The 137,091-nt window shown below is 44.3% G+C and overlaps 1 protein-coding gene, 1 long non-coding RNA gene and 1 other non-coding gene across 5 annotated transcripts; 2 read left to right on the forward strand and 1 right to left on the reverse strand.

Annotated features, from left to right (window-relative positions):
• Positions 1-1,426: 1,426 nt before the first annotated feature.
• YPEL2 (yippee like 2) lies at positions 1,427-68,153 on the reverse strand. Of its 3 annotated transcripts, XM_025281178.3 has the most exons (5): positions 67,989-68,153; positions 43,962-44,275; positions 11,252-11,295; positions 10,126-10,234; positions 1,427-6,224 (listed from the first exon to the last, which is right to left on the reverse strand). In XM_025281178.3, exons 2-5 carry the CDS (start codon positions 44,076-44,078, stop codon positions 6,135-6,137), a joined length of 360 nt encoding a protein of 119 aa, XP_025136963.1. In that variant the 5' UTR covers positions 44,079-44,275; positions 67,989-68,153; the 3' UTR covers positions 1,427-6,134. The 3 variants fall into 3 exon arrangements, with proteins under 3 accessions (XP_025136963.1, XP_044795556.1, XP_044795557.1); XM_044939621.2 differs by lacking the exons at positions 43,962-44,275; positions 67,989-68,153 and adding an exon at positions 25,469-25,945; XM_044939622.1 differs by lacking the exons at positions 1,427-6,224; positions 10,126-10,234; positions 11,252-11,295; positions 67,989-68,153 and adding an exon at positions 15,683-16,797 and having other exon boundaries at positions 43,962-44,266.
• Positions 25,947-27,304, forward strand: LOC123332714. Its single transcript, XR_006549687.1, has 3 exons — positions 25,947-26,116; positions 26,701-27,011; positions 27,121-27,304. It is a non-coding gene; the product is annotated as an uncharacterized LOC123332714 (long non-coding RNA).
• On the forward strand, positions 45,099-45,170 carry TRNAY-GUA. The gene has a single exon. It is a non-coding gene; the product is annotated as a tRNA-Tyr (tRNA).
• Positions 68,154-137,091: the final 68,938 nt, after the last annotated feature.

Consider the following 137,091-nt stretch of genomic DNA (forward strand, 5'->3'; position numbering starts at 1 on the left):
ATCCCCTGGAGAAGGAAATGGCAACCCACTCCAGCGCTCTTGCCTGGGAAATCCCATGGACAGAGGAGCCTGGTAGGCTACAGTCTATGGGGTTGCAAAGAGTTGGACATGACTTAGCAACTAAACAACAATCCCTTCTTCCAGCCTGATCTCCTGGACAGCTGCCGTGGTTTGAGTCTGGTCCTCTCCTGCACATGTTATCTTTTATCCCCTCCTGGCTGCCAAAAGCAAACACAAATGAAATGGTAACAGGGTAGCCACTGAAGCAAAACAGGTCACAGGAAGGAGATAATGCATTCAAGGACAAATAAAAGTCAACTGTAGCTGGGGCCAGAATGGGTAAGTAAAAAGTCCAGGAAAGTAGAGATGGTATCTCCTATTTTAATAGGGAATAGGCTTTTAAAATATTATTACCAACGTGAAGACATGCAACACATATATTTGTGTGGCTCTAATATCCTCTTTGCTGTTTAGGTTGCTTGCACAAGATGGGAACTCGGTAAGTTGTGGATGCAACCTTCTGAAAAAATGCTTTAAAATATAGAATAAACTGATGATGTTTAGGTAAAAATAGCCTTGTTAAAACTGTACTTATAATGAATGGCTATGCAAGGCTGTGTGTGCATATAGACAAGACTACAGAGAAAGGTATTTGGGAAATAAACAGCTGCAATGTTAGGATGGTTGAACTGTCTCACTCAGTTCCTAGAACTGAATGTGCAAGTGAGGTTACTCAGTTGTGTCTGACTCTTTGCGATCCCAGGGACTGTAGCCCGCAAGGCTCCTCTGTCCATGGGATTCTCTAGGCAAGAATACTGGAGTGGGCTGCCATTTCCTTCTCCAGGGGATCATCCCGACCCAGGGATCAAACCCCGGTCTCCCACATTGTAGGCAGACACTTTTACAGTCTGAGCTACCAGGGAAGCTGCCTAGACCTGAATAGATGTTTACTATTTGTTCAGTGAGTGAGAAGACTTGCTTTTCCATATATTGTATCTATGCTTATTTCCCTTTGTTAGTCAACCATTCAGAGGTAATGTTGCCTCTTTTTGACATTATTTTATTGATTCACCTGTTTTTTTTCCCCTTGGCCTAATGCAATTCTATCTCCACAGAAAATTGGTGTAAACAGAAAAGGTTGCAGAGACTAACAAGGGGCTTAGTAGACAGAAATGATAAAGGTCACTTCTGCATTTCTGATCTCCAAAACCAGGAGACGTGTTTATAGATAAGCAGGAGACCTGAATTTTATTCATTAATCAGCCAAGTGTCCTTAGAGAAAATAACCCCCTAGGGCCTCAGTTGACAGATCTGTGAATGGGCTTAGACAGATGACCTCCTTCTGACCTTTCAGTTAACTTTTATGTGTTAAAATGTCAAGATAAAACATGTTGGGTCAATTAAGACAGAGGAGCCCTGCAAAGAATTCATATTTGAAAACTTTATTTTCTCAAATGAGCACCAACACAGATTGGAAATATGACAGAAACAATGCACTTTTCTCTAATACTGAATCACTATGTACAAATACAGGAAATGGTGAAGACAAATTACTTGAAAATAATTTTCTTTGTTATTGAAGCAAAGTGACCTGAAAATGCCACTAAAAAAAATAATAATAAAGATAAAAGAAAAACAAAACCCAACAAATACAGTTTGTAAACACAAGCATAAATAGGCAGAGTCTGTATTGAAAGATAGTCTCTGCAGGTTGGAAAAGGGAACTGACTCTCACTGTCACCCAAATGTTATACAAAAACATACGGGCAGGTAGAATTTGATACTATGAGAACGGCTTGTTTCTTCTTGGCTTTATCTTTCACTGCTGGCTGATTTCATGACGTTATCTTAATTTTAAATATTAAATATTAATATATCTCTTTCCTCGACCTAGACCACTAGCATGTTTTCTCATTTGAGGCAGACTCATTTTTTAAAAAAATATCTAAGTTGATTGTGTTCAATATTTGATTTCCCAGCCTCTTCCTGAACCTGAGGCAATGTGACCTTAAAAAAAAAAAAAAGCTATTCACCTACAAAATATGTGTATTATTTTATTGACATTCTTTTCAACCCAAACCGGTTTAATGTTTAACATGATGTGGCTTCCACAACAACTGGAGCCCTGGGCCCAGGATGAGTACCCTCACCTCTCAGTGAGGGGCACAGCTGTGACTGCTGGGACTTCACAAACGACAGATTTCCTTTACAGTCTGTAAAAGCTGAGCACGCAAGGACGAAGGAGCAAACACGCAACAGCTCCATGCTCGGGGAAACAGACTCCTCGAGGGTCGTGCTGTTGGTCCACTCGGAAACAAAACCAGCAGAGAGAAAGAGAAGAAAAATCTCATGTGCCCAAGGTGTAAACTGTAGGTATAGTGTCCCCCCCAAAAAACGAAAACCGCAGGCACGATGCAAAGTGCTTTACACACACACACGCACACACACGCACACGTGGGCGCACACACACTTACACAAACAATTAAAAACAAGACTCCAATCTGTTGGAAATTCTTCCAACAAGAGGAATCGCTCTAAGTTGTTACTAAATTGATTTGATTTATTTTCTTTTCTGGCCAATAGCGGTACAAGAAAATATTTCAATTCTCAACCTGGTAATGAATATACTGCAGAGTCTGTTCCATTGGGAAGAAATACAGAGACATTGCTTCATTTATTGCCTCTGTCCAAATTAAAGTGATGGAGATCTTTTTTTTTTCCTTTCCTTTTCTTTTGCAAGAGTATACGGGTGATCACTGTTTCCCTTAAAATATACTTCAAGAAATGCAGAGGAAACTAGAGAATTTAAAAATGAAAATAAAAAGTGCTCTCAGGGGATCTGAGAAAACAGCACCAAATATATTATTTAAAAAATTAAATATTATTTACAAAAGTATATTTCACAAGCAACTGTTTCTTATATATCCTCTTGAAAATCTTTTTATAAAGGGGACACCTGTCTTTCACACACTGATCCACCAATAAAGATTGACTCTATCCTATCTCCGTCATCTTGTTGTCCGGGGAATTGGGCAGGCCCAGCTGACGTTCCGTGGACACTGAGCTTGGCTGGATTGGATACACATCAAATCAACCTATCAGCGGCCCTGAGACTAATATCCCAGCAGGCTGGGTATAATCCAGGGCCGCCCACGCCATATGACCTGGGGAGGCACGAGGGAGATGGAACTAGAATCTGCCGGCTGGACTTCAGCTGAAAAGGAAGACAGCTGCTGGCTGAGGTCTAGCACGTCATGCCTGTTTCCTTTCCCCTTCTCCCTTTCCCTACTCCGGGCACCCCACCTAAGCCTTATCATCGAACTCCAGTTCCCCAAACCCACCAGGGGTGAACGGATGAGGTCTTTGGTTATGCTCTGAGTCCATAATTTGGTGAGGAAATTAAAAAATGAACCGACTGAGGCATCTCCCTCACTCAGCTGCGGTCTCTCCGATACTGCCAGACATTAGTAGACAAGCCATGAATGGAGCTCAAGTTATAAGAAGCACTTTTGGTTCTTCTTAGGGAAAGCCTAATGAGTTGGTTCTTTCTTGCCCTTGTCATTATGGAAAAACCAGCATTTTGTTCAGCTCTCTTGCACCATGTGCCCACTGGATGCTCAATGGATGGTCATTTAAATTAATGCAAAACAAAACACCAAAACCCGGGTCTAACTGGAGCCTGCTCTGATCCATGCAAGAGTCAGAGGCCCCATCCGCAAAGACGAACAGTGGCACTTCAGTCTCCTCTGCCCCTTGAACATTCTAGGGCACCTCACATCCAATTCCTATATGACCATGCTCGGTTTTTCCATACCTACATGTTCCCCCCACCCTGACCCTGCCTGTTTTCTTTTCCTGGAAAGGATTATCAATAGCCAGGACATTCCCTGAGTAAAGGGGCTAATCAAAACACAGAAATGAGACCACTACCTTCAGCAGGGATGCAGAGGGGAATTTATGATTTCTGGGCTGGCAAACCAGCTTAGGAATGTGAAAGTTGAAAATGATTTTTTTTTTTTTTTTTTAATTGAGATCTTGGGCCTGGGAGCCAGAGGAACTGTTTTCTCTGGGATCGGAAATGAAAGACTTCTGAATCTCAGTCTGCTTTTTAGTAATGTGGAGAGAACAACTTAATCTCCCAGGGTTGCTAAAGCACCAAACGATGTGGGCCAAGAAGCTTTGGGGAACAAAATTTGGTTTTGCAGAACCCTCTTTGTCTCACGGAGGCTGTCTGCTGCTAAACGCAGGGCTACCCTGGCTTCCCGTTAGCTCTCCGCCGAGCACTGCCGGGGCAGGACCACGAGCATCTCAGGCCCCGTGCTCCACCAGCAGCCCACAGAGATGCAAAAAGGCATTTCCACGACAGACTCACCCTCTCTGGGAATCTGGTTCCATTCTGAAAACGTCCCGGGTTGGCTGCTTTAATCTTAACAATTTTACAGGCTCTCGTCTCCTTCAACTCACTCTTTTGTGACTTTTAAGGTCAATTTTCCTATAGGATCAGCCTACTGGGAGAATGAGATGCTGAGAATTACCTAACATAACCTACACATATCTTAGCAATGATAATATTTTCAGTCTAAGCAATGAAATTATCTCAGTTAAATGAGTTTCGGTCATGCACCGCGTACTGGCTAAATTGCTGTAGAACAGACTTCACAGTGTTGATTAAATGCAACAAACTCTTCTCTCATAAGCCTCACAGAGATGCGTTCCCCACTTCCCTAATATAATGAGCTTTGGATGGGGAGGTCGGGGGTGGGGTGTAACACTGGAATTTATAACTTGCCGTCTGACATCAAATTGAAGACTTTCCCATTGCTGGATCACACAGACAGATTTCTCTCCACACAAAAACATTCAAGTACAAAGAGAACAAGCTAGGGGCATGAGGAATCTGTCAGCCAGGTCATCACTAAACTCGAAGCCTTGGGACTTTGTTTTCCGCAACTACAATGATAGAACTGGAGGAAAACACCCAAAAACTCATATGCATAAACAACTGCTGTTCTCAGTGAAGCCAATGCATACTAAAAAAAAAAAAAAAAAATATGCACTTAACCTGTAACAGTTCAAACCTAAACTATTGCAGGCTCTGCCCCACCCACCCCACCTTCCTTGCCACAGTGCTCTTCTCTTATGAAGGTTCAGAAAAAAAGGTCAGTCGGAATTGCTAACTGGTTCTACTTTTTTATTTTCTCTGGCCCAAGATCAAGGCCATTTCTGCAAGAGCTCCCCAACTGCACCTCCCTCCCCTGTGTTCCCTGTTATCCTCAATCATTGATTTTTTTTTACTTGATTGCTGGTCAAAGCCTTTGGGATATTTGCATCTCGCGCACATTGCAAATGACAGTCCCCTCTCCTGTCACCTACAGTGGCTGAAGAGGCAGAGATCACCCAGAGGAGCAGTGAGGCGTCAGTCATCAAAACCTTCTGGGCTTTTCCCAAGCCATCCCCTGCTGCCAGAACACACTCCCCCCACCCCCACCAGCTCGGCCCGGGAGAACCAGGCCGGCCCCCTGCCCCGCCAGCGAAGACGAGAGGCCACCCTTCTTGTGTTCTCATTGGCTAACCTGGCACATTTGGTGGCAGGAACAGAAGCTTCTGATCAGAGAGAATGCAGTCATGAGGTATTTTTTTTTCCTCTTTGTCCTCTTAGACAAGTCAATTATTTCAAGCCTAAGTTCTCAGGTCTCCAGGAGCAGCACAAGTCTGTTCCTACCTCTCCCCTCCCGTCCCCTGCCCACCCGGGACCCTCACACCCCCGGGCTGGGCCACTGTACTCCCGCCCAGCGGCCTTCGGGCAGCTCTTCAAGGGCCCTGGGGCCTTCGTCAAAGTGGGCTGCCGCCATGCGGGTAGGCGTCTGTTCCTTTTGTTGTTTTGTTTTTTCAGCCAACACTAGAACAGAGAGAGAAGCCAGGATCAACTCACAAACAGATACAAAGCAAAGAGACAGAGAGACAGCGGTTTAGAGGCCGGTCACCAGAAAGATGGCGTCAGGGTGGGAGAATGCCCCAGATGGCAAGGCCCCTAAATGGATGGAACCACGTGTTCAGTCACTCTCTCACGCTTGGGTAGAATGTTCGGTTGGATGGCATTCACGTGGACGCTGGGCTGGCTGGATGCTCTCCCATCAGTCCCAGCCATTGTCCTTGATCATGTGTGCTAGTTCAATGATGTATTTGCCTTCTTTATATTTCTGGCTGCTTTCAAAGGCGTGTTCCTACAGAAACACAAAGGAAGAGAAGACATGGAATGACCAAAGATGCACAGGTGACTTCTGGCATACAGGAGCAAAGGCAGGGCCAATGACAGACCTCGGGGCCTCTGAAGTCTGGCCCCAGCCTCACCCAGACTCACTGAGAAGGCCCACTGCTCAAGCACGTCATGTCCCCTTGGCTTAACTGCAGGACTGAGGCATCACCGGGGCTTTCTCCATATTTACAATAAAATTTAAATGTTTTTAAATTTAAGTATTCTAAATATTTTCTCAGTGTTTGCAGTAGAGTTCCTTTAGCATCTTTGCTCAAACATCATCATTGCAGTAAGGTCTTTATTGAAAACCACAACCTCCCCTGCAGCCACCTCCCTTGCCCCCTGTCGCTTCCTGCTTTACTTTTCTCCACAGCACTTAACCACATTCAAACATACAGCATAACTTGTATCTATTTTGTGTCTTTCCGTCTTCTTCATTGTATATCTATTTTGTCTTTTGTCTGCCTTGTAAAATCTTATGGGCACTTGGTTTTTGATGTTAACCAGAAATCTGTCCTATGGAGGTATCCATAGAATTTCTGTGTCAAATTTTTATTATTTTGGGGGGCTGTGCCAAGCAGCTTCCGGAATCTTAGTTCCCCGACCAGGGATTGAACCTGGGCCCTCAGCAGTGAGACCACAGAATTCTAACCCCTGGACTGCCAGGGAATGCCCACTGTGCCATTATTTTAAACCGTGCTTGTTAGGCTGAGAGAAAAGACACTGGGGGAGAGGAACAAAGTGTACTATATTGCCAAACAGGTCTCTCTTTTATTTCTTATCTTGCTATTTCCATGTCAGATGGTTTAAGTTTGTTTTTCCATCATTGCCTTTCTCCAGGGAGAAAGGAGCTGTATGAACTGCAGGCTGAAGGACCTGCCAGCCCTTGAGCCCCACTCAGCTGCGAGGCCTCCAGAGGACAAACCCAGCACAAACCAGCTGGGAGGTGCCCATCTGAAACACAGTGCCGCAGGCTCTCCCAGCTAACAAGCCCCACAGAAATAAGTCCTGCATCAGTGTGGCAGCAAGGTGATATTCTATTTGCAGATACAGATACAGAAAGCCATCTTGGTGTGTCATCTAAAAAACAGTGGGTGTCAGGGTCATCAGATGACGAAGCTCAATGGGCAGAACAGTGGAAAAACTCTCCCTTCTGAGCCCCCCAGATCGAGAAGGAGCTAAATCCTACTGCTGATAGGTACTGGGCAGCATTTGTATGAACTGTATCTTCTGTTCTAGAGCTCCGGGGCTCTGGGTCTCAGAATGCAAGTTCAGACTTGAGTCTCTCATTCAGAGAGGAGTCATTCCCCGTAGCAGAGAGGGGAGGGGCGCTGAGAGAAAGTGCAAACATACCACACACACACACACACACAAGAGCTGTGGGCTCAGCAGTAATTTCCCTGACACCTCATTATTCCCCAGCTCCGTCTGCGTGAGTGTGATGTGTACACAACAGAGGAATACGGTTTAGGAACAAGACCTGTTGTTCCATGGTAGTGTGTTCAGAATACAGGGGGAGGAAAAAAATAAAACTAGGAAAGTGACAGTGTGTCCTTATTTAAAAAAACCGAGAGAGAGAGAGAAAAGAAAGCCAATACGCCCACCCCTCAAGCCTCAAGGCACTTGCAAAATGTCACAAGTGGACTCTAGGAGACAGAGCCCTGGATCTGGAATTGACACAAACATCGCAGATTAAACCCTGCTCCTACTGCTTCCCAGCATCAAAAGCATCATTTAAGGATCTGACTTCCATTAATAGTTTGCAAAATTATAAACTTTCCATTTACAAAGTTGGGATAATTACAGGGTCATCGTAAGGGTCAGAAAGAATAATTGAATGAAAGGTTGGAGCACTGGGGGGTCTGAGAGGGGATCAGGGAATGTTTGGGGAAACGGATGTTTCTCTGTTGTCCTGTCCAGCTGTTTGATCGTCACCTGTGGCTTTCCTCCCAAGTATCATGACTATAAGCATCCTGAGAGCAAGGACTGTCTCTCATCCACTTTTGTATCCAACACAAAGGCTCTTAATAAATAAAGCTTTGTCAAAGGACTGGACTTTTTTGTTTTTGTTTTTTGGCCACTCTGTGTGGCCTGTGGGATCTTAGTTCCCCAAATAGAGATCCAACCTGTGTCCCCTGCATTGCAAGGTGGATTCTTAACCGCTTAACCGCTGGTCTGCCAGGGAAGTCCCCAGGACTTAATCATTTTACCCGAAGTAAGGAGCCAAGCCGGCCAACTCAGGATTATTTTCTGTCTATGATCCAGCACAACTTCAAGGAATAAGATAATCAAGAAGCTGGGAAACAAAGAAGGGGCAGAACATTTCTGGGTAATCAAAACCAGAACTGAGGCCCCCAGACCACACAGCGGGGACCAGTGGCCACACGGGAATCAGAATGGCCAAGGCCCTTTCTCCCAGATGAACCTGTGGCTAAACCTTCTCAGCATTGTGAAACACAGCATCTAGGTTTTTCTGTTCTCATTCTGAACATTCCAAGGAAGACATGAAAGACAGACTCTAAAGGCTGTGCTCCTTCCCTGGACCCTACCTGCTGCAGCTTTTATGATCTGAGTATTTTTAAACTTTATTTCAACAGAATCATACTTTCATGGCTGGCTTCTCTTGCTCGACATCTTTTTTTTTCACACAGACTCATATTTTTAGAGCAGTTTTAGACTCATCGAAAAAAGGAGCAAAAGACACAGATTTCCCCTATGCTCCCTGCTCCCACATATGCAGAAGCTCCTCCACCAGCAAAGTCCTGCAGAGTGGTGTCTTTGCAGCCATCAACAACCCTACATGACACATCCTTATCACTCTCCAGGAGGTTCTGACTGCTCCTTCAGGCTCCTCCCCAAGCAGGTCCTACGAGCCAGCCCCACACCGACCCTCTGCAACAACATGGAATAAAGTTCTCTCCCAGAAACAGGAAGACTGACTTTTCAACATCCCCACAATGACAGAGAGGGGAGAGAAAAGCACTGTGAAAAGATCTACCGATAATAACAGCAGCAACAACAATAATAATACAAGTTGACTCTCACTGAACACACATACCTCCTCTCACCCTGGCAAGGCTCTGCGCACTCTCCTAGCTGCCAAGGAGACATTACAAGTATCTGTCGAGGGACTCCCCTGGCAGTCTAGTGGTTAAGACTGCACTTTCAGTGCAAGGAGTGTGGGTTCAATCCCTGGTCAGGGAACTAAGATTCCACATGCTGCATGGCATGGTCAAAAAATAAAAATAAATACAAATTATTACCCTGCCTAAGCCTCAGTTTCCTCATCTGTAAACTAGGGATTAAATTATGGCTCACACACTAAGGATTCTGTGAAGAGTAAATAAAATAACGTATGCCTGGAACACAGCGGTCAGGAGATGTTACGTGCCATTGTTATTACTGCTAGGCTTCCCTGGTGGCTCAGAGGGTAAAGCGTCTGCCTGCAATGCGGGACAGCCGGGTTCAATCCCTGAGTTGGGAAGATCCCCTGGCGAAGGAAATGGCAACCCGCTCCAGTACTCTTGCCTGGAAAATTCCATGGACTGAGGAGCCTGGTAGGCTATGGTCCTTGGGGTTGCAAAGAGTCGGACACGACTAAGCAACTTCACTTTTCACTATTATTGCACCGAGAGGGTGCGTGACTGTGTGTCTGTGCGTCAGGAGCAGGTGAAGGATTGAGTAGGAAGAGTGGACTATCGATGCAAAGAGGACGCTTGTGTGCCAGGAACTGCTCTTTGAACTCAGTTTCCCATGCTCGTTGCAGACAACCCCACAAGGCCGGGGAAGCAAGGGGGAGAATGCATTCCGGTGACTCTCAGTAGTTTCCTTACGGCGCACTCTCCACCCACAGGCCCCTCGGTACTTACATATTTCCAGCCCAGGGTGGTTTTGCAGTTTTCACAGTAAATGTCTGCGACGGCGTGCAGTCCTGTGAGCAACACGCGCTCTTCCGCCGGCCCGCAGCCCACGTTAACTCTGTGCCAGGGACGGGGAGAGAGAGAGCGGGGAGTCAGGCAAATGCCCATCGGTTGTTGAAGCTGAACTTCCGGCAAAAGATTAACTGAAGACGGCTGCCTGAAGGGAAGCTAACGCTAAGCTCATCATCTCTATCTGAAACTAGTAGCAACCTCAAAGGCAGCCACATGGACACATCTCCATTGAGCTGTTTGTCAGACCTGAAAGTTCTGATTCTGTGAGTGGACTCAAAATAGTCTTTATGGTTGAGACTTTGCTTGGAATTTTTCTTTTTTCAGAGCTTTTCTTAACAAGTGCTTTTAGGCTTGTGATTTAAGGGGACAGACAACCGCACTGAAGCCCACAGCCATGAGCACAGGTCCTCAGAACTTCCTGAGGGCGGACTGTGGCCGGAGACGTCAGTCATGACAGCAGAGTTCTGTCCTCATCACAGGGATGGGTGAGCCCCATCTATCAGCTCTCTAGACTCCTACACGGAGCACCTATTATTTCAAGCTGGACATGCTAGATTTCCATTTTCACAGTTCATCAGGCCTGCCTTCCCAGAGAAAGCTATAAATGATGCTGAGGGCCGTGGCAGACCATACGAGGGGATGGAGGCTCTTAGCTCACTCCACTTTACAAAGCCTCCTCCAGCCTCAGTCCTCCAGTGGATCCCGGGGTCTTCTGTTCATCCTCCTCTCTTCTTCCGAGACACGTCTCAGGTCTAGTTCTGAGACCTTCGTGGTCAGGCTTCAGGAGAAGCACTCCAGCTTCTTTGCTAGGAGACTACAGCCCTCTGTGCTTACTGGAGTACTGCCTACATTATTTTTAGCCCAAGATGATGCCCCCCCACCGAATTCCCCAAGGATGACTGGCTAACATGTGTGGTAAATAATGTTCCATGGGGTTCTCTGTGTGTGTGTGTGCGTGTGTCAGAGAGAACAGGTTCCATTGTGTAATCATCATAGAGTGTTGCTTTTCCCCATCCCTCAAAATTTGCACCGAACAATATATGTACCATTCAGAGACACTCACACTGAGTTAAAGAGGTATGCTCGTCCTTGACTTCCTTGGAACGACTGAAATGCAAGAAGACAAATCGATGGTTAGAGATCCATTTCACCCACCCAGGGGGGAAACCAGCCCCAAAGCACAACAATCATGACCTTGTGGGACTGACACAGCTAAAAGGGAGCAGTGAGCCACTTAACTGTCCAGCTGGCAGACGGCATGGTGGGAGGAGGAGAAGGCAGAATAAACAGAGGTACAGAACCCGGGGCAGCCCACACTTGGATTGGCAAGAAGACAGTATTAATCCACATTGGCCTTTCCTGGACCCATATGATTTTGGCCATCTGTGCTGCCCACAGCTTTCCTCGAGTCGGCCAGGGCATGGCCACAGGCACGAGTACCTCTCCAGGCCCTCTTGGTACAACCCTCAGGAGACAGCAAAGAATCCCCAAGGTAAGAATGAACCACCAAACCCACACCTCTCACTGGTCTTACTTTTTTGGAGATCCTAATTGCTCGAACAGTCACTGTCTTCCTAACTGGTGGCACGAGGCCTTTCCTGGTGGCCCAGTGGTTAAGAATCCACCTTTCAGTGCAGGGCACACAGGTTCGGTCCCTGGTTGGGGAACTAAGATCCCACACGCTGTGCAGCCAAACAAACAAACAGAAAAACCTGTGGTGCGGGAGTTCTCTTTTTTTGAGGTGCAGGCAACTTGATCTCCAGGTCACAGGAATGCCCACTAAAGGGTAATCCCACTTTAACTTCTAGCTTAAATAGGAGCTGGACTGCAAGGAGATCAAACCAGTCATTCCTAAAGGAAATCGACCCTGAATAGTCATTGGAAAGACTAATGCTGGGAAAGAATGAGGGCAGGAGGAGAAGGGGGAAGACAGAGGATGAGAAGGTTGGACGGCATCACTGACTCAGCAGACATGAGTTTAAGCAAACTCCAGGAGATAGTGAAGGACATGGAAGCCTGGCATGCTGCAGTCCATGGGGTCACAAAGAGTTGGACACAACTTAGTAACTGAACAAAAACAACAAATAGGAGCTTCTTTCTTCTGGCTGGAGGATGGCAGGGACTGGGAGAAACCGGAGCCTGAAAGCTCACCGTGCGATACTTCCACTAACACGGGCCCCGTCCATGTTTTCCTCCTCTGGTTGCACTGGAATGTCTGGCTGACATGAGCCAGCCATGTCCTGCACTGCCGCCTGCATTTTTAATGTGGCTTGACAACTGTACCCTGAATTAAACATCCTCGTCTGCTCTCAAGACCACTTGGAAAAGAAACAACCAAACAAAATAAGGGACTCTCCCGTGACCTCTGTTATTCAGTGGCTGGAGAGATCCAGGGCTGACTGGTTAACAGATGACCAGAGGGCAGGAGAGAACCAGACAGGACACAGATCACTGCGCCCAAGACAGCTGTTGTCAGAAGCAATGGACTTTAGGAATCGGGGCCGCCAGCCACAGAGAAGGGTTAAAATTCTTGACTTGCGGAAAAACTGTCTTTGGGGCAGCTGGATGGTTGGCTGCCTCCAATGTGCAAATGCACCAGAAGCCTTGGCTCCCGGGTGCAGCTCCGAGGAGCAAGCAGGTGTTTCCCAGCTGCTGCTTGGGCAAAACCAGCTCTCTTTCCTTTGGGTCTTGAAGCATCTCCGGGGAACACATGAGCTCCAGGCTAGATTTGAACATGAATACAAGTGTTACAGCCTTGAGACCTGGAACCTGGAAGTCCATGCCACATGTTCAGATGAGACAATGTCTCAGCGAAACAGACCATGGATTTGGCCAACCAGTTAGTTCCGTCTCGGAGCACATAGACACCCAAACACCACCAGGATAGCAAAAGTTTCACCATCTGGTCCCACCACCCGCTGCAGTCTCTTCTCTTGCTACTCTGCCACTGTCTTTTGCTCTAGTCAGGCCAAACCACGTGCAATTCCTGGAACTTGAATTTCACCAACTTTGCCCACGATCCTCCCTAAGATGGGGAGGTTCCTTCACTTGACCAATCTCAAGCCTCGGCTCGGCCTCCTCTCTTTCGTAAGGCTTTCTCTGACCTCCCGAAGAAGAGGCACCCACTGGTACCCATGGACGGGACCCATCTTGCTTACTGCCTGTTCCTTTTTTCCTTAGCTCTCAGCACACTTGATTTCAACTGCCTGTCTGACTAACTCCCTCACTAGACTGTGAGCTCCCTGAAGACATAAACCGTGTCTTCAATGTCTCTCTGAACCCGCAACACATAGCATGAAAAATCTGGCATCATTTACAAAATATTTATCCCATGAGTCAATTGCCTCTAACTTCCTTTAAAAAAAAAAAAAAATTGCTGCTTCTGTGCTTTAAGACATCAATAATGAGACTGACGTTATAAAAATAGGATCTTAAACAGTAGGATCCTTGCAATTTTTTACAATGGGATAGAGTAGCCCAAAGAGGTTCATTTATACCCAAGTACTTAAAAATGTAAAGATAAAGTTATGCATTTTTCCTTCGCAAAAAAAACATTCCAAACTACCTGAACAAAAAGTTGCTGACAAAATACTGACTTGGCAATATTTTTTAAAAACACACACACACTAAATCTGCCCCTTCAAAGTAAAGGCAACAGTTTGACAGGGAATGGAAACGTAACTCCTTTTCCAAAGAAACTTGTACTACAGAGAGAACTGGTATTTAGCAATGTTTTCATTTTATATGATCTTTGTAGTTCAAAATTGAAATGCCTGTACAAAAAAACTAATTCAAAATGGAGGCTATTAAAAAAAAATGGAGGAGAAAAATCTTTGTGACTTTGCATTAGAAAAGACTTCTTAGATACTACATCAGCAATACAATTTATAAAAGAAAAAACTGCTAGATTTCATCAAAATTTTAAACTTGTGCTCTGAAAAACACTGTTAAGAAATAAATCATAGACTGGGAGAAAATATCTACAAACTGCCTTTCTAACAAAGGATTTGTATCTAAAATATATAAAGAATTCTCAAAATTCAATAAGAAAATAAGAAATCCAATTTTAAAATGGGCAAAAGATTTGAAGAGACTTCACCAAAGATAAGCAGATGGGAACAGGCCCATGAAACAGGCTCAACATCCCTAGCCATTCAGTTCAGTTCAGTTCAGTCACTCAGTCCTATCTGACTCTTTGCGACCCTATGAATTGCAGCACGCCAGGCTTCCCTGTCCATCACCAACTCCCGGAGTTCACTCAAACTCACGTCCATCGAGTCGGTGATGCCATCCAGCCATCTCATCCTCTGTCGTCCCCTTCTCCTCCTACCCCCAATCCCTCCCATCATCAGTCTTTTCCAATGAGTCAACTCTTCGCATGAGATGGCCAAAGTACTGGAGTTTCAGCTTTAGCATCATTCCTTCCAAAGAACACCCAGGACTGATCTCCTTTAGAATGGACTGGTTGGATCTCCTTGCAGTCCAAGGGACTCTCAAGAGTCTTCTCCAGCACCACAGTTCAAAAGCCTCAATTCTTCGGCGCTCAGCCTTCTTTATAGTCTAACTCTCACATCCATACCTGACCACTGGAAAAACCATAGCCTTGACTAGACGGGCCTTTGTTGGCAAAGTAATGTCTCTGTTTTTGAGTATGCTATCTAGGTCGGGTGTTGGTCATAACCCTCCTTCCAAGGAGTAAGCGTCTTTTAATTTCATGGCTGCAGTCACCATCTGCAGTGATTTTGGAACCCAAAAAAAATAAAGTCAATGCAAATGAAAAACAACTGACATAGCCCTATTAGAATGATCCAAAAAAATTTTTTTAACTGACAAAACTAAGTGCTCTCAAGGACACTGCAAAATGGCAACGTCTGGATAGAGTTTGGCAGTTTCAATTATTCAAACGTAATGAAAACCTATGTTAATACATGTAACAACACGGATGAGCTTGAAATGCTTTAGGCTAAGAAGATCAGTGGTTGCCAGAGGTTATGGGTAAGGGGTGAGTTTGACTACAAAGGAGTAATGTAGGAGACGGAATTATTTTCTCATCTTGATTTTGGTGGTGCGTAAGACTATGCATGTGTCAAAACTCATTGAATTTTTTTAAAAATTATTTTTACATACAGTAAAATATACTCTTGTTAGTGAAATCCAATAGAATCTTTGTTCCCCAATCAGGAATTGAACCCAGGCCCCTAGCAGTGAAAGTACCAAGTCCTAACCACTGAACCACCAGGGAATTCTCAAATATTCCATTTGAGTCTACCTTTCTTTGTAAAGAAGTTTTCAGCAAGGGCAACAGTTAAAATGGAGTACTGAAGAGGACTGTCTTTAGGACACACCTCTGAATTACCGAGGGCTGCCCTGGCGGCTCAGATGGTAAAGAATCTGCCTGCAGTGCAGGAGATCCGGGTTTGATTCCTGGCTTGGGAAGATGCCTTGGAGAAGGGAACGGCTACCAATTCCAGTATTCTGGCCTGCATAATTCCATGGACAGAGGAGCCTGGCAGGTCCTAGTTCATGGGGTCAGAGTCAGAAGCAACTGAGTGACTAACACTTTCACTTTCTGAATTACTGAATCAGAGAGGGATAAATGAAGATTTTTTTTTCCCTCCTGAAAAGAGAGCATATTCAATCATATATACTTTCAATAAAATAAGTTTAAAAAATTATAATTGTGTTATTTTTTCTTCCACCCTTTTAAATTACACAAATTATTAAAAATTTCTAGTAAATGTTTATAATGTACAAATTAGCAACCCCATGTATACCATTCATAAATAAATAGACATATTAGGAGTACACACTCAAAACACTTTGCTGGTAGGGGTATGTGACTTTAAATGCTCGGAGGTGACTGTTCTGGGGGTTCTAAGGCAGGGCCTTAGACTGGCTTTCTCTCAGTGTTTTATAGTTTTCTATATATACAGATCTTTTGTTTTTTTTAGGTAGATTTATTCCTAAGTATTTTATTCTTTTTGTTGCAACAGTGAATGGAATTGTTTCCTTAATTTCTCTTTCTGTTTTCTCATTGTTAAGTGTATAGGAATGCAAGAATAAATTCATTTAAAAAAACATCATATGAAAAGTAAAAAAAAAAGAGTGGCTTTCTCTAGCCTGACACACATTCGAATTTCTAGAGAGTGGGGTGGGGGAGGGCACATGGAGAAGAGTCTTCAATCAGGCCCAGCGGCGCCTCCCAAGGCCACCCTGGCTCCTCCAGGGGTCTTTTCCGAGGGCGTGCTGGCAGCGGCCCATGCTCTGCAAAGGCTGCTGAACCCATCAGGCGGCGATACCTCCAGAGGCACCCCCTAGCGACAGCATCGATGAGCCTGTCTCCCCAGGCCCGCACCAGGGACCAGCTGAGTCTCTGAGGACAAGAGAGATTCTGCAAGCTCTTCCGCCATGGCTTCCACACTGGGCCGCTGCCAAGCCAACATTTATGATGAGAAAAACATTCACGGAGAACAACAGGCATCTTGCAAATAGACACAGACAAGAATAGCCCGGCTGGACCGCTGTATCCTGTGGGGCCCGGCCCAGCCTGGTACGACCAGGCGCGGCCTGGCGCTCCCTTGAGGGAGGGTGGTACCGAAGGTGGGGAGCCTGAAAGCAGTAAAGGGAGCAATCAGAATGGAGCAAACAAGATTTCAGCCCAGGAGATCCCAGACAGACGGTCAGACACATTTGTTTGCTGTCGTGACTGCCAGGCAACAAGGCAGCTCTTTTCCATGTTGTATATCAACCAAGGCTGGTATTCAGGACTCCAGGAAAGGGTTTTTTTTTTCTGTTGTTGTTTTTTTAAAAAATTACCCCAAACTTTTCTTCTGTCCTTTAAAGGAAAGTTATAGTTTCAGACCCAGCCCTTCCAGCCAGCTCAAAGGAACGGAAAGGCTTTGAGTTTCCTGTTTGGTAGCCAAAACCACTGATTTCTGGCCCCTTTGAAAGTCTGGAAAGCAGCAATTCCTTTCAAATGCAGGAGGACCATTGAAAAACGAATATTTGTCGGGGGAGGTGGCAACAGAGCAAACATGTGGATTCCTCCTTCTCTCAAACAGGCTCAGGCTGTGAAGTCCTCCTAGCATAAAGAGGGCCTCTCAGTCTCCTTTCTCTGGGAAGGTCACCCATGATCAATTGAGTTTGTGCCCCAGGAGGTGCCCAGGGATGAGGCAGGCAGAGGCCCACCTGATTACTCAGCTGTAACAACCGGAGCTAGCCCTGGGGTATCTGCACATGATGAGAGGATCTCATCTCGGCTCAGAAATTCAGGATAAAATCCTGGCTTCACCGGGAGAATTAGCTACCCTCTGGGCTTCCACATCTTTTACACCTGTGGATGGAAAACATGCCCAAGTCCTAAGTTGTTGAGAACAAGAAGTAAAACAAGGTAAACCAAGGGCAGAGGGAAGAGGAGATGAGTTCTCCACCTTCCCTCTCTGGCCTTTGCAGGAGCCTGCAGCAGAGAGAAGGTTGACTCGATCTGCTTCTTCAAAATCCATAAAAATACAGGGATAGCACTGCAGCTGCCGATGACTCTGTCCAGTTACAGTATCGTCCACAGGCACAATGTCCATCACATGGGCTTTGAAGAAATGGGACTGCTCGAGTTGGAGCTTTGGCGTGGCCATATATTCACAATGCTACTAACTTGGTCAAGCCAATTTACTTCTCTGAGACTAAACTTCCTAATCTGTAAAATGGGCACAGTAAAATTGTATTCACACTCACACCAGATTTGTATAAGAAATAAATAATACTGTGTACACTTCATGGCATGATAGAACCTTACCATAAAAGTCACCATTAATGTATACAATTCAGGGGCTCTTGGTATATTCACAAGGTTGTACAACCATCACCACTATCTAATTCCAGAACATCTTCAGACCCCACAAAGAAATCTCGCGTCATTATCAGTCACCTTCCATTTCCCTTGTCCCTGGCAGCCACAAACCTCCTTTCTGTCTTTACAGATTTGCTCATGGGATTATATGCTGTACTCTGTACCTTGTCAGAGAAAAGGTAACATAGGTATTAGATAGAGACACAATAAAGGAGAAGTAAAACTCCTCCCTTGGGTGTTGGCTGAACACCCCACCTCAACATTCTCCCGGGGAAGGTCAGGTCAGTCCTTTTTCCTTTCTCTTTCCTTTATGCATCCAAGCCTGGTGGAGTTTGCTATTCAGGGTCAAAGTAAACCACAGGCTCCATTCCAAAGAGCTGAAACTCAAGCAAAATAATCTTGTCTAAATTTCACCCTTGAGGAAGCATATGGAGAAAGTGGGAAGAGTAATAATAAAGAACAATGAAAATGATGAAAACTTCCACAATTAGAACCCGAGTGCAGTTTAAAGACTCTGAGCGATTAGCTAAGAGGAAAGACAATCAAAGGGGATTTCTTCCATTTTCTCTGCAAATAAGGAGGAAGTGGACTGATACGGAAATAAGAGAGACTTGGGTTCATTATAACGGAAGAATTTCCTGACTGTGTAGGACTTCCACACTGGGACACAGGTCACCAGGAAAGATTAGGAAAGAATAAAGCCATCTGTATGTGTTTATAGTTTGCAGAAAGTTTTCACACATCTGTCTGGAGGTCTACATGGGGTAAAAAGCAACGTGTGTGCTGCCTAGGGGGAGAAGCTTGGCTGCCTCTGAGCTCTGGGAGGTCCTCCCGTTCCTCAACCAGATGAAGGGAGGGGCAGGGAAGGGACTGGCTCTAAAGGAGGAAATATCTGCAGTGTGGAGTCATGAAATTCCAAGGGCATGGGAGCATACACGATACAAGGAACTGAATGGCAAAAACAAAAGGTGGTGTGGGGCCTGGGTGCCACATTTTGTTGCTGAAATGTGGAGACTTCAGGATCTAAATTACTTGATGATCAGACCCTTCAATTTCAGCAGATGCTGGCAGCTCCCTACAACCTGTACTCCTCTCTCTCCACAGAGAAGGCCTGGGACACTTGCATTCTCCACATGGATACAGAGGAGGGGGTTTCCATGAGCAGACAAGCCCCTGTCCTCTACAGAAGAAAGCCTGACATGTCTGCTGGGGGGGATGGCTTCTGAGACAGAGAGATAACAGGTGGAATCAGGATGCAATGGCAGCCAGTCATTAAAGCTGGGCCCTTTGCAATTCAAATATAAAACTGAAACTTCTGGAGGGGGGCCTTCCCTGGAAGTCCAGTGGTTAAGACTCTGCACCCCAGTTAGATCCTGGGCTGGGGAACTAAGGTCCCACGTGCTGCAGAGTGTCACCTAAAAATAAATAAATAAAAATAAAACTTCTAAGGGGGCTAAAATAATGGAGCTCAAATTTCTCTCAAAACCATCAGGCCCTTCCACTCTTGGGTATACATCTGAAAAATAAAACACTAATTCAAAAAGATATGTGCACACCCCTCTCTACCCGCAGTGTTCACAGCAGCATTATTTATAATTGTCAAGGTATAGAAGCAACCTAAATGTCCATCAACAAATGAATGGATAAAGAAGATGTTATATATATATATATATATATATATATATGATGGAATACTACTTGGCCATAAAAAATAATGAAATTTTGCCATTTGCAGAAAGATGGATAGACTTTTATTCTAAGTGAAGTCAGACAAAGAAAGACAGATACTGTATGATATCATCACTTATATGTGGAATCAAACTAGTGAATAAAACAGAAGAAGCAAATTCACAGACATAGAGAACAAACTAGTGGTTACTGGTGGGGAGAGGAATGCAGGGAGGGGCAATATAGGGGGAGAGGGATTTTTTTTTTTTAAAGGGTATTTTGAGATCATATGAAATCATGTGTGTGAAACCTTTTCAGGCCTTTAAAAACAATTTACTATGAGCCCCTGAAGTTAAAAGAAAGCAAATTAATATATCTAGGAAGAACATGATCAGTTTCTTGGATTTAGGTTTCAGTATACCCTTCAGTTCCCAAATCCAACTGGGCATTGGCAAACGAAAACGTCCTGACACTACAAAGGATTTCTGGAAAGCCAGTGGGCAAAACTTACAGACTCTCAAGGCAAGACTTCCCCTTTGACCAATCCAGACAGAAAGGGTTCCCTGCAAGACTGAAGCCACATGCTATGCGGGTGGGGGGTGGGTTGTTTTCTAAATATCTTCTAACAAGCAACCATGATAGTGAAATTAGAGACAGTTTATAGGTGTGAAGTGAAAGTCGCTTAATCGTGTCTGACTTTTTTTGACCCCATACAGTCCGTGGAATTCTCCAGGCCAGAATACTGGAGTGGGTAGCCATTCCCTTCTCTGGGGTATCTTCCCAACCCAGGGATTGAATCTGTGTTTCCTACATTGCAGGCAGATTCTTTACCACTGAGCCACTGAGGGAGCCCAAATTGAGATGGCTCATTAAAATAAATTGGAAATGGTGAAATAATAATTGTCATGGCTAATATTTTCATAGTGCTTGCTATATGCCATACAGGGCTTCCCTGGTGGCTCAGCTGGTAAAGAATCTGCTTGCAATGCAGGAGACCTGGGTTCGATCCCTGGGTTGGGAAGATCTCCTGGAGAAGGGAAAGGCTACCCACTCCAGTATTCTGGCCTGGAGAATTCCATGGACCATACAGTCCATGGGGTTGCAAGGAGTTGGACACGACTAAGCGGCTTTCATTGGACAAGGGAATGGCAATCCCCTCCAGTATTTGCCTGGAGGATTCCATGGACAGAGGATCCTGGTAACCTACAGTCCGTGGGGTTGCAGAGAGTTAGACAGGACTGAGCAACTAAGCCAACATATGCCAGACAGGATTCAAACTCTTTTACATAAGCCAGGTAATTTAATTCTGTCAACAATCTAATGAGGGAGGGACTTTCATCAACCCCATTTTACAGATGAGGAAAGCAAGACAAAGAAAGGTTAAAACATAGCCAACACAGGGTCAAATTCCAACAGATGACAGTGACCCAGGCAGTCTGGCTCCAAAATCTAAGAAATAATGAAGATGGGATGACAAGGGTGCTTAAGTGACTTCCTAAAAGAAAGGAGCTCAACAGAATTAGACTAATACCGACATGTTTAAAGGACCTCTGAATATACAAAGATCTTTCACATATATTAATTGATTTACCTCTAAAACAACAGAGGAAGAATCTGAGGTCCAGAGCTGTTCAAGTGACTTACCCAGTTTCCCAAAGCTTGTAAGTCAAGGTCAATACATAAACCTACAGCTTCTGACTCCAGGTCCCAAGATTTTTCTAGAACGTGTTCACTTGGAAAACCTGTCTCTTTGAAAAAGGAGGATGGATCAAGCTGTCAAAACTGATGAAAGTCTCTTAAGCTATTCACCCTCCTCTGCTCTGATTCCATATTTACTCAGCAACTGCCTAAATTTAATTCATTCGCTCAGTGGGTTTACCTTCAAGGAAGATAACACACATCTAAGCTTTCGGGATTATCTGTTCCACTGTAAATTAATTAGAATTCTGGTCTACCAATTAGCTTCCTGTGAGTTACGTTAGGATGAATCACTTCACCAGGGCTTGGTCACTCTTGGGAGAATGGATAAAATTTAATTTGTAAACTTAACAATGCTTAAGGCTGATTGAGGGCCACCAAGAGAATGCTCTCTGCAATCTAGCCCGAAACCAGCCCTCCCAGGTAACAAATGAATGAATGATTCTCATTTCACAACCCATGGAAAAAGAAAAGCAAAGAAGCCCTTAAAAATCCACTCCCCGTTTTTTGGGCTCATGGACTTCATGATGCAGAATGAGCAGAGAAGCTGAAAGACTGCTTCGGGGAGCTTTCAAAAAGAGAAGTAACTACAGTCCGTAGGAATCTCATGAAGTGGACTGCAGGTTAGGTATAGTGGCAAAAGGCTTCCACAGCCATGGAGGATCTCCAAACAAAACAAAATATATGTATGACTTTATCCAGTTTTAATTTCAGAGACCACTGGGCTTTGAGGAGCCCTGGGGTCAACCACTCACCTGCTGCATGGCTCTTGTCTACATTTCCACTAAAGACTAAAGTGCGCTCAGTTGTGTCTGACTCTTTGCGACCCCATGGACTGCAGCCCGCCAGGCTCCTCTGTCCATGGGATTTCCCAGCAAGAATACTGGAGTATGTTGCCATTTCCTACTCGAGGGGATCTTCCTGTCTCCTGCGTCTCTTCTTGTCTCCTTGCATTGACTGGCAGATTCTTGACCACTGTGCCACCTGGGAAGCCCTATTTCCACCAAACTTCTGCCTAAATACTTTCAGGGATAGTGAACACCCTGCCTCCCGAAGAACCCCATTCTGCTGCCAGCCGCTCTGATAATCCTTCATCTTTACATCCTTTGATGCCAAAAAATACTTCTGGTTATAGCTTTACATCGCGGTTTCCTTCCATGGGCTAAGCTTCTCCCAGTTTAGCAGATGAACTAGATTCAAATCCCCTTTCTGGCATTTTCTCTATTGTGTGTTCTTGAAGATGCTCCCCTTTCTGGTCTCAAGTTCCTCACCTGTCAAGTGGGGTAATGGTACCCACCTTGCAGAGAGTAAAGTGACTGGCATAAGCCAGGCCCTTGAAAAGTGGTAGCATCCTTCGAATTTCCTGTACACGGCATGGTTTTACTCTCACAGAGTCTCTCACTGTCTCCTTAACCTGATTTTTTCATTTCATCTTCGGGGTTCCTGAACACCCCTTTCCTCTCCTGGAAATGCTAATCAAAGCACAAGGACTTGCTTCACCAGTCAGGCTTCAGGTTGTTCACACAAACTAAAGCAGACTGAGTAATGGTTTTCCCTGCCAGGCCACAGGTCCGTTACCAGACTTTCCTCCCGTGAGTGTATTAGCATCTATCCACATTTAACCTCCGAATTCATGCACCCCCAGGGACTGGGCTTAGTCAGGAGCAGAGATATATGAAATAGTTATGAAGGAAGAGACAATGTTATTTAAAAGGGTTTGAAGAAATCACAGCCAGCGAGTTCTTATGAAAAAGACTCAAGGATACAAATATTAGAAAGATCTGTGCATTACGTGCTTGCCAAAGTGCAAAAGCTGGGCACTGGAGATTCTCAGTATTCCGTCTAGAGACAGAATACGAGCGGGTCAGAACAACCAGCCGGCCGCTCCCAGCCCCTGCCAGGCAAGGCTTCATCATCTGCCTCCAGCTCCATGCCTTCCTCACGCAGAGCCCTGCCCCTCTGCACTGGGAGTTGCATCATCTGTGAAATGAGGGGGTTGACTGAGGTTTCTTACGAGGGTGAATATTGCATGAGTCCATATTCTCCAGAGAGTAGACGCCTTGCACAGTGAACGAACATTTCTGAGTCAGACCTCTTTTCTGGTGTTTTTTCAACTTCCTGTTTATCTGGATAAAAGGTCTTTTTTGCTCATCAGCTGGTCTATCTTATCTAATTCCTCGATAAGACTCATCCTCAAGACTTAGAGACTTAAATCCCTGCCACATATTCTGGTGCTCAACCTTCTTCCCTGGCCAACAGAAAAACCTAAGGCACGCTGAAATATCAGGCACTGGAAAATCATCTCCTGGGCAAAGAGATTTTCCCACAGTAACACAGTCTATGATATTTTTAAAATAGGAGACATGGGGTGGGGTGAGAGCTAACTGTTCAATAATATAGACATGGCTGAGAGCTTCCCTGGTGGCTCAGTGGAAAGAAGCTGCCTGCAAAAACGAAAAGAAGAATTGGCCCGCCAATGCAGGAGATATAGGTTCGAAAGGCCACGTGCCACAGATACTGAGCCTGTGCTCCAGAGAGGGAATCACAACTACTGAACCCATGTGCCTCAAATACTGAAGCTCACGTGCCCTATGGCCATGCTCTGCAGCAAGAGAGTGAAGTCGCTCAGTTGTGTCCGACTCTTTGTGACCCCATGGACTGTAACCCACCAGGCTTCTCTGTCCATGGGATTCTCCAGGCAAGAATCCTGGAGTGGGTTGCCATTTCTTTCTCCAGGGGATCTTCCCGACCCAGGGATCGAACCCGGGTCTCCTGTATTGCAGGCAGACACTTTAACCTCTGAGCCACCAGGGAAGCCACCACAAATGAGAAACCTGTGCACTATAAGCAGGGAGTAGGCTCAGCTTGCCACAACTTGAGAAAAGCCTGGGCAGCAATGAAGACCCAGCAGAGCCATAAAGAAAGAAAGAAAGAATGCTGTACCTCCATAACTTTAAATCAACAAATATTTAATGTCCCAGACCTTGTGTAGCCCCAGAGGGTATAAATAGTCTGCCCCAAAGATGCTTAACTCCAGCAGAGGGCTTTCCTCCAAGGTGAAGATGACGAAGAGGACTTGAAACAGCTGCGGCACAACCTGCCTATATGCGGGCCTCTTTCCAGGGAAGGATAATAACTCAGTGAGCAGCACACCCCAAATGCTTACTACATAAGAAAAACAACAATATCTTATATCTCCCCTAGTTTGATACCACCTCAGGGCACTGTCTCAGGTATTATCCCTGTTTTATGAGACAGCTGATGGGGACTTCCCTCGTGGTCCAGTGGTAAAGAATCTGCCTACTCATGAAAGGACCATAAGCCACCCCAATGAGAAGCCCGTGCACAGTGACGAAGACCTACTGCAGCCATAAATAAATAATTTTTAAAAAGATAAACTGATGAGGACAGAGCCACACCGGAAGTTAAACTCAAAAGCGGCCCCCCTCTCTGGGGGCAGCTCCTTTGTTTGGCAGTGTGGGTGAGCCTTGTCTATTGTATACACATCACTCCCCTACCCACTGATCTTTCCTGTTGATGGGGGCGGAGAGAGGGTGTGGGATCCTTAACAGCACTGGACAGCAACTTTGAAAGCAGAACTTGTTAGTTTTTAAACAAGGACCAGCCAGTTGGACCACCGAGTGGGTGTTCCCATGCAAATTCCAGTGCTTTCAAGTTGCTCCATGAACAGAGCCTACCCAGGACAGCAAGCCGTGTTTTTCTGCAACCAGCTCTTTGATTAGGTCTAGTGAGGGACTCAATTAGCATCATGGAAACACAGAGCAGATTTCAGAAAGGAAAGGTCAGCTGCAAGCCCTAGCATTTGCTATCAGCCATCTGCCAAGCAGGAAGTGCTACTCAGATCTATTTTTAATCATATTCCCTAGGCAAAGGCTCCTGGGAGAATGCACAGGCCAGACTTATTCCAAGAGAAACATTAAATTGCTACCTTTCTGAACACATTTTTAAGCCTGTCTCTGGATACTTGGGATATCATTTTAAATATATTTTGGACACCAACTTATATATAGAGGCCCAGTTCTTGGGTTCTCTCACACTGACACCTACCTCCAAGGAGGCCATGGTTGGCCTGTATTCTCCCTTCTTGGGAAAATTCCCTGGGACTGTTCGAAGGATGGACTAATTCCACATACCATAGCAATCCCTACAACCAGGTTCCAGGTATTTGATTTGGCTGCAAATGAAGGGGGAAGTGAAGACAAAAGAGGTGGTAGTTTCAGTCCAGTGTCCACATCCACTTCCCAGAGCAATGAGACCGGCGAAGCTAACAGGGCAGACCTCCCAGTCACTCTCATTTTTCAGTCCATCTATCACTTCAGAAAGCTGAACTAACACAAGTTCCTCTGGCAGGGACTCGACCGTGACTCAAGATATGGCCTGGCTACAGAAAGGAGCAAGGTTTCAGCTCGCCTCCCAGGGACCCGGCCTGTGCTGTGGCTGGCTGGTCCGCCCAGGCGCAGGAACATTCTGTCCACTGGCTTCTTCCCCCCTCGACCCGCAGCAGCACTCGAGTCTCAATTCCCGCCAGCCCGAGGGACGAGACGTTTCTGCGAGGCCTGGACGAGGAGTCTGGCACGGTCGTGGCAGAGGAGGTTCAAACAGGCCAGGCTTCTCCCAGCCTGCGCGCGCACGGAACACAGAGTTTCCCTGTCTCTGGACGCTTACAGGTTTTCTGCCTCCGATTTCCAGCCGAAGGTAAAACCTAAGTGTACGTATGACTGTGCCTCAGCCAAGTCAAGTTCCCTTTGCCAACTAAGGCCAGAGGCCCCCAGCCAGGGCTCACCCCATCAAACCCTGCAGTGGCGCTGCGGGGCCCAGTGTACCCTGTGACAAAGGGCACAACGGGGTCTGCCCGCTGGTTTTACCAGCCTCTCCACCCCCACCCCGCCCTCCTCTTAGGAGCTTATCTGTCAGCGAGCAGCCGATGGGAAAGCTAAGCTGAAAGGGCACCTTGGCTGCGGGATCTTTGCCTGAGAATGTGAAATAAGAGACTGGGTATTTGGGGCAACTTAACACCGGGAGGCGCCCAGCCAGAGGGCTGAGGAGGAAGGGATGGAATAGGCAGAGGTGAGCTTCACAGGAGATCTAACTCCCCTGGGCTGGGGGGTGGGGAGACAGCAGGGCTGGGAACCCAACCCAGTGAGCCTCAGCAGACGTGTCCTTGAAAAAAAAAAAAAGGCCACTGCCCAGGGTCACTCCCCCTGACCCAGTTGGACCACAAATTAATTAGGGCTTCTGAGCCCTGCTGACTCTTGACTTCCTCTTCTTTCTGGTTTCAGGAGCAAAGGGAGTTAATCGGTAAACAGCTTAAGAAAGAAGAACTCTTCTTGTGCCCGTCTGAAGATCACTGGTGCCCTTCCTCTGCCCCTTTCCCAGTTTGCCACAACTGTGTATGTACTGGGAAACCCAGAAACAAATGAAAAAACACCCCAAGGAAACATGGGGTGTTGGGTTTTGTCCAAGGGCTAAACCCCAGGAACAGGAAGTTACCTGGAGATTTCAGAGCCAGGCAGACAGCCAGGGAAGGACCAAGAGAGGAAGCTGAGCTCTCAGTTCCTCTGCTAATTCAGAGCAAGAAACAGGCCTCAAGGTAGAGTTCTTAGGGGAGTGGGCTGGGGAATGAAGGGGGGCAGGGGGCAGGGGTGGGGTGCACACCCCACCTGAATTCTAACTCTGGTTCTACCACTTCCATTTCCTAGCTGAGTCCCCTTTGGTCAACTCAGTTCGCCCAAGCCTCACTTCTTCACCTGAAAATGGAAACAAGAGGAGAAAAGGGAACCCTCCTGCACTGTTGATGGGAATGTAAGCTGGTGGAGCCACTGTGGAAAACAGTACGGAGGCTCCTTTAAAAACTAAAAAAAAGAGATTTGCCATATGATCCAACAATCCCAGTCCTGGGTATATATCTGGAGAAAATTCTAATTCAAAAAATACACGCACCCCCAATGTTTATGTGCATGCTAAGTCGCTTCAACCGTGTCTGATTCTTTTCAATGCTATGGCCTGTAGTCCGCCAGGCTCCTCTATCCATGGGATTTCTAGGCAAGAATATTGGAGTGGGTTGCCATGCCCTCCCTCCTGAAGGGATCTTCCCAAACCCAGAGATTGAACCCAAATGACTCCTACCTTGGCAGGCAGATTGTTTATCACTAGCGTGACCTGGGAAGCCCATATTTACAATTTGAGTACTGGAGTGGGTTGCCATGCCCTCCCTCCTGAAGGGATCTTCCCAAACCCAGAGATTGAACCCAAATGACCCCGACATTGGCAGGCAGATTCTTTATCACTAGCGCCACCTGGGAAGCCCATATTTACAATTTGAGCCAAGACATGGAAGCAACGTAGTGTCCATGCCAAATGAAGGAAGAAGATGTGGTTCAATGGAATACCACTCAATCATTAAAATATAATGAAGGGCACTAGGCTAACTGAGGCAGGTCAGAGAAAGACAAATACCATGCTAATCACTTATATGTGGAATCTAAAAACATGATGCAAATAAACTATTGACAAAACAGAAATAGACTCACAGACACAGAAAACAAACGTAAGGTTACTAAAGGGTACAGTGGGTGGTGGTGAGGGAGCAGGGAGAGATAAGCTAGGAATTTGGGATTAACAGATACATATGAATATATAAAATAGGTAAACAATAAGGACTTACTATACAGCACAGAGAACTACACTCAATATCTTACAATAACCTATGAGGGCTTCCCTCGTTCATAGCTCAGTTGGTAAAGAATCTGCCTGCAATGCAGGAGACTCCGGTTCGATTCCTGGGTCGGGAAGATCCCCTGGAGAAAGAAATGGCAATCCACTCTAGTATTCTTGCCTGGAAAATCCCACGGACAGAGAAGCCTGGCGGGCTACAGTCCACGGGGTCGCAAGAGTCGGACACGACTTAGTGACTAAACCATCACCACCAAATAACAAGGACTTACTGTATAGCACAGTAATATATATTGAGTATAGATACTCAATATCTTACAATAACCTATAATGGAGTGAAAGTGTTAGTCGCTCAGTCGTCTCCGACCCTTTAGCCCAAATAGAGTACCTCCTTAAACCTGGTGTCCTAGGAGACTAGTTTCCTTCCCCTAGAAGAGGCTTCCCAGTGACATTCAGACCTACAGAATAGGAATCTCTGGGACCTGGAGACCAGCCATTTTATCCCAGGTTATTCTGATGTACTCTCTGACTTGGGAATCACTGCCCAAGCATCTCCACTTTCCAAAGCCAGTTTCAGTTACTCTCAGGCCAAAGACATGAAGGTTGTAGAAGCCACTTAATCTCCTCCTTCACTTTTCCCTGGCCTAAACCTCAAACTACATACACCAAAGTCATCTGATTTCTGCAACTCGGTTCTCCCTTGAAAGTAATAGGAAAAAATCCATACATGCAGGCTGCAACTGCCTGCTTATGATGCCTCAGTGAGTGAGCTCAAGAAGCTAGAGTTCACATGAGAGGGAGCATCTCACCCAGCGAACCAGATAACCCAGGTCCCAGAGTTCTTTGAGAGGCCTTCATCTCAGAGTCACGGGTGCTGGGTGTTGGCCAGTGATTTATCTGGATGCCGTTTAGCTGACAGCATCGCCAAGAATGGACTGAGCCTGGTGATTAATTACAGCCACTGGCTTAATTATCAGCACTTATTAACTTTATACAATATTAACATTCCTCTTCACACAAAGCTCATAGGCATACAGTTTAGAGCAGTTGGAGGGAAGCTGAGTGGAACCAAAGGCTATTACTCCCTTGCTTGGAAACTATCCATGGCTCTCCAGAGCATGCAGCATGCAGAATTGCATCTAAACTTCCCTGGCCTTCTGGGCCCATGTGATCCACCCATGCTGACTTCCTGCTTCCCTCTACCTGCCCTCTCCGCCTCTTACCTGAGGTCCTATAGGCTGGATCTCCTCTGCAAAGTCTCTATGCCTCCGCTGGGAATGGACTCCCCTTCCTTGTTCACTTAGTAAACACTCATCTTGCTCTCTGCCCCTGTAAGCAGCCTAAATAATCACCTATTCAAAGCCTGTGTTTCACTACATCCTGTAATAGTTAACTTGTTTCTTTTTGTAATAGTTAACTTGTTTCTTTTTGCTAGATTATGAGCTGCTTCAGGGCAAGAGTTTTATCGTGTCCAATTCTGCATGCCCAGTGCCTCATACAGTAGTACTCAGGCCACGCTGAATGGTCAGAGAGGTCATGTGCCTTATCCAAGGCCACATTCAACGTTCAGTGGCAAAGCCAGGCCCTAGGGCCGAGGCGCCCGACTCTTCATTCAGGGCTAGTAAGGTGGTGCCGATGACTCGCCACCCACAGGGCCCCACACTGTTCTCCCATGGAAGTGATGAGACTGTTTGCAACTGCGGGCACTGTCTGGCTCAGGCACCGTGTAACCAGCGCACTAGATGGCTGAGGCTGCAGTTTGGCCCGTGCAGAGGAATTCTCTGGCACCAATCAGACCATGCCACTGAACAGCGTCCATCAACTCCTGTACTATCCCTACCAAACGGAGCCCCCCTGTTGATCTAGGACACCTCCTAAAATCACACTGACCCATTTTTCCAACACCGATCTCATAACGGTCATTCCAATCATCAACTCAGGGGTCAGCAAACAATCCTCTAGGGCCAAATGGGGCCTCTCACCTGTCTTGTAAATAAAGTGCTACCGGAACACAGTCAGGCTGACTCGTTTATGTATTTTCTATGACTGCAGAGTTGAGGGGCTTCCCAGGTGGCGCTAGTGGTAAAGAAGCTGCCTGCCAATGCAGGAGACATAAGAGACACGGGTTCAATACCTGGGTTGGGAAGATCCCCTGGAGAAGGAAATGGCAAACCACTCCAGTATTCTTGCCTGGAGAATCCCATCAACAGAGGAGCCTGGTGGGTTACAGTCCACAGTGTCACAAAGAGTCGGCCACAACTGAAGCGACTTGGCATGCGCACACGTAGAGCTGAGACCATACGGCCCGCAAAGCCTTAAATATGTATTATCTGGCCCTTACAGGAAAAGTTTTGCTGACCCCTGATCTAGCTGAAGGAACAGGGAATGAAGACTCCAAACAGGCCCGCCCTGCTACCAAGGGACTGGCTGCCCCTACTCTGGAAGTCAGTGGACCAGACTGGCTTTTGCATGATGTCATTGCTTTTTTTAGCTTTGGTTTCCAGGCCTGGGATCCAGGAGGAGATTTTCCCTATCAGAGACACACACAGGGGCCCGGGGCACCCAAGCACATGACTTGGCTTGGTTTAATGGTGCTCAAGCAATGTTTATTAAATAAACAAACAAACAAAGGCCTGTGGAGTCCAGCTAGTCTGGGCCCCTAACCCTGAACAAAGGTCCACCCTCCCTCCCGTCAGTTTCAAGGTGACTAGTCACACAGGTGTCTGGCAGCAGCCTGGTGACCTAGATTTGTCAGACCTTATCTTATCAGCTTTCCTTCCTTACTTACCAGCACCTGCCCCACAGTGCCCAGGGCAGCCTGGCCTGGTGTTTTTATAGAGAAGGAGAGAGACTGGGAGGACCTCTCGCCTTCCCCACAGATATACTTTGTTTTTCTTTCTCCTGCAAAGGGGAGGACCAAGATATACGGAGACTTGGAGCTTAGAGGAGCTCCGGGAAGTCTGGTTTTTCTCACTTCCTCTCCCCTTGGGTTTCCTGGGTGAATCTGTCTGGGATGGACCTCAAAGGACTCCTCGGAGCCCTGCCTGCCAAGTGGCACGTCTGACACGTACAGGGAGGCACCAGCTGTGGGTGAAGCGAGCAAGGCAGCCACCACCCCAGGGCGAGAGAGAGGCCTGATCCTAAGAGCAGACATTCCTCCCACGACACATGAGAACGCCAGGTCTGGTTCACTGGCCACCTCATACTGCCAGTGAGAGCCCAGGCGGCAGTTTTACAGCTCGGGTCCACACTGCAGGGGGGGAGCGGGGGCAATCAGAAGGCGAGCTGGACACATTTGGCATCTCCTGACAACCAGGCAAACGGGACAGAAGACGATATGGAAATGTTGGCTGCTCAGCTGCTCCGGACAACCCTCAGGACGGAGATCCCCACTTGTCCTGCTACCGGCTACTTCTTCAGACGGTGGGCTTGTTAGGAACCAAAGGATTCTGGGTGCCAGCTGGGTGAGGGCAAGGCATACACCTGCATGCCACTGTCTCCCCAATATCTAACAGGTCAGAGGAGCTCACTGAACTCCAAACCGGCAGGGCTTAGAACAGGAGGTTTCACACCAAGACCTTTTGTTTTTCTGTGTGTGCTCGGCCATGTCCGACTCTTTGTGACCCTATGGACCACAGCCCGTCAGGCTCCTCTGTCCATGGGATTCTCCAGGCAAGAATCCTGGAGTTGGCTTGCCATTGCCCCAGCCAGGGCATATGCTTCTCTGAGCACGTCACTCATCTGTAAGAGCTGAAGTTATAGCGAAGGCTCTTGGTGGAACCTGTCCTAACAGGGAAGAAAAGGAATTTCCTGGGCCCTCCAAAGGTAGATGATTTCCCTTTTGACAACTGTAAACTGTCCCTTCAAAAACCCAAAGGTGTTAGGCGTGAGGGGTAGGGGAGAGTTAGGGCCACCTGCGCTGTCCCCTGTCATCACTGTGGTCTGGAGGGGAGGGAGGTGATGCGCCGATGAGGCGGTGTTTTTGCAGCAGCGGGCGGAGCTGTCTCCTCCTCTCTGCCTCCCCACCTCCTCCTCCTCTGAGTCACTGTCCAGCTACCAGCAATGGGCAGGGAGGGGAGGGGATCCGGAGCTGAGGTTCCCCTTGGCAAGACAGCCCTAACCCCAGAGATAATACTCTGGGTCACCAGGTCACATCCTCCCCTTGGGAGCTGGCTGAGTGCTTTGGAAAAAAAGGTACCAGAGATGCTTTTCTTGGTTTTGTTTTTGAAAGATAAGAAAAACAGCATCTCGCCCTACCCCCACCGTGGAGCATCACAAGGGGAACCAAACTGATGAGCAATTCTGAGCTGCTGCTCACACACGGAGGCCCCGAATTCTCTCCCAGCTGCCTGGGGTTGCTGCTGTTATCGTGGTAGTTCGAGGTCTCTGAAACTGCCTGATGTGTGGTTCACAGGCAAAATTACACCACCGCGCAGACTGGAGGGGAAGGGGGCAGGGGGCTGGGTTTTTCTGTTTAAACTCTAGAGAGGCCTCCCAGCTACCTGCAGGTAAACCCCACCAAGGGCAGGATGGAAGCTGCTGCTGCGGCTGTCAGCCCAACACTGTGACAGGACCTGAATCTCTGTGAGTGCCACTTTCTGTTTGGTTTTTGCTTAGGGCTTCCCTGGTACCTCAGGGGGGTAAAGAATCTGCCTGCAATGCTGGAGACCTGGGTTCTATCTCTGGGTCTCAGAGTTTTCCCCTGCAGGAGGAAATGGCAACCCACTCCAGGATTCTTGCCTGGGAAATCCCATGGACAGAAGAGCCTGGCGGGCTAGAGTCCACAGGGTGGCAAAGAGTGGGACACCACTGAGCAATTAACGCTTTCACTTTGCTTAGTGATGTGCAGATAACAACATTTACCGAGCATTTCTGATAGGTCAGGCACCATGAGAAGTACTTTATACTGATCACCTCACTTAAAGTCCACAAATCAATCTTAGAGACATCTAAGATGAACATGATTCCCATTTTTCCCAATGAAAGCACCGAAACACGCAGGAGTTGCTTAGCTACAAAACTATTTAGGTGAGGAGGTCAGGTTTGGACCTGGGTAGCCTGACTCAACGGAGAAGGCAATGGCACCCCGCTCCAGTACTCTTGCTTGGAAAATCCCATGGACGGAGGAGCCTGGTAGGCTGCAGTCCAAGGGGTCACTAAGAGTCAGACACGACACAGTGACTTCACTTTCACTTTTCACTTTCATGCACTGGAGAAGGAAATGGCAACCCACTCCAGTGTTCTTGCCTGGAGAATCCCAGGGATGGGGGAGCCTGGTGGGCTGCCGTCATGGGGTCGCCCAGAGTCGGACACGACTGAAGCGACTTAGCAGCAGCAGCAGCATCCTGACTCAAATGTTACACTGTTAACCGCTGAGTTATGTTGCCTCACATCATCTGCCACTGCTATCTTATTAATAGAATCAGAGGATGGGGAAGGTGGAAGGAAACTTCTGATCTAATGCCTCGTTTGGATGGATGAAGGAAAAGGAGAGCCTGAGAGAACAGTCTTGCCCGAGATTGCACGGCCTGATCCTGTCCTTCTCCTGCTGCCAGCGCTCTCTTCCAGGGCTGCCTCTAGCATTTTCGAGTGCCCGTTATGTGGAAGGTGGTAGGTGGTGTGTGTGGCGGGGAGGAGGTGGCAAGTGCAGAGCCAAGAGGCACTCGGTTTCTCCGGGCCTTGGTTTCCTAACCTGATGAGTAGAACTAGAAACACCCTGGTTCAAAGCCTCTAATACTCGGAGAGTCTATGACTCCAGGTCATTTAGAATCTTATTAGGAAACCAGAGGATTACACATAAAAGTACAGGTAACCACAAAAATATAGACCATATTATTACAAGACAGTCATGAGTAATTGCTGAATGAACAAACAGGCAGTGAGTACTACTGATGTTCAGTGAAGGGAGAGGATCCTATAGTCCAGGAAGACATCCTAGAAAATACTTAAGCTGGTATTCAAGAATGAGCAGACATTAGAGAAAAAGAAGGATTCTCCAGGCAAGAAAAATGATAGAAGGGGAAGAGGAATAGGATTGACCACCAATATTAGCAAGACCCAGAAAATAGTCAGTGCCAAAGGAGCTACCTAGGTCAAACCTAGGTCAAGAGGGCATAGACCCATCTAGACCTGTATCCCATTTTGGACTACCCCCATCGCCTTAAGCAAGTCACTTAAGTCCCAAGCGCATGGTAGATCTTCAATAAATAATAGTTAACAGCAACAATGCAGATTTTCCATCCTGTGTTTTTTAGGTCACCAATACAACCTCATCTGTAACATTCTTGTGCCCTCCCAGTGAGCCTTACACTTCCATGCACCCCAGAGATCACAGGTTCCCTGAATGTTGTGATCTTTGTAGGCTTCTTCTTCCTATCCCTAGCACCCAGCCTAGGCCTGGCATGTCATCTGAAACACAAAAAATATTACTGAAGTGAACAATCAGCATATGATGGTGGATTCCAGTCAGGTCCCCAAATACAAACAACCAAAGAAGCAATGGTGCAGCTTTACCATTCCAGAGACCTCGGGAGAGTGGGTGCTCCAACAAAAAACATGGGGATGGGGTTCTGCATCCACCACCTGCTTCCCAGGGAAGAGTGCCCTGATGAAAAGAGTTTGGATTTTCACGAGGAACAAAGCTTGCAATCACGGGTGTCCTTCCTGAAGGCCAACACACAAATGCACAAACCAATCTTAGGATTGGAACCTTACAGGCATCTGCAAACCACAGAGTTAATTTTCAGGGTACGCCTCATAGCTCAAGTCAACATTTCCTTTTGGTATTTAAAGCAACCACATAGAAAGGATGGCACTTGAGCAGATTTGTGCTCCAGCTGCCTGCAGTCTGCAGCAAACAACATAAGATGATTCACTCGACTTGATCTCCAGCAGCTCCTTTCATAATAAATTGGTGAGCAATTCTGCTTATGCCCAGATCATTAATTTTCACAGAGTGTAGGACAGGTCTGCCTTCCATCCAAAGAGGGTGACTTCCTGAACTCAATTCCTCTTGTTCGTGGCTATAAATGATAGGGCGAATTTTTCTAAGCCCTAGAATGCTTACAGCTCTTTCGCAAGCAGTGGTCAACAGTCTGCACCGGATGATCACCACATGCACGAACCGCCTGCAGACCACTGCGTGTGCATGCGTTTTCCCATGTCTAGTTTCTTCTTCAGTAGTTCAGCTACGACACCGTGATATCTGCCACCTGAAAGCCAGGCTCTGGTCAGGGCATTACTTGCTCAAAACCCTTCAGTGGCACCCAACTGCCAGCAGAATAAAGTCCCAACTTCTCCCAACAACCTGGCTTCAATCCGTATTCACATAGTTCCTCATTATGTTACCCAAAAGGATGGCTCCTCCCCCACTCGCAGGGCCTTCACTTCTTTGTTCATGACGCTCCTTTTACGAGTCCCTCCCCATCAACTTCCACACATCTAAGTTCTTGCTTCAAGGGACATTTCAGTGTCACTCCTACCAAGTCTTCCCAGAACTTATAGACCTCAAGGGGTTTTTTGATCAAGGATCCTTTGAGAACCTAATGAAAGCAATGGAACCCTCCCTAGAAAAATATACACATATGCAGAATTAAACATACAATTTCAGGGACCCTTTGAAGTCAGTCCAGAGACCCCAGATGTAGAGCCCCTTATTCTGTCTTTCTCTGAGAGAACTAACAAGTTATTTGCACAGATATTCACTGGAAATTGGCCAGTATTTAAGAGCTGTGCCAGGGGCTAGAGACACAAAGATGACATCACAATCATCTCCATGAGTAGTTCATAGGCTACTGGGAGATATGAATCATTACACCATGATAAATGCTTTAAGATAAACATAAGGTGCGGGATTCCCTGTGGTCCAGTGGTTACGACGTGGCACTTTCACTGCTGGTGCCCAGGTTCAATCCCTGGTCAGGGAGCTAATAGACCATACGCTTTGAGGCACAGCCAAAAGATAAGAGAAAGAGACAGCACCTAAGATAAACATAAGGTGAAAGACAGTTATTCTGCTCTATCTGAAGGGGATTGGTCCACCTCATAGATCAAAAAAATCCACCTCACAGATCAAAATTCAAGGATGCTGAAGTCCCTTATATAAAAATGGCATAGTATTTGCATATAAACTAGTAGATTCAAGTTGGAACCTATGATAAGGAGTTTGGGGACTTCTCTGGTGGTCCAGTGGTTAAGAATTTGCCTTCCAATGCAGGGGACATAGGTTCAATCCCTGGTTGGGGAGCCAAGATCCCAGGTGCCTTGTGGCCAAAAAAATAGAATGTAAAACAGAAGCAATATTGTGACAAATTCAATAAAGACTCTAAGGATCTTCCAGACCCAGGAATTGAACCAGGGTCTCCTGCATTGTAGGAGGATTCTTCACCAACTGAGCTATGAGCCACCAGGGAAGCCCTCTCTCTATATATAATTCGTTAAATTGTTCTAAGGGGAAAAAAGCTGGGGTGGGGAGGAGGGAGTGAATGACTTATCTGCCTGCCAATGCAGGTTCAGTCCCTGGATTGGGAAGACTCCCTGGAGTAGGAAATGGCAACCCATTCCAGTATTCTTGCTTTGAAAATTCCATGGACAGAGGAGCCTGGCAGGCTATAGTCCACGAGGTCACAAAGAGTTGGACATGTACACGCATGCACACACACACACACCCCATAACTAGTACCGTGCGTGACCACCCCACGATACACATTTCGTATTCATGCAATAACAGAACACAGCCAATGAAACAGATGACCAACTTACAGGCACAGCCCCCACCGCCATCACCCACGTGTACCAGAGGCCTCTGATACCCAGTGAAGGTGGTCCCAACTCTGAACAATTATGCTATACAAATTATACCAGCCTAACTTATTATTTATCTTACCCTGAATTGATTCAATCTCTGCCTCATGGGGAGAAGATACTGTAAGAGATTATATTTCACAATCTCTTTTCACCAAGAAACACTATAACCACATTCCTTTGTTTGGAGATTTGCTGTATAGACATGGTTCACCTGTCACCCCTTCCTGGGTGGTCAACAGCTCATCTGCAACTCCACCCCCACCCCACACCGCTCCGCACCCCCCCCAGCAAGTACTAACACTTCATTAGCAGGAGATTAGCGCTTTCAAAGATCAAACAGTTGAGCAAAAGAAGCTTTAGGTTGCATATGTGATTCTCTTTGCAAAAGCAAAACTGATTGTGTCTTTAAACTGGGGTATTGGTGTATGCTGGAACACTTCCATAATTTATCACTTCTGCCTTTACTGCGCCTCAGAAATGCTCTTTAGGAAACTGACAAACATGTGACAGTGTTTTGCAAACATTGCAAAAGAAGCAAAGGCACCTGCTATTTGGCGTGGGTCCCGAAATCGCGATTGTTTTCAACCTTTTGTTTCTTTAAACCCATCAATCACTCTGGCCTGGGTCTCCAAGATTTTAGAAACAAAAAAAGGGTTAATGAGACAGACATTTACATGTTTATATGCAATCTGCCTTTTTCCCCTCCTGCTAGAATGAAAAACAAATTTTACTAATTTTTTTTTTTTTTTTTTGGGTAAAAAATGACTGTCATCACTGGATACCAAAACCACTCAACTAATAAAATTACAATTTGACGTATTTTGCAAATTGGGTAAGCTCACAGAATTATCTTCAAGACCCATGTCTTACTGCATGTGTTCTTTAGGAATTATGCCATTTAATGTGACATAGCAGTTATTAATACAACTAATGCAATCCAATGCTCATTATAACATTTTCCAGGGTACTTAGAGAAAAAGAAATGTGTAGTTTTTTGATTTTTTTTTTAGAAATTCTGTTCCTGTATTTATTTTTCACATGAGGTTTTCAGGACAAAAATAACTGCATTAACATTTTGGAGAGTTCGTTTTATTACATGTTGAAGACAAGCTGGCGGGTAGTGGGAATGAAGAGAGACAGGTCCTTGACAGGTAGAGTTGATAGGACTGGACGGTACCCCACTTCTGTCCACAATCTCTAAGTCGTCATTGTGTTGGTGGTACAAGACTTTTGTGGAGTCACTGGCGTAGAACGCTAGAGCTGAGAAGCCGCGGTGGGTGAGTGGGCCTCTCAGCTGCCACCAGGTCAATACAAGACTTCAGAGCATCTTCCTCCCTGCCACTTTTCTCACAGTGATGCTGCATTTAGTGTCTAGGCAGGAAGGAAAAACCCAAAGGCCACCACTGTGAGCCCAAAGGAACCCCACAGGGAACAAAAAGAACCTGCCTCCTAATTAGGCTGCAGCCTCACACAAGGAGGCCCAGCTGCTCACATGCAGAGCAGTGGAGTGGGTGAGGTGGACACTGGGCTGGTCACGGAGTTACCAGCCTCCGACACCTTCCCTCTAAGGACCCAGGGCGCTTAGAGCAACCTGTGTCCTGGAATGAAGCCAGCGTGCCCAAAGTGGGTTCACGGGAGATTAGTCCAATTCACCGTTCTTAAGTGGCCTCCTTGCCAGGCCATCCAAGGGCTAGCAGGAAGGAGGTGAGGGAAGGACGAAAGACAGTTTTTCAGGAAAGGCTTTGTGAAGATCCAGGTTGCCAGAATAGACAGTATCCACTGAAGTGAGCATTAGATTGTTTTCGCTGGGGGCAACTGCTCTGATGGAAACTATTATTATTTTATAACCAAAGTGTATTCTTATACTGTGACTTGCACCATTAAGTGAGAAACAACAGCGTGAGCAATTCCTCGTGCCAACTCAAAATACCTATGAGTGCAAACACTTCAGCATTTAGACCACAACACCCCCTAAGAAAGCAATTGTAGGAGGCCTCAGCACATTCCCTAGATAGCTCTGTCATCGATTCAAAAAGCAGCACCCCCTCCCGGCACCCCCCTCATCCCCAGCATCCTACAGAGCAAATGCTGTTACCTTTCTGCCAACACACACAGCTTTGCTGTCCTCTTCTTAGCCTTGCAAATCCAACTCCTGTGCTCCACGTTCTAAAGCGAAACTATCTTGGTATAAAGTCAATTTGCTTAGTGTCAGGCAGGAACAATCCTGTCCACCCATCTCCTTGCCTTTTTTTTTTTTGGACATCAAGGCCAAGAGAAGCCAAGGGACAACTTTATATTTGCACAGAGCTTTGTGATTTGCAAACCACCCACACATCCATGATCTCATCCAGTCTCGTAACAACCCAATGAGGTAAACCTGCTCCCTTGACACTCAAATAAGGTAGGGCTACCTCCTAGGGCTGTTAGGGCCATGGCACGTAGTAAGTACGCAACAAGCGCTAACTACTGGCCATAGACACAGCAAATATTACTCATTTTATTGGTGAGAAATTGAAACTCAGAGGTTGGACAGCTGATTCCAGGCAATGAGCCCTCTAGGAATCTAGAGAGAGCTGGGAAGACAGAAAGCCTAGTGCAGAGTCTTTCCGCCACCGTATCAATACGGACCCTAATTGTTTAAAACCTGACAACTACGCATCTCCATGGAGGCTTAGCTATGTTGAGAAGAAGGAAGCCTGAAGTCCTGATTCTGTTCCCAGCTCTCTGCTAGCCCCGGAGCTTTAGTTCTCTGTACCTTTGTGTCGCCTTCTCCATAATGAAGGCAGACTCACTTAAAACAAAACAAAAACCCAAACAATGGAACCTCAAGCTTCCAGATGAAAGGCTCTATTACAAGGACAAAGTATCATTTAATTACACTGCTGCTCCAGTTAGTTGCTTCCCAGCTCCTAACTCCCACTGGGTGGATTCTGAAACTGCATAGGAGATTATGTCAAGAGGGGAGAACAGGAGAAACATTCTCTCCCTGAACTTTCTTAAATGGAAGAGAGAAACAAAATGAAAAGAAAGGCCTATTTTCCAGGGAGGGGGCTGGGGCAATGATCTTTCCATTAAGCGGACTTGCATAAGAAATCTATAGATTATTTAACACCGGGGGTGGCTGTGGAATGAAATAAAGGAATCTTTGTGCGATGCCAGCCACAGTTCCCTCGCTCTCCCGGCAGTCAGGAATTTAACCCAGCTCTTTAAATCATCAAGCCCCAATGCGCCCCATCTGTGCATCGGTTGTAACCAATGAAACTGAAGCCTGTGCTGACTTTGGCCTGGACTTGTGAAGGAGGCTTTCTGCCCCAAAACAGGGCAGGAAGGAGGACATTAAGTCTTTTTTTGCTCATCACTTGTTTTCTCCCAAGGCTCAACAAGAGCCATCCATCTGTTTATTTGATCATTTATTGAGCTCTTGACGTGGGCCAGGTTCTGACCCAGAGATACAAAGCTCGTAGGATACGGCTCCAGGAGGAAACGGACGTGTAAGAGCTCCTGGGAGAGAGGAAGGAGGTAAAGAAAAATGATAGTCCAGTGGTTAAGACCCTATGCTTCAGAAATGCAGGGGTTATGGGTTCAATCCCTGGTTGGGGAACTAAGATCCCATAATAGTGTGCAGCATGGCCAAAAAAAGAAAAATGGATGCTCCTGGCTGAGGCACAGAGGCCTGAAATACCCCCATCTGCATATCCAGGGAAATGCTGCTGGATATGCCAAGAGGTTAGAACATTACTCAAGGAACTCTAAAGCTAGGCTCTGCCAGATCATCTAAGGCCACGAAAAAAGTTAGTGAGACTGCAGGTATGCGCAAGTAAGGCTTTGAAGGTTGAACTTTTCTAACTTCAGGATTTTAAGCAGAGGACGTGCAACACCTGATTTACACTTTGAAAAGATCCTTGTGACTCTTCTCGGAAATGTGCTATAAGGAGCATGAGTCAAAGTAAGGAGACCAGTTACAGAGCTCATTGCTGGAGTCCAGACAAGGGAAGATGGTGAAAACTGGCCGGATTTGAAATATATTTTTTGAGGGCAGAGCTAACAGGACTTACCTGTGAATTAGATGTGGGGACTGAGTGCAGGGGGAGGGAGAAAGGGGGGCAGTAGTAAGACGGGAATCAACAATGACCCTTTGGCTTAAAACTCAGCATTCAGAAAGCTAAGATCATGGCATCTGGTCCCATCACTTCATGGCAAATAGATGGGGAAACAACGGAAACTGACAGACTTTATTTTTGGAGGCTCCAAAATCACTGCAGATGGTGACTGCAGCCATGAAATTAAAAGACACTTGCTCCTTGGAAGAAAAGCTATGACCAACCTAGACAGCATATTAAAAAGCAGAGACATTACTTTGCCAACAAAGGTCCATCTAGTCAAAGCAATGGTTTTTCCAGTAGTCATGTATGGGTGTGAGACTTGGACTATAAATAAAGCTGAGTGCTAAAGAATTGATGCTTTTGAATGGTGTTGGAGAAGACTCTTGAGAGTCCCTTGGACTGCAAGGAGATCCAACCAGTCCATCCTAAAGGAAATCAGTCCTGAATATTCATTCGAAGGACTGATGCTGAAGCTGAAACTCCAATACTTTGGCCACCTGATGGGAAGAACTGACTCACTGGAAAAGACCCTGATGCTGGGAAAGATTGAAGGCAAGAGGAGAAGGGGACGACAAAGGATGAGATGGTTGGATGGCATCACCGACTCTATGGACATGAGTTTGAGTAAACTGTGGGAGTTGGTGATGGACAGGGAAGCCTAGTGTGCTGCAGTCCATGGGGTTGCAAAGAGTCGGACACGACTGAGTGACTGAATTGAACTAGAACATTAAGCCAGGAACCCTAACTCTAAAGCTAAGCTCTGCCAGATCATCTAAGGCCATGTGCACCAGGCCAAAGAGGTAAGACATCAACTCTGAAGGCCATTACCAACCCCACAGACTCCCTTCTGCTCACCTTACAAGGCCTAGCTCAAATTTCTTCCAGAAATTCTTTCGGAACACGCTCAAAGTCATTGCCCTCTCTTGTTTGAGAACTCAAGACTTGAGACTTGAGTTCTTGGACAACTTGTATGCGTCTCAACTTCTCCATCCATATATGACTGGCATCCCCTACCTCAAAGGCGTCTTAGGAGGGATGAGTGAGATGGTATTATACAGTGTTAGGCAGCAGTCCTTTGTACTCTGAAGGTATCTACACGGTTTACGGTTACCTCCATTTCTTAGGACACAGCACCTCTCCCTGAAGTTAAAAAGACATCTTGGCTTCCGCTTTCTCTGGAGACTTCCAGGAACAAGACAACTCACATGTTTTTTCCCCTCCAAGCTTGCAAGCCCCCTTCCAAAGCAAAGAGGACTGACTCCCTCTCTCTCCTCTCACTGACACAGCCTCCCTGCATCCAAACCTCCAGACTCAGGGGGTTCCCAGAAGATCCAAGAGGAATCTGAGAGGAGATGAGTCGGTTGACAGGGGAGGAAGCTATAGGCTGGCTGGAACATGAGGGGCACCAAGGAGCGTGAGCAGCAGAGACCTAGAGGAGGGCAGGTGGGCCCGGGGCCTGGCCTCCAAGGTTCCAGCTCTGGGGTGACCCCAGAGCCTGGGAGGGGCCTCGGAGGAGCAGTTCTAGCTGCAGCCCTGACTTGAGGATCACCGCCACCAGACGCGGCTGTTGGAGCGGCTCCTCCGCTTCCTGTCAGGCCGGCCAGCTGGACGGCACCGCTAAGTGCCTGCAGGACCTCCCTCCCTCCGGCGGTGGCTACCGAGCCAGAGGCGGGAGCGGGGCGCCATCTTTTCTAGCACTTCTTGGAAACAGATCAAGAACACTGTTTTTTGTTTTCTTTTTACTTAGTCTGAGTTACCATAAAAGTTTTTCTTTTTTTTTACTTCAACGATATGAAGTCTACGTTCTAAAAGTGTCAAAGTGAAAGTGGTGTCTGACTCTTTGCAACCCTGTGGACTGTAGCCCACCAGGCTCCTCTGTTCATGGAATTTTTCAGGCAAGAACACCAGAGTGGGTAGCCATTCCCAAAGAATGCTTTTTTTTTTTAATTAGAGGATAATTACTTTACAAAATTGTGACGGTTTTTGCCACACATCAACATGTAGGAGCATGAGGGACACGTATGTCCCCTTCCTCTTGAACCCCCCTCACACCTCCCTGTGCACCCCACCCCTCGAGGTTCCCACAGAGCACTGGCTTCGGGGTCCCTGCCTCATACATGGATCCAGCTCCCACGGGCCACCTACAAAGAGACAAGTCCCCCTGAGCTCCTCTTCCTTTTCATGCAGCCTAGCAAAGCTGTTTCTCCTCCCTTGGGAACATAGAGCCAGTAGGGAGGGAGCACCCCCGAGGATGCTGCTTGCAGGAGCCGGGGTCTGGACTACCACTGGGAGACTCGGTTGTTTGTTATGAATAATAATCCCCCACCCCAGCTTTAGGGAGCAGTTGCCAAGGCTCCTCAGGGAAAACAGGGTTCCCGTCTTTCTTCTGATTGTGATCAAATGTCATGCCATGTTACCTCATGTAGAAGCCCTACAGGGACCCACAAACCAGTGGGTCAGCTCTTCACCAAGCCACTTGTGATTCACCCAAAGGACACCCACTTTAGTAACTAAATCATCTGGTAACCGTCCCGGGGAGCTTAAAAGGCAATATTCCCTCTCTCAGCCATTAACTGCCCCTACCTCTCTCTCTCCTACCTACCACCTTTCTTAGAAGTCCTTTCCAGGCAGGCAGCCCCCTACATTGAGTTCATCTGCCAACCCAGGCCAGGCCACCTGGGTGCAAGGCTTCAATCACTCCTTGGCCCCTCTCCCCACGACCTGGGGATGTCAACAGCAATGACACCCACTTTCCAAAGTTACAGATTAAACTAGTACTGTATCCCCCCAACTCTGAGTTCTTTCTTAGTTTTGAGTGAGACAGGCATGCAGATCCGCCCTTCCTGGACAAAAGGAGGAATACAAACGTCCCGGGCCCTTTGGGAGAGCTTGTCCATGTCTGCAAACCCAGAAGCGCCCTCCCCCGAGGTCGGCAAGGAGGGCCTGCAGCGAACATGTACCTTGGAAATAAGTTCATCGTGATTGGCCAAGTGGGCTCTGCAGTGAATGCAGCTGTAGGTGCGATGGCAAGAAGGCAGATAAGCCTGGAAAGTCTTGGATCTGGTCATCTTCACCATTGGCGCTGCTGAGCCGGGGGTGAACTCTGGGGTGGCCCACGAGGCACTCCCACAGGACGGGTCGCACGGGAAACACCGGAAGACGCAGGTAAAGGCCGTGGTTTGGCGGGGGGTGGGTGTGCGGCAGGCTCCACACACTGGTGATGTCTTCAGAGGAAGGACCCTCAAGCAGAGGTCTCGGGCTGGTTCTCAGCAGCCTGCAGGGCCAAGATAAGCGAATATCATTAGCTAGATGGAGCTGGGCTTCCTGTAAAGCCAGTGGAGTCCAACTGCCACCCGAGAGAGGGCAACATTTACAGCATAAAATGATCCCCCTTCTGTGTTCTTACACTGTGCCAAGATGCCCAATGAATAAGAAAGAAACCAGTGGAGATCTCGCTGTTGCTGCAGTTCTAGAGCTGGAGATTCAGTGTCGCCTCAGGGCTCTCAGGAGTTATACCCTGCCAACGTCCAGCAAACTGGCACGATCACCACCCCCAGGAACCTCTAGACATGGTGGTTGTTTAGTCGCTACGTTGTGTCCGACTCTTTTGCAACCCCATGGACTGTAGCCTGCAGGGATCCTCTGTCCATGGGATTTCCCAGGCAAGAACACTGGAGTGGGTTGTCATTTCCTTTCTCCAGGGGATCTTCCCAACCCAGGGATCAAACCTGCATCTCCTGCATTGCAGGCGAATTCTTTGCTGCTGAGCTACGAGGGAAACTCACAGCTCTAGAAAAGGCCAGGCTTAAAGATCTGCCACCTACAGCCCCAGGCGAGGACCCCTGGGGTCCTGTTTTCCCGATCCAACCAAGATAAATGGCTTTCCTGCAGTCAACAATCACAACGGATTTGTATTCATCTCCAAATACTAGAAGTCCTCCAGCAGTTGAAATCACCATCTGAAGAGGCATCAAACCCCAAGTCTCTTTTGCATATAAAGGAAACACAGGATATAAAGGATCAAGCTCCCGACAAAGAGGATCCCTCATGGCCAGGCAGTCCTTTTGAGAAATGATTCTTTTTGTAATATAAGGGCTTCCCTGGTAGCTCAGATGGTAAAGCATCTGCCTGTAATGCAGGAGACCCAGGTTCAATCTCTGGGTTGGGAAGATCCCCTGGAGAAGGAAATGGCAACCCACTCCAGTATTCTTGCTTGGAGAATTCCATGGATTGAGGAGCCTGGTAGGCTACAGTCCACGGGGTCACAAAGAGTCAGGCACGACTGAACGACTTCACTTCTCTTCGCTTCTCTTTGTAATACCTTGCCCAGAAGAAGATGCTCAGCACATTTGTTTTTAATTAAGTAAAATGAAGACAACTAATGGCAGAATCAGACTCCTGCATCTCAAATTCACAATAACAGTGAATCTGACCAGAATTTCTCTTCCAACACTTAAACTTTCCATTACTCACCCCATAGTACCAAGCATTTCTCCTACCAAAGCCTCAGCTTTATGATTCCCATTGGGAACAAGGTCACAGAGAAAGAGGGTGGCTCCTGGGGTATGTCCAGTTAAAGATCTGAGGGCAAAACCCCAAGCTCTGAGACCCACTCTGCTTCTCTGTGGCTCACATACCTGAGGCTTCTGGATCTACCTATTCCCTGGGCTTCACTCTTCACTAACGGGGGTGGTGTTCCCACTTGCCTACCTCCCAGGAGAGCCAGAGTGTTAATTAACGCCTGCGTCATGCTTTGAAGATAAAATTATTTAGAGAGACGGGGGAGGAAGACAAACAAACTCAGATATTCCTTGCTGCATTATGCCTGGGATCCATCTGGATGTTCGGACAAAGCCCGCCAATCAGTCTTTTCCCTCTAGAGCTCTACTGGAACCAAAGCTTCAGCAGGAAAGCCGCCCTCCTCCCTGGCATCCTTCCCACTACAGCGTCACTGCAGGTGAAGAAGGAATTCATAGGGCCTGGACTCCATCTTAGGCCTGTTCATGCTGATCATGCTCGGCCACCTTTCCAATGGACTCTGAACTCTGTGTTTACTTGCCTATGAAAACAACAACAGAAGGATAAGACCCCCTCCAGACAAGGGAACCTTGAAGATCGTGTCTAGGTTACTCATCGCCTAAGAGAAAACATACACTAATCACCCCTTCCTCCAGATAGGCCATAAATTTTTCTGTATCAATGGGAGTGTAACCTCGGGTTTATCGATTATTGGCTAATTGTTTGACTGTTTGAGCACATGAGCACATAGCACGTGAATAATGGGGTTATTGGAATTGTATTTTCTTTGGTTTATGTAAGTCTCTAGGAATTTGGAGCGGTGGGTTCAGACATGTACACATGGGGAATAAAAGATTTTCACAAATGCTGGTCGGGGTCCTTGGCTAAGAGGAGACTGCCTTGGGCCCGCCGGTGTAATAAACTGCACTCCACTATCTGCATTGTCCTTCTGAGTGAGTTTGTTTCCTGGAACGCGTGGCTACACCACAGGCCTCTAGGGCACAATATAGCCTCCTGAGTGGCTAACACCCCTGGCCAGCACTAGGCTCAAGGACAGCAGTGGTCACCAGCTCTCACCCTGCATATCCCTTGAGAGCTGAGCCAAGTAAGCGCCACATCCAGAGTGACCAACTGGTCACCTGAAATGTCCAACTGCTAAAGGGGTTCAGACCTAGAGGGGCCCAGGCACAGTGTCTTGGCTGCTCGAGTCTCCCACTGCTAATTTTAAAGAGGAGTAATTGGGGACTTCCCTGGCAGGCCAGTGGCTGAGACTTCACGCTCCCAATGCAAGGGGCCTGGGTTCGATCCCTGGTCAGGGAACTAGATCCTACATGCCGCAACTAAAAAGAACCCATGTGCTGCAACTAAGACCCGGCACAGCCAAATCAATTTTTTTTTTTTTTTTAAGAGTCATCAGATTAAACTGAGCATCATAGAAATACTTGAAGAATATGGGAGGGGCAGGGGTAAGAGGGGCTTCCCAGGTGGCTCCAGTGGTTAAAAAAAAAAAAAGAAAACCTGCCTGCCAACACAGAAGGCGTATGAGATGAGGGTTTGATCCCAGAGTCAGGAAGATCCCCTTGGAGAAGGGCACAGCAACCCACTCCGGTATTCTTGCCTGGAGAACCCCATGGACAGAGGAGCCTGGCGGCCTATAGTCCATGGGGTCACAAAGAGTCGGACGCAACTGAAGCGACTCAGCACACGTGCATGGATGGGGGTCAGAATTCACCTGCTCAGCTTTGCCTCAGTGTGAGGCCTGGCCATAACAGGAGACAACACGACCCCTTGGATCAGAGCCCCCGCATCTCACCCTAAGCTTACTCTGCAAACGCTAAGGTTGAGTGGTCCAAACCAAAGCCCACAGTAGACCAAGGCTGTTGGGTGTTGAAGTGTTGCAGGTGGTAGAAAGAGCCAAGGACCCTGCTTGGGGTTTCCTGAAAGATCCTAAAACTTTGCAACACTCCTGTGTCATTCTCAGGAATGGCAGCATTTCCAGGAAAGGAAGTGGTGAAAGGTCAGGGGGTAGGGGTCAGGAACAGGAAAGCCAGCGCAGGGGAAGCAGGCGGGAGGCTTGCCCCAGGCCAGGAGCTCCTGAAGGCCAGGGCCCCTGCTGCCTAGTGGAGAGCAGGAGGAACACCAGCTGGCCTGTCCGCCTTTGATCCAAACTTGCGGGAAGGCGAGGGAACAGTGAGCCCTGGCTGCCAGTCTGGGTTTACAGAGCAGCCCCAGAGTCTGTTTCCTTACACACGCAGACAGTTTCTGAATTATGCATTTCCCCAGAGTAGAATTATTTCTTTTCTCACTTCTCTTCTGTAGGAAACCCCCCAAAAAAAGTTCACAGGCAGGGATTTCTGGTTATGCTCAGCTTTAAATGTGAATCTCAAAACTTACGCAAACCTTTGGAGAAACTGGCATTCATAGTCTGCATTAAACATGCATGTGTCAGATACAAACACAGTCATCCAGCTCAGAACTTAAGAAGAGAAAAATGGACCATGCAAGCAACATCGCAGGCTGCCTGGTGCTAGAAAAGCCCCGAACAGCCTTGGACTTTGCTCTACAGTTGCCCTGCTCCTTGCAAAGTCTCCACTCATTCCTAGGAATTGACAGGAACCCACAAAAGGTGACTCCTTCCCCAAGATGGAAAGAAAGAAAAAGTGGCTTGCTGAAATATGAATCTTGTTCAACTGCTGCAGGGCAAACAAGAAGGAATAAGAGGGGGAAAGTGGAAAGTAAGGTGCAGGAGGATCAAGAGGGGGGTCCTTGAACCTGAGAAGAAAGGAAAGAATGGGCTGAGCCAGAAAAAGTGAAGAGCTGGAGACCAAAAAATAATCACCAATTACTGTCTCCTCCCCTCTTAAGGCCAAATATTAAAAGCTGCTTCCTTAAAAAGCAGTCCATTTTTTAAAAGGAAGTAAAAAGAAGTCAGTTGTTAGGAAGGAAGATGAAATAGCTTTGTTTTTGTTTTTTTTTAAGGAAGAAATTAAGGCCTCAGGGCTGCAGAACTCACTGCATTTTAATCTCTGGACGCTGGTACCTGCTAATGGGGCCACAGGCTCCATGGGGCTTCCTGAGTCCACCTTGCTGAACACATTGTGGAGTTTAAATTGATTTCCAACAATAATCAAATGAGCTCAATATTTAAAAGCCTCAGGGCACGTGTACAAATTAAACACCATTTTAAGCAAAGTAATAATCCATCACAGTGGAAATTAAAGGGAGATTTGCTACCACCTCCAGCTGGCCCCTGCTGGTCGACGTGGAAAGAAAAGATGGGAACTATTATGATTAAAAACAAAGACCTCAGATACGCCACGCTGAGAGCCAAACTCACAGGGAGCACACGGCGAACCTAGACATCCCACCTCATGGACTGGGCTTTTCTACCAGAAGCCACGACTGCAGGTGGAATTCAAAACAGAAACTTCTGCGTGTCCCCAGGAGGGAGGGGAAGGAGGTACCGAGCCCTCAGGTAAGTCATGAACAGCGAACAAGGCTGCATCCGATCTCACAGAGCCTCGGAAACGGGGAGGACGGAACTCGCTGGGGGAGTGACCCCCCTACCAGCCACAGGACAGGACCACCCCGAGGCACACGTCAGTGCTTCCGCTTCTTCTGGGGTGTTGTTCTGGAGGAAGGCAGGCAAAGACTGCCTGGAAAAGAAGTGGGCCCTGCAACCAGAGACCGGTGATGGGGGACTTCCCTGGTGGTCCAGTGGTTAAGACTCCACCCTTCCAATGAAGTGGGTGTGGGTTCGATCCCTGGTCGGGGAACTAAGATCCCACAGGCTGGCCAAAAAAATAAATTTAATAAAATAAAAATAAAATTGTGAAAATGGTAAACTAAAAAGAGAGACTGGTTCTGCTCCACTGTAGCTGAGGGACTGTGGCAAGTTCTTCAACTCCTCTTACCCCCAGCTTCCCCAATTCTAATAAAACCGACATACTCAGGGTGAGGAGGATCAAACGAGAGGATGTAAGTACATGCACAGCGCTGGCACACAAAACACCAAAATTGTAGCTATTACTATTTTTAGTGGTCAATGAATTTAAAAAAAAAAAAAAAAGATGCTGTTGCTTCAAAAAAAGAAGAAAAAGAAAAAGGAGGCCAGAGAGTTCAGAGACAGACATGGTTTTCCTGCCGCTTCATTAGGATCGTCTAGCTTGTCTTCAAGCAAGGTAGATGGTACCATTGGGATCATTGGGATGACATTTCTCTAAACCTAGAATTCTCCTCTCAAGGTGGTGAGCACACCGGAGGAACCGCAGCATTGTTCCTTCCCCTAAGGGGCGATTTCCCTCGTGGCCATGCTCACAAAGGCCCTAAAGCACTGTCAGGAACACAGCATCGCTGATGCACACAGCCCTGGCAGGCAGCTGAGTCTCCTTCCCCCTTAAACCCACCTTCTGCATTTCAGCCAGTGTTACGTATTTAAAAAGCAGATTTGACCATCTCATCACTTTCACATCCTTCATAAAGGCAATATGAGGCAGTGGGTGAACAGATGGATTTTGGATATTTAACTAAAAACAAAAACAAAAACAAAAAACCAAAACACCTAATTCAAAAAGATCTATGTACCCCTATGTCCACTGCAACACCATTTACAATAGCCAAGATATTGAAGCAAGTGTGTTCACTGATGGATGAATAAAGATGTGATATATATCATATATATATATTTATTCATATACACACACAATGAAATATTACTCATAGAAATGAATGAAATCCTGCCATTTGCAATTACACGGTTGCACTTGAAGGGTATTGTGCAAGGTAGAATAAGTCAGAGAAAAACAAACACCATATGATTTTACGTATGTCTAAAAACAAAGCAAACGAACCAACATAATAAAACAGAAACAGAGTCACAGATACAGAGAACAAACTGGTGGCTGCCAAAGAGGAGAGGTGTGGGGGTACAAATAAAACAGGTGAGATACAAACTTCCAGCGATAAAATGAGTCATGAGGATGAAATGTACACACAGAATTCAGTCAACAATAAGGTAATAACTTTGTACGGTGACAGGTCTTACTGTGGTGATCATTTCATAATGTATAAAAATATTAAATCACCACATTGTATACCTGAAATTAATATCATATTGTGCCATATGTAATTAATTACAACTCTATTTTAAAAAAGGTTTTTGGAACCAGACTCCGAGGATTTCAAATCTCAGTTCAATAATTTATTAGCTGTGTGACTTTGAACAACTTAACTCTCTGGACCTTGCTCTCTTCATCAAAATCTAGAACACTAATAATGACCTCATAAGGCTCTTGTGAGAATTAACTAAGCTAAAACCAATAAAGTACTTAACATATGCACCTGGCATATAGTAAAGAAAGAAAGAAAGAAAGAAAGAAAGAAAGTGAAGTCGCTCAGTCGCTCCTTCTCCAGGGGATCTTCCCAACCCAGGGACTGAACCCGGGTCTCCCGCATTGCTGGCAGACTCTACCAACTGAGCCACCAACGGACTATATATAAATACATACATATATATCTATATCTGTTGAGGTTACAGCTTAACCATTTTCCAGCTTTTCCATCTTGTACTTATTGTAGGCCCTAAAGGAGGAAATGGCAACCCACTCCAGTCTTCTTTCCTGGAGAATCCCAAGGACAGAGGAGCCTAGCAAGCTACAGTCCACAGGATCGCAAAGTCGGACACAACTGAGCACAGACACACTTATTGTAGGAACTCTTAGGAATCCTAAGGAGGATTTCATGCTGCCTTTAAGGACAGGAGGGTAGGCGCTTGTTGACTGACTAGCTTGTTCCAGGAGGAAAGAGAGAAGACCCAACTGGAGGCAACAAACAGGCTGCAGTGGAAAGGGGACAGGTGAGCCCTTCTGGGACTGGAGACAGAGAAAACGAAGAGACAGAACGGCTGTGGAAAACCTCTATCCCAGGAGATACCCTTCTCTCTTCCCCGTTTTCCTGATCTCACCAGAATCCTCGACCCTGACCAGGGAGCAGGGGGCCCAGTTTCCCTGGGCTGCCACCTGAGAGAAGTGGGTGGTGGTATCTTCCCCTGGTGAGGAGGACAGGATTAGAGGTGGACTTGGATTCTGTCTTGGTTCTTCTCACTAGCTGCATCGCCACTGGGCAAGCTGCCTGAAAGAGGCTAACAGCGCCCTCCTCGTGGAGGAGACAAAAGCATGAAATGACATAATGCAAGGGAAGCATTCAGCACAGCACCTGGCATGTGGCTGGCACTCCGTAACCTTGAGAAGCTGCGATCATCCTCACCAGCAAGAGAGAAAAAAACGCGGGAACCCTTCCTGTTCAGGAGACCCGAATGAGCGGTGCTCCTGTCTGCCAGGTTGACTCATGGTGGTTAGAGGGTTAGGCCTAAATGAATCCACTTAAAGGTATACTGTGGTTTAAGCAGGTTCTGGTGGCTTAGCTGGGGATCTGACATTACTGCACTGTCATTGTGAACAACAGACCACTCCATCACTTCATGCAATGGAAGGTTTCCTCTGCAGTCTGCATTGACTCTACTGATCCCAGGAGGGCGCTGCTACTGAAAACATTATTGAAACTCTGCATTAAAACTGCCACAAGCTGATGTGCAAGGCACGTGGGAAAAACAATGCTATCACTTCATGGTTAACCACTTTATACCTCTGAACTCAGGTGGTACTTTAAATCCATCTAGTTGATGAAAAATAAATAAATAAACCATTTGGATATTCAGGAAACCACTCGTTCATAAACAAAACCAACCATTCATCTCTATGTTGGATACAGGGTCTAGTCTTGATTTCAGGGGGATTAACTGTCAGATGATAATCCTACATGATCTCTAGGATTCCTTCAGCTCTTAAAATCCTGATTTCATGTTGTAATGATGTCTCTGCCAGCTGAACCCTGCCCCAGAGTAAAGTGCCCATCCACCAACCTTCTGTTTTGCGAGGTCACAGAAACATGCCAGCCTCACAAAGTCCACTGGCTTGACAGTGCTTTGCAACATCTGTTAGCAAAACAATATATTTACCACATGGCCCTTAGTTCAGCACTCTGCCTGGGAGGCCCCCATGTGAGGCTTACATCTGTTGGAACACCTGCATAGAGAAGAGGCACCTCCTCTTGAATATCCTGAAACTTGAAAGTAATTTACTAGTCATTACATACAAACAGCTGTTGCTAGCTGCCTAGGAAGAGATCAGATATTACTTTGGGTTGTTTCTACAATTCTAACCAAATACGATCTGTCTGAAGATTCATTACCAAGCACGTTTGGCTCAAGTTCATTGATGGCTCCCTTCTTTTTCTTATACAACACCAAGATCCAACAAGGATTTAAGGGGGCTTTACAAAAGCACAAATCATACAATACTATTAAAATAGATTAAGAAATTAGGGTCGGAAGAATTAAAGAACACAAAGAGTTAGGACACAAACGCATGCTATTAAATTGCTAAAGATTTACTAAATTTCCACTGCAAATTTGGCTTTGAGCTCCCCAGGAACCAAGGCAGGGAAAGAAAATACCAGCCGTTAAACGTTTTATATTTCCTATGAAATAAAAGCATCTTGGTTGTTCAGGATACAGATTCTCTGAGAGACATTTCTCCTCTGGGTGGTTGCAGGAGACAATGAGCAAGCCAGGGGATAGAGCCCCAGTGCGTCAGCCCTTTCCACCCCGGAATTCTCTTGCAAGTCTTTCTCAGAGGTCCCTCCATGAAAATGGACAGCATGAGGAACACTGAAGGGCGATTCAGTAACTGGGATTCTACACGGGGTCAAATGAGGGCGGCCCAAGAACGTGGCTTTCGGATGGTCTGGCTGGATCCAGCGATATCGACTCTCTGGAGGAATGGGAGAACTACACAGCCTCTGGCAGCGCTCCACGAATATCATTTATCACAACCAGGCTTTTGAGTAACAAAAATATGGGCAGCCTCCAACATGCCAAGTCCAAACACTAATACTTTTGAATGCTAGCACTTATTTGGCCCTGGTGCTGCATTCAGCTCTCTTGCTGGGCTGTTTTTTCCCCTGAAACTCTCCCTTACAGGCCTTCTCTTGCCTCTCTGAGCCTCAGTCTCCCTGGCAGCTCTTCCATCCTCCTCCTCCTTGGAGGAGCTTTCACCATATGCCTGCCTGCCTGCCTGCCTGCCTGCACTCCCCCTCCAGCATTCTCATCCACACTCAAGTCTTCTAAATACCTTTCTGGATTCCTTTCTTTCTTTAATATTTATTTATTTTTATTTATTTGGCTGCACTGGATCTCAGTTATGGGATCTACTTCCCCGACCAGGGATGGAACCCAGGCCCCCTGCAGGGGAAGCGTGGAGTCTTAGCCACTGGACCACCAGGGAAGTCCGTGGATTCCTCTCTACAGGGGGACCCCGTTCTGGCTCCTAGGAAAGCGTTTAAAATTCCCAAAGCCAGCACCATCTCTCACCCTCCCCAGGCTCCGATTCCCTGTCCCCCTCTTCTGTCCCCTCCTCCTGGAGGCCCAGCTGCCCAGGCAGGAAACACCCTTTCTTCTCTCTCCCTTCTGTCACTCACACATACCCTGTCTGTCCCCTACACAGCTGACTGCCTCGACAACCCACCCTCCCACTGTCGCCCTCAGTCCAAGCCGCAGCATTGTGAGCCAGGCCCTCTCTCACCCTGCACTTCCTGAACTAGGCCCCCTGACTCAGCTCTTACCTCTCCAACCCAACTGTTCTAGAACTCTATTTATACAGCACAATCTGATCACAGTGCTCTCCTGTTTTAAACCTCCAGTGGTTTCCTAGCAGCCTGCAAGACAAGGTTCAACCCCCGTTAGGTGGCACTGAAACCTGGGCCCAATTCTCTGTATCTTCTCGTCAGCTTCCCACACTGCTGCAAACCTGTTTCCCCATCAGACTGAGCTCCTTCATTACCTTTTCTCAAGTTATTTCAGCCTCCTGCAAAGCCTTAACGTATCTTCTGTGCCCAGTAAATACCTGCTGCTGCTGCTAAGTCGCTTCAGTTGTGTCCGACTCTGTGTGACCCCATAGAAGGCAGCCCACCAGGCTCCCCCATCCCTGGGACTCTCCAGGCAAGAACACTGGAGTGGGTTGCCATTTCCTTCTCCAATGCATGAAAGTGCAAAGTGAAAGTGAAGTCACTCAGTCGTGTCTGACTCTTCGTGACCCCATGGACTGCAGCCTACCAGGCTCCTCGGTCCATGGGATTTTCCAGGCAAGAGTACTGGAGTGGGGTGCCATCGCCTTCTCCGCAGTAAACACCTACTCATCCCTTAGTACCCAGCTCAAATAAGACCCTGAAGAGGGACTTCCCTGGCAGTCCAGTGCTGCCAATACAGGGATGCAGGATCGATCCCTGGTTGGGGAGCTTAGGATCTCACGTGTCTCACAGGCCAAAAGAAAAAGAGAGCCTAAGCAGAGCTAGGGGCCCCCTTCATCCAGCATGCAAAAAAACTGTTCTCTGGAATGGTACTTTTCCACTCTCAGGCTGGAAACTTTCTGTTTCAGAGGTTCAGTCTCTACCTGCCCACCCTCCTTGGCTCCCAAGGACTCCTGGTATCCAGCACACTGGAGATTCTTGATAAATGTTAATTAACTGAGTAAAGTGAATGACCATCATTGGCTCCGTGCTGCCCTATAAGCTGATATTTTTTATAGTCTCCTTACTTTGCCATTATCCAGTACATTTAAAATACTGAATTCTGGGCATTACATGGGACTCACACACCATTAATGTTCCACAAACTCTTCTGATGTAAACTCACTTGGGCGGGCAGGTTGAAACCCAGGACTGTGGAGCCCTATCTCTGACAGGCCCCACCATAAAAACCTCTGATGGTTTTACCCAGCTGCTGTCTGCTGGCAGAAATACTTTCCATTCAGTCTCCCCTGGCCCTTCCCACCACTGCCCACCTAGGGCAACTTCCCAAGGCACCCTTCCCAGGCTGGCAGTGGCTTCCAGACCCCTAGAGAAACCCCCAGATTTCCCACCCAGGAACCTTCTCTTCCAGGATGGTCCCCACTAACGCCCCAAGGCAGTCTGAGCTGCTGCTCTTGGTAAGAATGAGTCAGAGAAAATGCAGTGTCAGACTTGGTTCAGGCCAAGAAGGAAAGGGTCCGTTGACCCTGCCTCTGCTCCACGTTTCAAAGACACCAGATCTACCCACTTGCAGTCCCCAGGGCCTGGGACCTTCAGTGTCAGTCCTTCGTTTTGTGCTTGGCCATGCTCAGAGAGGCTAATCCTGGTTAAAACAAAATGAATGCATTCTTCCCATGATCTGGGGCCCAGACAGGGATCCAGCCCATTCCTCTGTCCCAGACAAGGCTACGTGTGAACTGTTATGTAAAGCAGCCATTTAGAAGATCTGTAAAGAAAACGTCTTGGAAAGCAGAGTAAGAGATGTGGCCAGTCCTCAGATTACTTCTCAAGGGAACCCTCACCTTAGACTCCTCCAAGCCCCACAAGGCCAGGCCCCCAACTCCACGTGATAGCACTTGTCACTGTTGTGACTGGTTGATTATTTGATTGTCGCCTGTGTCTCACACACTCAAAGATCCAATATTATTTACTGAATACATGAATGTCTTTTGGAACAAGGGCACTGTGTGACCTTGATTTCTCTTTAACTGCTGCTCCCCTAGGGCACAGCTGGGGCCCCAATTAGCTACAAGCCATCCATCCCAAATCTGCCAATACCATTCTATTGTTCCGCTGTCAGCATGCCTTTGGCTTTCTCACTTTAATCTCCCAATTCAAATAAATCCAAAACTCGACTCTGACATCTGTGGCTGGGCTCCCTGCCTTTCCACGATTGGAATTTGGAAACTGGACTTAAAACTCAGGAGAAAAAAAGGGCAGAGGCACTTTCCAGAGGCTGCCTGTATGTCCAAAGTCTCAGCCATCACCACCCCAAAGATGGATGCATTTTGTTCTAAGAATTAAACTGTCACCTAGCGTGGCCATTTATTGAAGAAATGGAAAAGGAACAGGGTGGGGGAGACAGATTCATTCTAGAGCAAATTTCTGGATTCTTCCTGTTATGGGAATGGCAGATTTTAGTAAGAATGACAGCCTCATCTCCTTTTCAGCCTGGCACACATTGGGGCCAAGCATGTTGCCAGTGCAGACTTTTCATATACTTTAAGAGGCCTCCACAGAGCTACTAGTTTATGGGCTAATCTTCCCACTGGATTGTGTGTCATTCCTGATCACGTCTAGGAACCACATCCAGTTAATCATCTGTCACAGCTAGCCCAAAGCCCTGCTGGCACTAAGAGCTCAGAGAAGGAAGGTAGGAAATGAGCAAAGGAGGTAGGAAGAGTCACTGAGGCCTTTCAGCAACTGTCAGAAAGCCTCCAGAACTCCACAATTTATTAATTTCTTACCATGGGCCCATGAGGGGTGAAGCACTTGATATGTATTATCTCAATCCTCACAACGACCCAGACAGGCAGGTATTATTATGATTACTCCTATTTGAAAGATGATGAAAAAGCCCAAGAGAAGTTAAGCAATTTGCCCAAGGTCACTCTGCTAGCAGGTACCAAAAAGTGAACTCAAAGTGTTTGCTGCTCAGTCGTACCTGACTCTGTGACCCCAGTGACCACAGGACTCCAGGCTCCTCTGTCCATGGGATTCTTCAAGCAAGAATACTGCAGTGGGCTGCCATTTCCTTCTCCAGGGGATCTTCCCTAAACCAGGGATCGAACCCAGGTCTTCTGTACTGCAGGCAGATTCTTTACTGTCTGAGCCACCAGTGGCTTAAATAGAAAGTACCAGAACTGAGATTTGAATCTGGGAACCAACCCCCTCCAGGGGATCCTTCAACCAAGACATGATAGAAAGTGATCTGAAGAGGTTCATCCTTGGTCCTGAGCCCTCTAAGACAATACCTCCCAGAGAGAGAGACTAAGTCAATTAATGACAACGCGAAACAAAGATGTCAAGTTCTCTCAGAACATCTTCAGACTCCCAGGGTTGGCCCAGTGCGTCAACTTTTAATTGCAGCAACCTGAGAAAACAAATGAGGGAAGAGAATAACCTGAACCAGAAGGTGGGACAGCAGATTGCTGCTGCTGCTGCTAAGTCACTTCAGTCGTGTCCAACTCTGTGCGACCCCATAGACAGCAGCCCACCGGGCTCCCCCGTCCCTGGGATTCTCCAGGCAAGAACACTGGAGTGGGTTGCCGTTTCCTTCTCCAATGCATTAAAGTGAAAAGTGAAAGGGAAGTCATTCGGTCATGTCCAACCCTCAGTGACCCCATGGACTGCAGCCTACCAGGCTCCTCCGTCCAGGGGGTTTTCCAGGCAAGAGTACTAGAGTGGGGTGCCATTGCCTTCCCTGGGGACAACAGATTAGGCACAAGAAAAAGCTAGTTTTCAGTTCTTATCATCTCTTCACACTAACGGGATATTTGGCTTTCAGGCTGCAGTTATGGGTGGAAATACTTTTCCCCTCAAATCCTGAAGAAAACAAATTAAGAATCATGTAAGCAAAACTAACCAAAAGCCCTATCTAATATATATTTACATAATACACATGTTTATACCATTAGCATAGCAAATACTGAAAGCGAATCCTTTCTACCTTATGGTCCGTTTGGAGGTAGGTCAGTTTAGGTAGGGACACCCCAACAAAGACGACAGTGGTCAAAGAAAACAATTAAGGGGAAACAAATACAATGGATGATACACAGGGACGTACAAACAAAAGAATAGGAAGAGGCAAACACAGAAACTAAGGGAAAGGAGGCCAAAGGTTAAGGAGGTTTAGTAGCTGGTTTCTGCCTGGGAGAGCAACTGCCTTACTGATTTCCAGACAGAGTGAGGTGGGCTGCGAAGAAAAATCTAGGAAACAGGGATATGCAGGGGTATTATTTGTTTATTCTTATTAGATTCCCTATCCTGAAAATTCTGATTCTATAGGCCTTTAGCTGGGCCAGGAATTTTTAAGACAATCAAGGTCGAGAATCCCTAGGGACAGTCTCACTTTTGAGGATGCCGATTACCTACGTGTGATTTTTCCAGTAGTCACGTATGGATGCTGAGAGCTGGACCATGAAGAAGGCTGAGCGCTGAAGAACTGCTTTCAAAGTGTGGTACTGGAGAAGACTCTTGAGAGTCCCTTGGACAGCAAGGAGATCAAATTCATTGGGAGAAGTGATGCTGAAGCTCCAATCCTTTGGCCACCTGATGCGAAGAGCTGACTCGCTGGAAAAGACCCTGATGCTGGGAAAGACTGAGGGCAAGAAGAGAAGGGGGTGACAGAGGATGAGATGGTTGGATGGCATCCTGACTCAATGGACAGGAGTTTGGGCAAACTCAGGGAGATTGTGAAGGACAGGAAAGCCTGGAGTGTGGCAGTCCATGGGGTTGCAAAGAGACACGACTGAGCAACTAAAAAACAATAATTATCTATGTCAGCTAGACCTGTTCACAGGTCTCCATCGTCCAGAGTTCTGCTATGAATGTAAGTCACAGTCCACTTCTGTGGAGCTACTCGACAGCAATGGCAGCCTAAGCAATTTCTCCCTGCATCACACATACCTCCTGACATTCCTCATACATTACCTCTCAAGTTCGTACCTCCGTGCCTTTGCACACACTGTTTCCCTGGCATGTTTCTTTCTGCATGTTGAAATCCTCTTTGCTCTTCCCAATCCTATCTCCAAAACGCCTACCCTTCTTTCTGTATTGCTGTAAGGACTTTAAACTCTTTCTACCTTGTACTCTGGTTATTGACAGAGATGCCTTCATCATTCCTATTTGAGGATATGCTCTTAGGGGCCATATTATAACTTATCTTTTTCTCCCAAAGGTCTTATCATCTGTTGAATGATGATTACCCAGGGAAATAAAATAAAACCAAGCTTGAATTTCAGCCCCAGGCCAGAGGTTCCTTTTCTCTATCTCAAAAAAGGAATCAAAATTTTCCTGACTCAGGCAGGATATGTTCTCTTGCCCCAGGTATTCCCACCCAGAACACCATGGGAAAACTAATCATTAGGCAGGTCAATATTTCCTATAACAAAATTTCACATCAGCTAAAATAAAGCCACTTTCTTCTGCCCAACTGATCTCAACCACTGTTCACACCCAGTGGACTCAGTCAGTGGCACATATTTGGCTTCCCCAGTGGCTCAGTGGTAAATAATCTACCTGCCAAGCAGGAGACATGGGTTCTATCCCTGGGTTGGGAAGATCTCCTGGAGAAGGAAATGGCAACCCACTCCAGTATTCTTGCCCGGGAAATCCTATGAAAACAGAGGAACCTGGCGGGCGACAGCCCATGATGTGGCAAAGAGTCAGACACGACTTAGCGAGTAAACAGCATCAGGCACCCATCTGCCATCTGGATATCAAGCCTTTCTTTCATGGCAAGAAACAGCCACGGGTTCCCTCCAGACACTAGAGGCTGATTTCATCCTGAGCAGGGACTCTCATTCCAGCTAAAACCCACTAAGTCTGGACTTACTGCATTCCCAAGACCACAGGGGAGGCCTGACTGCCCTGTAACACAGGAGACCGGAGAGGTCAGCGACCCAGCCAGGAAACAGGGATTCAGGTGGCAGTGCCAGACCTCACTGGCAGATGCTGCTCAGTCCCATCCCAAGAGAGAAGGGAGGCTTGGCCTAGTGTGGAGACATTATGAGTTCTTTAGAGTTTAAGTCAGGAGTTGGTACTCTTCCAGAATGCACAGGAGTTGTAAGAGCCCTGGACCTGAGAAATAAAAGATACAGTTTACAGTCTATCCTGTGCCCTACTTAGTTCTGTGTATTAATAAGCAAGTTCTTATTGCCTGTTTGAGCCTCAACGTTTGTGTCTCTAAAATGTAACACCTAAAATGAATTTGAATGCCCAATCCAGCAAATATCTAAATAATACAGAGTTATAAACCATTAGCTTGAAAGCAGGGAAAATAAAAGGATAAAGTTACCACTGGAAAAAATTGGGATACAGGGCCTGACAGTTACTAAAGTCAAGCCACAAATTTGTTTCTCTGCTTCCTGGCAGCCAAAGCAAAAAGAGAAACATGATCAGTTACACCCAATTGTCCACAAAGCAAAGTCATGCCAGTTCCCTGGGAGAGGCAAAGCTTTTCCTGGCACCAGATTCTGAAAGAAACTTTCTCCAATTAACTTAACAGAGACATTAAGTGAAGCTGTAGCTTAAGTCTTCTACAATGTAACCTCTTAGAAGAAATATAGTAGCAAGTTACATAAAGCTATTTTGGTGAGCATCAGTCCATAAAGCAAAGGGCAGGACGCCCATCTCAAGTTCATCTCAGTGAAAGTAATTCTGCCGGGGCTGAGCTAACATGGTCCAAGTATGCAGCTTTCAGTTGGCCCAACTTAAATCAAGGATAAAACTAAGACCAGGTAGACAACTTGTTCTTCCAAACACTTCTATAAATATTACTTCTTCCACATGGATGTTTATTAAGAGTTAGTTAGCAGTTTCCAATTAGATGACTTCTACATTCCATTCCAGTTCTGATAAATCTAAGTGACCTTTTTGGTCTTCATTTACTTACATTAATTTAAAATTTGGTAGTTTTCCCCATCTTACTGCACTCCCAAATCAATGGGAATTCCTGCCAGTGAGAGAGAGAGAGAATCTAACTATTACTCTTGCTATTAACATTACTCTTGCTATTAATAGCTAATACCAAGTGCTTATGTACCAGGCCCGGGGCCTGGGTTCCTGTGCATTCTCTCATTTAATCCTCCCATCAACCCTGTGTGATAGTAACTATTATTAGTCTCACTTAACAAATAAGGAGTAGAGACTTAGAGAAAATGTCCAAGGTCACAGAGCTTTCTGGTTCCAAAGTCAAGATTCTTAGCTCTATTCACAGTGCCTAGTATTCATGAAACACGATTACTATGTTTGTCGGAACAATGAAGCCTAGAGTGAGGCTAGTAGAGCAGGCAAGAGTCATTAACAACAAAAAAATAACAGTAGAGCTTTTAGAGACTTTGGCAACCTATAAAAAGAATAAAAGGATGAAAAATTTGTGAGAAGCAGAAATCCCAAAAGAAAAGTAATTCCACAGGAACAGGAATTCTCAGGAAAGGGAAGAGAAAACTTCTTTTCCTCCTCTTCTCTTGAAAACAAAATATTATAAAATAGATAACCAATGAAAACCTACTACACAGCACAGGGAACTCTGCTCGATGCCCTGTGCTGACCTAAATGGGAAGGAAATCCAAAAAAGAGGGGATATATGTATTACATACACATACCTGATTCACTTTGCTGTACAGTAGAAATTAACAACATTGTAAACCAACTATACTCCAAGAAAACTTAAAAACAAACAAACAAACAGAAAAGAAAGTCATTTCCTACTCTTCAGTTCAGTAGCTCAGTTGTGTCCGACTCTTTGTGACCCCATGGACTGCAGCACACCAGGCCTCCCTTCCATCATCAGCTCCCGGAGTTTACTCAGACTCATGTCCATTGAGTCGGTGATGCCATCTAACCATCTCATCCTCTGTCGTCCCCTTCTCCTGCCTTCAATCTTTCCCAGCATCAGGATCTTTTCAAATGAGTCAGTTCTTCCCATTAGGTTGCCAAAGAATTGGAGCTTCAGCTTCATCATCAGTCCTTCCAATGAACATTCAGAACTGATTTCCTTTAGGATGGACTGGTTGGATCTCCTTGATGTCCAAGGGACTCTCAAGAGTCTTCTCCAACACCACAATTCAAAAGCATCAATTCTTCACCGCTCAGCTTTCTTTATGGTCCAACTCTCACATCCATACATGACTACTGGATAAACCATAGCTTTGACTAAATGGATTTTGTTGGCAACGTAATATCTCTGCTTTTAATATGCTGTCTAGGTTGGTCATAACTTTTCTTCTAAGGAGCAAGCGTCTTTTTAATTTCATGGCTGCAGTCACCATCTGCAGTCATTTTGGAACGCCCAAAAAATAAAGTCTGTCACTGTTTCCATTGTTTCCCCATCTATTTTCCATGAAGTAATGGGACCAGATGCCATGATCTTAGTTTTTTGACTGTTGAGCTTTAAGCCAACTTTTTCACTTTCCTGTTTCACTTTCATCAAGAGGCTCTTTAGTTCCTCTTCACTTTCTGCCATAAGGGTGGTGTCATCTGCATTATCTGAGGTTATTGACATTTCTCCCGCAATCCTGATTCCAACTTTTGCTTCATCCAGCCCAGCATCTCTCACGATGTACTCTGCATATAAGTTAAATAAGCAGGGTGACAATATACAGCCTTGACATACTCCTTTCCTGATTTGGAACCAGTCTGTTGTTCCATGTCCAGTTCTAACTGTTGCTTCCTGACCTGCATACAGCTTTGTCAGGAGGCAGGTCAGGTGGTCTGGTATTCTCATCTCTAAGAATTTTCCAAAGTTTATTGTGATCCACACAGTCAAAGGCTTTGGCGTAGTCAATAAAGCAGAAGTAGATGTTTTTCTGGAACTCTCTTGCTTTTTCGATGATCCAGCAAATGCTGGCAATTTGATCTCTGGTTCCTCTGCCTTTTCTAAATCCAGCTTGAACATCTGAAAGTTCACGGTTCACGTACTGTTGAGGCCTGTCTTGGAGAATTCTGAGCATTACTTTACTAGCGTGTGAGATGAGTGCAACTGTGTGGTAGTTTGAGCATTCTTTGGCATTCCCTTTCTTTGGGATTGCAATGAAAACTGACCTTTTCCAGTCCTGTGGCCACTGCTGAGTTTTCCAAATTTGCTGGCATATTAAGTGCAGCAGTTTCACAGCATCATCTTTTAGGATTTGAAATAGCTCAACTGGAATTCCATCACTTCCACTAGCTTTGCTCACAGTTTCTACTCTTAAAAGACTCTAAACTTTGGCTCTCTTGGTCATTCATTCATTCATTCACTCCAGCAACAATTAGATATTTACCCTGTGCTACTCCCTGCCAGGCACTGTCAGCCGTGAGCAAGACACAGGAGCCTCCAATTCAGCCATCAAGCAGACAATACACTTCCAGATGGTATTAAAGTGCTTTGAAAAAAAAAAAAAAAAATTAAGGGGATTAAGAGAGGCTGAGGGGCAGGGAAGAAGGACTGTTCTAGATAACAGGTCAGGGAGGGGCTCTCTGAACAGCATTTGAGGGAACCCAATCATGCAAAAATTTTGGAGTCCGGGCACCAGCAGAAAGGCCCAATGACAAAAACAAACCTTACATGTTTTAGAAACTTCAGGAAGGCCACTGCAGTAGACTGAAGCCAGACTGAAGTAGAACAGACCAAGTGAAGACCGGTAGGGAATGAGGTGGGAGAAGATGGGAGATGGGGCTACAGGGAAAGGAGGTGGATGCTTTCTGAAGGGTAATGGGAGGGGCATAATCCTATTTTAAAATCTCCAGGGCTGTGGTCAAAGCTCCAAGGGAGTCCAGAGAGATGCAGTATCACCTTTTGTTAGGGATAGTATCACCAAACTCAAAACTCTTAAGGGAATCCCTTTAGCCTGTAGGCCCTGGTTTTCCATTGTTTGTTGCTGTTTAGTCCCCAAGTTTTTTGCAACCCCATGGACTGTAGCCCACCAGGCTCCTCTGTCCATGGCATCTCCAGGCAAGAATACTGGAATGGGTTGCCACTTCATTCTCCAGGGGATCTTCCTGACCCAGGAATTGAACTGGCATCTCCTGCACTGCAGGTGAATTCTTTACCACTGAGCTGCCAGGGAAACCTGCTTTCCATCACTAGATGCTAAAAGTAAAAAAGGCAGTTCCTTTTCCAGAGCTTTATACCCCCTTGTGATGAAGGGAATACAACTGTCAGAGTAACTGGTGGTTTAGTTGACAGACTCTAGGGAAATGCCAAGATAATTTACAAAGAAAACTGATCCAGACCTCTATTTGAATCCCACCTGCTCTTCCTATCCTAGGATGTCGTATCCTTGGCTATCCTTTTGTTGCTTTCTTTTCTTTTCCAGAGGCTCAAAACTCAACACTCTCCATGTGAGCTGCCTGACCAAACTGAATATTATTAAAGTTAATTTCAACAATCCTACTGTTAGCCTTCCCAAATAAGGCATACCCTTGGCAGGAGGGACCACAGAAGTATGAATTTGAATTTGAATCTTTTCTGAAGCTAAATTGCAGCTTTGATTAATTCGAGGAAACTTCTTTTACCAACGTGTTTGGACATAAGAACTAAGAGGGAAACATCCAACATGTGGAAGCAGCAGCTGTGTATGTTTCTGCTTGAAAGTAGAGACAGGTAAAGCGATGTGAAAGTGCTAGTCGCTCAGTCGTGTCCGAGTCTTTGCGATCCCATGGACTGCAGCCCACCAGGCTCCTCTGTCCATGGGATTTTCCAGGCAAGGATACTGGAGTGGTTTGCCATTTCCTTCTCCAGGATCCAACCCCAGTCTCCTGCATTGCAGGCAGATTCTTTACCAACTGAGCTACCAGGGAATGGGTAACAGAGACAGGTAACAGCATCAGAAAACGGTGACTAACAAGATACACCTGCACACAGGAGCCGAGCCATCACCCAGGAAAGAAGCTGGGCTGAGGTCGGCAAGGTGGCATGGAAACTTGTTGTCACTTATTAACAGACAAACCCCTGGCTCCCCTCCCCACTCCCCAAAAAAATAAAATCACCAGTATGCCCTTCCTCCAGATCACACAGCCTGGAACACCCAGATACTAAACAAAATCAACCTTTCCTGCTGGCCAGACTATTAATGTCCCAGGCACAATGACTGTTATCATCAACTCAAAACCATTAAAATCATTCAAACACTGAAAATTCACCTAAATCTGGGAATAATGCTGCAGGTTCAACAGCACTACTCAGGACCCCAACCCCACACACCTAGAAACATCCAGTCGTACAGAACAGTGAACAGCAGCCCTCAAATGGACCGGAGCAGGGTACTGTGGGAGTAACAGGGCCTATGCCTAGCTCTGAGGGCCAACGCTTCAAGCCAGTTGAAAGCAAACACTATACCCTTACGTTTCAAAGCCTGGGCCTGCAACAGATGAGCGGTCCTGGGTTTGTATACAGTGTGGGTCATATAATCTAATCAAGGCTTTGCATATCATTCTTCATTGCCCCAAATTCCCACTAGTTCAGAGTTTCTTATCAACCATCTGCCTCATAACTTCATGGCCCACTTATTAAAAATGTCCCCCACTGACAATAAGCATCTCCAGACTGGACTTACAAACTACATGTTTAAACATTATCCAGGTCGTCTTTATGCACATTTAAGCCCGAGAACTTCAGCAATGTTTCTGCAAACTGTGGGCCATGAGTCATGACCAGCAGTTGATATTTTTTTTTAATTAAGTAGGAAAAAATTATAAATAGAACACACTGCAGGTAGTCAGGGCAATTATTGTTTCTGGGAACTTAAGCAGTTATGGACCTCTGTGCAGTGATGTAAAATGTATTCATCACTGTGGTTCAGTTTGAAAACCACTCTCCTAGAGGGATGAAGGAATATTTTTATGGAATATTTTACACTATTCCTATGCACGGTGTTTATTTTCTATTTTTCACTCCTAATTCCAAGCTTCTGGATTTTAGTTCAAGCACAAGTTATCAAGACACAAAGGCTGTTATCAAATCCTAAACTGATGAGCCAATGCCAAACTGAATAGGGGCATCAGCCCAAGGCTCCTTCCTGCCCCAGACCCTTCTCAAGGAGCTGGGGATACGGAAAGGTGCCAAAGGGAAGTTTGCACAACTCTCCCCAGGCTGGACCTGTTCCTTGGTAAAGAACTTGCACACTCATTATCATACATTAGAAGAATTGAAATGTTCCCTTAAGAGGGGTAGGGAGCCGGGGGCAGGGGAGGCTCAGTCTCAGTCTAAGGAATAGAGAGAACTCAGCTTCAATCCATCAATGCAGTCCTGGGGCAGTGACTAGGTCAAAGGAAAGTCAGGAAAGGGTGAATCCAGGCCCACTGACCACAAGGCCCTGAGCTCTCAGAATCAGGACAGCACTGGACAGCATCGGGCATGTGAGGTCTCGTCTCACCCCAGAACCAGTGACATCAGTTGCCTTGGGCAAGTCACTTAGCTTTTCAGTCCCCTAGGTTCCTTGTATGGCCAATGTTCTGGGAGCAAGTGGAACACAAGGAATCAGACAGCGTCTCTTCTTGCCCAATGCTCTAGGACAGGCAGCCCCATCTTGCTGGACCAGAAGAGAGGAACATGGGAGAAAGAGCGAGCGGGGAGAAGGAATAGCTGGGACTTCTATGGTGGTCCAGGGGTTAAGGCTCCAGCTGCCATCGCAGGGGGCGTGGGTTCCATCCCTGGTGGGAGAACTAAGATCCCGCCTGCCAGCAGGATGTGGCCAAAAAAAGCAGCTAGCTGTCTTTTCGGCTTTTCGACTTATCAGAAGCAACGACTTACTGAAAACAGACTCAAGACTCGAGGAGAGCAACTGACAAGGAGGCCAGAGCTCAAAAACAAGAAACCCAGCGAAGCCCAGGAGCGGTTTCCCCGTGCCATTCAAAGCCGCGGGACTGCGGGCGGGTCAGCTACATCACACAGAAAAACGGAGGGCGCTCACTCCCTTGGCTTTGTAAGCTCTTGTAAGCCGAGAGTGAAGTCAGAGGTGGCAGGCTCCTGGGCCCGGTCCAAAAGAACAGGTGGTTCCCCTCCCCCCCCCCACCCTCGCCAACAAGAGAAAAGTCACCACTTGGGGTAAAGATACCCAGAGGAGGTCAGCGGCCAGGGAGGATGCACCTGAAGCAGTGCGAGGTCGGGGCTGCCCCGCCAGACCCACTTCTCGAGAGATACTCGCTGGAGAGGCCCCTTGATTCCGTCGGGCAGGAGTGAACTCGCGCCCACCTCTTTGGCAAGGGCGCTGGGGAGGCGCCGGGAAGCGGCCAGGCAGGAACTCGGCTGCGGTTACCTCTGCCCGGGGCCGGCCAAGCGCTCCTCGGAGTCTTGAGGGCGGCCAGTCCCCCAAAAGGCGGGAGGGGGGAGCACCGAGGGCGGCGCCCGGACCCAGTGTCTCCAGCGGAGACCCAGCGACATCGGGGACAGCAAACGCCTGGAACTCCCATCCTGGCCCCCCACCCACTTAGTCCCAACCCGCCGGAACTAAGCTGAGAAAGGCGCGGCCATCGGGTCTCCAGGTTCACACCCCCCGCCCTCGCCCCGCGCGCTCCAGACCTGCCCAGCTCGTCGCCCGGGTCACCGGCCCCGATCTGGGGACCTGAGCCCCCTCGGCGCCCGCCGCGGGCCGCAGCCGGGGCCCCGGCAGTGTTTGTAAACAAACCGGTCACGTGGCCCCGGCGGCTCGCTCCCCGCCCCCTGTGCCCGCGGCCCCCCCCCACCCCGCCCGGGGCGACCCCCGCGCCGGACCCCACCTCGGCCGCGCCGGCCGGAGGGTGCCGCGCTCGCTCCAAGGGAGCCGGGCCGCCGGGGCCCCGGGGCGGGATGGAGGGGGACGGGGACAGGCGTCCCGCGCTGACAGCGCGCCCCACGCCCACGCGCGCCGCGCTCGCGTCTCACTCACCCGGCAGCCAGCAGCCCCGTCCGGCCCGCGCCGCGGTAGGCTCCGCGGGGATGCGCAGCAGCGAAGGACCGCCCGGCCGGATCCCGGGCCCCGGGCGCGCTCTTAAAGCCACAGCCGCCGCCGCCGCCGCTCCGCATCCCTCCGGGCCGGGCCGGGGGCTGCCGGGTGACGGACACGCTCCCGCGCCTATCCCCTCGGCGCAGCACATAGCAACACGCCGCGGGTTGGCTGCGCCCGGCCGCAGCCCATCCGCCGCGAACCAATCAGCGAAGGACGGAACTCCGCCCCCTGCTTCCCCGACCTCCGCCCCCCACCCCCCACCACCCCTTCGGGCCCCGCCGGGCTTGGGTGCGGGGTGCGGGGCGCGAGGCGGGCGCCGGGATCTGGCCCCAAGGAGGCTGAGCCCGCCGCGCCTAGCGAGGCGGGGGGCAGCTGACCCGAGGAACGGGAGGAAGGGTGATGACGATGGGGAGGCTCTCTGCGCCCGGGCGGAGACCGTTTATTTGGGTGTGGAGTTTGTCTCCAGGTCAAGGCTGGGATTTCTAGAACCCGGGCTGGTGGTGGTGGTGGTGGTGTGGCGCTTTCTAGTGCTGCTTCTGCTTAGAGGAGCTAAGACAGTAACTCACTCCTCACGCCTTAGCCGCCCCCAACTCAGTCTAAGTTACCTGGAGAGGCTCTCGGGACCCAGGGCAGTTGAATGTAAAAAGCAACGCCAGCCCGAGGGGGCCCCCGCCAGGCCCCACTCCGCAGCAAGGCATTTCCCGTTGTCTCTGCTCTCCTTAAACCGGGCGCATTAAACATAAGATAAGAGGAATTTACAAAAAAAAAAAAAAAAAAGAGGCATTTACAGGCATTGGAAGACACCTCGCCCCCAATTGCTGCTGGTTTTTCTAAGGCTTTTGAAGAGAAACGATTCACCCGGGACACGAGGATGGTCAGTGGACACAGGGGAGGTGCGCCCAGTCTGGGTCAGTGGAGCGGTGCTTTTCACGGAAGAGAAGGTTAAAAAATAAGCCCAGGGCTATCAGGAAATCTAGGGAGGCACCAGGTGGGCGGAGTGGGGCAGTCTCCCAGCAAGAAAACAGGTCACTTTGAGAAAGAATGCAGCCAGGGATCAGGGGCAGAGAGCAGTTCAGCCTTTTCATTTGGCCTCTGGGATTCTGCGATTGCTCAGAGAGCAGTAGGAAACCCCGGGTTTTATTGAGCTGCTGTCAGAATGTGAGACACTTTGAGCTGCTACAGGCTTCAACCCTTTTCCACGCTGGTTTGCGCGAAAGTGGAGAATGGTACCCAAGGCAGATCCCCAGGTGGCTCAAACTTCACCACAACTCCAGCCAACTGTCTTTAAAATACATTTGATTTAGTTAATATATTTCTCATTTGGATTGTATTCCGATAATATATATTGCATGGTTGGATGCGAATCCAATCCTAATGTTAGTAAAAACAAAAAATATACCTGAAACACATCAGCATCTCACATATGTATCAGTCTTAGTGTAAGCATTTTCAGTGTAAACAAGATCACCTTGTCACTGCTCACAGTTGATGAACTTGGAAAGTTTAAAACAAAAAAATTTTAAATACTTATCAGATAAAGAATCTAGAAAGGTTTAGCACTTAATCCTTAATCTTTGAAGAAGTGGTAGATTCTTCAGATTATTGAGATCTTGATTTCTGCGCTAATCTGCCTCTTGGGCAAATTTCTTCCTCTTTCCAGACCTTAGTAGCCGCAGTTTGAAACAAAGAAGATTGAAATAGATTCAAATAGTCCCCTCCAGGCACTAAAATCTAAGCAGGTCCAGAAAGTCAAACTTGTTACAATGTTTCAACAATATCCTAGTGAATATTCCTTTTGCCAGATCACCACTCCCCAACCGCAGGCCCTGCATGAGTTTAACACCCTGGAATATTGGTATGTTATGTAACAAGATTGGTGGCTACTGTTTAAATAAAAGATAATGTTAGCTAAGGAGGACGAGCCTGGTGAGGTGCTTCAGAGGGAGATCTGAGGACCCCTGCAGGCCGGCCGCGTATATGCTGGGGACTGGAAGAGGCATCCAGACTGCAAGACCGGAGACAATAGAGCCAAGCCAGGCAGCCAACCAAAAAGATGAAATAAGCCTGATCATACCTCCTCCCTGTCAAAAGAGCCAAGCATTGTGAACTATTCCCGGAGAAGGTAGAAGTGAAACAAAGTAGCAGAAACAACTTCTCTTCCTCTGAAAGCACCTTGAATGGCCTCTCAGAACACATTCACTCAGGGCCTATTCTGTGCCGCCTTGCCTGATTGGCTTGAATGGTAGTTTTCTAAAGAATCTACCAAAAGAAGAGACAGCTGAGCCTATGGAGAGTGTGTGAGAATGGACAGGTATTTATCCCATAGGGCAAAAATGAGATGGAAAAATACAGGGAGAGATGTAAATAAATTCATTCAGGTAACCCCACAGACATGTGTCAGCCTGCCTCTGTCAGTGACCCAGGACCCTTGTCTCCTCTGTGTGTGGCTGAATTCGTTCATTCCCAAAGCTTTCACTGCCATTCTTTTCCAGCATCTGCTCTCCCCAACCCCGCATTCCTACTGTTGCCATATTGACATCACTGCTACTGTGAAAAGGTCACATTTTTTTTTCTTTTGACCATGCTGCTCACAGTGTGGGGTCTTAGTTCCCCACCCAGGGATGACCCCATGCCCCCTGTGTTGGAAGCACAGAGTCTTAACCATTGGACCATCAGGGAAGTCTCAAAGGTCACTTGTATATGCGCATGGTGGGCTTCTCTAGTGGCTCAGCTGGTAAAGAATCTGCCTGCAATGCGGGAGACCTGGGTTCGATCCCTGGGTTGGGAAGATCCCCTGGCGAAGGGAAAGGCTACTTACTCCAGTGTTCTGGCCTGGAGAATTCCATGGGCAGAAGAGCCTGGCAAGCTGTAGCGCATGGATCACAAAGAGTCGGACACGACCAAAACTTTCACACTTTCTTCCTTTCCCTCCCCCACAACAGTGTATCAGCGGGTCCCGTCACCTGAACTTCAAAAATATATACTCTCTTTCCTCCAAGCATGTCTGTCTCCACTGCCGCCTCCCGGGTCGGAGCCACAGCCTCCCAACTGATCTCCCTGCTTCCAGTCCATTCTCTCCGCAGCAGCCGGATGGTTCTTCCTCAAAACAAACCCCTTACGATGGCCACAAGGCCCTGCTAAGCAGGCCAGCCAACCTCTCTTGTCTTTCCCCTTTGCTCACACTGCTTCCGTCAAGCTGGCCCCCTTTCTGTTCCTTAAATACTCTGGGCCTAGTCTTTTTTTTTAAATTTTATTTATGTATTTACTTTTTGGCTGTCCCACTCGGCTTGCAGGGTCTTAGCTCCCGCTCCCCGCCTCCAGGAGTCAAACCCAGGGCCCTGACAGTGAAAGTGGGAGTCCTAACAGGGGGCCTAGAAGTCCACACCGAGCCTCGTCTTGTTACCGTGTCAGCATTTGCTGTTCCCTCCACCTGAAACTCTAGAAGTTTCCCTCTCACTGCTTGGTTCTGAGGTCTAATACTTCCTTCTTAGAGGCCCCCCAATCCATACCTGCTCCGCCCCCCCCCCCAAAGGTGCTCTCTCTTCTACCTACTTCCAGCTTTTCATAACACATATCTCTCTGAAATTGCCTTGTTTATTTCTTTTCTGTCTCATCCAGCTCTAAAGTATAAACTCCATGATCGCATCAGGGACTTTGTCTTTCTTCCTGTTGTCTCCCCAGTGCCTGGAACAGTGCCTGGCACATGACCGATACTTGTGGAATAAATAACTGAACAAATGAATGAATATGCTTGTCACCTCCCAGCCCAGCCCCTGCAGTTTATTTCATTTTGCTTTATGCCCCTTCCCTCTCTGCTCTTTGCTCATCCCGTTCAAAGCCTTTCACTCAAGGACTCAGTCCAAAGATCAAATGTCCCTTCTTTGGAGGAGTTTCCCCTTTTTTTCTCCCCTTAACATTGTCCACAGCAGTGTATTCATAACTCTTATCACATCACTCCACACTTTGCACTCCCTGTTAAGAGTTCTCAATCCATTCTCTCTGCCAATCCCTCCTGGGCTGGAATCTTATCAGATCGTGTTTATATTTTTCAGCACCTGGCACATGACAGGCCTTCCCTCCAGGTTTATATCTGAGTTGAAGCCAGTCGGGATCCAAGCAGGAATGGATAAGCTCTGTCTTCAGAGCCCACTGATCAACAGATAGTGGTCTGACTTGACGGTGTGACCACATTAACCTGAAACTTCAGGATATTCAGTCACAAAAGGAGCTGCCTACATTTTAAAATCACAGCACAATGGAAATTTCCTGAACACTAAAGGCTACAGGCTGTCACACTACCACACCACCTGGGAAAACAGTCCCCTCTGCCAGGGTGGGGAGGGGGCGTTCTCCCCCCAGGCTGCACTGTACCCCTTCCTCCCATCTCCCCCAACACGGAAAGTCCCATGACATTACATCACAGAGGAGGGCCTGGTGCCATCTTCCTGCAGACACATCATGGCAACAGTGCTTTGTTTCTTTACGTACAATAAATGCTTTCTCTGATCCTTGTCCAAGTCCCTCAGTTTCAGTCATGAAAGTGGCTGATTATGTGCTTTTCAGACTGCAAGTGGGTAAGGGTTATGCATCAGCCCTCCTGAACACACGCCGAACAAAACAGCTGCTCTCATTTATTGAGCACGTGTTGTGGACAGCGCAGTTCCTATTCTCATTATATTTAATCCTCAAAGCAACCTGCAAGATAGGTATTTTCCTCCATTTTTTTTTCTTTTTCTTTTTTTTTACAGAAGCTGATCCTATGGAATTAGAACCCTGATCTATCTGGCATCAAAGCCCATTCATTCTTTCTTCTACACCATCAAAGAGGAGAAAGGCTTCGCTCCTCTTCTCTTCAAATATTCCAATCACTTTGACCAGGAAACTCATCTGAACATCAGATTCTTCCCACAAAGCAAAACTCAAAGGGCCCAGAAGCAAGAGCTGTAAGGGTTTAGAACTTCTATCTTAAATGCAACAGCTGATACAGACACTTTTCACGCATTGTTCAATTTTAATCCAATCTTCACAATAACCTTATGAGGAAGATAACGCAGGTGTACTAACCTTACATACCTACCTGCCATTCCACCAGGGAACAGATCTGCCCCTGTGGGGAAGGGGAGTTACACACCCTACCTGTACCCACACTACCACACCAAAATTCAAAAAGCTTTAAAAAATTAAAAATTTGACACAACCCATGTAGAAAATAACAAAGCAGTGGTACTCAATAGCTAAATCTGTAGGGTAAAAAATATTTGGGAGGATGCAAGCAATTGCGTTTTCCTTCTTTATTTTCACTCTTATTGAGTGTCTTTTCATTTTCAACCCTTCCTGTGTGGGCTAGTCTCAGTATTGGTATAATTAATAGGTTATGCCTCACAATCAATTACGGTGCCTCTCTTCTGCATAATTTTTAAACTGATGTAAAAAGCCATAAAAAAATTTTTTAATTGATTTATTTATTTGGCTGTGCCAGGTCTTCGTGCTTTAGGATCTTCAATCTGTGTTGTGGCGTGTGGGGATCTTTAGTTGCACATGTAAACTCTTAGTTGTGGCATGTGGGATCTAGTTCCCTGACCAGGGATTGAACCCAGGCCCCCTGCACTGGCAGCACAGATTCTTAGCCACTGGACCACAAGGGAAGTCCCCAAGATTGTTTTTTTTTTTTTTCAGTTTGACACAGCTCATTTGATGGCAAGCTTCAACTGACATGACATTCATACATTTTATTAGTCCCATCTGACATGTTCGTATCTTTCTTACTGGAATATTACTATTTGGAAGAGCTCTTACTCCCTGGGGTTTTGTGTAATATACAGTATATGCACCGAAAGATTCTAGAATTTAAAACACATCTATGCCAGGGTTTCAAATATGGGACTGAGGACTATACTATTATCCCAACTTTATAGATAAGTAACTTAGATTCCGAGAGGTTAAGTAACTTGCCCAAGGTGACACGGATAGCAAATAGTAGACCTACAATGAGAAATAGTCTGCAGCTGTAGAAAAAAAAATTTGGAACACATGTGACAGCCTAAGGGCTAGTTTTTCTGAAGGCAAAAATAGGAAGTGACAATTCACAGTAGAAGAAACAGAAATAACTTGTAAAGATATGAATATTCAACCATACGTATAACAAGAAAAAACTAAATTAAAATTACAGTGAGGTACTATTTTTATCTTATCAGATTGACAAGTAGTAAAAAGCTCAGTAACACTGTGTTGGATTTGCTGTACAATAGACCCTAACACAACATTGTATAGCAACTATACTCCAATAAAAACTAAAAAAAAACCCCAAAACAAAAACATTGTGTTGGAGAAGCTGGGACAAAACACACACTCATATGTTGTTTGCAATAAGGTAAATTGGTATGATTTCTATGAAGGGCAATTTGATACCCTCTCTTAAAATAAGAGGTTAATATACTCGGAAATTTCACTTCTAGGAATTTATCCTTAAGATGAACTCACACATGTGCACAAAGATGGACATTAAAGGATATTGTAAAATCGTTAGTTTTACCAAAAACTCAACTGACTCTCTGGGAACTGTAACTTTACAATTGATTAAAGCCCAGAAATCTTACGACTCTCTAGAACTGACAATGTTTTAGTTTAGTCACTGCTTCTGCTGCTACTGCTAAGTTGCTTCAGTCGTGTCCGACTCTGTTGCGACCCCATGGACTGCAGCCTACCAGGCTTCTCCATCCATGGGATTTTCTAGGCAAGAGTACTGGAGTGGGGTGCCATCGCCTTCTCCAAGTTTAGTCACTAAGTCATGTCCAATTCTTTTGTGATCCCATGGACTGTAGCCCACCAGGCTCCTCTGTCCTTGGGATTCTCCAGGCAAGAATACTGGAGTGGGTTGCCATTTCTTTCTCCAGGGGATCTTCCTGAACCAGGGATCAAACCCATATCTCTTGCAGTGGCAGGTGGATTCTTTACTACTGAGCCACCAGAGAATATCTTCCAAAAAATAGATAATTGGGGATGATTATTTTTTTCTGTTCAATAGTAGAGAACCTCAAATGTTATTATTTTCACCCTGTGGGACATTAGCCAGTTACCTACTCTACTGTAATTGCTATTTCAGAATTTCTTTTATCCACTGATTTTATGATTTTCAACTTGTATATTGTTTTGAAACAACTTTGTCATCCTGGTGGATTCTTCATTAATGGGTTAAATAAAACTTTAATATATGGTTTCTATGCATTTATACTGAAAATATGATTTTCATCTTTTAAAACGAATGCTTTGAAATAATCTAAATCCATCAATAAAGGACTGGTTGAATAGATTACAGTGCCTCTGCCTGAAGGAATACTATGCAGCCATTATAAAGAGGCAGGTTTGTACACAGCTACTCCACGGGGGCAAGGGTCTTTGGTTCCGCAATGAACCTAAGCACCTGGAATAGTCCCTGGGCTCATAGTAGTCTTAGTTTGCTTCTGGCTAACAGACAATGGGGATTCCCAGGTGACTCAGATGTTAAAGAATCCACCTGCAATGCAGGAGACCTGGGTTTCATCCCTGGGTTGGGAAGATCCTCTGGAGGAGGAAATAGCAACCCACTCTAGCATTCTTGCCTGGAGAATCCCAAGGACAGAGGAGCCTGGCGGGCTACAGTCCGTGGGGCTGCAAAGAGTCAGACGTGACTGAGTATGCACATAAAAAAACAACACAAAATATCAGTAGCTTACCCATACACATAAAACACATTGATTTTTTTCTCGTGAATCTGTCAGGCACCTATTCTTCAGGCTGAGGGTCACAGGCTGGGTTGAAATTGGCTTCTAGTGTCTTTTCATTTAGGGATCACTGATGTATGTTTAAGAAGTCCATGGTAACATATGATGCCTCTTAAAGCCTCTGCCTTGCCTGACACATTGTCACTTGGGTCTGCAATCCACTATTCAAAGAAAATGATGTGATCAAGTCCAAAGTCAAGAGAGAAGTATACTTCACTTTTTTGGGTGAAAGAGCCTCAAAAGTCACATGGCAGAAAGCAGGATGTATAACCCTCCCATGAGGAGTGGAGAACAATGTTTCAATCTAGCATAGTGCTCCGTAAAGATTGATACATGTTGAATGAATGAATTGAGTGAACAAACTCTGAGAATTCAGGTGGGGTGTGGGGGCGGGGAGGCATGGGGCAGTATACTGGTAACAAAGTATGCCAGTGTTTATTTTTTTAAATATAAATATATGTAGGATATATAGAAGTATGCTTGAATACGACTTTACTATCTCTAGGAGAATGCTCAAAAAAACTGGTACCTGTTTTTGCTGCTGGGAGAAGAACTGAGAGCCTGGGAGTGAGGTGTGGGAGGGAGCTTTACCATTTAGTATCATGTCTATGTATCACCTATTAAAAATAAAGTTAATTTCTCTACGGAGGAAATAAAAAGAACAACCCAACACAGTCTGACTGTAGAGTCCAAACTCTGTGCTATCTTTGGGAGAAAGCCATGGATCAGGAGACTTTCTTTTGTTGTTAATCCATTGCAGACAAATGTCTCAAATGCCTGCAGACTCACCTATAGCACAACACCAATTACAATGAAAATTTCATCTCAGCCAATTTTTAAATGTTCCAGAGCCATAGTTTTCAAACCCGGTGGAAAGTTTCCCAGGAATGGAAGTCTCTGAAGAGAGAGAGGTAAAACTAGTTCATCCTGATCCCTTCAACCAATTAGCTCTGCTTTGGGCTGTTTTGCTTCTGAGTTTAAATAAAACCATTCTGCTAATAGCGAAATGAGACGATGCTCATGGTTCTCTCATGCTCGCTTTATGGTTCTGTGTAGAGCGGTGTATTCCTTAGGCACCTCCAAAACTTCAGATAAAAGTTCCCCTTCAGCAGTAACAATAAGGAGAATCAAACCGTGATGGAAGAGACTGGACATCTACACAAAAGACTTCCCTAGTCAGCAAATGGATAGAGATTTGTGTTGTAGTTTAGTCATTTAGTCATGTTCGACTCTTTGTGACCCTATGGGCTGTAGCCTGCCAGGCTCCTCTGTCCGTGGAATTTCCCAGGCAAGAATGCTGGAATGTTTTGCTAGTTCCTTCTCCCAGGGGATCTTCCAGAGCCAGGGATCGAACCCTTGTCTCCTGCATTGGAAGGCAGATTCTTTACCACCAGGGAAGCCCTAGATAGAGATCTAGGACTTTCCATATGAGGATTAGGGCACAATGTCTAAATAAGAACAATTGTATATTGTTACTGTATCCAAAGCTATAAAATATTCTAGTCTCTGAGTGAATGCATTGTGTTATATATGGTCTGAAGAATAGCCCCATTCATTGCTGAGGTATCTGAGCAAAGAATGGGAATTCCGCACTGGAAATGTTGGCAATGCACCTCGCTTACTGGCTTCCTCTCAGCAGAGCCTGAGGCACCTTGCCGTTTAATCTTACACTACCGCGTTCAGTTTCCATTAAGTTAACCCTCACCAAATGGACAAGAGCTTACCAAGTTTCCTGCAGAGAAACCACAAATTAAAGATAATGCTAATAATTAAAGCCCAAGCAAACGAGAAAATGGTGAGGTTGACATTTCTCTTACCTTTAATATCAGCTGTCAGCCACATTACTCAGGAAAAAGCAATAACTGTCTTGTCAAATCTGACAAGAAGATGATAGCAAAAAAAAAATCAAAATTATCCACAGATGATTTGAAAAACTGACTTTAATTTTTGTTGCTGTTGTTGCTGCTAGCAAAGTACAACCAGAAAAGTCTGGAGGCCCCTAGTTTGAAAAAATGACTCCCCAACAGCAAGAATTTGTCAGCAACTGCAAGGTGGTTCAGACAGAAGACACCCAGCCAGAGTCTGGGGTATTTTATTCTGCTTAACTGTTCACCCCTGCAGAAAGGCTGAATGAATTCAGCTAATATAGCTTGATGATACCACCTTGTAAGATCACCTAACCCATTTCTTAATTCCATTCTTGATTTTCAAGTATAATTTATGATTCCAACATGGCTGTCCATGTTGTCTTTCTTACAGATGGTTGAGAACGTACCATCCAGTGTCATGGAGTAATTCAACATCAGACTCTTGTGAGCCTGGTTAATGTGGGTCTATCCCCAAAAGACTGCTCACCTCTAAGTTACGACAAGATGAATTATTGGGACTTCCCTGGTAGTCCATTGCTTAGAGACTCTGTTCTTCCAATGCAGGGAGCCCTGGTTGGGGAACTAAGATCCTCCATGCTGTGGAGCAGCCCCCTTCTCCAGAAAAACAAACAAAGAGCAAAATGAATTCCTGGATTTGTCAAAGTAATGCCCAGACCCTAGAAGACAGGGACCCTCAGTTTCCCCAGATGACTTCATCTCAGTCCTCTCTTCTGGCATTGCAGTAACCTAAATCCTTCTGCCGAAGACCCTGAAAAAGTAATATATGAGAACCTGGGCCTTGTTTCTAAAACAAGGGAGTTTCTAGCTCTGAATTGTGTTCACTCTACAGCACATCTAATGTTATTCTTGCTGAACAGCTTTTTCTTCTTTGGTCTCAGTTTTTGAACAGTGTTAATTCACTGACTTGAAAGCTGATTGTTGCTTTGGTCTGCCAGGCCCCAAGGCCCAGGCTCCTAACAAAAAATCTCTTCAGACAACACAATAGCCAAGATAAACTGACCCACAGAGCTGAGTTTACACAGGCTCCGAGCAGCTTCTCTGCTCTCCTGGCTGCTGCAGCAGAGTGCTGGAGGATTGCAAAGCTAGCCCCTGTAGCATTCTCCCTCCCGTGACTGGACTCTTCTTTCTTTGAATAAAACTGACATAGATCTATTTCCTTTAGTCAAATGACAATATCATCAGCTGTCTCAGCAGCTTGGCTGACCAGACTTTTATTTTTGCCTCACTGCCTGATGGCTATGTGCCAACACCAGCAATTTCTGGACGAGCAGAACAGCCTACTCGGGAAGGGTAGGGTAGGCCCCACGGAACTGGGCTAACTTTAGATCAATTAGGGTGGCAGTTCTCAGCCTTGGTTGCATATTAGAATCACCTGGAGAGCTTTCCCAACCGAGCAATGCCTGTGATTTAATTGGTCTGGCATGGACCCTGGGCATGGATGCTTTTAAAAGCTCCCGAGGTGGTATGTGCAGTCAGTGGTGAAGACCACAGGCTTGGGATCTTATCCTCCAAGGGAGGATTTGAGGCTGACACAGTTCTCTTCTAAGCCTTCCAGTCTAAAGCTCCCTTCCGTCAGCTCCACAAATTCCATCTGGCAATTAGCTCACAGACATCTTTGCAAAAAGCTGCACGAGTGAAAATGTGTTAAGGGTACAATGCCATGCTTCACAGGTTCCAAGACATTTTCTCATGTATTCTTTCCTTTGACTCTTAAAATAACCCTGTGAAGTAAGCAAGACAGGTATTATTATCCACAATTTTCTGGTAAGGAAATTGGTATCCTGAGCCAACCGAAGATGCAGACTTCTGGTTTTTGTTCAACGCTTTTTAAATTACATAATATATACTCTACAGAGACATGAATAACCTCGGCTGTCACATATAGGGAGGAAATACTGAACAGGAATCAAAAGCAAAGATTGTAAAATCAGATGTAAAAAGCTGAGTTTTAGTTTTACCGCATATTAGTTCTATGATATTAGGCAGGCATATAATCTTGCTGAGATTCAATTTTCCTCAATTGGAATATAGTACCAACTTTAAAGGGGGTATCAGTGAGATATAAATAGTTGCTATTTTCATTGTATGATCAGGGTGCATTTACCTGCATGTTAGTTGGGCTCCTTTATTCCATTCCAAGTTTTCTTCAGTATCAGTCTTTGCCTTTCTTACCTGATACTGCGGCAAAAAGCAAGAGGATTGACTGGTTCTCACTAGTCATCAAACGATTCCTTTTAGATCAGAATTCTAGCAAATCCACCATTTTAAGATCTCCTTTACTTATTTTACCAATGCGGCACTTGATCAGATGCTTTTTAAAAAATTGATAGACTTAATTTATAGTTTTAAAGAAAAATTAAGCAGAGTGCAGAGTTCCCATATAACCTGACACCTGCAGACAGTCTCCCCTACTATTAAGATTTTATATTAGTATTATCATAAGCAATGCCGGGGACCCAGGTTCTATCCCTGGGTCCAGAAGATCCCCTGGAGCAGGAAATGGCAACCCACTCCAATATTCTTGCCTGGAAAATCCCATGGACGGAGGAGCCTGGGGTCGCAAAAAGCTTGACACGACAGAGCATCTGAGCATATGGTACATTTGTTCTAATTAATGAACCTACACTGACACTTTATTATTAATTAAAGTTTATAGTTAATCAGATTTCCTCAGTTTTTACCTACTGTTCTTTTTCTGTTCCAGAATCTCATCCAGGTTCCACCTTATCTTTAGCTGTCATATCTCCCAGCTCCTCTTGGCTATGACAGTTTCTCAGACTTTTCTTGTTTGTAATGACCTTAACAGTTTTGGGTAGTCCTGGCTCGGTATTTGTAGGATGCCCTCTACTGGGATTTGTCTGCTATTTTTTCTCAAGATTAGACTGGGGTCACAGGGTATTGGGGAGGCAGATTACAGAGATAAAGTGCCATTTCATCATGCACGTCAAGGGTAGGTACTATCATTAGGATTTATCAGTGTTGATGTTGACCTCAGTCACCTGGCTGAGGTCATGTTTGTTGAGTTTCTCCACTACGGTTACTTTCCATTCCTCTTTCTATGACAGCAAATCAGCCTACACTATGGGACATCACTTAGCTGACAAAGGTCCATGTAGTCAAAGCTACGAATGTGAGAATTGTACCATAAATAAAGCTGAGCGCCGAAGAGTTGATGCTAGTGCTGGAGAAGACTCTTGAGAATCCCTTGAACTGAAAGGAGATCAAACCAGTCAATCCTGAGGGAAATCAACTCTCGAGTATTCACTGGAAGGACTGATGCTGAAGTTGAAGTTCCGGTACTTTGGGCACCTGATGTGAAGACCTGACTCATTGGAACAGACCCTGATGCTAGGAAAGATTGAGGGCAGGAGAAGAAGTGGGTGACAGAGGATGAGACGGTTGGATGGCATCACCGACTCGACCGACATGAGTTTGAGTGAACTCCGGGAGTTGGTGATGGACAGGGAAGCCTGGCGTGCTGCAGTCCATGGGGTCGCAAGGAGTCAGACACGACTCAGTGACTGAATGAAAGCACTATGGGAATAAAGCTCCCTCTTTTAGAGTGAAATGTCTCCTTAATTTATTTGGAATTCTTCTGCACAGAAGATTGATCAAATGCTTTTGTTTGTAAAGCTTTTGCTGCTGCCACCCACCAAATCATGATGATTAACCTATTTGGTAGTGGCCATCGCCCTGTGTTAGGAGAAGGCAATGGCACCCCACTCCAGTACTCTTGCCTGGAAAATCCCATGGATGGAGGAGCCTGGTAGGCTGCAGTCCATGGGGTCGCTAAGAGTCGGACACGACTGAGCGACTTCACTTTCACTTTTTACTTTGCTGCGTTGGAGAAGGAAATGGCAACCCACTCCAGTGTTCTTGCCTGGAGAATCCCAGGGACGGGGGAACCTGGTGGGCTGCCGTCTATGGGGTCGCACAGAGTCGGACACGACTGAAGCGACTTAGCATCGCCCTGTGTTCCAGAATAGAACCATAATGGGGTCTAGGGAGACCTCTTGTGGTTAAAGGAGGGCATAACAGTCAGCTACAGGTTCTCACTACGCCGCCAACATTCCCTGGGTTATCCTGCTGCTTCTGCTGCTGTGGTTCTCAATCCAGAGCGATTTTGCCCTCCAGCCACAGGGGACATTTGGCAATATCCGGGGACGTCTTTGGCTGTCACACTTTTGAGCAGTGATGCTACTGATGTCTGGTAAGAAGAGCCCAGGGATCCTGCTCAACATCTTACAATGCAGAGGACACACACAGCAAAGAATTACCTGAATTGATATATCAGTAATGCTGAGGTTGAGAAGCCCTGTGGCCAACAGCTGTATGCAAGTGTATAAAGGTGGCAACTGTCCTCAAAGGAACATTGTTATAATGGGTGTATGTGGGGGTGGGGAGACTCTGTTTTGTGGAGGGGAAAAAAAGAAGGACAAATTCTTCAATAAAACCTGGAGCTCAGGACTTCCCTGGTGATCCAGTGACTGACTCCACACTCCCAATGCAGGGATTCTGAGTTTGATCCCTGATCAGAGAGCAAATCCCACATGCCGCAACTAACAGTTTACATGCCGCAACTAAAAAGGATTCTGCACGTCACAGCTAAGACCTGGCACAGTCAAATAAACAACTTTCTTTTAAAATAAAACAAAAAAAATTTTTTTTTAATTTGCAGCTCAACACTATTGGTCACAGCAGAGACAGAAGAAATGGTGAAGTGAGTTCTGGATATATGCAGTTTCTTTCTTTTTTTGGAAATGTGTGGCTCCTATTTGGGCCAGTCTTGTGCACACGGACCTGAGTGTCAAAAGCTCATGCCATGGAGTTCAACAGAAGCAAATGGAAACTGGGGAGCTGTTCTGAGCAGAAGAGGAACAAGTAAAGAAAGAAATTGGACTGAAGCTAGTGTACTGAGGTGGGGATTATGTGAGAATATTGTTCATTTCAGATCATTGTTTTAAGACCAAGAACAATCTTGAGGGAAAAAAATTCAGCCAGTCCAATTAAACAACTATAATCCACAACTACTTTCAATTATATTTCCTATACATACATGTTTTTATGTTGCTGCAGTTGATGAATATGACCATTCATATTCTGCTGTTTTCACCAAAGTGTATCTGAAATATTTTTTTCATATTTCCGAAGTCTCCATGGGAGTCTATATGATATTCCATTAACATAGGTGCACCATAGAACAAGCATTCTTCTATTGTTAGGCAATAATATTGTTTCACATTTTTCTCTTTTCTAGCACTGCAACACGGTGTTTTTCTATGACTGAAGGGTTTTCTTAGGATTCCTTTCTTTTGTTATTGTTGTTTGTTGTTTAGTTTCCAAGCTGTGTCTGACTCTTTGCTACCCCATGGACTGCAGCACGCCAGGCTTCTCTGTCCTTCACTATCTCCCAGAGTTTTTTCAAACTCATGTCCATTGAGTCGACAATGCCATCCAACCATCTCATCCTCTGCTGCCCTAGTCTTCTGTCCTCAGTCTTTCCCAGCATCAGGGTCTTTTCCAGTGAGCCGGCTCTTTGCATCAGGTGGCCAAAATATTGGAGTTTCAACTTCAGCATTAGTCCTTGCAATGAATATTCAGGACTGATTTCCTTTAGAATGGACTGGTTGGATATCCTTGCAGTCCAAGGGACTCTCAAGAGTCTTCTCCCAACACCACAGTTCAAAAGCATCAATTCTTCAGAGGTCAGCTTTCTTTATGGTCCAACTCTCACATCCATACATGACTGCTGGATACCTTTCTAGGAGTCAGAATCCAGAGTCAAAGAGTATGAAGAGTATGGCAAAGTAGCAGAGTGGATAGGAACACAGAATTTGGAATGAGACCACCTGGGTATAAGTTCAGCCCTGCCTATTACTGCCTGTGTGACTTGAATGCCTTGCTTACAGCTCCCAGATCCTCTGGGGGTTGAGATTATGATCCTGTATGTGGTGTACGTGGCACAGAACTGGCAAGTAGACAAATTGTAATTATTTTCCTTTTTCTTCTTTTCCTTAACTTACAGCTCTTGATACTTATTGTCATGTCGCCTTACCACAAGATTATACCAAGTTGCAATGTCACAGAAATGCAGAAAACTGATCAAGAGAGGAAGGTGAGGGGAGGGGCAGAAGGAGAAGAGGGCAACAGAGGATGAGATGGTTGAATGGCATCTTCGACTCAGTGATGAGTCTGAGCAAACTCCAGGAGATGGTGGAGGACAGGAAAGCCTGGTGCGCTGCAGTCCATGGGGTTGCAAAGAGTGGGGCATGATTCAGGGACTCAACAACAAACAGCAATAACAAAAGAAAGGCATTCTAAGGAAGCACTTTCATTGTAGAAAAACACTATGTTGTAAGGAGGGGGAGGGGAGAGAGAGGAAAGCAGAGGGAGAGGGGAGGGAGGGAAGAGAGCCATGAGATTGTATCACTCCTCCGAGAGGCTGCAGCGGGGTGACGGGGTGACGTGACGTGACTGCCATGCAGGCCTTGCTCCCCTGCTGGAGCCCACGGCCCCTGCAGCTGCGGCATCATCCCCTGCCTCCTGCAAATGCCTGTGGCTGCCCAGGCCGGTGAAGCTTCACTCCTTGCTGGGCACTTGGGGCCACCCAAGACTGGTAACTGCGGCCTTGTGGGGTCTTAGTTCCCCACCCAGGGATTGAACCCAGGCTCCGTGCAGGGGCAGAGTGGAGTCAACCCCTGGACCGCCACCAGGGAAGCCACAGAGACGTAATCGTTAAATTTAACTGAGCATTTCAAGTGAGAATGAACATCCTCTGTATCTCACTGGAATCTTCTCAGTGTTTTTCTTAGTCTCTATAGTCTGCGATATAAAGAAAATGAAATACTAGAGTCAAATTGATGGCCTCTGACCTTGGCTCTGTGCTTAGGAACATGGGCTTGGGCCTGAATTAAGTCCCTGCCACCTTCTGCTCTAGAAATAGGCTGTATTTCAAGGGGAAAACAAGTCCCAGCTGTGTGAAGAAATGAAATAATATAAACTGGATGCCTGTAATTCCTTTTTTTTTTTTCCTTTCTGGTCTCTGAGAGCATCAAATTTAAATATATTATGTCTCTTCTTTCTTACATGTCTAATATTTATACTTTGCAATGATAACTGTAGAAAATTATAGAAAATAACCTATAATCTAAAATTATAGAAAGTAATCTAGCCACTATTGACCCTGTATTTACCACCAGCTTTTTTCTATAATATATAATTATGTAAAATTATGATTTAAAAATAAAGTTTGAATCTTATGGTATATGCAGTGTTATTTGCTACCTCTTCTCACTTTTATTATATTATGAAATATTTATCCAGATATTCAAAAATATGATTTTTATTGGCACCATAATATTCTGCCTTCTTAATATATTTCACATAATGATTCTATTATTGCTATATATTTTGGTCACTTCTAAGCTTTCATAATTATAAATAATTTAGTGATAAGTATCTTTGGACATATCTTTATTCATATCAATCATTCCCCAAAGATAGTGTTTTCGATTCCTAGGACTGCCATAAACTATTTCCAACTAGGTGGCTTCAAACAACAGACATGTGTCATTTCGTGGTTCTGGAAACCAGCAGTTCAAGGTGTTGGCAGGGCCACACCACCTCTAAAGGCTGCAGGGGGAAATTCTTCCTTGCTTCTTCCATTCTTCTGTTGCTTGATGGCAATCCTTGGCATTGGTTTGCCTCCAGATAACATCATTCCACTCTTTGCCTTCGTAGCCGCTCCGCCCTCTTCTCTCTATTTGCCTCTCTCTTCACAGGGTGTGTGCCTTCATGGGTGCACGTGTGCCTGCTCAGTCATGTCCAGTTCTTTGCAACCCCATGGACAGTAGCTCACCAGTCTCCTCAGTCCACGGAATTTTCCAGGAAAGCGTACTGGAGTGGGTTGCCATTTCCTACTCCAAGGGATCTTCCTGACCCAGAGATCGAACTTGTCTGTCTTGTGTCTCTGGCATTGGCAGGCAGATTCTTTACCACTGTTCCACCTGGGAAGCCTCTTATGGCATACTTCTTTCTTAAAAGGACACTAATCATATTGAGGCCATCAGATCAGATCAGTCGCTCAGTCGTGTCTGACTCTTTGCAACCCCATGAATTGCAGCACGCCAGGCCTCCCTGTCCATCACCAATTCCTGGAGTTCACTGAGACTCATGTCCATCGAGTCAGTGATGCCATCCAGCCATCTCATCCTCTGTCGTCCCCTTCTCCTCTTGCCCCCAATCCCTCCCAGCATCAGAGTCTTTTCCAATGAGTCAACTCTTCGCATGAGATAGTCCTCCTTATTCCAGTATGAATTCGTCTTTACTGATTACTTCAGTGATGACCTAGTTTTAGAATATGGTTGCATTCTGAGGCACTGTGGGTTAGGACTTCAACATGCTGCTTGGATGGAAACAATTCAACCCATAACAAAGAGAGCACAAGATCAACATATGTAACATTTTAAAACTCTCAGTACAATCTGCCAAAATACTTTCCGGAAGGTCATGTCACATTTATTCTTTACTTGAGTGCCTGTCTTATGATGCATTTGTCAACATTAAACATTCTATTTTTTAATCCAAACCAATTTATTAGTTTATTATCTCATTGATGTAAATGAGCTATACTTCATCAGCGAGACTTAACATTTTTTCCATCTGCTTGTAGCCATTAGGCAATTTGTATTTTTTCCTCTGTAAATGTTTATATAGTTTGCCTGTTTTCTATGATGTTTTTCTGATTTATAAAAGCATATTCAAAATGCTCAACATAATTAGTTATTAGAGAAATGGAAAAATAAAAACTGCAATGAATTATCACTGCACGCTTGTCAGAACGGCTATTATCCAAAAGTCTACAAATAATAAATGCTGGAGAGGGTGTGGAAAAAATGGAACCCTCCTCCACTCTTGATGGGATTGTAAATTGGTGCAGCCACTGTGGAAAACAGTACAGAGGTTCCTTATAAAACTAAAAATAGTGTTGTCGTTTAATCCAGAAATCCCACTCCTGGGCATGTACCCAGAAAAGATGAAAACTCTAATTTGAAAAGATACATGCACCCCAATGTTCATAGCAGCACTATTTATAATAGCCAAGACGTGGAAAACACTTAAATATCCATCAAATATGAATGGATAAAGGAGAAGCACTATGTATATACAATGGAATATTAATCAGCCATAAAAAAGAATAAAATAAGGCCATTTGCAGCAACATGGATGGGCCTAGTGATTATCATAGTAAGTGAAGTCAGACAAAGACAAATATCATATATCACTTATACATGGAATCTAAAAAGATGATACAAAGGAACTTATTTACAAAACAGAAATAAGACTCACAGACATAGGAAGCAAATTTATGGTTACCAAAGTGGGTAGCAGGGGTTGGGGGTAGGGATAAATTAGAAATTTACCATTAAGCCACCAGGGAAGCCCCACTATTCTTCAGTTTTTTAAAAAAGTGTATTCACCTATCATCTATTCCATTTATTCTATTTCCAAGTTTTTTCTTTTTCTTAATTTTCAATTTTTGATATATTTAAGTTTATTATTTCTTTTTCCTTTTATACTTAGAAACCCATTCATTTTAGGATTAATTAAATATATGCATTTTCTTCTAAATACTGCATACTTCCTGTTTTTTTGTGTGTTTTTTTTTTTTTTTTTTTTTTACTGTGCTGCACAGCTTACTTAGGATCTTAGTTCCCCAACCAGGGAATGAACCCAGGCCCTCAGCAGTGAAGGTGCCAAGTCCTAACCACTGGACTGCCAGGGAATTCCCCGCTTTTATTTTTAACATATACTTCTTTAAGTTCTGGAAATTGTTTTCAGTATATGGTACCAACTAGGTATTTTTATCCAATTTTCTTCACACAATTGATGATATCATTTCTTACCTACTGTGATACATCCTGTATACAACTTTAACTTAACCTCTTAAGAACCCTGACATAGGTAATTATTATTTTTCACATTTTAAAGCTAAGAAAATAGGCACAGAGAAGTTCAATAACTTTTCCAAAGTCTCACAGGTAGTAAATGGGAGACGGAATCCTGGCAGTGTGGCTCCAGAGACCCATTCTTTTTTTTTTTTTTTCAGAGACCCATTCTTAATGAAAGTAGTTAATTTATAAATGAGTTAACCAACAAGGCCCGACTGTGTAGCACAGGGAACTGTGCTTAATGCTATGTGGCGGTCTGGGTGGAAGGGGAGTTTGGGGAGAATGGATACTTGTGTATGTATGGCTGAGTCCCTTTGCTGTCTGCCTGAAACTATCACAACATTGTTAATCTGCTATATTCCAAGATCAGATAAAAAGCTTAAATGAAAATGAAGAGAGAGAGATAAGTTAACCTAAAAATAAATAAATAAATGAGTTCATATATGCAAAGAGTCTAGAACAGTGTTTGGCACACAGTCAGCTTTGAATGAATGGTTGATTAGTAACTATGATGAAAATGTCATGGACTTATCTATCCTATGGAGAAGGAAATGGCAACCCACTCCAGTATTCTTGCCTGGAAAATTCCATGGACAGAGGAGCTTGGTAGGCTACAGTCCACGGGGTCGTAAAGAGTCAGACACGACTGAGCGACTTCAATGTCAATGTCAATATCTATCCTAAGGTCCGTTCAAGGATACCTGTTTGTATTCCATTGATCTGTCTTGGTTTCTGTTCCAGTTTTTATTAGGGAAACAGCATTCTTAAAATTTGAAAGGGCAAGCCCACACTCATATCCACTGTTTTTTGGTAACACTTTTCTTGTTGGTCTTGCCTGCTCACTCCTCCACATCCATACTAGTTCTGAAAATGTTTGAAGAGAAAGAAAGTTTGAAAGAAGTATACAGTGCAAACCCCAAGGCACTTTAAAGTAATTTGTTTCAAAACTCAAATAAAAACTCAAAAATATAAAAAATTCCTCTATGAGGATCTGGTGGATACTAACCCGCACGAAAAGTTCATTTGATAATATCAATATCTTTATGCCAATTAATATTCTTCAGAAATATGGTTTATTTCTTCATGTACTCAGGTATTTCTCTTTTTCAGTGTATTTATTTATTTTTGAAATTTGTGGTTATGCTGGGTCTCTGCTGCTGTGTGTGGGCTTTCTCTGGTGGTGGGAGGGCTCTAGGCAGGCAGGTTTCAGGAGCTGGAGCTCACGGGCTCAGTGGTTTTGGCACATCATGGGCTTAGATATCCTGTGTATTCCTTATCCTTTCCCTGTGTTTTACTTTTGAAATCAACAAGAGCTTTCTAGGTCTGGAGAGACCACCGCCGCTATCCTGTTCATTTTACGATGTCACATTTTGTAAGATTTGCTTTGCTAATTCTTTCTAGGGTCAAAGATCTTGACAGAACAGCGATTCAGCGTAGGGAGACAAAGCCTTATTCTTTTTCGTCTCTGGCTTCTGAGAAAATTATACTGAACAACTCAACTATCTTGGTAGAGTAAGAAATGTGAACTGATACCCTCATTCTTCTGCTTTCTTAACCTTGGGCCCAGAAATCAACCAACTAACATCTCTGTCAGTAAAAACTCAGCACTTGCAGCTCAACCTAAAGATTGACATTACTGTCCTGAAACCCATTTTTCAATCTGTAATCAGTTTGTAAATTAATTTTAGTGCTGATTAGCGGGAAAGACGAGTATCTCATATGCCAGATAAAAACTGAGTAAGTAGATCCAGTGCTGAAGCTGCAATATAGCAGCTTATTTATTTAACAGATCTTAAATAAGCCAAGCGGAGAAGGCAATGGCACCCCACTCCAGTACTTTTGCCTCGAAAATCCCGTGGACGGAGGAGCCTGGTGGGCTGCAGTCCATGGGGTCGCTAGAGTTGGACACGACTGAGCGACTTCACTCTCACTTTTCACTTTCCTGCATTGGAGACGGAAATGGCAACCCACTCCAGTGTTCTTGCCTAGAGAATGCCAGGGACGTGGAAGCCTCGTGGGCTGCCGTCTATGGGGTCGCACAGAGTCGGACACGACTGAAGTGACTTAGCAGCAACAGCAGCAGCATGTGCCAAGCACTGTTCTAAGCTCTGAGGTACACAGTAAGCAGAAAATGTCCTTGCTCCCATAGAGCTTACATCCTAGTGAGAGGGACAGCTGTGAATAATAGAGATGCAAATACATTACTATACATAAAATATGTCAGCTGGTTGTATGTGCTATTGTATAAAAATAAAGCAGATCATAAGAGAGAGGTGAGAAGGTAGAAAGAGCTATTTGAGATAACTGAATTTGTTTCTTTCTTTTACTTTTCTTTGTTGTTGTTCATTTTTGTCTTTACTGAGTCTTAGTTACAGTGTGTGGGCTTCTCCCTAGTTGCAGCTCACCAGTTTAGTTGCCCCATGGCTTGTGGGATCTTAGTTCCTGAGCAGGTATCGAACATACATCCCTTGCATTGGAAGGCAGATTCTTAACCACTGGACCACCAGGGAAGTCCCTTACTTTTTCTCCTCTTAATCATTAAAGTATAATATACGTAATATAAAGTATATAAAGTGTACAGCTATGTACAACTTGATGATTTTTTCCATATGTTCATATTGTAACCACAGACCAGGTCAGGATATAGAACATTTAAGCAACCCAGAAGGTTCTTTTATGCCCCTCTAGGAGTGCAGTTCAGTTCAGTTTAGTCGCTCAGTGGTGTCTGACTCTTTGCGACCCCGTGAACTGCAGCATTCCAGGCCTCCCTGTCCATCACCAACTCCCAGAGTCTACCCAAACTCATGTCCATTGAGTCAGTGATGCCATCCAACCATCTCACCCTCTGTTGTCCCCTTCTCTGCTTGCCCTCAATCTTTCCCAGCATCAGGGTCTTTTCAAATGAGTCAGCTCTTCGCATCAGGTGGCCAAAGGACTGGAGTTTCAGCTTCAACATCAGTCCTTCCAATGAACACCCAGGACTGATCTCCTTTAGGATGGACTGGTTGGATCTCCTTGCAGTCCAAGGGACTCTCAAGAGTTTTCTCCACAGTTCAAAAGCATCAGTTCTTCAGCACTCAACTCTCTTTACAGTCTAACTCTCACATTAATACATGACTACTGGAAAAACCATAGCCTTGACTAGACGGACCTTTGTTGGCAAAGTAATGTCTCTGCTTTTTAATATGCTGTCTAGGTTGGTCATAACTTTTCTTCCAAGGAATAAGCGTCTTTTAATCTTATGGCTGCAGTCACCATCTGCAGTGATTTTGGAGCCCCCAAAAATAAAGTCTAGGAGTGCACTACTATTCTATTACCACTGATGTTCTTGAACTTCAGATAAATGGAATTCTTTTTTTTTTTTTTTAAGATTTTCAAAGAGTTTAATTAGCAGAATGACACTGATATTAAATGAAAGAACATTGGATAAATACTAGATTTGTGATAAAAAGATAAAATGAATGTTTTACAAGATGGTTTTATGGGTTAACCAAGTACTTACATTGACCTTTCTAACAGAAAGATTTTTTTTTTCTTTTTTTTTTAAATTTAATTTTATTTTATTTTTAAACTGTACATAATTGTATTAGTTTTGCCAAATATCAAAATGAATCCGCCACAGGTATACATGTGTTCCCCATCCTGAACCCTCCTCCCTCCTCCCTCCCCATTCCATCCCTCTGGGTTGTCCCAGTGCACCAGCCCCAAGCATCCAGTATCGTGCATCGAACCTGGACTGGCAACTCGTTTCATACATGATATTTTACATGTTTCAATGCCATTCTCCCAAATCTTCCCACCCTCTCCCTCTCCCACAGAGTCCATAAGACTGTTCTATACATCAGTGTCTCTTTTGCTGTCTCGTACACAGGGTTATTGTTACCATCTTTCTAAATTCCATATATATGTGTTAGTATACTGTATTGGTGTTTTTCTTTCTGGCTTACTTCACTCTGTATAATAGGCTCCAGTTTCATCCACCTCATTAGAACTGATTCAAATGTATTTTTTTTAATGGCTGAGTAATACTCCATTGTGTATATGTACCATAGCTTTCTTATCCATTCATCTGCTGATGGACATCTAGGTTGCTTCCATGTCCTGGCTATTATAAACAGTGCTGCGATGAACATTGGGGTACACGTGTCTCTTTCCCTTCTGGTTTCCTCAGTGTGTATGCCCAGCAGTGGGATTGCTGGATCATAAGGCAGTTCTATTTCCAGTTTTTTAAGGAATCTCCACACTGTTCTCCATAGTGGCTGTACTAGTTTGCATTCCCACCAACAGTGTAAGAGGGTTCCCTTTTCTCCACACCCTCTCCAGCATTTATTACTTGTAGACTTTTGGATCGCAGCCATTCTGACTGGTGTGAAATGGTACCTCATAGTGGTTTTGATTTGCATTTCTCTGATAATGAGTGATGTTGAGCATCTTTTCATGTGTTTGTTAGCCATCTGGATGTCTTCTTTGGAGAAATGTCTATTTAGTTCTTTGGCCCATTTTTTGATTGGGTCATTTGTTTTTCTGGAGTTGAGCTGTAGGAGTTGCTTGTATATTCTCGAGATTAGTTGTTCGTCAGTTGCTTCATTTGCTATTATCTTCTCCCATTCTGAAGGCTGTCTTTTCACCTTGCTAATAGTTTCCTTTGATGTGCAGAAGCTTTTAAGGTTAATTAGGTCCCATTTGTTTATTTTTGCTTTTATTTCCAATATTCTGGGAGGTGGGTCATAGAGGATCCTGCTGTGATGTATGTCAGAGAGTGTTTTGCCTATGTTCTCCTCTAGGAGTTTTATAGTTTCTGGTCTTATGTTGAGATCTTTAATCCAAGATAAATGGAATTCTAAAGTACATGTCATTTGGATCTGGCCTCTTCCACTCAACGTAATATCTGTGAGATTAATCCATATGGTTCCCTCCCCAGATGGAAGCTAAGCCCCAATGAGTATTTGTGTTTAGATTCTCTGGGTGATGTTTAGTACAGGACTGGAAGTTAGCTCAGCCCATAAACCACTATCAGAGGGGATGAAAAAAGACAGACAGGACTCAGAGGAAAGGAACACAATTGCTCGTGACCCAGAATCTGGATCTTAGAAGCCTAATTACTCTTGTATTTAAGTGCCCTTACAAGGAACTCTGTTCCTTGATATACATATTCTCATGTGTACACTGTGTCTATTTCTAACCAATTCTTCCTTCCCACCAATGCAGCTTATACCAAAAGACATCAGATGACAGATGGCATGTATACTGGCATTTTTCTACAGCTTAAGACCCAGCCAAGACTCTTGATGCCTTAAAAGAAAAACAAATGATATCAGCTACTTCCTTCCTGATAACCACCTCCTTTAAAGGAACAGTGAGATCTATATTCTCGTCATATTTTATGACAGGCTCAAAAAATGTCAGCCCTTGTGTAATCTTCCTTAAGTTTTGTGGTTTATTTGATGATCTGGTGAAACTTCACACTTACCTGAAGGTTGGTTGTGTGTCTTAAGGTGTCAGGGCCTGAGGAGTTCTATGTTGAGGTGAAGGAGGCTTTATGGAATAGGCTTCCTGTCTTAAATTAGCATTATGTCGTAGACATGCATTCCCCAAGCTGGGGAAGAGCTGTGTTGTGTCACCTTTCTGTAGCCCTGAGCTGGACAAACCTGTATGATCCTGGAGAAGCCTCTGTTTATATGGCTAAGTAGTGAAAGATGGTGTTAGATAGGTCTACACTTAGACTGAGTGATGAATCATCATTATTGTCGTTCAGTCGCTAGGTTGTGTCCGACTCTGTGTGACCCCAGGGACGGTAGCATGCCAGACTTCCCTGTCCTTCTCCGAGTTTGCTCAGACTCACGTCCATTGAGTTGACGATGCCATCTGACCATGTCATCCTCTTTTGCCCCCTTCTCCTCCTGCCCCCAATCTTTCCCAGCATCAGGGACTTTTCCGATGAGTCAGCTCTTTGCATCCAGTGGCCAAAGTATTGAAGCTTTAGCTTCAGCATCAGTCCTTCTACTGAATATTCAGGGTTGATTTCCTTTAGGATTGACTGGTTTGAACCATCATTAAAGCCACGCTGATCAAAGGTTTGAGTGACTTAACAGGAGTCTTATGGTTTTCATCGATCAGGTCCGTGGGTACGGGGAGTGGACTGATAAAACTTGTCAGTCAGTTCTTTTCTGACTTTGCATTCCTTTCTCTGCTTGATATCAGCAAAAGCTGTGCTATAGACTAAACATTTGTGTGCTTCTATATTGATATATTGATCCCTAATCCCCAACGTGATGGTATTCGGAGGTGGGATCTAAAAAGGTAGTTCGGTTTAGATGAGGTCCTGAGGGTGGAGCCCCTATAGTGGGATTAGTGCCCTTACAAGAGGAAGAGACGACTGCTCTAACCCATGAGGACACGGTGAGAAGGCAGCCAGGAAGAGAGTCCCACTAGATGCCAAATACACCAGCAACTTGGTCTTGAACTTCCTCGCCTCCAGAACTGTGAGAAATAAATGTTTATTATTTAAGTTGAAAAAAAAAATAATCCATACTGTTGCAAGTAAAGATCAGATCATATCAGTTGCTCAGTTGTGTCCGACTCTTTTCGACCCCATGAATTGAAGCATGCCAGGCCTCCCTGTCCATCACCAACTCCCGGAGTTCACTCAGACTCACGTCCATCCAGTGATGCCATCCAGCCATCTCATCCTCTGTTGTCCCCTTCTCCTCCTGTGCCCAATCCCTCCCAGCATCAGAGTCTTTTCCAATGAGTCAACTCTTCGCATGAGGTGGCCAAAGTACTGGAGTTTCAGCTTTAGCATCATTCCTTCCAAAGAAATTCCAGGCCTGATCTCCTTCAGGATGGAATGGTTGGATCTCCTTGCAGTCCAAGGGACTCTCAAGAGTCTTCTCCAACACCACAGTTCAAAAGCATCAATTCTTCGGTGCTCAGCTTTCTTCAGAGTCCAACTCTCACATCCATACATGACCACAGGAAAAACCATAGCCTTGACTAGACGGACCTTTGTTGGCAAAGTAATGTCTCTGCTTTTGAATATGCTATCTAGGTTGGTCATAACTTTCCTTCCAAGGAGTAAGCGTCTTTTAATTTCATGGCTGCAGTCACCATTTGTTTTGGAGCCCAGAAAAATAAAGTCTGCCACTGTTTCCACTATTTCCCCATCTATTTCCCATGAAGTGGTGGGACCAGCTGCCATGATTTTCGTTTTCTGAATGTTGAGCTTTAAGCCAACTTTTTCACTCTCCTCTTTCACCTTCATCAAGAGACTTTTTAGTTCCTCTTCACTTTCTGCCATAAGGGTGGTGTCATCTGCATATCTGAGGTTATTGATATTTCTCCTGGCAATCTTGATTCCAGCTTGTGTTTCTTCCAGTCCAGGGTTTCTCATGATGTACTCTGCATATAAGTTAAATAAACAGGGTGCCAATATACAGCCTTGACGAACTCCTTTTCCTATTTGGAACCAGTCTATTGTTCCATGTCCAGTTCTAACTGTTGCTTCCTGACCTGCATACAAATTTCTCAAGAGGCAGATCAGGTGTTCTGGAATTCCCATCTCTTTCAGAATCTTCCACAGTTTATTGTGATCCACACAGTCAAAGGCTTTGGCATAGTCAATAAATCAGAAATAGATGTTTTTCTGGAACTCTCTTGCTTTTTGCATGATCCAAGAGTGAATGTCGACATTCTAGAAATCAGCGAACTCAAATGGACTGGAATGGGTGAATTTAACTCAGATGACCATTATATCTACTACTGTGGGCAGGAATCCCTCAGAAGAAATGGAGTGGCCATCATGGTCAACAAAAGAGTCTGAAATGCAGTACTTGGATGCAGTCTCAAAAATGACAGAATGATCTCTGTTCGTTTCCAAGGCAAACCATTCAATATCACGGTAATCCAAGTCTATGCCCCAACCAGTAACGCTGAAGAAGCTGAAGTTGAACGGTTCTATGAAGACCTACAAGACCTTTTAGAACTAACACCCAAAAAAAATGTCCTTTTCATTATAGAGGACTGGAATGCAAAAGTAGGAAGTCAAGAAACACCTGGAGTAACAGGCAAATTTGGCCTTGGAATACAGAATGAAGCAGGGCAAAGGCTAATAGAGTTTTGCCAAGAAAATGCACTGGTCATAGCAAACACCCTCTTCCAACAACACAAGAGAAGACTCTACACATGGACATCACCTGATGGTCAACACTGAAATCAGATTGATTATATTCTTTGCAGCCAAAGATGGAGAAGCTCTATACAGTCAGCAAAAACAAGACCAGGAGCTGACTGTGGCTCAGACCATGAACTCCTTATTGCCAAATTCAGACTTAAATTGAAGATAGTAGGGAATACCACTAGACCATTCAGATATGACCTAAATCAAATCCCTTATGATTATACAGTGGAAGTGCGAAATAGATTTAAGGGCCTAGATCTGATAGATGGAGTGCCTGATGAACTATGGAATGAGGTTCATGACATTGTACAGGAGACAGGGATCAAGACCATTCCCATAGAAAAGAAATGCAAAAAAGCAAAATGGCTGTCTGGGGAGGCCTTACAAATAGCTGTGAAAAGAAGAGAAGCGAAAAGCAAAGGAGAAAAGGAAAGATATATGCCGAGGTCCAGCCCCGGCTGATCCAGGGTATTCGAAGGGGAGAAGGCGTTGGCGACTATTTATTTATTTATTCATCAAAGATATAAAGAATAATAGAATGAGGATAGCTCAGTAGGAAAATTCAGTGGAGAAAAGAAGCTGAGTAGCTTGGTTTATGCAGAAAATCAATATAACCCGTGACACCAGATTAGCTCTGACCACGGAGGCCGCAGGCGCCCTCTCGAATAGCGGAAGGTGCCCCACCTTAGACACCTTCTCGAGTGGGTCTTAGAAGCCCAGGCAAATAAATGGTCGCAGAGGATATCCACGCTCCAGATGGAGACTCAGCTGGAAATTGAGGGGAAGAATGACATGGGGAGACCAGGCTTTGGTGAGCAAGGCCTGTAGCTTTATTTTCAACAGGGGCTTTTATACCCTAAGTTACACATAGAGGATAATAGGGGATGCAAAGTCAGCAGTCTTTGATCCTTATCAAAAACCAGGGTTTCTTTCCTGCAAATTTATCATATACAAATGGTTTAGGTGATTTACATCATCTTCTGGCCAGAAGGCTTATTAACATTTTATGACTCTTGACAAAGACTTATCAACAAAGACTTATTTTCTCTAAGAGTAATTATTTTAAGGTTTGGCGCCATCTTCCGAAGATAAAATTGCATTCCTATAGGGCAGATGTGTAATGGGTTTACAACAAAGGAAAGAATTTATTACCTTAAGGGTCTAAAGTTACTAACACCAAGGCCACTACTTATTTTTTCTACATACCAACTATATTAATTAATACACATTCAAGGATACAATTCAGGGGATGTGAAAACTTGGCAACAAGCATTGGCTCATCAATGAAATCTTTTACTAGTTTTATTCTGACAGTTTCTAACTCTCTGAGAGGCTCTAAGCTATTTGAATATCTTAAGCTTCCCGTGCCTCTGGCTGGGAGACTGTAAACAATCGTATGCATAGCTGTAGGAGTCCGGGTAAACTTGTCAGGCAAGTTAGAGAGCCATCTGAGGGGTTTGGATTTAAACACTCCTAATTGCCCAGGAACTTTATTAATTGGAGCTGTAAGTTAACTCTTTGACAAAGAGAGCGAGATGGTGGTGGGGGACAGCCCCCAGTAAAGTCAGAGGTGAGAGCACAAAGCAATAAAGTAGGCAGACTCTGGTTTTTTGGGGGTAGATGCTCGAGAATATCCAGGGGGACTCCTGAGGCTCGATCCCGCCTTTGCGTATGCCGAGCCTCCTTCCTCATGACCTTTGTCATGAGTGGAATGTCTCTTGCCGGCTCCCGGCAGATATAAACATCTGAATGCAGAGTTCCAAAGAATAGCAAGAAGAGATAAGAAAGCCTTCTTCAGCGATCAATGCAAAGAAATAGAGGAAAACAACAGAATGGGAAAGACTAGGGATCTCTTCAAGAAAATCAGAGATACCAAAGGAACATTTCATGCAAAGATGAGCTCGATAAAGGACAGAAATGGTATAGACCTAACAGAAGCAGAAGATATTAAGAAGAGATGGCAAGAATACACAGAAGAACTGTGCACAAAAGATCTTCACGACCCAGATAATCACGATGGTGTGATCACTCACCTAGAGCCAGACATCCTGGAATGTGAAGTCAAGTGGGCCTTAGAAAGCATCACAACGAACAAAGCTAGTGGAGGTGATGGAATTCCAGTGGAGCTATTTCAAATCCTGAAAGATGATGCTGTGAAAGTGCTACACTCAATATGCCAACAAATTTGGAAAACTCAGCAGTGGCCACAGGACTGGAAGAGGTCAGTTTTCATTCCAATCCCAAAGAAAGGCAATGCCAAAGAATGCTCAAACTACCGCACAATTGCACTCATCTCACATGCTAGTAAAGTAATGCTCAAAATTCTCCAAGCCAGGCTTCAGCACTATGTGAACCGTGAACTTCCTGATGTTCAAGCTGGTTTTAGAAAAGGCAGAGGAACCAGAGATCAAATTGCCAACATCTGCTGGATCATGGAAAAAGCAAGAGAGTTCCAGAAAAACATCTATTTCTGATTTATTGACTATGCCAAAGCCTTTGACTGTGTGGATCACAATAAACTGTGGAAAATTCTGAAAGAGATGGGAATATCAGAACACCTGATCTGCCTATTGAGAAATTTGTATGCGGGTCAGGAAGCAACAGTTAGAACTGGACATGGAACAATAGACTGGTTCCAAATAGGAAAAGGTGTTCGTCAAGGCAAGTAAAGGTAGTTATTCTCTTTATTGTTATCAAGTACTCAATTTCATGATTACACCACAATCATTTTATCCATCCTCCTGTTGATAACATTTGGATTATTTCTGAGTTGGGGCTATTATAAATAAAGCTGCTATAAATATTCTTAGATGTGTCTTCTAGTGGGCATAAGCACTCATTTCTCTTGGGTATATGCTTGGAAGCAGTTTAGTTCAATTCAGTTCAGTCACTCAGTTGTGTCCGACTCTTTGCGACCCCATGAATTGCAGCACACCAGGCCTCCCTGTCCATCACCAACTCCCGGAGTTCACCCAAACTCATGTCCATCAAGTCGGTGATGTCATCCAGCCATCTCATCCTCTGTCGTCCCCTTCTCCTCCTGCCCCCAATCCCTCCCAGCATCAGAGTCTTTTCCAGTGAGTCAACTCTTCGCATGAGGTGGCCAAAGTATTGGAGTGTCAGCTTTAGCATCAGTCCTTCCACAGAACACCCAGGGCTGATCTCCTTCAGAATGGACTGGTTGGATCTCCTTGCAGTCCAAGGGGCTCTCAAGAGTCTTCTCCAACACCACGGTTCAAAAGCATCAATTCTTCAGTGCTCAGCTTTCTTCACAGTCCAACTGTCACATCCATACCTGACGACTGGAAAAACCATAGCCTTGACTAGATGGACCGTTGTTGGCAAAGTAACATCTCTGCTTTTGAATATGCTATCTAGATTGGTCATAACTTTCCTTTCAAGGAGTAAGCGTCTTTTAATTTCATGGCTGCAGTCACCATCTGCAGTGATTTTGGAGCCCAAAAAATAAAGTCTGACACTGTTTCCACTGTTTCCCCATCTATTTGCCATGAAGAGATGGAACCAGATGCCATGATCTTAGTTTTCTGAATGTTGAGCTTTAAGCCAACTTTTTCACTCTCCTCTTTCACTTTCATCAAGAGGCTTTTTAGTTCCTCTTCACTTTCTGCCATAAGGTATGTTTAGTGTTAGTAATTAATGATTAATAGTGAATGATTGAACCAGTTCATACTCTCACCAGGAAAGAAGTTCAAACTTCTCCACATCTCTGCTAAAATGTGAATGTGTCAGTCTTTTTCTTTTTTTGGCTGTACCTTGTGGGTTGAGGGATCTCAGTCCCTGCTCCGGGACTGAACCTGGACCACAGCAGTGAAAATGCCATATCCTAACCACTAGATCACCAGGGAACTCCCTCAGTCTTCTTCGTTTTAGCCATTCTATGTGTTTGTAAAAATGACTTTTAAGCGAAGATCTGAAAGAAGCATACTTTGCTGGAAGAGAAGTACCAAGGCCTCAGGGCAGTAGTGTGCTGTCTGAGAAGCAAAAAAAGAAGCCTGTGTGGCTGGATCTGAATAAACAATAAGGAAAGTTAAATGACATAAGGTGAGAGAAGTGGGCCTGGGGTGAAGGATAAAGCCATCAGAAACTTTTAGGCTTTTATGCTGAGATACCAAAGAAATCATTAAAGAGTTTTAAGAACAAATATGATCTGACTTGGTGGCGCAGTGAAGAATCCACCTGCCACGTAGGAGACATGTAGGAGATTCTGGTTCAATCCTTGGGTCGGGAAGGTCCCCTGGAGGAGGAAATGGCAACCCACTCCAGTATTCTTGCCTGGAGAATCCCATGGACAGAGGAGCATGGGGGGCTACAGTCCATGGGGGTGCAGAATTGAACACAACTAAGGGACTGATCATGCATGCATGACCTGACTTAAGTTTCTTTTTTCCTTCCAGTATCTTTGAGATATAATTGACACCCATGCAGTTCGTGCTCAGTCACTTCATTGTGTCCAACTTCTTGTGACCCCATGGACTGTAGCCTACCAGAGTCCTCCGACTGTGGGATTTTTCAGACAGGATTGCTGGAGTGGTTTGCCATTTCCTCCTCCAGGAGATCTGCCTGACCCAGGGATTGAACCAACATCTCCTGAGTGTCTTCTATGTTGCAGGCAGATTCTTTAGAGCTGAGTCACTGGGGAAGGCCTATAATTGACATACAGTGCTATATGTTTAAGGCATACAATATAATGGTTTGACTTATATACATTGTGAGCTGATTACCACAATAAGTTTAATGAACATCCATCATCTCAGAAAGATGCAAAATTAAAGAAATAAAAAAAATAATTTTTTTCTTGTGATGAGAACTCTTAGAATTCACTCTTTTAACAACTTTCATATACAACACACAGCAGTGTTAATTATATTTATCATGTGGTGACACCTGGGTGCTCATTGCAAGGACTGATGCTGAAGCTGAAACTCCAATACTTTGGCCACCTGATTCGAAGAGCTGACTCATTTGAAAAGACCCTGATGTTGGGAAAGATTGAAGGCAGGAGGAGAAGGGGATGACAGAGGATGAGATGGTTGGATGGCATCACAGACTCAATGGACATGAGTTTGGGTGAACTTTGGGAGTTGGTGATGGACAGGGATGCCTGGCGTGCTGCGGTTCATGGGGTCACAAAGAGTTGGACACGACTGAGCGACTGAACTGAACTGAACACACCAGTACTTATTTATCTTATAACTGAAAATTTGTATCTTTTGACTGCCTTCATCCAACTCTCCCTCCCCCACCATAAATCTGATCTCTTTATCTATGAGTCTGCTTGTGTTTGAAATACAACTGACCTACAACACTATTTCAGTTCCTGTTACACAACATAGTGATTCCATATTTCTATACAGTTCAAAATGATCACAACAATGTCTATTATGATGTGTGTAATCATACAAAGATATTACATAATTATCAACTATATCCCCATACTGTACTTTTCATACCTATGACCCATTTATTTCACAACTGGAAGTTTGTACCTTTAATCTTCCTCATGTATTTAACTTTTCCTCCCATCTCTCTCCTCTGGCAGCCTCCTGTTTGTACTCTGCTTCTATTGACTCTGTCTCTGTTTTGTTACATTTGTTTGTTTCCACACATAAGTGAAATCATACAGTATTTTTCATTTCTTGTCTGACTGATTTCATTTAGAATAATAACCTCTAGATCCATTGATGCTGCCACAAATGGCAAGACTTTAATCTTTTTTCATGGCTGCTGCTGCTAAGTCGCTTCAGTCGTATCTGACTCTGTGTGACCCCATAGACGGCAGCCCACCAGGCTCCCCCGTCCCTGGGATTCTCCAGGCAAGAACACTGGAGTGGGTTGCCATTTCCATCTCCAATGCAGGAAAGTGAAAAGTGAAAATTAAGTCGCTCAGTCGTGTCCGATTCTTAGCGACCCCATGGACTGCAGCCTACCAGGCTCCTCCATCCATGTGATTTTCCAGGCAAGAGTACTGGAGTGGGGTGCCATTGCCTTCTCCATTTCATGGCTGAGTAATATCTATATATATCTATATATATAGATAGATAGATAATATTGTATTTACATTGTATTACATGTAAATATTGTAAGACTATTGTAAATATAGTGCTGCAATGAACATAGGGGTGCATATATCTGTTCTAATTAGTGTTTTTATTTTCTCCACATAAATATTTAGGAGTGAAAGTATTAGATTACTTGGGTAGTTCTATTTTTTTTGGCTATAACACATGACTTGTGGGGATTGAACCCGGGCCCCAGCAGTGAAATCACCAAGCCCTAACCAGGGGACCTCCAGGGAATTTCCATGTTTTTAAATTTTTGAGGAATCTCCACTGGTTTCCATAATGGATGCACTCATTTTCATTCCCACCAATAGTGCATATGCATTCTCTTTTCTTCACATCTGTTGCCAACACACCATTAGGCCACCAGGCAACTTCCTATGAGTGATTTTTTTTTTTTTAACATTTAAAAATTGTTTTTATTTGTCTATTTATTTTCGGCTGCACAGGGTCTTGGTTTGCTCTGGTTGTGGCAGACGAGGGCCACTCTCCAGTGTGGTGTGCAGGCTCTCACTGTGGTGGCCTCTCTTGCAGAGCATGGGCTCTGGACACTCAGGCTTCAGTACCTGTGGCTCTCAGGCTCGGCTGCCCTGAGGCATGTGGGATCTTCCCAGACCAGGGGTCAAACCCATGTCCCCTGCTTTGGGAGGCGGATTCTCCTGCACTGGGAGGATGAGCCCATTTATTTTTGAAATACAACTGACCTACAACACTATGTTAGTTCCTGTTATCAAGTCTTGCCATTTGTGGATCAATGGATCTGGAGGATATTATGCTAAATGAAATCAATCAGACAAGAAATGAAAAATACTGTATGATTTCACTTATGTGTGGAAACAAATGTAACAAAACAGAGACAGAGGCAATAGAAGCAGAGTACAAACAGGATTCTCAACCACTGGACCACCGGGCAAGTCCTCTGAATGAGTTTTTTTAAGAGAGGAGTTTCTCCAGAGCAACTAAATAAATAAATAAATATTTTTGAAAAAAGAAGAAAAAAAGAGGAGGGTTTCTATTCCTACCGCCCTCTGGCTTTCCGCAAAGTAAGCCCCTCTGGTCTTCAAAACCAAAGGTTCTGGAGGCTCATCCTCCCAGGGCAGGACCCCTGGGCTGGGAGCCTGACGTATGTCTTGGACCTCTTGCTCCCTGCAGAGAACCCCTGCGATTGTAACTATCCTCTTGTTTGGGGATTGTTCACCTGAGACTGTGGGTTTTGACTACACCACATCTCCACCCCTCCTCCTATCTCATTGTGCTTCCTTGTTTATAGCTTTAGTTGTAGAAGATGTTATTTTGCTAGTCTTCAGGTCTTTCTCATCAATCAGTTCAGTTCAGTTGGTCAGTCGTGTCCGACTCTTTGCGACCCCATGAATCACAGCGCTCCAGGCCTCCCTGTCCAACACCAACTCCAGGAGTTCACTTAAACTCACGTCCATTGAGTCGGTGATGCCATCCAGCCATCTCATCCTCTGTCGTCCCCTTCTCCTCCTGCCCCCAATCCCTCCCAGCATCAAGATCTTTTCCAATGAGTCAACTCTTCGCATGAGGTGGCCAAAGTATTGGAGTTTCAGCTTCAGCATCAATCCTTCCAATGAACACCCAGGACTGATCTCCTTTAGGATGGACTGGTTGGATGTCCTTGCAGTCCAAGGGACTTTCAAGAGTCTTCTCCAACACCACAGTTCAAAAGCATCAATTCTTCGGCGCTCAGCTTTCTTCACAGTCCAACTCTCACATCCAGTTGTTCTGTAAATAGTTATAATTTTGGTGGACCCATGGGAGGAGATGAGCCCAGGGTCTTCCAACTCTGCCATCTTACCATTCCCCTGATTAAGACCCTGACTTAAGTTTTAACTGGACAGTTTGGCTGCTCTGTTGAGAAAAGACTGAAGAAGAGCAATGGAATAAGCAGAGCAGGGAAGAAGCAGGGAGAGCTTTTGCAGTAACCCAGGAGAGGAAAAGTTTGGGCTTGGGTCAAGGTTGCAGCATTGTAGGAAGAAGTCAGGAGGGAACTGATTCTGAATGCATTTTGAAGGTAGATTTGACAGGGTTCTTTCATGGAACTGGGGTAGAAGAAAAAGAGTATCAAGCATGATCTCGGGTTTTCAAACCTGAGCAGAATGGGATTGAACCCAGGTCTTTTGCACAAGCTTTTTTGTGTAATCGATGACACAGAGAATTTGGCAGGAGTCAGTCCTTCAAACCTCAAAATAGTAACATCAAGTTTAGGAAGTGTTTCCCATGACAAAACCTTTTTGGAATAGCTCTGAACCTATGTAAACATGTAATCGAAAAATCATTTCTACTGGAGAAATTTAAGCCAGTTTACCATTATAAGATACAAAGAGTGGCTTTGTTTTTAAATCTCTTTCAAGGGCTCTAAAATGCTTCACAAATCCCCTATGGCCAGTTCCTTCACCTCAACAACAAAGCCATTTCAAAAGCGGAAAGTCACGAGGCATGAAAGAGGCATGAAAATTTAGGTCAGGAAAGCTAATGATAAGAAAATAGCACAAAGCTAATCACAATGCTTAGTTAATGTAAATAGAACTCTGGGTCTTACAAAACTGTTCAAAGATGACCTAAACAGAAAACAAAACCATTCCTCTTATTTCCTAGTGCAAGAGGAAGCCTAAGGAAATTGCTTAGGGCATTCACAGGATGAAATGTTCCTGGTCAATAAAAAGTTCAAGATTAATATTAAGTATGTACAACACAGCTGTTGGGTTTTCTCAGAAAATTATCCAAAATGCTTAGAAGCCAGTTTCTCTACATGACAACAACAAACTGTCACGGATTCCTGACTTTCCTGCCTTAATAAGGGATAATTCAAATGCGTACAACAGCTTGTGCCACCCTACTCTGAAAAAGCAAAATTCAAAAACTTTCAAGGGATGGAAAAAGTGTGAATACTCATCAGCAAGCTCCCCTAGAAAGGAAAGGAAGAGGAAGTGGTGTCTTTTGCTGGCTTGTCATGGTGCCCACATCTTCAAGTCACCAGCCAGAACTGAGGGTGAAACTTGAGATGCAAAAGGTTCAACATTGCAAAGTTGGTTTGATCATTCACATGAGGATTAAATCCACAACTTTGGCCTCATCACCAGGTCCTAATTAACTTTAACCAGTCCTTTCTGTCAGAGATTAGCATACTATGATTTATGGACTAAGTATAGCTTGTTTTTTTTTTTTGTTTTTTTTTGGATTACTCACAAGATAAGAATGGTCTTTACATTTTTAGATGGTTGAAGAAAAAAATCAAAAGAAGAAAAATAGTTTGTGAAATGGGAAAATTACATAAAATGCAAATTTCGGTGTCCATAAATAAATTTTGATGGGAACACAAGCCAGCTTATCCATCTAGGTAGTCTCTCTGGTTGCTTTTGCATTATAACAGCAGAGTTAAGTAGTCATGACAGAGACCCTATAACCTGCAACCTAAAATATATACTATGTAATCCTTTACAGAAAAAGTTTGCCAGCTCCCTACTCATAGTCACACTGGTATATACAAGTTAGAAATCACACTTGAAAAACTTCCATTTCCAAAATGCAATTGAGAACACATCCTAGAAATGGAAAAGCACAGAAATGAAACTCATTAATGTTGCATGAATCTGGCTCTGACCTGCAGTGTATGGTGTTCATTCTTTCCAGGTAGTAGAAAGGAGAGTGATCACTTTTCCAAGAAAGGAAAGGGATCCTAATCCATTTTATCAGCTAGAATCTGATACTATTCATGCTTTCTGCTCTCAGATTGTTCTTTTTCATGGTGAGTTAGTAAAAGACAAAAGGGTGCTTAGACTCAGATAATAGACGGTTCAGTCAACACGCATGTAGTTGGATTAAAACTTTTAGAGGTTTTCAGAGCAGAGACCTTGCTTGCCTATTTTCACTACTCGTACACTGTTGCTAAGTCGCTTCAGTCACGTCCAACTCTTTGTGACCCTGTGGACTGTAGCCCACTAGGCTCCTCTGTCCGTGGGATCCTCCATGCAAGAATACTGAAGTGGGTTGCTGGGTTGCCATGCCTTCCTCCAGGGGATCTTCCTGACCCCTGGGGTTGAACCCTTGTCTCTTACGTCTCCTGCCTTGGCAGGCGGGTTCTTTACCATTAGTGCCACCTGGGAAGTACACTAGAACCTCCCCATTTAAGCACTCAAATATCTGCACACACTTAGGAAGAAAGTTGGCTACTAGATCTCGTATTTTCTGCAAGCAACAAATGAGACATCCGGTTCTTGGCCTCTGATTGATTGCTCTGGGGAAACTGGACTAGCAACACCTGAGACCTCTGCCCTACTTCAGGATTAGAATCCTCAAGATCCGAGTGGCCCCTTGTCTCCGTCTCCATGCTTATGTCAAAGGGCAAGTATAGTTATTATCGAGTAAAGACTCCACAGAAAGATTTGTTTCTTATTCCAGCTTACTGGCTTGGCCAATATTAGACAGTCCGTGGGGCGGTATAAACAGAGTCACATTGATAATGCTGCTCAGCCTCTCCACCTCCTCTTTCTACAGTCAAAGCTCTTTCCTTCTTGAAGTATTTTTCAAAGACTGTCAATTATGTGGGAAGAAAATACTGGCCAACACAAAACTCAAACCAGAATGCTCTTATTTACACAGAGAAGCCATTTCATCCTCATTTCATTTTCACTAAATACTGAAAGAAACTCATAGATCCTTTAGCTAATTTTTTTCTTGCAAATTTGGAATTAACCACATTATCTGAAATATTAACCCTGAAGCATGTTGCTGTGTCCCCCAAAAGAGTGTTTCTATAACTCAGCTTCTCTTTCCTAACTCTTTTCAACTTGAAGGGTTTTGTTGTTGGGCTTGATTTTTGCTTCTTTGGCTGCTCTGGGTTTCTCTGTTTGCAGCAGGTAGGGGCTTCTCTAGTTGTGGTACACAGGCTTAGTTGCCTCATGGCACGTGGGGTCTTAGTCTCCCAACCAGGGATGGAACCTGTGACCCCTGCATTGGAAGGCAGATTCTTAACCACCAGACCCCCAGGGAAGTCCCTCAACCTGAGGTTTAAATGAAGATCTACCAAGTACCTCATAGTATTTTGCCAAGATGGGAAAGAAGGACATAACAGAGCTGAATGAGATGAGCTTCTTGCGCTCCAGAAGCTCCATGCAATAACAGTTATTTTTCGTCTGTGTGACTGCAACACCCCAAGGGAAAATGAAATATATTCCTATGCTACACATTACAGACAAGAAAAAAAATAAAAGAAATCTCTACTCCAATAAACAGAATTTATGTTAGTTTTATGAAAACAACAAAAATTCCAACGAGAGAACTTTAGTGTTTTTATGCTATCGTTTAAGATCTCTCAAAGATTGTTGTCTAAGTAGTCTCAAGAGATAAAGAGTCAGAACACTGCTGGTTTTCCAAATATTAAGTAAAATGCTCTACTAGCTAAGAATAAATTTTTCCTTTTGCCTACCATAAAAAGAAAGGAAATACAGAGAAAGCAGTCAGATCACCAGATTCTCTCCAGGTTCAGACACAAAATATTAATCCTTATTGCATATAATTTTGCCTTCAGAAAAACCTCAGTGTGAATAGTCTATGATTTATTTGATCATCAACCTTGGGCAATCCCTGGAACTCTCTGAGCCTCTGTCTCTTCATGACTACTTCATAGAACTTCTGTGAGAATCAAGGAAAGCAATGTATATAAATATGCTTTATAAATTATAATTCCTGGGGCTTCCCTGGTGGTCCGGTGGTTAAGAATCTGCCTTGCAATGCAGGGGACATGGATTCAATCCCTGGTCAAGGAACTAAGATCCCAGATGTCTTGGAGCAACTGAGCCCAGGCATCACAACCAGTGACCGCAGATGCCACAACTGGAGAGTACGTGCACAGCAACAAAAGATCTCGCGTGACTCAGGAAAGATCACGAGTGCCACAACTGAGACCTCACGCAGCCAAATAAATAGATAAATATTTTTTAAAGTTATAATTCTTCACCATTCCCTGGGGAGTAAGGACAGCATCTTATTTCTTATCAAATTCCCAATGTCTAGGACAGTGCCTGTTACCTAGAAGATATTTAATTTTGAATGAAGGAATTCTTTACTACGTTAGTACCAGTTGTTTATAGCAAAATTTTACTATAGTTTGTGGATTTTTTTCTATGAGTTAGCTTTTGTTTTATTTTATTTGGGCTTTTTAGATTTTACGTGTGAGTGAAGTCATACAATTTTTGTCTTTCTCTGAGTTTCTGGATTAATAACAGGGTAGTAACTGAATATAAGATGCCAAGTTAGAAACTGTCCTTGGACTATTAAGCTCTTATTTTGAGTCTTTCTCTCTAAAATATGGTTTTCCTTAACAATAAGGTCCTACTGTGTAGCACAGGAAGCTATATTCAATATCCTGAGATAAATCATAATGGCAAAGAATATAAAAAAAGAATGTTTATATGTGGGTAACTGAGTCACTGCTCTTTAGCAGAAATTAGCACAACATTGTAAATCAACTAGATGTCAATAAAAATGTTTAATAATAAAAAATACAAATAAACCTAAATAAATATATAATTAAAACATTATTTTCCTGAAAGTAGGGCCCAATCACAGAGTTGTATACACATTAGACACTCCACATGAGTGTATAAATTAAGGAAATTGAATGTGCACTTTTAAGGGAAAAAGTCATTCCAAGACTGATAGTGTTAATGCCTTTTATTTTGAAGACATTTTTACTAACAGCCTCAGTTGGATATTATGCTTCAAGTTTCCAACAAACTGCTTTCAACAGTTTGCAACGACCCAGCCACATTTCTCTCAAATTTTCTGAGAATAATGGCACACACTTTTGAGGCAGCTTGCCAAAGTTCTGTGATATGAAACAGTTCTTCTCAGCAAGAAGTGGCTAATTTTGATGGGGCTCAAAGTCACACCGGCATCTCTTTAACTCAGGTTCCAATCAATTAAACTAACCACATAGAACAATGACAAAGATATCAGGTAAATTAAAAGATCAAGTAGGATTGGAGGCACTGGGGGTGCGAAGCAGCATGGTTAAATCCCAAAGATCAAATACCCTCAAAACTTTTGGTTTAAAACAAAAAATTTATTTTCAAAGTTTTCTGTTTTTCTCTAACTTATCTATATTGTTAGACCCTACTTCTTTTGGATTGTTCGTCTTTTCTTTCATCATTTGTATGAGCTCTGTGTTTACTAAAGAACTTCATCTTTCAACTCCGTGTGTCTGTGCGTGCGTGCGTAATTGTGTCCAACTCTTTGCAACCTCATGAACTGTAGCCTGGCAGGGTTCTCCATCCATGGAATTTTCCAGGCAAGAACACTAGAGTGGGTTGCCACTTCCTACTCCAGGGGATCTTCCCGACCCAGGGATGGAACCCATGTCTCTTGCATCTCCCGCATTAGCAGGCAGATTATTTACCACTAGCGCTACCTGGCGGAGAAGGCGATGGCACCCCACTCCAGTACTCTTGCCTGGAAAATCCCATGGATGAAGGAGCCTGGTAGGCTGCAGTCCATGGGGTCACGAAGAGTCGAACAAGACTGAGCAACTTCCCTTTCACTTTTCACTTTCATGCATTGGAGAAGGCAATGGCAACCCACTCCAGTGTTCTTGCTTGGAGAATCCCAGGGAAGGGGGAGCCTGGTGGGCTGCCGTCTATGGGATCACACAGAGTCAGACAGGACTGAAGCGACTTAGCAGCAGCAGCAGCATTACCTGAGAAGCCCTTTTAACTACCATGTGTGCTGCAAATAATTCTCACAGTTTGACTTGAGGGTATTTTTGGACACATAGGAAATACAGATTTGTAATAGTTCACTGAGGTATAACTCATGTATCATGCAATTCCAGAAAATTTTGTTTTTATGTAGTCAAATGTATCAGTCTCCTTCTTTGCTTTTGTGTTTTATTTATTTTCTTCCAGTTTTATTGAGATGTGATTGACATACAGCACTATGTATGTTTAAGGTATACAGCAATGATTTGACTTGCATACATGATGAAATGATTATCACAGTAACTACGGTGAAAATTTATCATCTCACATAAATATAAATTTTTAAAAATAGAAAAAAGTTTGTCCTTGTGATGAGAACTCAGGATTTGCACTCTTAACAACTTTCATATGTAATGTATAACAGTGTTAGTTGTATTTTTCATGTGGTACATTACATGCTAGTACTTATTTATCTTATAACTGGAATTTTGTACCTTTTGATTGCCTTCATTCAATTTCTGCCTACCCCTTCCCTCTCAGACAACCACAGATCTGATCTCTGGTTTATTTTGTTTGTTTGTTTTGTTTTGTTTTTGGTCATGCCACACAGCATGTGGGATCTTAGTTCCCAGACCAGGGATCGGACCCACATCCCCTCCATTGGAAGCACAAAGTCTTAACCACAGGACCATGCCAAGTAAGTCCTGACTTCCTTTTATGTGAGTTTCTTTGTTTTTGAAGTATAATTGACCTACAATACTATGTTAGTTCCTGTTACACATGGTGATTTCGTGTTTCTATATATTTCAAAATGATCACCTCGGTAAGTCTAGTTACAAACACAATACAAAGGTGTTGAAAGTCGCTCAGTCAAGTCCGACTCTTTGCGACCCCATGGACTGTAGCCTCCCGGGCTCCTCTGTCCATGGAATTCTCCAGGCCAGAATACTGGAGTGGATTCTCTTCTCTAGCGGATCTTCCCAACCCAGGGATCGAACCCAGATCTCTTACATTGCAGGTGGATTCTTTAACACTTGGGAAGCCCAAGAATACAGGAGTGGGTAGCCTATCCCTTCTCCTGCAGATCTTCCCTACCCAGGAATCAAATTGGTATCTCCTGTATTGCAAGTGGATTTTTACCAGCTGAACTACCAGTTATAAACTGTATTCTTTTTTATTTTATTTTATTTTTAAATTTTACATAATTGTATTAGCTTTGCCAAACATCAAAATGAATCTGCCACAGTAAACTGTATTCTTAACACTGTATATTTCATACCCATGACTCATTTATTTTGCAACTGGAAGTTTGTACTTTTAATCTCTTTCACCTACTTCTTTCCTCTCCTCACTTGCCACTGGCAACCATCTGTTTTTTCTATCTATGACTTCTGTTTTGTTCTGTTGGTTCATTTGTTTTGTTTTTTCGATTGCACATATAAGTGAAATCATATATATTTTTCTAACTTTTCATTTAGCATAATACCTTCTAGGTCCATTCATGTTGTCACAAATGGCAACACTTCATTCTTTTTTCATGGCTGGGTAGTATTCCATTATATGTAATATATATATGGTATATCTTTATCCATTCATCTACAAACGGGTACTTAGGTTGCTTCCACATAGTGGCTGTTAAATAATGCTGCAATGAACATAAAGGTGCATATATCTGATTAGTGGTGCTGAACAAAGATGCTCATGAATCTGTTGGCCGTCTGTATGTCTTTTTTTGGAAAAATACCCATTCAGATCCTCTGCCCATTTTTAAATCAGGTTGTTTATTTTTTTGATGTTGAGTTGTATGAGTTATTTGTATATTTTGGATATTAACCTCTTATCAGATATATTGTTTGCAGATATTTGCTCCCATTCAGTAAGTGGCCTTTATGTTTTGTTGTAGTTTGCTGTGCAAAAGCTTTTTAATCTGATAAAATCCCATTTGGTTATTTTTGCTTTTGTTTCCCTTGCTTGAGGCGACATACCCAAAAATGTATTACCAAGACCAGTGTCAAAAAGCTTACTGCCTGTTTTCTTCTTGAACTCTTATGGTTTCAGGTTTAACACTTGAGTCTTTAATCCATTATAATTTATTTTGTGCATGGTGTGAGAAAATAGTTCAGTCTCATTCTTTTGCATGTAACTATCCAATTTTCCCAACACCATTTATTAAAGAGACTTTCTTTTCCCCATTGTATATTCTTGCTTCCTTTGCCAAAGATTAGTTGCCCAGTCAACTGGGCTCTCTATTCTGTCCCATTTACCTATATGTCTGTTTTTGTGCCAATACCATACTGTTTTCATTACTGTAGCTTTATTATATAGTTTGTAATCAGGAAAACCATCCCCAAGAAAAAGTATGCAAGAAGGCAAAATGGTTGTCTAAGGAGGACTTACAAATAGCTGGGGACAGAAATGAAAGGTGAAAGAGAAAGGGAAAGATATACCCACCTGAATGCAGAGTTCCATAGAATAGCAAGGAGAGATAAGAAAGCCTTCCTAAGTGAACAGTGCAAAAAAAATAGAGGAAAACAATGGAACAGGAATGAATAGAGATCTCTTCAAGAAAACTGGAGATACCAAGGGAATATTTCATGCAAAGATGGGCACAATAAAGGACAGAAATGGCAAGGACCTAACAGAAGCAGAAGATATTAAGAAGAGGTGGCAAGAATACACAGAAGAACTGTACAAAAAAGCTCTTATTGACCTGGATAACCACAAAGGTGTGATCACTCACCTAGAGCCAGACATCCTGGAGTGTGAACTCATTTGGGCCTTAAGAAGCATTACTACAAACAAAGCTAATGGGGGTGATGGAATTCTAGCTGAGCTATTTCAAATCCTAAAAGATAATGCTGTTAAAGTGCTGCACTCAATATGACAACAAATCTGGAAAGTTCAGCAGTGCCCACAGGACTGGAAAAAGTTGGTTTTCATTCCAATGCCAAAGAAGGGCAATACCAAAGAATGTTCAAACTGCCATACCATTGCACAGGCAATTGTAGATACTAGCAAGGTAATGCTCAAAATCCTTCAAGCTAGGCTCCAGCAGTACATGAACCAAGAACTTCTAGATGTTCCGTTGTCACCCTGTATATTGTCACCCTATTTATTTAACGTCTATGCAGAGTGCATCATGAGAAATGCCAAACTGGATAACTTACAGGCTGGAATCAAGATTGCTGGGAGAAGTATCAATAACTTCACATATGCAGATGACACCACCCTGATAGCAGAAAGTGAAGAGAAACTAAAGAGCCTCTTGATGAAAGTGAAAGAGAAGTAAAAAAGCTGGCTTAAACCTTAACATTCAAAAGATGAAGATCTTCTGTAAAGCAATTATCAATTATCCTTCAATAAAAAATAACTTTTTTTTAAAAAAAGACCATGGCATCTGGTCCCATCGCTTCATAGCAAATAGATGGGGGAAAAGTGGATACAGTGATACATTTTTTTTTCTTGGCCTCCAAAATCACAGCAGATGGTGAGTGTAGCCATGAAATTAAAAGATGTTTGCTCCTTGAAAGAAAAGCTATGACAAACTTAGACAGCATATGAAAAAGCAGAAACATCACTTTGCTGACAAAGGTCCATATAGTCAAAGCTACGGTTTTTTCAGTAGTCATGTATGGATGTGAGAGTTGGATCATAAGAAAGGCTGAGCACTTAAAAATTGATGCTTTTGAATTGTGCTGGAGAAGACTCTTAAGAGTCCCTTGGACTCTTAAGCAAGGAGATCAAGCCAGTTAATCCTAAAGGAAATCAGCCCTGAATATTCATTGGAAGGACTGATGCTGAAGCTGAAGCCCCAATATTGTGGCTACCTGATACAAAGAGCAGATGCATTGGAAAAGACCTTGATGCTGGGAAAGATTAAGCGCAGGAGAATGGGGTGAGAGGATGAGATGGTTGGATGGCATCACTAACTCATTGGGTATGAGTTTGAGCAAACTCCAGGAGATGGTATAGGACAGAGAAGCCTGGTGTGCTGCAGTTCATGGGGTTGCAAAGAGTTAGATGTAACTTAGCGACTGAACAACAACAACCATATTGTTTTAATTACTGTAGCTTTTTAATATAATTTGTAATCAGGGAGTGTGATGCTTCCAGCTCTGTTCTTTCTCAAATTGTTTGGCTATTGTGTTTCCATGCAAACTTTAGAATTATTTGTTCTGGTTCTATGAGAAATATCATTAGTATTTTCATAGGGATTGCATTGAATCTGTAGATTGCCTTGGGTAGTGTGATCATTTTAACAATATGAATTCTTCCAATCCATGAGCAGAGTGTATGTTTCCATCTTTTTGTGCGTGTCTTCAATTTTTCATCATTGATATATATTTCTTTGAATACAGGCGTTTTACCTCCTTAGTTGTATTTATACCTAGGAATTTTATTCTTTTTTATGAATTGTCAATGGGATTGTTTTCCTAATTTCTTCTTCTGATAGCTAGTTGTAAATGTATAGAGTTACAACAGATTTCAATATATTAATTTTTTTCTGTCAGACGACAGTGGACTTTTTCTCCTTTTAAAAACATATTAACTTATTTTTATTTTTGGCTGTGTTGTGCCCATTGCTGTGTGCAGGCTTTTCTCTAGGTGTGGAGAGTGGAGGCTACACTCTAGTTGCAGTGTTGGCTTCTTTCCGCAGCGGCTTCTCTTGTTGCAGAGCACGGGCTCCAGGGAACTCAGCCTTCACTAGCTGCAGCCCACAGGCTCAAAAGTTGGGGCTCTTGTATTCCGGAACGCAGGCTCGTCGTTGTGGAGCACAGGTTTGGTTGCCCTGTGGCATGTGGAATCTTCCTAGACCAGAGACAGAACCTGTGTCTCCTACACTGTTGGATTCGTAACCATTGGGCCACCAGGGAAGTCCTTCCCCTACAATTTAAATGACTGTATGTCAGGAATGTCATAGAAGATATTTCTTCCAAGCCTGGCAGAATTTCAGACTTGACCCTAAAGCAAATACCAGTTGTATAGGAGAATAGAGGTTAAGGAGCAAAATGTAAACAATATTTCAAAGATAGTGTAGAGAATGATCATGGAACAAAAAAGTGACCTCTATCTGATTCTGCAGGAGGAAGCAATTAATATCCTCAGAAAAAAAATAGGGTACCAGTGAGGCTACAGGGTTTCTGTTGGTTGGGAATTTTTTCAAGAATTAGTGGTAACAGTTTCAAGAAGTCAAAAGAAATACACCAGAAATTCAAAATACAGTAAAAGCTCATTAACTTTGATACTCTCCCATAGAAACTCTTCAAAAGCAATTTGCCAGATATTAAATTTGTTTTTAATCAGAGTTCAGGTTTAAATATTATTGAAATCAAAACCTGTTTTGTAAGAAAACTTTCACTTTTGAATAAGGAAGAGGTAAGACAGACCAGTATCATGAAAATCCTTCCCAATGCATTGTTATGGTCATAACAATATATGTTTTCACTAATGCCTCAAAAAAAAAAAAAAGTGTTAGTCACTCAATCATGTCCTACTCTTTGCAATCCCATGGACTGTAGCCTGCCAGGCTCCTCTGTCCATGGAATTCTCCAGCAAGAATGCTGAAATTGATAGCTATTCCCTTCTCCAGGGGCTCTTCCTGACCCGGGGATCAAACCCAGGTCTCCTGCATCGCGGGTGGATTCGAGGTCTGAGCCACTAGGAAAGCCCCATTAGTGACTCAAAATATCCCATGAATAGAATAAGTTTGGATAATTAGCACAGAATAGATCACAAAAAGAGAAAAGTAAGCTATAGAACAATATGAATACTGTGATATAATTTGTGATACAATGGAATGATTTGTTTATACCTGAAAATATTCCAAACACGTGACAGACAATTGTCATCTTTGGGATATGAAGCTAAATGAAGAAAGAGTGATCCTTTTTTTCTTTTTTTTTAACTCTATGGTCTGTAATTGATGTATTTTAAAAGCATAACATTTTTACCCTATTATGTTTCCTTAAGACTAGAAAACATGTACCAGAAAAGTCATGTAAGTTAGAACACAGACACCAAAAGTACATTCATTAATAAAGTGTAGAGTGAAACAAGATGATCTTTTTTTGTAGACTAGATGTGGACAAAGCAGCAAAGCATAGGAAATTTGAGTTATAAACCAAAGTGAGCATCAAGGAGCTGGAATGAGTTGCCTCCCATCGTTATAAAAGCTCCCAATCACTGGAAGAACATAATTAGAGAGTAAATACTCTTTGATCAGGGATAGAAATACTTCTGTTTGGATAATTTTGGAATACATGATCAACAAATGCTAAAATTGTAAAGGTATTAAAATCTAAAATATTTCCATTTATCCCAATTCTGTGTAAGGACAGATGAAATGGGAATTCTCTGGTGGTCCAGTGGTTAGGACTCAGTGCTTTCACTGCTGAGGGCTGGGGTTCAATCCCTGGTCGGGGAACTAAGATTCCAGAAGCTGGACATTGTGACACCACCCCCCCCCCCACCAAAAGGCAGATGAAATAAACATTTATCTCCCCAAATTGTCAGTCTTGTTAGACCTACTAATAACTGTAAAAATTGTTTTTAATTTTTAATTGTGATGAAATACACATAACACAAAATTTACTATATTAATTTTTGTTTGTTTTGGATGGAGTTTAAATAAAATATCAGTTGGCCAATTACACACATATAGACTTTCCCATTTTGTCTTCAAATGAGTAAGGTAGTATACTTTAGCAGAAATTACAGGCTCCCTTGGACTTCCCCTGTGGCTCAGCTGGTAAAAGACCTGTCTGCAATGTGGGAGACCTGGGTTCGATCCCTGGGTTGGGAAGATCCCCTGGAAAAGGGAAAGGCTACTTAGTCCAGTATTCTGGCCTGGAAAATTCCATGACTATACAGTTCATGGGGTCACAAAGAGTAGGACACGACTGAGTGACTTTGACTTCACTTTTGTAACCTCTGGAGATGACTCTGTAGATGAAAAATCCTATTTATTCACCACCCCAAATTTATCAAATCTATTTTGAACTTATTTTCTAAAATCATGTTTTTATTTAATCCATCTTAACTATTTTTAACTGTACAGTTCAGTGGCATTAAATCTATTCACACTGTTGTGCATCCATCACTACCATCTATTTCCAGAACTTTCTTTCATCTTGAAAAACTGAAACTGTATCCTTTTAACAATAGCTTTTTATGCGCTTTTGCCCCAGTCCTTGGAAACCACCATTATACTTTCTGTCTCCATGAATTTAATTGCTCTGGGTACTTTGTATTAAGTGGACTCATAAAATATTTGTATTTTTGTGATCAGCTTATTTCTTTTAACATATTGTCTTCAAAGTTCAAACATAATGTCTTCAAAATGCCAACATCTGCTGGATCATTGAAAAAACAAGAGAGTTCCAGAAAAACATCTATTTCTGCTTTATTGACTATGCCAAAGCCTTTGACTGTGTGGATCACAATAAACGGTGGAAAATTCTGAAAGAGATGGGAATACCAGACCACCTAACCTGCCTCTTGAGAAACCTATATGCAGGTCAGGAAGCAACAGTTAGAACTGGACATGGAACAACAGACTGGTTCCAAATAGGACAAGGAGTACGTGAAGGCTGTATATTGTCACCCTGCTTATTTAACTTCTATGTAGAGTACATTATGAGAAACGCTGGACTGGAAGAAGCACAAGCTGCAATCAAGACTGCCGGGAGAAATATCAATAACCTCAGATATGCAGATGACACCACTCTTATGGCAGAAAGTGAAGAGGAACTAAAAAGCCTCTTGATGAAAGTGAAAGTGGAGAGTGAAAAAGTTGGCTTAAAGCTCAACATTCAGAAAATGAAGATCATGGCATCTGGTCCCATCACTTCATGGCAAATAGATGGGGAAACAGTGGAAACAGTGTCAGACTTTATTTTGGGGGGCTTCAAAATCACTGCAGATGGTGACTGCAGCCATGAAGTTAAAAGATGCTTAGTCCTTGGAAGAAAAGTTATGTCCAACGTAGACAGCATATTCAAAAGCAGAGACATTACTTTGCCAACAAAGGTCTGTCTAGTCAAGGCTATGGTTTTTCCAGTAGTCATTTGTGGATGTGAGAGTTGGACTATGAAGAAAGCTGAGCACCAAAGAATTGATGCTTTTGAACTGTGGTGTTGGAGAAGACTCTTGAGAGTCCCTTGGACTGCAAGGAGATCCAACCAGTCCATTCTGAAGGAGATCAGCCCTGGGATTTCTTTGGAAGGAATGATGCTAAAGCTGAAACTCCAGTACTTTGGCCACCTCATGTGAAGAGTTGACTCATTGGAAAAGACCCTGATACTGGGAGGGATTGAGGGCAGGAGGAGAAGGGGACGACAGAGGATGAGAAGGCTGGATGGCATCACTGACTCGATGGACGTGAGTCTGAGTGAACTCCGGGAGTTGGTGATGGACAGGGAGGCCTCCCGTGCTGCAGTCCATGGGGTCGCCAAGAGTCGGACACGACTGAGTGACTGAACTGAACTGAACTGAACTTCAAAGTTCATTCATGTTGTAGCATATTGCAGAATTTCCTTCCTTATTAAGGCTAATATTCTATTGTATGTATATTCCACATTTTGTTTATCCTTTCATCTGTTGATGGCTACTTGGGTTGCTTCCACCCCTTGACTAATGTGAATAATGTTCCTATGAACATGGGTATACAAATACCTTGACAAGTCCCTGCTTTTGATTTTTTTTTTTTTTTTTTGGTATATGTAGCCAGAAGTGGAATTGTTGATCACATGGTAATACTATTTCTAATTTTTTGAGGAATGGCCTTATCCTTTTTCCATATCAGTCACACCACTTTGCAATCCTACCAACGGCACAGAAGTGCTCCAATTTCCCCACGATCTCTCCAATATTTGTTATTTTTTGGATAGTAGTCATTAAATAGTCTTAAATAGTAGTCATTCTAATAATTGTGAGATGGCTCTGATAACTCTTTATTTAATTTTTATTTATTTATATTTTTGGCTGTGCTGGGGCTGTGTTGCTGTACATGGGCTCTCTCTAGTTGCAGCAAGCGGGGCTACTCTCTAGCAGCGGCGTTTAGGCTTCAGAAGTTGCGGCTTGCGGGCTCTAGAGCGCTGGCTCAGTAGTTGGGGCACATGGGTTTACTTGCTCTGAGGCGTGTGAAATCTTCCCAGACCAGGGATCAAACCTGTGTCTCCTGTCCTGGCAGGCGGATTCCTAACCACTGGACCACCAGGGAAGTCCTTGATAACTTTTTAAAACAAGTGTTTGGGTGAAGTTATTCTAAAAACTGGTGAATTTGGAAAAAGACCATTTTTTTTTCCCAGGAGAAAAACCTTGCCATAGTTCTCAGCATTTCCCACCTGAGCCAAGAGGTATTTTTCTTCCAAGATGATATCATTTATCTAAGTTTTTGGTAGGTCACATTTGGATTGCTGTTAGTCATTAAAAGGACCAGGTGTATCCGGTTGTGTTTTGCAAAAGTGCCTAAACGTTTCTTATTTCATAGTCACAAGACCTAACTCAACATGATGACTGCAGGAATATAACCCAGAAAAGGGGAAATGAATCAGCCACAGAGGCGAAGGGACTGAGCAAAGACTTGTAAAGAGTTGAACAGTTCATCACACCTGTTACTTAAGTACACACAACTGTAGCTTCTTCATTGGTAAGATTTAACATTTGACCTCAAAGATCACAGAAAAGATAAATGGTGAGACTCCTGGATTTTTTAAAGCTCAAATTTCTTTATTTGATAATATGGTGAAAATAGTTAGAATGAGGAAGTAAAAAAAAACCATCCCCTGTGTAACACCATACGACATTTGAAAGAGGACCAGCACTGATGTAAATCAAATATTTGTTTAATCAAAATTATTCCTTGGAAGAGAAAAGAAAGCAATTACATAAGAGCTAATTTAATTCCTTTTACCAGGTGGTTCCCATGGTCATATTTAAGAAATTCAATGACAAAGTCTATGAGGAAAGAATCTGCCATTAACAGCAGTGTTGTGTGGTGAAACAGCTTTGAACTTGGTCTCTGAAGAAACAGGTTTGCATACTAGGTTTACCAGGCTTCCACGGTAGCTCAGACAGTAAAGAATCTGCCTGCAATGCAGGAGACCAGTGTTTGAGCCCTGAGTCGGGAAGATCCCCTGGAGAAGGGAATGGCTACCCACTCCAGTATTCTTGCCTGGAGAATTGCATGGACAGAGGAGCCTCGTGGGCCACACCCCAGGGGGTCACAAAGAGTGGGACACGACTGAGTGACTTACAAGTTCACTTTCACTGGGTTCACCACCTTACTGGCTTGCAGTGTTTTACGAGTCACTTAACCCATCTGAGAAGGCAATGGCACCCTACTCCAGTACTCTTGTCTGGAAAATCCCATGGGCGGAGGAGCCTAGTAAGTTGCAGTCTATGGGGTTGCTAAGAGTCAGATATGACTGAGTGACTTCACTTTCACTTTTCACTTTCATGCATTGGGGAAGGAAATGGCAACCCACTCCAGTGTTCTTGCCTGGAGAATCCCAGGGATGGAGGAGCCTGGTGGGCTGCCGTATATGGGGTTGCACAGAGTCAGACACGACTGAAATGACTTAGTATAACCCATCTCAGCTTCTGTTTATCTACAGATTAGAGATAATATCACAGGACTATGATAACAATTAAATAACATAATAGGTATGATGCACTTGGCATATAAAAAGTATTGGATAAAAGTTAATATCACTCCTTTTTCCAAAGTAGGGCTGGAGTTTTCTAGTTATTTTGCAGAGCTTTAAGCTTGCATTCTTGGGCTCTGGACAATGTTTCTCATGACTTGAGTCACACATTTTTCGTATTCCCTCCAGAAATACCTTTCCCATCTCAGTCAATGGCTCCACCATCCAACTATTCAGTTGTGGAGGTCAAATCTACCCATCAACCTAGAGTTTTTCCTTTCTTCATCTGCCAAGTTCACTGGTGCTACCTCCAAAAAAGCTCTCAAATCCAGCCACTTCTCTCTACCTTCACTGTCACTGACATATCTCTATTTCCGTATTTTCCTTATTTATTTATTCACTCAGTCATTCCTCTGGCTGCAGCAGGTCTTAGCTGTGGCATACAGACTCTAAGCTGTGGCACGTGGGATCTGGTCTCCTGACCAGGGGTCGAACCTGGGTCCCCTGCTTTGGGAGGGCAGAGTCTTAGCCACTGGACCACCAGGGAAGTTCCCTCTTTTTGTTATAGTCATTTGTTTAGTTTTTAGTTTCCACTTATAAATGATAACATTCAGTATCTTTCTCCAAATTAATTCCCTAAGCATAATGCCCTCCAAGTCCATCCATATTGTAAATGACAGACTGAGTAGCATTATGTATATACATATACATACCACATCTTTTGAAAAAAAAATAATTTTATTTATTTGGCTGTGCTGGGTCTTGGTTGTTGCTCAGGCTTTTTTCTGGTTGTGGAGAGTAGGGGGCCGCTCTTTGTTGAGGTGGGAGGCTTCTCACGGCAGTGGCTTCTCTTGCTGCAGAGCACAGGATCTAGGGTGTGCAGGCTTTTGCGGTTGTGGCTCCCAGGCTCTACAGCACACGCTCCACACTTGCGGCACACGGGCTTAGTCCCTCTTCAGCACGTGAGATCCCCCCAGACTCGGGCCTGAAACCATGTCTCCTGCATCCGCAGGCGGATTCTCTACCACTGAGCCACCAGGCAAGCCCTACCACATCTTCTTTATCCATTCCTCTGTTGATGGACACTTAGGTTGCTCATGTATCTTGGCTATTGTAAATAATGCTGCTATGAACATTGAGGTACAGGCTGCTGCTGCTGCTAAGTCGCTTCAGTCGTGTCCGACTCTGTGCGACCCCATAGACGGCAGCCCATCAGGCTCCACTGTCCCTGGGACTCTCCAGGCAAGAACACTGGAGTGGGTTGCCATTTCCTTCTTCAATGCATGAAAGTGAAAAGTGAAAGGGAAGTCGCTCAGTCGTGTCCGACTCTTCGTGACCCCATGGACTGCAGCCTACCAGGCTCCTCCACCCATGGGATTTTCCAGGTAAGAGTACTGGAGTGGGGTGCCATTGCCTTCTCCGTGAGGTACAGGAATCTTACCAAATTAGTGTTTTTGTTTGGATATATACCCAGGAGTGGACTTGCTAGATCATAGTCTACTTTTAGTATTTTTTAAAGGAACCTCCATACTATTTTCCACACTGTGTACATCAATTTACCTTCCCATCAGCTGGGTGGAAGTGTTCCCTTTGCTCCACATTCTCACCGACATTTGCTATTTGTGGTTCTATTTCCATCTTGTCCTTTTCCAAACTACCCCTGCTCGGCAGCAAGAATAATCTCTAAAAATATGCACGCTTCTATTACTTAAAATTCCTAATGGCACTTCAGTGCCCTTGGAGTAAAATACACATACTTCACCACGACCTGCCCAGATTTCTGCTTAGCTCTCCAACTTTGCAGGGCATCTCCAGTTTACTTGGCTCCAAGCACGGTGGCTTCCTTTCTGCTCCTTGAAAGCACCAAGCTCTCTCCCACATTTTGCACTTGTCGTTTCCTCTGCCACAAGCACTCTTCCCTCAGGCTTTATCTCACGCTTCAGGCTGAAATGCCACCTCCACAGAGAGGCCTTCCCTGGTCACTGAAGTTGCTACCTGCTTCCTCAATCTGCTGCTGCTGCTGCTGCTAAGTCGCTTCAGTCGTGTCCGACTCTGTGCGACCCCATAGACAGCAGCCCACCAGGCTCCCCCGTCCCTGGGATTCTCCAGGCAAGAATACTGGAGTGGGTTGCCATTTCCTTCTCCAATGCATGAACGTGAAAAGTGAAAGTGAAGTCGCTCAGTCGTGTCTGACTCTTAGTGACCCCATGGACTGCAGCCTACCAGGCTCCTCCATCCATGGGATTTTCCAGGCAAGAATACTGGAGTGAGGTGCCATTGCCTTCTCCGCCTCAATCTTCTATCGCATCCTAATTAGCCATGATTAAGTTGCTTCCCTCTCAATTGAATATCTTCTTTTAAGGGCAGGAACTGTGTCTTGTTACCTCTGTATACATAACACCTGGCCCAATGACAGGCACATGGGGGCACTTAGAGTTGTTGACTGAATGAATAACTAAGTGAATTAAGTGAAGGACTGTTGCTGAAGCTGAAGCACCAATACTTTGGCCACTTCCTGGAAGACCTGACTCATTGGAAAAGACCTTGATGCTGGGAAAGATTGAAGGTAGGAGGAGAAGGGGACAACAGAGGATGAGATGGTTGGATGGCATCACCAACTTGATGAATATGAGTTTGAACAAGCTCCGGGAGATAGTGCACAACAGGGAAGCCTGGCATGCTGCAGCCCATGAGGTCGCAAAGAGTCAGGCATGACTGAGTGACTGAACAACAACAATGCAAGGTGTTAACAGCAGGGGAAACTGAGAAAGGGAAGAAGGGTATATAAGAGCGTTCTACGCTATTGGCTTGATCGTCTGTGAACTTAAAACTGCTCAAACAAAACCAAGTCTATTTTTTTTTTAAAGGAAAATAAATTAAAAAAACAGTAAGGTTGGTTTTCAAACTGGTCAATGAAAGAGTTAACATAACATTTAAAAAGCTTAGGTACAGAAAGAATCTAATCAAACGGGAACCCTCCTACACTGTTGGTGGGAATGTAAATTGGTGCAGCCATTATGGAAAAGCAGTATGGAGGCTCCTCAAGAAGCCTAAAGTAGACTTGCCATATGATCCAGCAATCCCACACCTGGGCATATATCTGGAGAAAAGTAATTTGAAGAGACACATGCATCCCTATGTTCACAGCAGCACCATTTACAATAGCTAAAACCCAGAAAAAACCTCAGAGAAGGCAACGGCACCCCACTCCAGTACTCTTGCCTGGAAAATCCCATGGACAGAGGAGCCTGGTAGGCTGCAGTCCATGGGGTCACGAAGAGTTGGACACAACTGAGCGACTTCCTTTTCACTTTTCACTTTCATGCATTGGAGAAGGAAACGGCAACCCACTCCAGTGTTCTTGCCTGGAGAATGCCAGGGACGGGGGAGCCTAGTGGGCTGCCGTCTATGGGGTCGCACAGAGTCAGACACGACTGAAGCGACTTAGCAGTAGCAGAAAAAACCTAAATGTCCATTGACAAATGAATATCTAAAGAAGATGTGCCATAGATCACACAATGGAATACTACTCAGCCATAAAAGGAATGAAATTATGCCATTTGCAGCAACATGGATGGACCTGGACATCATCATACTAAATGAAGTCAGAAAGAGAAAGACAAATTCTATGTGAGATCCCTCATATGTGGAATCTACAATATGACACAAATAAACTTACCTATCAAGTAGAAACAGACTCACAGACATAGTGGCTGCAGGGGAGGAGCAGAGGGATGGATTGGGAGTTTGGGATTAGTAGAAGCAAGCTGTTACATATAGAATGGATAAACCAAAAGGCCTTACTGTATAACCTAGGGGACTATATTCAACAACCTGTAATCAGCCATAATGGAAAAGAATATGAAAAAGAATATGTATATATATATATATATATGAATCATTTTGCTCTGCACCAGAAATTAACACACTGTAAATCATCTATACTTCAATAAAATAAAAAATTTATTAAGTTACTTTACTGAAAAAAAAGAAAGTGGGGGGAAGCCTTGACATTTTGCATTGAAAATATTCATTTATTAAATTTCGGTTGTGCTGGGTCTTCGGCTTTCTCTAGTTGCAGCGAGCGTGGGATAGTCTTTGTTCCGGTGTGTGGGCTTCTCATCGTGGTGGCTTCTCTTGCTGGGAGCACGGACTCTAGGGTGCTCCGGCTCAGTCGTTGTGGTACACGGGCTTAATTGCTCTGAGGCATGTGGAATCTTCCGGGACGAAGAGCCTGTGTCCTCTGCATTGGCAGGTGGATTCTCAACCACTGGAGCACCAGGGAAGTCTGAAAATCTGCATTTCTGACTAACTTCCCAGGTGAATCGGTCAGGGAACAAATAGGAAACATGTCTAGTCAAATTAGACTAGTCTGAGTATTGTTTAATGAGAGATAATTTACAAAGGTATGAGGAAACCGCAAGGATAGTAAAACGTCCGAGGACTAGTCATGGTGCTCTTACCACCCATAGAATGAAGAAAGCTTGGAGCTGCTACTGGAACCTGAGAGGAAAGGGTTCTGGAGACAGAGCCACCTTGAAGTAAGCTTGCCCTTCAGACAAAGGACACAGCCAGCCCAAATTGGTTTTATGGAAAGGAACCTGAGAGCAATACCATGCACTCTCTCTGCTCTGTCTCGTCTCATACTGGGGCTCCCCACTGGCCAAGCAGGAAGGAGACTCCAGCTAGGCATAGGGATCCCGTAGCATTTTACCTGTAAGGTTTGACTTCTTCTGCTAGAAAAAATTAAAGCATATGTAATAAAATATTAACAGTTGTCAATCCTGGGTCTTAGATTCACAAAATGTTTAATGTTAGTTTTTATTTTTATCTGAGATCTCTGAATTTCTCAGAAAAGTGGTGGTAGATGGAAAGCTACCATCTGCTTCCATGTTTAATGGTTTTGGTCACTGATAGAACATCAATTATTGATTCCTATCTCCACATCACACTGTTTAAGTAACACTACTACATATAAAATAGATAACTAATAAAGACCTACTGTATAGCACAGGGAACTCTTCTTAATACTCTGGAATAACCTATATGGGAAAAGAATCTAAAAAAAGAGTAGATATATGAATAACAGTTTCACTTTCCTATACAGCAGAAACTAACACAACATTTTAAATCAACTATACTCCAATTAAAAAAAAATCAATACATACATTTGATGTGTGGAAATTTTCTTTTCTGCAGCTTTTATTTGGAAATTTTACTTTTCGTAGGATCATAATACAACCTCCCCTTTATCTGGTTTTTGATATTTTTCTTAGCACTGAATAGTGAATTGAAGATAAATTAAAAAAAATCAGAATGGGTACAAAGGTTAAGATGGAGAAAGAAATGGAAGCCTACTCCAGTATTCTTGCTTGGAGAATCCCATGCACAGAAGGGTTTGGTGGGCTATAATCCATGGGGTCGCAAAGGGTCGGACACGATGGAAGTGACTTAGCACGCACAAAAGTTAAGAAGACCCAATCACATCAATTCTAGCTGACTTTATAAATTCCCCCAGTTTCAGTTTCATCTAAGAAATGGAGATTTGATATTGTAGTATCAACTACTCTACCAGATTATTGTGAGAAACACATGAGAATATAAAATGTATGTTAAAGTAAATAAAATCTAAATAGTTATATAAATGTAACATATTATCAAAACTTTTGAACTCACTGTTACTTGAAGCTTAATTTGAATTAAAATTTTAAAAAAGGCATTTGGTTGGGCTCCCCGCCCCCCTTCTCTAGCAACCTATAGGCTTATTTGGTTTCAGCTGTCTATGTACATTTCCAAGTAAGTATTCTAGGAAACTGGGAGATACACAGCAGTTTCTGACAATCCCTGGCCAGACTTGATTTCCTGTTTCAGTCCCTCTAGTTGCGGCGAGTGGGGGCTACTTTGGGTCGCGGTGCGCAGGCGTCTCATGGCAGCGGCTTCTCTTGCGGTGCACGAGCTCCGGGCTGTAGGACTTCAGTAGTTGTGGTGTGTGGGCTCTGTAGCTCCAGAGCATGTGGGATCTTCCCGGACAAGGGATCGAACCCATGTCCCCTGCATTGACAAGTGGATTCTTAACCACTGGACCACCAGGGAAGCACACTGCCCTTCCCCTACCCCCATACCTCCTGGTACCTTCATCTTGTACTTTCAGCCTCAGAAAATAAATTTCTGTCATGCAAGGCCCCCAGTCTGTGGTATTTTGCTATGGCAGCCTGAGCAGACTAATACACTACCTTTAGTTCTCCTATTTTCTAATCAGTGCAAAACTTCCCAGTGTTTTATACTCCCAGGCCACCTTCAAGTATGAGAAAGACACCTTTCCCTCCTCTTCTCTCAGCTCTTGATTAGCTGCTAACTAGACCGTGCACACCAAGGAAGGCAAGAATTTTTCTACATGGTTCACATATATCTATCATCCAGGCTCCTTGCCTGCCAGGCGTTCATAAATATTTGTTGAATAAATTACAGCCTATTTAGTCTTGAAAAGGATCTTTGCTCACGTCTTCTTCTCTCCAATATTTCCAGCTTGTCTCCACTAGCTCCTTCTGCTTTTTACACATTTATAAACCTCTTCATTCAGGACATATCTCGCTTGACACTGCTGCCTTTTCAAGTGTCTTGGTTCTCCAGTTTCTTTGCATACGTGGCTCACCTTTATCAGCCTCCCATTCAGCCCCCTTCATCCCTTTGCAGTCTGGTATCAGTTCCATCAACTCTAGGCATGAATGAACCCCAGTTAGGAGGCCTCCTTTTAAACCAGATGCAGTCATCCTGTCCAGCCCTCACCTTCCTAGACCTCAATGTTCTGATAGGGACATTGCTGATAACCACTTTCTTGTTTATGAATTTATTTTTTATGGCTGTGCTGGGTCTTTGGCACTGTGTGGGCTTTTCTCTAGTTGTGGTGAGCAGGGGCACCTCTCTAGTTGTGTGAGGGCTTTTCACTGTGTTGCTTTCTTTCGTGGAGCACAAGCTCTAGGATGCATGGGCTCCAGGAGCTGCCACGTGTGGGCTCAGTAGCTGCAGCTCCCACACTCTACAGCGCAGGCTCGAAAGTTGGCACACTTGTGGTTAGTGACCCTGCAGAACGTGAGATCTTCCCAGATCAGGGGTTGAACCAGTACCTCCTGCATTGGCAGGTGGATTCTTTACTGCTGAACCACCAGGGAAGCCCACCACTTTCTTATTTTTAAAAATTATTTAGGCCTTTTTGTTTTTAAACTCTACTTCTCAGCTAAGAGGATCTTAGTTTCATGACCAGGGATCCAGCCCAGACCCTCAGCTGTGAAAGTGTGGAGTCTTAACCACTGGACCACCAGGGAATTCCCAACACTTTCTTTCTTAACTTCTTTGCTTTCCTGTGGTTGAGGACACTGTGCTTCTCTACTTCTTATTTCTCAGTCCCCACTCTCTCTCTGAGCATACTCTAAGGCGTAACGCTCACCTCCCTCTTTCCCCACTTACTCTCTTCAAGAGTTTTTTTTTTTTCCTAATTCAAATTATCAACTCTTTTGTTGGTGACTCAAAAAATGACAGCCGAATTCATGTCCAAGGCAGAATCTCAAGCCTCAAGTTAGCACTCAGAGCATCCCAAGAGCCCCATTATGTTTCTCTAATAGGAACACATTCCCATTTCCCAAGATGACTATGACAGAAAGCCTCCTGTTTTCTCAAAACTTTTGCACCCCATTCTCCATTCTCAGTTTTAGCAAAGACCTTGGCTCATCTGTCATCAAGAAATTAGAAACCATTGGATGAAAACTCTAATCTTCCCACCAACAAAGAACAAAGCTGGGCTTTTATTTGCACTTTCAATTTGTCCCTTCGTTCTTTCCATTTACAATGGAGGAAGGGTCTTCTTCCCATGAAAAGCCAAAGCCAATCTCTTCACTAAGTTCTATCCCTCTCCTCTTTTTTTTTTTTTTTTTAACAAGTATTTTGTTTATTTATAATTTTTGGCTGTGCTGGGTCTTCGTTGCTCCTGGGGCTTCTCTCTAGTTGTGGTGCATGCGCTTCTCATTGTGGCGGCTTCTCTTGTTACGCAACATGGACTCTGCTGAGTTTAGACATCCTGTGGTATGTGGGATCTTCCCAGACCAGGGATCAAACTCAGGTACCCTGAATTGGCAGGTGGATTTTTAACACTTGGACCACCAAAGAAGCCCCTTCTCTCTCCTCTTCTTTTTATTCTTAGTACCCACCAAGCTTTTTCCCACCTCAGGGCCTTTGCATAAGCTTTTCCATCTGCTCAAAGTGCTCTTCCTCCTGTTCTTTAATTGGTCCATTCCTCTTGCTTTAGATCTCAGAGTAATTGCTACGTCCTCAATGAGGGCTACCTTGACCATTTTACCTAGAATAAACTTGACTTGTTATTCCTTGTCTCAGTCCCTTGTTTATGTTCTTCATAATATTTGCTTCAGTTGAAATTAATTTTTGTTTTTATTCTCAAACTGAATGTAAGATCTATGAGTCTATATACTATTTCCATACATCTTGCTTACCATTATATTAATAGCTCCAGGTCTAATAAGTGACTGACCTATAGGAGTTGCTTGGTAAATACCTACTGATAAATATGTGATAATATTGATTTCCTACTTCCTCAGGAGAGGGAATTCAGTGATTGGAGGATCGGAAGGGGAAAGAGGAATTTCACTCTATACCCTTTTGTACTCTATGAACCAGTGACTATATTATCTATTTGAAATAAATTACATTAAAACCTGATAGCTCAGTTGGTAAAGAATCCACCTGCAGTGCAGGAGATCCCAGTTCAATTCCTGGGTCGGGAAGATTCACTGGAGAAGAGATAGGCTACCCACTCCAGTATTCTTGGGTTTCCCTTGTGTCTCAGCTGGTAAAGAATCAGTTCACAATGCAGGACACCTGGGTTCAATCACTGGGTTGGGACTATCCCCTGGAGAAGGGAAAGGCTACCCACTCCAGTATTCTGGCCTGGAGAATTCCATGGCCTATATAGTCCACGGGGTCGCAAAGAGTGGGACACAACTGAACGACTTTCACTTTCACTTTCAAAATTAGGAAAAAGAAAGAAGTTGTATTGTTCCAGTCTAGAGATGATGGTGGCCTGTAAAAGGATGGTGACAGTGGGGTTGAAAAGAAGTAAATATATTTTATATCTAGGATCTCATGACTGTTTGGGTGTGAGGGAGTGAGCACTTCATGGGAAATAGATGGGGAAACAGTGGAAACAGTGTCAGACTTTATCTTTTTTGGGCTCCAAAATCACTGCAGGTGGTGATTGCAGCCATGAAAGTAAAAGATGCTTACTCCTTGGAAGGAAAGTTATGACCAACCTAGAGAGCATATTCAAAAGCAGAGACATTACTTTGCCAACAAAGGTCCGTGTAGTCAAGGCTATGGTTTTTCCAGTGGTCATGTATGGATGTGAGAGTTGGACTTGAAGAAAGCTGAGCGCCGAAGAACTGATGCTTTTGAACTGTGGTGTTGCAGAAGACTCTTGAGAGTCCCTTGGACTGCAAGGAGATCCAACCAGTCCATTCTAAAGGAGATCAGTCCTGAGTGTTCTTTGGAAGGAATGATGCTAAAGCTAAAGCGAAGAGTTGACTCATTGAAAAGACTCTGATGCTGGGAAGGATTGGGGGCAGGAGGAGAAGGGGACGACAGAGGATGAGATGGCTGGATGGCATCACTGACTCGATGGACATGAGTTTGAGTGAACTCTGGGAGTTGGTGATGGACAGGGAGGCCTGGCGTGCTGCAATTCATGGGGTTGCAAAGAGTTGGACATGACTGAACGACTGAACTGAACTGAGGGAGTGAGATACCCATATTAGTATATAAGAATGTTCATCACAGCATTATTTATAATATGGATAATTGGAAACAAATTTCCAACGACAGGGAAATAGTTCAGTAAATCATGGCACATCTACTTGTTTAAATGGCATTCTACTTTTTTAAAACAGAATTTATAACATGGGAAACTGTTCATGTGATATTAAGCAGAAAAAAAAAAAACCCTGAAAAGTACATATATGGTGTGATCAAGACCATGTGTAGATGGGGAACACATGTATACCTATGGCGGATTCATTTCGATATTTGGCAAAACCAATACAATATTGTAAAGTTTAAAAATAAAATAAAATTAAAAAAAAATAAATAAATACATAAATAAATTGCCCAAAGGAAAAAAAAAAAATAGACCATGTGTAATCCCCCAAAGCAGGACTGCCCTAGTGGTCCAGTGGCTAAGACTCTGTGTTTCCAACGCAGGGCTCCCAGGTTTGATCCCTGGTCAGGGAATTAGATCGCACACGGCACAACTGAGAGTTTGCATGCAGCAACTAAAAAGATCCCATGTGCTGCAACTAAGACCCAGTGTAGCCAAATAAGTAAAAAATAAATATTAAAAAAGAAACTTCCCAAACTATGTACTATAAAAAAATCAAAGAAAATAAAGCAAAAAGTTAATTTAAAAAATGTTTCTGAGTTGTGGAATTATTAATTTTTAAAAAAGGTCCAGATAATTTCTGGATCATATCCAAAGCAAAGCCATAATCCCTCTTTCCTGATTTGTTGGAAAGAAGTGTTTAAGCAGACAATCTGGATTTTTTGGCAGTTAAATGTTTCTCTCCTCAAGAATTTGGAGAAGAGTCATCTGCTAAGGCCTGAACATCAAACAATTCTGTATTAGCTATAAAGGGTTTTTTTTTTAAAAAAAATTATTTTAAAAATAAAACAGTGGTTAAAACTCTGTGCTTGCGATGTGGGGGCACAGATTCAATCCCTGGTGGGGAATTAAGATCCTGCATGTCCAGGCACAGCCAAAAAAGAAAAAGTTAATCTCAGTTGTAGAAAAATTAGAAGATTTAGACAAGTAAAAATAAGTCACTCATAATTCCATCATCATAAAACCACGACTAACACTTGGGTAGCTATCATTGACTTTTTAAATGGATATATATAAATATTTTTTGATCACAGAGTATATGGTCTTATGATTTAGTCTTTTTACTTAATAATATCTTACATCAGTATAGGACATCAATATTTTAATAATATCATTATTTGGATTTACCATAATTTATGCAACCAGTCCCTTCATGTTGCATATTTAAGTTGTTTCTGATTTTTCACTATGCATGTGTTCCTTTGGGTATTTATCCTGTTATTTTCATAGTATATTCCTAGCAATGGAATTTTGGAATGAAAGGATATATCTAAAGATACTGTCAAATTGATCCTCAAAGTTTTCTGCAATTTATATTCCCACCTTCAGTTCATGAGTGCCTGTTTTCACAGGCTTTCACTCCTGCCCTTGTAAGAGTCAGAAATGGATATCTTACTCAATGTCATTTTAATTTATAGGTTTTTGACGAGGTGAAACTTTTTTTTTGTTTGCTGATGTTTTCTATTTGTGAATTACCTGTTCATATCCCCAACTCACTGAATGTTCTTGAAAAGTTTTTGACCATAAAGGACCATAAATCCTTGAGGAACTGATTGAAAAAAGGCTTAGAATGAGGAAAGAAGAGAAGGAGGTTCTACTTATGGCTGAAGAGAGAAAGATCTTCAATCAAAGATTATAGAAGCAAACAAAAAATTTTTTTTGTAGGAAACTTCTTTTTGTAAGTCAAAATTTATGTGAAACTCACATAGGAAACAGAAAAAAAGTGGAACAACATTTGTGAAACCTGCTCAGCTATACTTGCTCAGTCCCGTGTTAGCATAACCATCCCAGCAGAAGGCCCAGTCTCAGGGCTTCAAGAAACGAAAAACTAGTCCATGCATATTTGTTTCCAAATATCTGCACACATTTCTCCAGATTATGAGACTCAAAAGATTTTAGAAACACAAAGTGAAACAGTGATTAGACTCAGATGGTTTGAAGTCAGACTGCATGGGTTTGAGTATCAGATTGGACTCTGATTAGCACTGTGAATTGGAGAGGCATTTAGCCTCCAGTCCTTTTTAAAAAGGACAGAATAATACCACCCACATGTAGGACTGACACAGGAATTTTAATGGGATGATATACATACAATCAGATCAGATCAGTCGCTCAGTCGTGTCTGACTCTTTGCGACCCCATGAATCGCAGCATGCCAGGCCTCCCTGTCCATCACCAACTCCCAGAGTTCACTGAGACTCACGTCCATCGAGTCAGTGATGCCATCCAGCCATCTCATCCTCTGTCGTCCCCTTCTCCTCTTGCCCCTAATCCCTCCCAGCATCAGAGTCTTTTCCAATGAGTCAACTCTTCGCATGAGGTGGCCAAAGTACTGGAGTTTCAGCTTTAGCATCATTCCTTCCAAAGAAATCCCAGGGCTGATCTCCTTCAGAACGGACTGGTTGGATCTCCTTGCAGTCCAAGGGACTCTCAAGAGTCTTCTCCAACACCACAGTTCAAAAGCATCAATTCTTTGGTGCTCAGCCTTCTTTATAGTCCAACTCTCACATCCATACATGACCACAGGAAAAAAAATAGCCTTGACTAGACGAACCTTTCTTGGCAAAGTAATGTCTCTGCTTTTGAATATGCTCTCTAGGTTGGTCATAACTTTCCTTCCAAGGAGTAGGCGTCTTTTAATTTCATGGCTGCAGTCACCATCTGCAGTGATTTGGGAGCCCCCCAAAATAAAGTCTGACACTGTTTCCACTGTTTCCCCATCTATTTCCCATGAAGTGATGGGACCAGATGCCATGATCTTAGTTTTCTGAATGTTGAGCTTGAAGCCAACTTTTTCACTCTCCATTTTCACTTTCATCAAGAGGCTTTTGAGTTCCTCTTCACTTTCTGCCATAAGGGTGGTGTCATCTGCATATCTGAGGTTATTGATATTTCTCCTGGCAATCTTGATTCTAGCTTGTGTTTCTTCCAGCCCAGCGTTTCTCATGATGTACTCTGCATATAAGTTAAATAAACAGGGTGACAATATACAGCCTTGACATACTCCTTTTCCTATTTGGAACCAGTCTGTTGGTCCATGTCCAGTTCTAACTGTGGCTTCCTGACCTGCATACAAATTTCTCAAGAGGCAGATCAGGTGGTCTGGTATTCCCATCTCTTTCAGAATTTTCCACAGTTTATTGTGATCCACACAGTCAAAGGCTTTGGCATAGTCAATAAATCAGAAATAGATGTTTTTCTGGAACTCTCTTGATTTTTCCATGATCCAGCAGATGTTGGCAATTTGTTCTCTGGTTCCTCTGCCTTTTCTAAAACCAGCTTGAACAACTGGAAGTTCACGGTTCACATATTGCTGAAGTGTGCTTGGAGAATTTTGAGCATTACTTTACTAGCATGTGAGATGAGTGCAATTGTGCGGTAGTTTGAGCATTCTTTGGCATTGCCTTTCTTTGGGATTGGAATGAAAACTGACCTTTTCCAGTCCTCTGGCCACTGCTGAGTTTTCCAAATTTGATGGCATATTGAGTGCAGCACTTTCACAGCATCATCTTTCAGGATTTGGAATAGCTCAACTGGAATTCCATCACTTCCACTAGCTTTGTTCGTAGTGATGCTTTCTAAGGCCCACTTGACTTCACATTCCAGGATGTCTGGCTCTAGGTCAGTGATCACATCATCATGATCATCTGGGTCGTGAAGATCTTTTTTGCACAGTTCTTCTGTGTATTCTTGCCATCTCTTCTTAATATCTTCTGCTTCTGTTAGGTCCATACCATTTCTGTCCTTTATAGAGCCCATCTTTGCATGAAATGTTCCTTTGGTATCTCTGATTTTCTTGAAGAGATCCCTAGTCTTTCCCATTCTGTTGTTTTCCTCTATTTCTTTGCATTGATCGCTGAAGAAGGCTTTCTTATCTCTTCTTGCTATTCTTTGGAACTCTGCATTCAGATGCTTATATCTTTCCTTTTCTCCTTTGCTTTTCACTTCTCTTCTTTGCACAGCTATTTGTAAGGCCTCCCCAGACAGCCATTTTGCTTTTTTGCATTTCTTTTCCATGGGGATGGTCTTGATCCCTGTCTCCTGTACAATGTCACGAACCTCATTCCATAGTTCATCAGGCACTCTATCTATCAGATCTAGGCCCTTAAATCTATTTCTCACTTCCACTGTATAATCATAAGGGATTTGATTTAGGTCATACCTGAATGGTCTAGTGGTTTTCCCTACTATCTTCAATTTAAGTCTGAATTTGGCAATAAGGAGTTCATGGTCTGAGCCACAGTCAGCTCCTGGTCTTGTTTTTGCTGACTGTATAGAGCTTCCCCATCTTTGGCTGCAAAGAATATAATCAATCTGATTTCGGTGTTGACCATCTGGTGATGTCCATGTATAGAGTCTTCTCTTGTGTTGTTGGAAGAGTGTGTTTGTTATGACCAGTGCATATTCTGACAGAATGTGGTCCACTAGAGAAGGGAATGGCAAACCACTTCAATATTCTTGCTTGAGAACCCCATGAACAGGATGACAAGGCAAAATGATAGGACACTGAAAGAGAAACTCCTCAGGTCAGTAGGTGCCCAATATGCTACTGGAGATCAGTGGAGAAATAACTCCAGAAAGAATGAAGGGATGGAGCCAAAGCAAAAAGAATACCCAGCTGTGGATGTGACTGGTGATAGAAGCAAGGTCTGATGCTGTAAAGAGCAATATTGCACAGGAACCTGGAATGTCAGTTCCATGAATCAAGGCAAATTGGAAGTGGTCAAACAAGAGATGGCAAGAGTGAATGTCGACATTCTAGGAATCAGTGAACTGAAATGGACTGGAATGGGTGAATTTACCTCAGATGACCATTATATCTAATACTGCGGGCAGGAATCCCTCAGAAGAAATGGAGTGGCCATCATAGTCAACAAAAGAGTCCGAAATGCAGTACTTGGATGCAATCTCAAAAATGACAGCATGATCTCTGTTCGTTTCCAAGGCAAACCATTCAATATCACAGTAATCCAAGTCTATGCCCCAACCAGTAACGCTGAAGAAGCTGAAGTTGAACGGTTCTATGAAGACCTACAAGACCTTTTAGAACTAACACCCAAAACAGATGTCCTTTTCATTACAGGGGACTGGAATGCAAAAGTAGGAAGTCAAGAAACACCTGGAGTAACAGGCAAATTTGGCCTTGGAATACGGAATGAAGCAGGGCAAAGACTTATAGAGTTTTGCTAAGAAAAATGCACTGGTCATAACAAACACCCTCTTCCAACAACACAAGAGAAGACTCTATACATACAATAAGAAGGAAAAAATAACTAGTAGACAGACAAGACCAATGTATTTGTATTATTTTTCATAAGCAATGAGTTAAAATTATGGCTGTTTTTTTAGAACATTTATTTATTTATTGTGGTAAAAGTCACATAATATAAAACATGAGACCATCATACAGAGTGAAGTAAGTCAGAAAGAGAAAAAGAAATATTGTATATTAACACATATAGGCTGGATCTAGAAAAATGGCACAGATGAACCTATTTGCAAAGCAGAAATAGAGACACAGACGTAGAGAACAAACGTTTGGATACCAAGTTGGTGGGGGTGGGGCGAGGGGTGTGGATTGGGAGATTGATATTGACCTATGTACACTACTGTGCCTGTTTTGCTAAGAGTTCTCTATCAAAAGAAAACTTTTTGATAGAGTTTTGAAAGAAAAGGACATGAATGAGCGGGAAAGAATGTTATCATTCAACCTCACTATAGAATGAATCATGCTATTCACAATGCAGGCAGCCTCTGGTGGCATAGCAACCTATTCAAATTGCAAGCAGAGTACCGAGAAGGAACTATATAAAATCACATCTAAAGTGCCAGCTGCACAGTACCTAAAATGTACACAAAACCCTAAATCTATTCTTCCAGACCTATCCTTTCATCCTTAAGGCTAATATGCCGAAATTCAAATGATTTTCTGTCATTTCAGAGAGTATCCAAAACATACCATTTTTACCACCCAACGGCTTTCCGTCTCCAAGTTCCCCATTTTCCAGCAGCTTTGGAGTCAGTAGTGAACTTCCCCTTCTCCTTTTAAACTCACCTAGTCACCAACTCTTACTACTTCTTCCCTTACAGAGATGTGTAGATGCATTGTTTCCTTACTTACATGGCCACCCCTTTCATCTGGACCCTTATTACTTCATGCCTGGATTGCTGCAAGTTTCCATCTGGTGAACTACTGCCAAATTAATTTTTATGCAATCTCATGTTAATTGGATCTGTATAGCCTTCTGACCTGGTGTCTGGACCATTATCTGGTCTCGGCTTACATTATTTCAGATTATAGGATGACCCAACTTTTCAAACATTATCCTGTCAGTGACATACAAAAGAGGCAGGAAAGCTAAACATCACTTAAGCTTTATGAATTGTCTTGGTATGTTCCCAGCATCCTGAACTCTTTGCCTCCTTGACCACTTTAGTCCTGATCTTGTTTTGGTGCCTAGCCTCTGACTGCTATTTACATTTTCCTTGTGGTACTGAAATGATGATGTTATATTACTGCCCAGCCATTTCAGTTCTTAACGTCTTAAGTTTAGCCACCTACTTGACACACAGCTTTCAATTCACAATGAATTCTTCAAACTCGTATTCATGGCTCTCTCTCCTTAATTGAAAAGGAAATTTTTACTTTTATCCATGGTGGATCTCTTTTTTTTTTTTTTTAACCTTTTCAGGGCCACCATGTTGTACAACTCAAAGCAGAATCATTCATATTGTATTTTGCGTTAATGGTTTCTCATACTAGAACACACTACTGTAGTGGGAATTTCCAATAATGTACACTCACAGCCTTGAGAAATTTCATAGAAATGGCACCTGGAAAAACAGCATGTATCAAGAAACTGTGTTGATGATGTATCAACAATGAT

This window comes from Bubalus bubalis, chromosome 3, assembly GCF_019923935.1.
Source record: "Bubalus bubalis isolate 160015118507 breed Murrah chromosome 3, NDDB_SH_1, whole genome shotgun sequence".
In the NCBI taxonomy this organism is placed as follows: Eukaryota; Metazoa; Chordata; class Mammalia; order Artiodactyla; family Bovidae; genus Bubalus; species Bubalus bubalis.

What these genes read in the sequence shown, in the direction of transcription:
- YPEL2 (XM_044939622.1), bottom strand. Translation starts at nt 44,078, where the DNA reads ATGGTGAAGATGACCAGATCCAAGACTTTCCAGGCTTATCTGCCTTCT. An exon ending in ACGATGAACTTATTTCCAAG is followed by an intron (nt 16,798 to 43,961) that starts GTACATGTTCGC and finishes TACTGCTTTCAG; the next exon opens with GCTCCCCACCTTCGGTACCA.